The 144,179-nt window shown below is 43.0% G+C and overlaps 1 protein-coding gene across 1 annotated transcript; it reads left to right on the top strand.

The window, feature by feature from the left end:
* Nucleotides 1-53,713: 53,713 nt before the first annotated feature.
* SHB (SH2 domain containing adaptor protein B) lies at nt 53,714-133,647 on the top strand. The gene is made up of 6 exons (XM_040541233.1): nt 53,714-54,413; nt 78,006-78,123; nt 98,478-98,693; nt 108,455-108,626; nt 112,884-113,003; nt 130,688-133,647. The coding sequence occupies exons 1-6, from the start codon at nt 53,829-53,831 to the stop codon at nt 130,869-130,871; spliced, it is 1,395 nt and encodes a 464-aa protein (XP_040397167.1). The 5' UTR covers nt 53,714-53,828; the 3' UTR covers nt 130,872-133,647.
* The last annotated feature ends 10,532 nt before the right edge of the window (nt 133,648-144,179 follow it).

Raw genomic sequence — 144,179 nt, 5'->3', positions numbered from 1 at the left:
GCAGCTTGTCCAGAGGGGCTGTACTGTCTTCTGACTGATCAATAAACCCTTAAAATGGAAGAAGGCTCAGCAAAGATGGGCAACAGTAGCATGCACATTCATATTGTGACTGAACTGTGCATTGAAATGGCTGTATTTTGCTAAGTGTACTTACATTTGTATTATGGTTTCAGTGTATTTTGTATCACTGCTAAATTAAGAATCCTGTAGAACATCAACTGTCATCAAATAAATAAAATTGTATTAAACATTACACACTCTATGCATGAAATATGTAAAATAACTTGGTCAGAGTATTGGACTCTGACAAATATCCAACACTGGCAAGTTTCAAGGCCAGAATGGCTGAAGTCCTGAGCAGCCTGAGCAATGCTTTGAACAGAGCTTCAAACAAGATTTGTGACCCCCTGAAGTCTATTCCAACATGAATTGTTCTACATGTCCATGATTCTAATGGTTTAGTCCTAACAACATTATGGTACGTCATCCTAAAAGAAGATATATACCACAATAAAATCAAATTTTATTCCTCTTCTCCCCTCTTTAACTTTATTCTGTGACAATCCTCACCTTCAGAGAAATCTGGTTAGTCTTCCACTCTCAGCCCTATGAATATACTGAGAAGCAGCTTTGGAAAATGTAATGCAGAAAGTTTTTAACATGACATCTCATTTTGCATGAATTTGAGTGATTTACTTATAAAACAGAGAATAAACAGATTTTTTTTTTCAGATGTTTTGAGGATTCCAAAAATGAAATGAAATTCAAACATTATAGGAAAGGTATCTTCTGTTGAAGAAATATAATTTGCCAGGGGTAGAAGATTTATTTCTCATCAAGCTGGTACCATGCATCATCAGTTTTAATATTTATGATCCCATTTGCAGGCTGGCTCCATATCTGGCTTGTGCATTAAAAGGGGTCATTGGAATGAAGCACTTCATCTGACATTATTCCAAGTAAAAAACTGAATAAAGCCTGTCCCTGTTCTTAGGGTCTGCTCTGTCTCTGTGCTGCCTCTTGCACTCTCTTTGAGCTTTGCTGCACAGTAAAATTTTGTCTCCACATTTGAAAAGGATGTAGGGCAAAGCTCATTCTAAGCTCTATCTATTGTAATTTCAGGTCCCATGGTTATGGGAATTATGATTAAGATCAGTCCTTCATTTATTTTATTTCAGTATAATTTTTCTGCTCAAAAGTCAAATCTGGACTCAATGTTCTCATTGACTGAGAAAAAGATGAAATTCTACATAACTTTGTAAAAAGGAAAAAAAAAAAAAAAGAGCTGTCAAAACTATGTTTTAGAATTAAAAAATATAAAATTTTACAACTTTTATTCTTACTTTAGACCTTTAAAGTGAAACAAGTGAATAAGCCTTCCACAGAATCCTTGACCCTTCTAGGCTGTCAAAGAAAGTGAAGGAAATAAGGCTTGGGAATAAAGTATAGGATTAAGGAAGTAACATCAGTTAACACAAATCTAGCAAATACTTAAAAGTGTGCTTATGTGAAAACCGTAGTCTTATATTAAATAAAGTTTCTACCTTGTGTGAAAAGATGAACTCTAATGCACTCTGAAGTATGAAAGGTTCGAAGGGAGAACAATTTGTTAACATTAAAGATTTATAGTACAGATACATTAAATTAAAATTAAGAGTCTAATTCTAAGTGCTAGGGTCAGAACAAATGTGAGGAAATGAGGCGTCCAATCTAACAGTTTGAATGAGGTACAGACCGAAATATTAAGAACAGTTGAAATCCTATTGTTTTCTGCAAGATACTCAACTATTTTAAGTATAGCAGGCAGATTGATGTTGTAAGGTCAAAATGTCTCTTCTTGATGTTATGGACCATGTAGTACTGGCCTTTGTTTCAAAAGTTTTTCCCTGAAGGTTTTCATGAATTTAGAATTTAGAACAGAATAATAATTCCAGTGGGCAGAATTCTCTGCTGTATGCCACCTGCTAGAGGGACCAAAGCTGATCATTCAGTATAGATTTCAGGTAATGCTGGAACAAAGCTGGCAAAAGCCTTAAGACACTGAAAGCATGCACTAGGCAGCAAGCAAGCCCTGCGGCAAGCGTGGGAGCCTGCCAATTAGCAGCTAAACAGTGATAATGTCTATAAATTTTGTCTAGTAAGCTCCAACACTCCAATCAAATTTCTCATCAACTCCAACCCTTCAGGCTCCACAGTGGGCACTGAAGTACTGCTGTGGTTTCACCCTGGCAGGCAGCTGAGCCCCAGACAGCTGCTCGTTCACTCTGTGCAGGTGGTATGGGGGAGAGAATCTGAGAGGTAAAAGTGAGAAAAGCTGAGATAAGGACAGTTTACTAGGTAAGCCAAAAGCCACACACACAAGCAAAGCAGAACAAGGAACCCATTCTCTGCTTCCCATCGGCAGGCAGGTGTCAGCCACTCCCAGCAAGGCAGGGCTCATCACATACAGCGGTTTGTTGGGAAGACAAACGCCGTCACTCCAAATGTCCCCCTTTCCTCCTGCTTTACCCCAGCTGTTATAGCTGACCATGACACCACATGGCATGGGACATCCCTCTGGCCAGTGTAGGCCGCCTGTCCTGGCTGTGTCCCCCCCAGCTCCCAGTGCAGGGCAGCCTCAGGAGCTGGAGAACCTCAGGCTCTGCGGGAGCACTGCTCTGCAACAGCTAAACCTCAGTGTGTTATCAGCACTGTTGTGGCCTCAAATCCAAAGCGCAGCACCATGACAGCTACCATGAAGAAAATTAACTCTATCTCAGTCAAGACCAGGCCAAGAGAAAGAATATGGTGTCCAACAGCAGCACTGTCTGACATAGCCAAACTTTAACTGTATTTAAAAAAAAATAAATAAAAAAGTAATATGAAACAGGTTCCAAATGCTTTTTTTTTTTTTTTTTTTTACTGATTCTGCTCTTGTACAATGTGATACTGTTTTACAACAAATGATGAATTTGGTATCTTCAAAAAAAATTTTACAGAAAAAAATAAAAAAAAATCTGTTGGCACTTAATGCTGAAAATATCTAAGAGTTTTCAGCTCTCTGATGAAAGATACTCACTGAAAAGATACAGATTATTTATGTAGAAACTTCCAATGCATTGAAATACCTTTTGATCAGCTTTATGTCCTTGATTTGATGACTTGATTAAATTCAGGTAGAAGCAGAGCACAACAGTTCCTTCCAGCAGCTGACTATCCCTAGACTGTTCATATTTCCCTAGATTGCCTTTTCCCAGCAGGGTGCCCACACCACTCCCTCACTGCCACTCAGTATTTGGGCTTTTAATAGAGCATCCATTAGATACAGCATCTGATCTCATCAGAATCTGCGTGACCCATAATGGGACAATGGTTCTCTAGATCCTTGAGGGAATTTTTTATCCCACCATGCTTCATTTTAAAATTATCAGCCTTTTACTGTTTTAGAGGTAATCTTATGCCCCTTTCCCCTTCCCCCCACCTTGAAAGGGGTGGCAGTCTATGTTGATTTGAGGAACTTACTTCAAGGTCTATGTCATCTACAAACAAACAATGGTTCTTTTGACTTGTTGCCATCACTTAGTTTTTCATATGTGAAGCATGGAATCAATCTACTAGCTTGCAGGAATTCTCAGAATGGGCAAATAACATGGGATTGCATTTCTTCATATTAGAGTAACTCACTTTGAAGTTGGACTTCTGTAAGCTCATTCTTATGTGACTAGGAAAAAGAGTACAACATCACCTAAAAGGAAGGAGAGTTCAAGCCTATCAAAGTTGCCTGAAATTGTTGTAGATGGTAAAAATTTTTGGAAGGAAGCCTTCAAACAATGAGGAGAAATTCTAAAAATTTAAATTGTGGTCTAAAGTAGAGAAGAAAGACAAACCAAATGGAAAGTAAAGTAACCAATCGATAGCCTATACCAGGAATTTCATTTCACCTTTGTCTTCTCAAAGAAATTTCCATTGCAATATTTACATTTCTACTTTGCCACTTGGATAGAATTTTCATCATAACTTTCTCTTGTGACTAACAATAGTAGTATTTATTGCAAAGAATCAGTATAGGTTGGTTTATAGTATGAAGAATTTACAATATGACCACTATAATCTATTGTTTCATTGGTATCTATCTGTCACCTCTCAAGCAAAGCTGGACAGACTAGGCTCTAAAGACAACATCAAAATAATTGGAATTTTGTAAGTAGTTGTAGTTTCACTGCTAGTTTATGAGTCTAGGATCGCATGCTGCCAGTCTGCCAGTTGAGACTGTCTCACATCTCAAGCTTCACAAAAGAAAAAACAAAAACAAAAACAAAAAAAAACAGAGACAGAGATAGGATTATTTTCCAAACTTTTTATTGGCAGAACTGACATAAGATCACAATATAATATACAGGAAGATGCAAAATGAGGGTGGGGAGGACAATAGCAGCTCAGCACAACATGCAAGGAATTGTCTAGCTGGATCTGTGCTGACTGAATGGATAACTGAAGGCATGTCTTGAATCCTAAGTGTTTTCCTTCCATTTGAAGTTCCAAAAATTCCCAAGTGTTTTCTTTCCATTTGAAGTTCCAGCAATGTACAGCACCAAAACACTCTATAAGAAGCAGGAAAGGTTGAAACTGTCAATTCACATGTGGAAACACATGTACTGGTATAAAGTATATCGGTGGTATACTGTTTTCCCATAGTCTTACATCAAATTTATTTCCCTGTAACAGAATGATTTGCTGATGGGCACATTTATCAAACTTATTCACAGCCTCCTACTACCTAAACTTTCATATTATCATGCTGTAAATCTGGTAGTAAAAGTACAAGTAAATTCAAGACACTTTCTTTTTTTCTTTCTTTTTTTCTCTCTTTTTTTTTTTTTTTAATGAAGAATTCACCTAAGGAGGAATAGCTGATATTATCTTTTATAAATATTCAAGGTTTCAGAATTTTTCATTTCATGCTCAGTAATCAGGTTGTATTCACACAAAAGAGCATGTCATATAGTTAAAGAGACAAATTAAGTAATAATTCATATGGAAAAATTCCTACCTTGTTAATTCAGTATCATCTTTGCTGTTTGCCAGAGCTGAGTAGGTCTTTCTCTGTTCAGCAACAGATATGGACAATTTATATGTATTCAAAAGAAAACTCCAGCCAGCAGCTGAGTACACACTTCAAGGACATCAGAGGCAATGTTACTTAGCAGAAAACAAAAAAGAGGAAATTTTCATTTGGAGTTGCAATAGTGTTTTTGACTGCTGAAAAACGGTGCAAAAATGTTAAACGTAAGGAACTAAATCTTCTGCAGTGATTATATAATTGTAATGTAGGGGAAATTTGTGCATTCTCAAATGTCATTGATGTTCTAATTTTAAAATAGTCTTGTTATTAATATGCATGTCATGACATAAATGTACATTAGTATTTCACAGATGAATTTATATCCTGAAATTACACAGTGAATGGCCATGATTCTGCAAAAATTCATGATTTTGCCCAATCTGACACACTTCTCAACTCAGTTATAATTCCCATTGCATGCAACGCAAGTGAAAAAAAGGACTAAGATACCAATGAATGTGGTAAGGACCACATGAGACATCTGTTGATGTATGTCAACTACATTATGTCATGGAATAATGTAAGAGATTCAGCTGGTTTTCTCTTCCCATTGATATATGAGAGAATTTGGTAAGATCAGTGATGTAAGATCAGCAATCGTCTGTCACATGTGTTCAGAAATAATGGGGAAAAGAAAAAACTGCACAGAAATAACAAATCCTGATCTAGCAGTCCAGGTAGAACTCTTCTTCTCTGTCACTCACTTGAAATCAGCAGAAGCATATGGACACAAGAGCCTGCCATCCCAGTGCAGCATTGCACTCATCCTGGGCAAGTTTTTCAGTACATAAACTGATGTCTTATCTGTGTTTGCTGAATACTTTTCACACAGTGAGTCATACCAGAATTAGAAAGGAGTTTCAAAGGTCAGGTTAAATCTTCTTAAAGCTGAAGGAAGTAAAAATATCATCTACCATTTTAGAAGATGGCAGTTCCATTTAGTGGGAATAATTAATTATCTGCATGGGAAGGTAATTATGAAAATATCGTTTTATGTTGTTTCTGGAATGGTGATAAAATGAAGCCTCCTGTTATATTTTTCTAATAGTTGGGGCAATAGAACTTCGTAGGTAAGCAGCATATTTCAACAAAGGCTTATGGATTTACTCAGTAAGCCTCCATGTTTTAAGAAGGACAATGCACAAGTTCAAGAACAAGACAAGCATTCACCTAATGAAAAGAATGGAGTAGGAGGAATCAGCTGAAACATATCTGTATGGTGTTGCTGTTGTGTAACACCTCTTTGTGTGTTGTCAGTTACTATAAAACCAAACCCAGAAATTCTAGACCTAAAAATAAAGAGTTTGTCTCTGATACTTCAGTTTAAAATCTACGATGTGTTACTAACATGGCACACCTCAAGTGGGCATCTCAAAATGGGAAAGAAAGCCTCAAAGTGAAGAATGGGGAACTATACTCAATAAATGTATGTGTAAATGTATACTCAAGAATACACAGCTTTCCAATACTGCTTCATTTCCAGTAGCAAAAGATTTTCCATACATCTTACAGGAAACTACTTTTCCTCCCCAGTTCTAAAAATTAAATCTCAGGGTAAAGTAAAAGAAACATAAGCAACTGTAAAAAGAAAAATAAATATTTTTTTTTTATCTTTGCGCCATTTTCCATCCACTTGCTGTATTACATTTGCCTTCTGGATATGGGGAAGATATTGAAGTCCACATGCAATCTGCAAAAGATCTGAAGGAATCATTCTTTTGGAAGTGGAGTCCTCATTATTCCAGGTCTTCTTGTCTATCACTGATTTAAAATACTGCAGAATGTAATGCTGTACATTCTACCTATTGTAAACACATTTTTGGATTTATTACAGGCAACATTTTCTGAAGTGCAGAGAATTTACAGTCACCACAAAGCATCAGCAAAAGCAAATGCAGGCAACATTAATGACTAAGTAAAGAAATGAGCTAATACATGAATAAAATGTTGTATGTCCAGTGCAATATAAACCTGGAGACTTGCTGCAACATCAGAAATATAGCTTCACTCCATCATGGGGTAAGACACCTTCAAATTGCTCAGACCTTTCTGGCTTTACAAGTCCTCTAGATTTCCACTGGAATAGCTCTACATACACTTGGCAGTAGGCCTTAGACAAACCTATGAGACTACCTGTAACATGACAAAGCTGAAATACATTTACTGTAGGAAAACAGAGTCATGCTACATACAGAAGAACATGTTGTCCTCCTAACTGTACACAAACTTTATGTTTAACTAAGGAGCAGATATTAGATGAGATCCTTTTGTATGCTTTGGCTCCTTTGCAACACACTAAAGCAAGTAGAGCAGCTCTAACCTACCTTAAGAGACCAAAGCAGCAAAACAAAGGAGTCAGAATGTAACAGTAAATCTGTCAAAACAGGTTAAAAGGTGAAAGACACCAGTGTTGCCAAGGTTGGTAGCCCTACATCCACAATTGCCGTTTAGCACTTGTCTTGAGGAGGAATGCCTTCAAAATTAGCTTGAAGCTAAGTGACTTTCCAAACATGTTTCTGGTAAAGTTCTTATTTACGAACTTCATAATAGTAAGAGAAGATATGAGAGTATAGTCTTCCCTACCAAATTGGAAAACAAAATGCACAGAATCTTAGTGTCACAGAATGGGTTGTTGTCACAGAATGGTTGTGGCTCTGGTGAGGCTGCACCTCGAGTACTGTGTTCAGTTTTGGGCCCCTCACTACATGAAGGACATTGAGGTGCTTGAGCGAGTCCAGAGAAGGGCAACGAAGCTGGTGAGGGGCCTGGAGAACAAGTCTTACGAGGAGCGGCTGAGGGAGCTGGGGTTGTTCAGCCTGGAGAAGAGGAGGCTCAGGGGCGACCTTATCACACTCTACAGGTACCTTAATGGAGGCTGTAGCGAGGTGGGGGTTGGTCTATTCTTCCACGTGCCTGGTGACAGGACGAGGGGGAATGGGCTAAAGTTGTGCCAGGGGAGGTTTAGGTTGGATATTAGTAAGAACTTCTTTACCGAAAGGGTTGTTAGGCATTGGAATGGGCTGCCCAGGGAAGTGGTTGAGTCACCATCCCTGGAGGTCTTCAAAAGATGTTTAGATGTAGAGCTTAGTGATATGGTTTAGTGGAGGACTTGTTAGTGTTAGGTCAGAGGTTGGACTAGATGATCTTGGAGGTCTCTTCCAACCTAGATGATTCTGTGATTCTGTGAAGGGACCTTAAGGATCAATTGGTCCAGCCCTCCTGTCATGGCCAGGGACAACTTTTACTAGATTAAGTTGCTCAAAGTCCCATCTAAACTGAGGCTTGAACACTTCCAGAGAAAGGGCATCCACAGCTTCTCTGTGCAACCTGTTCCAGTGTCTCACTATCATCAGTGTAAAAAATGTATTCCTTATCTCCAATGTAAACCTACTCTCTTCCAGTTTAAAGCCATCACCCATTGTTCTGTCACTACAGGCCCTAGTAAAAATTGTCGTCTTTCTTATAAGTTTTCTTTAAAATTTTGAGAGGCCACTATAAGGTCTCCCCAGAGCCTTTTCTTCAGGCTGAACATCTCCAACTCTCAGCATGTCTTCATAGGAGAAGTGCTCCAGACATCTAATCATTTGAGTGGCCCTCCTCTGGACCCACTCCAACAGGTCCGTGTCTCTCTCATACTAGAGACCTAGAACTGGACACAGTTCTCCAGGTGGGGTCTGATGTGAGCAGAATAAAGGGAGAGAATCACTTTCCTCAGTGTGCTGGCCACGCTTATTTTGATGAAGCCCAGAATACGCTTGGTTCTCTGGGGTGCAAGTGCACATTGCCAGCTCATACCTAATTTTCATCCACCAGTACCCCCAAGTCCTTCTCTGCAGAGTTGCTCCCAATAAATTCAGCAGACAGTCTGTACTGATATTGGGGATTGCCTCAATGAATGTGCAGAATCTTGCTCTTGGCCTTGTTGAACTTCATGGGCCCACTTCTGAAGCCTGTAAAGGTCCATATGCATGGACATACCTTTGTCACTAGTGTATCAGCTGCACCACTCAGCTTGAAATCAGTCACAGCTTTGCTGAGGGTGCACTCAATCCCATTATCTATGTCATGGAATCATTGAATATCCCAAGTCAGAAAGGACCCACAAGGATCATCGTGTCCAACTCCTGGCTCCACACAGGACCACCTAAAAATAAGCCCATGTGTCTGAGAGCATTGCTCCTTGGACTCCAGCAGGCTCACTGCCATGACCATTGCCCTGGGCAGCCTGCCCCAGTGCCCAGCCACCTCTGGGTGCAGAACCTTTCCCTAAGACCCAGCCTGACCCTCCCCTGTCCCAGCTCCATGCCATTCCCTCGGGTCCTGTCGCTGTCCCTTGTTGGAGGCTTGTTGGAGCCGTGCCGGGGGAAACAATGGCTAGGCTGGGGAAGAAGGCGATGGCCCAGCTGAAGTGCATCTACACTAATGCACGCAGCATGGGTAACAAACAGGAGGAGCTGGAAGCCATCGTGCAGCAGGAAGGCTACAACTTGGTTGCCATCACGGAGACGTGGTGGGACCGCTCCCACGACTGGAGTGCTGCAATGCCTGGCTATCGGCTCTTCAGGATGGACAGGCAGCACAGAAGGGGTGGTGGCGTGGCTCTCTACATTAGAGAATCTTTTGATGTTGTGGAACTCCAGGCTGGGAATGATAAGGTTGAATCCCTGTGGGTTAGGATCCGCGGGAAGGCCGGCAAGGCTAGCGTCCTGGTCGGGGTCTGTTATAGACCGCCGAACCAGGATGAGGAGACGGATGAGGAGTTTTATAGGCAACTGACAGAAGTTGCAAAATCGTCGGCGCTTGTCCTCGTGGGGGACTTCAACTTCCTGGATATATCCTGGAAACACAACACGGCACAGAGAAAGCAGTCTAGGAGGTTTCTGGAGAGTGTGGGAGATAGCTTCCTGATGCAGCTGGTCAGTGAACCTACCAGGGGTGGTGCCCCGCTAGACCTTCTCTTCACAAACAGAGAAGGACTGGTGGGAGATGTGGTGGTCGGAAACCATCTTGGACAGAGTGACCACGAAATGGTAGAGTTCTCTATTGTTGGCGAGGCCAGGAAGGGGACCAGTAAAACTGCTGTATTGGACTTCTGGAGGGCTGACTTTGAGCTGCTCAGGACGCTGGTTGGCCGAGTCCCTTGGGAGGCGGTTCTGAAGGGCAGAGGAGTCCAGGAAGGCTGGGCGCTCCTCAAGAAGGAAATCTTAACGGCACAGGAGCGGTCCGTCCCCACGTGCCCAAAGACGAGCCGGCGTGGAAGAAGACCGGCCTGGCTCAACAGAGAGTTGCGGCTTGTGCTTAGCAGGAAAAAGAGGGTTTATAATCTTTGGAAAAAAGGGCAGGCCACTGAGGAGGACTACAAGGATGTAGCGAGGCTGTGCAGGGAGAAAATTAGAAAGGCCAAAGCTCATCTGGAGCTCAACCTGGCTACTGCCATTAAAGACAACAAAAAATCCTTTTACAAATATATCAATGCGAAACGGAGGACTAAGGAGAATCTCCATCCTTTACTGGATGCGAGGGGAAACCTGGTTACTAAGGATGAGGAAAAGGCTGAGGTGCTTAATGCCGCCTTTGCCTCAGTCTTTAGCGGCAATACCGGTTGTTCTCTGGATACCCAGTGCCCTGAGCTGGCGGAAGGGGATGGGGAGCAGGATGTGGCCTTCGCTATTCATGAGGAAATGGTTGGCGACCTGTTAAGGAGCTTGGATGTGCGCAAGTCGATGGGGCCCGATGGGATGCACCCGAGGGTACTGAAAGAACTGGCAGAGGAGCTGGCCGAGCTGCTTTCCATCATTTATCGGCAGTCCTGGCTATCGGGGGAGGTCCCAGTTGACTGGCGGCTAGCCAATGTGACACCCATCTATAAGAAGGGCCGGAGGGCAGACCCGGGGAACTATAGGCCTGTCAGTTTGACCTCAGTGCCAGGAAAGCTCATGGAGCAGATTATCTTGAGGGTCATCACGCGGCACTTGCAGGGCAAGCAGGCGATCAGGCCCAGTCAGCATGGGTTTATGAAAGGCAGGTCCTGCTTGACGAACCTGATCTCCTTCTATGACAAAGTGACGCGCTTGGTGGATGAGGGAAGGGCTGTGGATGTGGTTTACCTTGACCTCAGTAAGGCTTTTGACACCGTTCCCCACAACATTCTCCTCAAGAAACTGGCTGCGCGGGGCTTGGACTGGCGTACGCTTCGCTGGGTTAGAAACTGGCTGGATAGCCGGGCCCAGAGAGTTGTGGTGAATGGAGTCAAATCTGGTTGGAGGCTGGTCACAAGTGGTGTCCCCCAGGGCTCGGTACTGGGGCCGGTCCTCTTTAATATCTTTATCGATGATCTGGATGAGGGCGTCCAGTGCACCCTCAGTAAGTTTGCAGATGACACCAAGCTAAGTGCGTGTGTCGATCTGCTCGAGGGCAGGAAGGCTCTGCAGGAGGATCTGGATAGGCTGGAGCGATGGGCTGAGGTCAACTGTATGAAGTTCAACAAGGCCAAGTGCCGGGTCCTGCACCTGGGGCGCAACAACCCCAAGCAGAGTTACAGGCTGGGAGATGAGTGGTTGGAAAGCTGCCTGGCCGAGAAGGACCTGGGAGTATTGGTTGATAGTCGGCTGAATATGAGCCAGCAGTGTGCTCAGGTGGCCAAGAAGGCCAACAGCATCCTGGCCTGTATAAGAAGCAGTGTGGCCAGCAGGTCTAGGGAAGTGATTGTCCCCCTGTACTCGGCTCTGGTGAGGCCGCACCTCGAGTACTGTGTTCAGTTTTGGGCCCCTCGCTACAGGAAGGACATGGACGTGCTCGAGCGAGTCCAGAGAAGGGCGACCAAGCTGGTGAGGGGTCTGGAGAACAAGTCTTACGAGGAGCGGCTGAGGGAGCTGGGCTTGTTCAGCCTGGAGAAGAGGAGGCTCAGGGGCGACCTTATCGCTCTCTACAGTTACCTTAAAGGAGGCTGTAGTGAGGTGGGGATTGGTCTGTTCTCCCACGTGCCTGGTGACAGGACGAGGGGGAATGGGCGAAAGTTGCGACAGGGGAGTTTTAGGTTGGATGTTAGGAAGTACTTCTTTACTGAAAGGGTTATTAAGCATTGGAACGGGCTGCCCAGGGAGGTGGTGGAGTCACCATCCCTGGAGGTCTTTAAAAGACGTTTAGATGTAGAGTTTAGCGATATGGTTTAGTGGAGTGCTTAGTGTTAGGTCGGAGGTTGGACTCGATGATCTTGAGGTCTCTTCCAACCTAGAAATCTGTGTCTGTGTCTGTGTCTGTCCCCAGAGAGCAGAGCTCAGCGCCTGCCCCTCTGCTCCCCTCGTGAAGGAGCTGCAGGCCACCATGAGGCCTCCCCTCAGCCTGCTCTGCTCTGGGCTGAATAAACCCGGTCACCTCAGCTGCTCCTCACTCATCTTCCCCTCTAGACCCTTCATCATCTTTGTAGCCCTCCTTTGGACATTCTCTAATAGTTTTATGTCCTCTTTGTGGCACTCAAAACTGTCAAGGTGAGGCCGCACCAGCACAGAGCAGAGAGGGACAGTCCTTTCCCTTGACTGCCAAGGGCACACTGCTGACTCACATTCAGCTTGCTGTTGACCAAAACCCCCAGGTTCCTTTCTGTGGGGCTGCTCTCCAGCCTCTCAGCCCCCTGTCTGTCCATATCGCTAGAGTTGCCCCTTCCCAGGTGCAAAATCTTGCACTTGCTCTTGTTAAACTTCATATTGTTGGTGATTGTCCATCTCTCTATATTAAAATTGTAAAGATCAAGACTATCATGTCGTTGATGAAGATATTAAATAGTATTGGTAACATGGACAATTGAGGGTCTAGCTCCCAAGGAGAACTAGAAGAAAAATGGTGTACTGGGCATAAATTGGTAGGGTTTTGGTAGTAGGTGAAAGGCATTAAGGTCCATTTGAAAACCATCTTTAATTTTTAGTGTTATTTCATAACCTTTTTTCAGAACAAGGGAAGGGAAATCAGCATTCCTCTGAAATCAGGTCTTCCACCAAGAAGATGTTTCTTGTAGGGAAAAAAAACAAAAACAAAACAAACAAACAAAAAAACCAAACAAAAAAAAACCTACCCTATATTTGGAAAAGACAAAACACAATCTGAATATTTTTGGGGGAAAACAAAAACGACTTTCCCCAATAAAAAAAAATCCTTTTTGAACTGCAATTTGTAAGTTCTACAGATGGATAAGTAGCCTGCTTTCTAAAAGGCAAGTAGCTGTCCCACAGGACTTAGGTAGGGTAGGATGGAGGGAATATCCTGTGAGCCTCAAAGACTCAGGGATAAGCTCTTCCCATTTTCCTGGATAGAAGGAACCTCCCTTCCATCAGCCAGGCGTTGCAGTAAAATCCTGAGGAAGGCACAATTTGTTCTCAACAAAAAAGTCAGCTCAGAGTCAAACACCTCAACCATCACCTGCTGAATGAGGACCTATGATGCCATCCCAGAAGCTTCTCCTGCGTCTGTGACTTTGCAGTGACCTTTCTGTTAGGTGTGGAGGCAGTTAGGCAGCACTTTTATCAAGGCCCAAAGAGAAGCTATGGTACAGCATTCCCACCCTACTGCACATGGTTGTAAACCAACCTCTGGCATCTCCTTTGGTTGCATCTTGCATTGCCATGTCTTCTCTCAAAGCAGTGCTGTCCCAGGAGCTGGAATAGGTGGGGAGTAAGACAAAGTTTTAATGTGTAGAGGAGTCAGAGTCTTGGCTTTTGTGTCTGGGATCTGGCTGCTCAGGAGGTATCTGAGAAAGAAGGCTGTGTGGCCCCCGTGTGGAGGTCTTCTCCACAACAGGGAACTCTAGGGGGAGATCAGTAGTGGGAGAAGGAAGGAAGTGCCCATGTGCTGAGTGGGGCATTGCAGGTAACCAAGATCCCAATCACCATTTGCAGTGGAGTTACTGGAACTCCTCAACTCTTTGTGAACATTACTGGCACCAAGAGGTGACCCCAAGACCTTTCTCCACAGCTGTCAGTGCTTGGACTGCCACAGAGCTCCTATAATCATTCACCACAGTTACCATCTGCTGCAGATGATTGCCACCTGGAAGTTTATCAGGAGACATTACCATCTGGGTTTAAACACTGTGCAACTAGCAGAGCCCTGTCCTTCCAAAGAACACATCAGGGGCAGCAGCCACCTTCCCATAAAAGCAAATATAGCTCCAGAACAGGGTAGACAGGCTCCAGAGGCCGAAGAACTTGAGGTCTGAGTGGCAGAAAAATGACTCCCACTTCACCAAAATGAGGCAAACACACACCATGATGGCTGTTCTCCTTCAGGTCAGGTGGAAAAATGGAGCCCTGGATGGCAACAGCTAAGCGTTTCCCATCTCTGGGTGTCAATAAACACTGCTGGTATATCCGCTACTACTTGTATTTCCTAGGATAGGGTGAAACAGAACACTCCAACTCCAGCAAAAGCAACAGGAACCACTCTGAGCTGCACAGGAATGACTATGCCAGGGAAGACATTGCTTACCTCAGGAGGCTCAAGAGACAAATGTTGGTTGCAGAAGAGCTCATTTTGTAGCTCCTTTATGGGAATGGAGTGCTTCATGTGTTCAGAAGCAGAACAAGTACCACCCAAAGGCATTTGCAAGTAGGTGAACATGAGTGGGTTAATGAGGAGCAGTCAGCCTCATGGACCAAGTCAAATGCTTTCCTGAGAAGAGGAATTATTATGCAGGTAGGAAGGACCGGACTTTGGTCCAGTCTCCTGCTCAAAGCAAGGCCAACTAGATCAGGATACTCAAGGCACAGCCTCTCTGGTCCTGGTCCCATCTTTGATCACTCTTAGCATTAAAACATTTTTCTTATATCAAACTTTCCTGTATCATCGTGTCTGTCCGTCATCTTTCATGCTATTACTGTGTATCTTCAAGAAGGCTCTGCCTTCTCTACATCTTTTCTGTGCCTTCACCATGGGTAACTGCAGGCAGCAATAAGATTTCCCATTCACCTTTCTACATCAGGCTGAACAAATCCAGTTGTCTCGGTCTCACTTTGAACATCCAGTGGCCCAGCACCCTTGCCCCCTTCTTGGCCTCCATTGGATTCACTCTGTGAGCGACCATATCTTTCTAACCCCAGACTGGGCACAGTATTCACATATGTTCTCACAAGGGCTGAGCAGAGAAGAAGAATCACTTATTTCTGGAAATTTGTTCTGGAATTAATCTGCTGGCTACACTTGTGCTAAGAGAGCCCAACCAGGGTGTGGTTGTCCTTCATTGATGCCAGAGGTTCATTGCTGTCTTACATACAATTGGTTGTCCCCAGGGCTCCCAGGTTCTTTTTTTTTTTTCCCCTCCATTCAGTGGCCTCCATCCAGTGGCATCAATCCCTTCCATGTACATGACTTTAGAACTGTTTTTGTTGAATTTCAAGAGTTTTGTCTTTTGCCCTGTCAAGTAGCACCTTCCATAACTGCTGTTCCCCACAATGTTATTTTTTTTCTCTGACGTGTCCGCATGGGCAATGTGTCACATCATCCAGATAGTTAATAAAGGCATTAAACAGTGAATTTTGATCACCTAAACATCGATCCCTGAGGGCATACCACAGCCTTCCTGAAAATGCACTTTGTGGCATTTTTCTGAGCTCACGGAGGCTGCAGAGCTGCAGAGTGGGGCCGCCGGCTGCTGCCGTGCGCGTCCATCCTGCACCGTTTCCATTCCTTCAATCACAGCCCGGCTGCCACCCAGCGGCTGAAGCAAGAGGCTGGTGCACCTGCAAATCGAAGCTTTCCCACGTTAAACACCACAGTAAACAAGCCCAGAGGAGTTATAGCAGGGACTACTGTGATTTTTTATCATTGTTGTTATTTGATTTAAGCTTAATGTTAACTTAATATTATCATATTCCATTTTTTCTTCATGCTGAGTTTTCTCATTACTGAATCCTCATAATGTGGTTATTTCAACGACAGCAACAAGGAAAAGGGAAACCAGCCTGCTTGTTCATTCCAGATTTTGTAGTTTGTCTCTCTGGCTGCATTTCTCTTTTCCTTTCTTTACCTAAGTTTCATACTTCTCCTCCTTTTGCCACTGACTGATTTAAATTGTAATTGTTAGGAGGTAGTAGGAGAATGGGAGCAATAATGGCAGCAGATAAGCAAGAATTATGTAGGTTAGTTGCAAGGCAAATGGGTCATATTAAAGCATTGGATCAAATTAAAACATTTCATTCTGTGTGAAAGAAAAAGTTGTTGGAAGTGGTTAAATGCCTCTGATTGCATTTGAAGACTAGAAGCTCTTGGGGTAGAATACTGCAAAAGCTGAAAGCACAAGTCTGAAATGTGAGCATTTGGATGATGAAATATATTATTAAGGCTGAAAGCATAAGGATAAAAAATAAAATAAACATGCTATTACTGTTGTTGTTAAAGAGGAAAGATTAAATATTCCTTTTATACCACTGGGAGATTTTACATATAACACTAAAGGATATGGTTTAGTGATGGGGGTAGGTCAGGTTTGATGGTTGAATTTGATGATCTTGAAGGTCTTTTCCAACCTAAATGATTCTATGATTCTATGACTGGAAAAGCTCAAATATAAACAACAAAAAATTTGTTTTGGACTTTGGAAAGTGCAAAACGTACATGTTTTGATTGGAGAATGAGAATGTTGGGTTTTAAGTTATTTCATCTTCTCCAGGTCATCCTGGTATGGTCTCGCCCAGCCCTTCTGGTCTTGGTGGGGTGAGCCTGACCATGCAGCCCCCTGAATAAGGTCCCTCCCAGCTCTCTGAAAGTTTTGGTTCAGGCTGCATGCTCTGCCTGGAAATGCTGATGCTTTCTAAGCTGGGACAAGCCAGGGCACTGGGCTGCAGGAGAAGAGGCCGGAAAGAATCCGGTCTTTGCTATCCTGGTGAGGACTGGGCTCACCCAGCTCGGCCCATGGTAGACCCGTTCCTGGGTCAGGGCATGAAGAAACTGCTGCAGGCTTGGAGCCCGTGCACAGGCAGCCTGTCCCCAGTGACTCCCTGTTCCCCTGTCCTGTGACCCCAGCTGCGTCTTCCTGTTCTCTGTCCCTGAGTGTCCATGGGCACTACTGGGAGCTGTGTAGAGACAGCCCTGGGCAGGGTGTGCAGGACAGAAGGGAGATTCCCCCAGTCCCAGACAGGTGGTTACACTGTTCCCAGCCCAATTCCAAGTTTCTATGGCAGATATAATCTGGGGGATCATCAGAAGCCCTTTGTCCTGGGAACGCAAATCCCCCATGGGACAGAGTTCAGCAAGGCCATCTTGAGGACCTATGTCCAGCTCAGTGGATATAGATGCAAAACTACCCGCAACACCAGGCTGGCCTGAGTGCCACTGCACTTGGAAGTGGACATAACCCTCCAACAACAGAGGTATGATTGGGAGAAGATCCCAGTCTCGTGAGAAGAGTGGATGGGGAGAATACCTCTAGAACGTGCTGCTTTCCAGGGAACCCAGGTGTCCTGCTAAACCATCACCTCTGCTCTGCTCTAAGAGACTGACTGCTTTCACAACACTAGAAGAACCCACGTTTTTGATTCTTCACCAGCTCCTGAGACCCCGCTTCTTCAGCAGAGCCAAAGAGGACTTAATTGTCTAGACTCACACCCCTACACCCTCCTTCCCACCTTGCATTGTAGGGAACCCGGGTGTCTAGGATGACCTGCTCCAAAACTTAAATTCCTTGATATTACCAGTTGAAAAGAAACCACAGTGTCCAGGAGCCCCACCCTCTGTTGGATGTCCTGAATCCACCTGTACTCTACTTTCCAGAGAAACCAGATGGCCATGATCTCCCACCCTATACTCCTACACTCTTGTCTGCACCCTGAGTTTGTTATGTTCCCACTACTGCAAAGAACCCAGATGTTTCAGATCACCCGTTCCATGGAGACATCTCTGCACCTGGCCCATGACTCCCCTTAAACTGTCTGTAAAGGAGAGTGCAAATCCCTTCTTGAAAAGGCCCTGAAGGTGTGTGCAAGAAGAAAGTTTTTGTAGCACAGGACAACTGTTCTGAACCCGTGTATTGGGGTTAGGTGGCAAAGTTTTGGTGTCAGGGGGCTGAAGGGGTGGCCTCTATTAGAAGAGTCTAGAAACTGCCCCATGTGAGATCCCCGTTCCCCTCAACTGCTTGGGGGGGAGGAGGTAGAGCAGGATGGATGGGGGGAAGGTGTTTTTGGTGTGATTTGAGTTTCTCGGTGTTCTAGTCTGCTAGTGATAGATAATAAATTACATTAATCTCTCTATGCTGAGTCTGTTTTTCCTGTGATGATAATTATTGAGTGATCTCCCTGTCCTTATCTCAACCTTTGAGCAACTTCCATTCCATTTTCTTCCCCTTTCCCTTTGAGGAGTGGGAGTGTGAGAGCAGTTGTGGTGGAGGTCATCTACCCAGCAGGGTAAAACCACCACAACTCACTACTCCGGTCTCCTGTCTTGAATCACAATTGTTCCATAGTACTGCCAGTTGTAAAGAGTTGCAGCCTGACTGTAATGGATTAAACACAGGAGTACAACAGAGTTACATCTATAATTTAGGATCTCTACGAAGTACATATTTGAATGCAAATAACCCTAACATTGCTTAGTTATCTTGCAAGTGTTTCTCAGTGCATTTTGAAATACCAGCTGTAAGGTTCTGTTAAATACACCTGAGACTTCTTCCCACCTTCAAGGTCAAATGTAGCTTAGTAGACACAAAAATATACAGGTGTTAAAGAGCCTGTAAAATAGGCTGAGCACATACAGAGTGTTTTTTTCCTTGACAGAGTTTGTTGGTTTCCAGCAAGTAGAGATTATGGGTTTCTTTGGGGTACCGAGAGGTAATTCTGTCATTTTCAGCTCGGTAGCCTGGAAAATTGATTGCAAGTACATATTGAATTATAATCCATTTCCTCTTTTTGTAAACCTTTTTTCATTTTTCTAGGGTTTTGTTGTCTGTAATAGGCATTAGTGTATACTCCTGGAGGTCAAAAAAATATAAAATTAAAAAAAAATAGAGAATCCGTCTAATAAAACTTGGGGAAGAGATGGAGATAATGAGGACATGAATAATATCATTTTCTTTGGTAAATATAAGAAAATGTTTGCCTTATACTGAAGTAGGTATAGTAGAAATCCATCAATTTAATCACCCTTAAAATTTACCTGTGTTAGCTCTGATGACAGTGAGGTCTTAGGTGGATTTGGTTTGCACTGGATTTATCCAAAGTTTTTTTGCAATTTTGAAAGTTTTTCCAAATTTTTCCTCTGCCTTTGATCCAGAACCAAAGGAGAACAGGCTCCTGCATTCCTCTTCCTTTTTCTCACTGACTACACTGGAGATTTTTTTCTTGACACTACAGACAGTTCCAAGAAACACCAAGGCTGTAGCAGCAGAGAACTTTTATGTAAGCTCGAAAGAACACATAAAGTAGTGCTTTTGTGGTACTACCAGAGAGAGGAAATTATTGCATGCTCGACCAGCAGGTGGAAGCAAGCGATGGCATGTACTGTGTCTCTTTTGTTTAACTGCAGGATTAGTGAAATATAATTTTTCAGGTCTGTAATCAAGAGAGGAAATGCTCATGACACTCCTGTGTAGGGCTTTTTGTTCCTTAGTTGGCTCTTGCTGCCTATTTTCATTATGTAGTTTCTGTGAGAGACTATTCGTTGCTCTCTGTATGGTCTGCTCTGCTTCCATCTTTTCTTTCCAAGCCCCCAGCTCCAAACAGCAACAAGGCTGAGCATATATTCCCTGTACAGCATTTCCATACTACACATACATACAAGGCTGGCCACACAGAACACCACAAAGCACAGAACACACACAAACAGCATCAACACACATGCACACTCAGGAGCATACACAAAGCTCACCAGGACTCCCATGGTCCTTCCAGAAAAGTAAAAGCACGGAATTACTGCATGGACTCATGGACCTCTGTAAATTAAAAGATTATAGCAAAAGGAAAAGAAGTTTTTAGAATGGGCAACAGACATGATTTTTTTTTTTTTTTAAATAATAATAGTAATGAATAATTAAAAGGAGAATTTGCCCATAGAATTAGAAGATTTGCACTGGTATTCAGTCAAGCTTATTTCCTTCTTAGTTACTTGTATTTATATATATGTACTTGCCTACATTCATATATTTTATATTAGTGAGGATATCTTGATTTCTTTAATAACAATAGAGAAAAATGCACATCGATGGTTGGACTTGATGATCTTGAGAGAGTTGGACTTGATCTTGAAGGTTTTTTCTAACCTCAATGATTCTACGCTTCTATGATTTTATGACATTCGTGACAACATTTTTCATTCAAAATCTACAACTTACTTTTTACTTGCCTTCTAGTTTATGAGTTTAGGTGAGTCATAAACATCATCCAGAAAAAAAGGCAAGACTATGTTAAAAGCATGACTTTCAAAATATCCAATTTAAAAATCTTGCTAAACTTAAGTCTTGGCAGTATTTTATATAATTTATACCATTGGAACTGTGAAGTCTTGTAATGTTGCTATAATAACCAACAAGATTATGGAACTCTATTCTAATATATGCTTGAACTTAGACTGTGTTGATTTAAATGTTTCCATTTTATGTAAATAAAGTGTAGGCAGTTATGAAAATATATGCATGTAATTTGAACCTGAAAATATCTTAACAAAGTGTATTTTTGATATTGTTTCTCCATCCTGATCCACAGATCCTCATGTTCCTTGGTCTCTTCATATTGAATATTTTTTTTTCTGAACTGAACTAGAAGAACTTTAGGTGTGGTAGAATGACCCTAGCTAGAAACTAAGTGCTTCCTTATTCATTCACACAATCTTTTCTCCCACAATGCATTGGGAGAGAGAGTCAGAAGGGCAAGAGCAAGGAAAAAAACCCGTGCTTCAAGATAAGGACAGTGTAAGGCGGGGGGGGGGGGGGGGGTAGCCATTGAGGGTTGGAGGGAAGAAGGAAAAATGAATCAAGCAAATGAAACAAAAGCAATCATTTATCACTACCCACCAGTACACTGATGCCTAGCCATGGTGTGGTGGGTTGACCTTTGCTGGTCACCAAGTGCCCAGCAATCCATTCTCTTACTCCCCCTCCTCAGCAGGAGAGAGGGAGAAAATGGGCTGGGGTGGTAGACTAGAGGTCTCAGTTGCTAGCAACCGGAGAGACCATAGTGAGAGAAAAGAAATGCAAACCACTGGAGTAGGACCAGGGGCCAGAGGACTCACGTCCATTTTGTCAACAACTGGAGGGAGTGAGGATGTGTGATGGTGTGACTGTTAGTGGATGTCAGGTCAGTCAATCTGTTACTGGGTGAAGTGGCCTTGGAGCCAGGTGTGTGTGTGTGTCTTTTTTTCAGTTTTTGGCCCCTCACTACAAGAAGGATATAGATTGCTCAAGAGTGTGCAGAGAACAGCAATGAAGTTGGTGATGTGGCTAGAAAACAAGACATATGAGGAGCAAATGAGGGAACCTGGGTTGTTTAGTCTGGAGAATTGGAGGCTGGGGGGAGACCTCATTGCTCTCTACAACTACCTGAAAGGAGGTTGCAGAGAGGAGGGCATTAGTCTCTTTTCTCAGGCATTTTGAAAGCAACAGCAAAATGCCTAGTTAAAGTTTTATCAGACAATAAAGGGCAACCCAGACCTCAAAGCCTAGCATTTACAGCACTTAAACATAGTTTCCAATAGGATTTCAAATGTCAGGGCATGCAATTGGCAACAGTGAAGGGTGAAATTCATAACCTAGGGAGGAAAAGAACAGGGTAGCCAGTACTTCTCTTTATCAAAGAAATACTCAGGAAAACATTGCACAGTGGATAAGCATACAAAAGACCTCATCATAAGTGCATTAATGTTGATAAAACAGTGTTTACAGTAGCATAAAAATAGCGGCAAAGACCACCCTGAGTTTGGCAGTACTTCCTTTCAATATGTTCATCAATATTCTCATTTAGAAAAAGCTGGGAACTGCCAAACTTCAGAATCTCTTTCAAGATATTCAGGAACAAAAAGTAATCTCAAAGAAAAACTCACATTTCAAAAGGCAGATAAAAAACAAACAACAACAACAAAAAAAACACCTCTTAATCCTCATTTACAAGGTCTTCCATGAGACATCAGGCTTCAATATAGATGATAGCTTCAGTGAAACACACTGGAGCCTAACAAGTATAGCAATACAAGAAAGAGTCATGACAAGTTTAAACTGCCACATTCATCTATAGATAGTTCAATGGCAGGGCTTAAGTATGGTTTGAGTCATAACTCAAGTTATTTCCTAACTTGTAGAAAGTGTGATGAAGTTTTGTCCACTCATGGCCCAAGGTAATCATGCAGACTTAGCAACAGGCAATCTGTCAGATCACTAAAACACTTCTGAAAAAGCCTCCACAGTTCCCATGAGGTCTTTCCGAGATCACACATACACACACACAAAAAAAAAAAAAAAAAAAAAAAAAAAAAAAAGAGGAGTTTGGATGTGGCATAGTGAAGTAGTGATTTTCCATGTTATAAGACTTTCTAAAGTAGCTTGGAAGTAATTGATATCATGGATTAATGTCTTTAGATAATATTTTAATATTATGAGATTTTGTGTTATCATCTATCAATTTCAACTAGGTGATGACAAGCTGAAGGCTATGCTATTTTCTAGTTGTTAACTGAACCTTTCTCTACCTTTTTTCTCCTGAAAAGACTAGTAACAACAACAAAAAAGTACTTTTTCCTCTTTGTGTTGCTCTGACTCTTGGATTACTCTTCAGGAGGAGCAGCCTGAAATTAACACAACATTTTCGAAGTCTGTTGTAGCCCATGTAATTTTCAATGTTAGGGAAATGAAATATAGTGTTAGTATATGGTATTCCTCAGTAAACCCAGAAATGGGTGTGTGATATTTTTAGAGGTATGTGTGAAAGTGAAAGAGTATAGATTCATATGCATACATACACATAAATGCAGAGAGAGAAAAAAATGGAGAAATCATTGTTTTTAATAAAAATATAGCAATGCTGTTGTTAATACCAAGCTGCAGGTAATCAATAGATTGGAAAAATATTATCTAATTAATTTTACTAAGAGAACCATACATCAGTCTTTTATTTGTGTGTGTGTGTTTTGTTTGTTTGTTTGTTTGTTCTTTTAAGTAATTTACCTTGACATAGTTACCCATTGTTTCCTCTGATAGAATTTTTCTTAATAAATTAGAGAAAATGGGTGCTATATATATTTTTGGATCTTTAATATAAAGCAAGTACTTTGTGTGTCATTGTATGCTGGCTTATCCCATGGCCAAAATCACCTGCTCATCCTCACTGCCTCCGTTCTGGTTTTGCAACTCTCTTCTAAGACAGGAAGGTTTGAGTCTGTTGAACAGGGCAAACATAATTCAGGAGACAGATATGTCTCCTTTCACTGCAAGAGTCTTGCAGTACCGTCCATAGCATTTGAAATAAAGCCTCTTTGTTTTTCTTGCTCTCCACTTCTTGCCTGAAAAGATAATTGCAGGTTGTTAAATAATATTGCCTAGCTCTTGAGTAGTTACAAAGGGACAGATTTGGGACAAAAACTTAGTGTCACAAATTGCACCATTAACATATTATTACAAATTGTGGTCAGCCAGCTCCAGAAAAATTCTCAGAGGAATGAGTAGCACATACAGGCCTCCTAGAAAACACAGCAGTGACAGGTATCACTCCTTGACCACAGTTATGTGACAACGTCAACTTGCAGAGTCCACTGCCCCACTGAAATTGCTGTAAAGCAATTTTCTGTTGAAAAAGAAAATGTCATCTGAACCAAGGTGGTGGATTGACCCACAGACATGCAGTGACTGTTCCAGACATGCTGTAGGTGTAGGTTCCTCGGGTGTGGAACCTACAAAGTCCCCAAAGTCATTTCCTGGCACTGAAGAGTGGGTCTTCTGGGAAAACCAAACCAAACCAAACCAAACCAAACCAAACCAAACCCTGTTAACTTCCTGTTAACCCTGTTAACCTCCAAATACAGAAAATTTTCATATTGATACTGTTTGTCCCAAGTCAGTAGGTAGAATAAACTTTTAGATGCTCCACTTCAAACCATACCCAAATTCTAGATGATATAAATATAAAACAAATCACTTCGTTTTACCTTTGGAAAAAAATAGAATTCGAGTCAAAGAGGTCTCTGATTCACATTTGCAGGGGAAAAGAGGTAGTTAGTACACGCAGTTTGACTCTTTTAATTCCAGATGGTGAAAAAAGTCTGGATAGTTGAACGTAGCAGAAGTGTAGGATAAAGGTTATGACTGTGGTAAGTTTCTCTTGCACAAGTGACACCATATTTGTAGTTAAAAAGTGCCACACTTCCCTTACATTTACTACTGAAATAGAGGTGGTAAAAATATCAGAGATAATACTGATTGCATTTTATATGCATTTATACATACATATATAAGCATATGGATGTACCTGCATACATAAATATGAGAAGTTTTACACTGAAGGTTGATTGTGACTATGGCAAAATTTTCTTTGCCTTAGGTGACAGTGACATTTTTAGAGCTTTCTGGCCTTTCCCCCCTGCAATTGCTTTTCATGACACCACCCCCATCCCAGCATCAGTGCTCCAGGACCAGTGTAAATATGTGTCTGTGTGCATATTTATACACATATTTACATGCACACAGAGATATATATAGTGAGAGGCATGTACCTAGGTGAATATATATAACTGGAGGAGAATTTTAAGTATCCTGCAAAAACAAATCTCTTTATTTTTCTCTAGGAACTGTTACAGTCAACTTCAACTAGTTGATGTGATGGTAGATTCTTTTTTCACATAATAGTTTCAGTAAATGATAAAAGTTAATTGTATGAAAAGCTTGCACACTTTTTCTTTGTTCTTTTAAATTATTGCCTGTTGTCTGACTTGAAGTGCATGAAAGCTCAGACTTCACATACCACACAAAAAAGGAAAGGAAGAGGGGAAAATCTCTCCTCAGTTATATTGCTCTTCAGCCAATTTTTGACATTTCACTCGAAGAAATGATTGTTCTTGCCTACAGCTTGCTCTGTCAAGTATCATCTAGGAGCACAGCAGCGGGTGGTAGAAATGGAGGTGTTCATAATGAACTTTTTCCATCCTTCATATGCATTAACAATCATGCTTCCCAGATTCATCCTGGGACTCAGAAATGTTATTTCTTATCTCAAAATGCCACCCACTCTTGCGGTTTTCTATTGGGACTATCAATCTTCACAACCACACTTTTTTTTTTATACTGTGTGTGTAAGTGATTAGTCAACAAGTTTGAGTTATTTCTTATGTGTAGAGTTATGATAGGTGATGGAACTAAAAGAAGTCATGCCGTATGTTATAAAGATGAAAGTAACAGCAGTTGCATGCATGCAGTGAAGACATGCTGGAATGTTCCTTCTCCCCAGCAAGTTAAGCAGATAATCTGTTAAAGAGAGAATTTCCTAAGTAAATGTGTACATGGATATAATCAGCCTCTCTCTCCTAGTCCTCTCAAATGTGTGGCACAATCAAAAAGCAGACTTTATTCTGAAGTTAATGTACACCTAATGCAGCATACAAGACCTATCTATTATTTGCCCTCAGCCTCCCCTTTGTCCCTGCTCAGGCACTCTTTGCTCCTGCCCACCTTGGGGCAGCCCATTAGGCTCCAGCCCTTCACAGAGTGGCTGAACTGGGTGATGGGTTTTACCTCAGCGTTTCTCCTGTTATACTGTCTCTCCTGTCCCGGCATCCTTCTGGTTCCTCTCCTGCCCCTCCTCAGAGCACAAACGTTGAATGCCAGAGACTGAATCTGAAAAGGAGTAGTTGTTTAATGGCATAGGTGCTATTCACAGACCTTCTGGGTAGTCCATGTATTTGTGAGCTTAGGAAACTTATCTGGAGTGAGATCTGACATCTTTTGTGATGCTCAGGACAGAGAGAGGCTTCCAAGCTCTGTGCTGGGCCTCTTGGCCACACGATCAGCACCCAGACCAACATGGTAGGTTCCCATGTCTAGCAGTAAGACCTGCAGGCTGCCACAATCACTCACAGCTCTTCCCCAGTCACAGCAGCGAGAGGCACAGGTGGTGAATGAGGTTGCATCAGAGCTCCTTAACGCTTTGCTTCTGACACAGTACAGCACGCTATGCCTCATTCTGTCCTGAAGGACCCACACGAGAGGACGTCTTCCACCTGACCAGTCTTTTTGTTCTGAAATATGGTGAAGTGCTGTAACCCAAATGAGTTCTACAAAGCACGTACTTACTGCTAGTACTGTGGAACAGTAAGAATTTTAGCATACCTAAACTAATCCAGTGGCCATTAGCAAAACGTAGGTTACAAGATTAAAAGGTGGGTAGGTTCCAAATTGTGAGCAGCTAGTCTGAGAAGCCCCGTATAACACATAGAGCTTCTCCCTGAACTCATTCCCATTTGAAACAATTTGTGAAAACACAGCAAACAAAAACCAACAAAAAACTGCCACGGTGAGTTTTCAAATAGGAACATGTTAACACTGTCATAGCAAGGTGCTGCTAATGGGTTGTGTGCTCCTACAGTTAAAATGGCTTGCCCTCAACTCCACTCAAATTTCTTCTGCTTTAACTTCCACATGTATATCTCATTCAGGTTTAGTCTTTAGGATAACAACAGAGCCCAGCTGTCTTTGTGGTAGGGAAAATGATTTTTGGCTCTCCAATACATGCCCATTTTTCACATTAATAAAAATGAATAAGACTAAATTGAGTGTTGTTCTGTCTCAAATCTATTTCCAAGTTCTGCTCAGGTCATGTTAAGAGAAAGAGAGACAAGCTCAGTCCTATAGCTGAGATTAAGTTCTCTGGACATATTAAATACTGATTTCTTTTGCTTGTATTTGACAGATTTTCATGTGTTAAGACACAAAAAAAAAAAAAAAAAAAAAAACTCCAAGACAGGTTAATTTAGAAAAAAATAAAAAATCCATCTATTGTTGAAATTATAATCGCAGTGTGGCAGAGCCTAGAATAAGTATTGACTTACTTATTATGTAATACTATTTCAATCAAGATGGCCTCAGTCATTAAGAAAGTACTACATATTTCACTGGAATGCAATTACTATTGCTGCCGCTGTCTTTGATTTGCCTTAATTTTTATATGTAATTAAGCTTCTCAAGTATCAAGATGAGATATTTTCTGTTAGTATTCTTTCTGTCTCAGTGGTTTTCTCTTTCAGTAGAAAGATTATTGACATTCTGGAACTGCAAATCTACCACTTCTAAAATAAATAAACTGAAAGTATTCATTGGAGATACATGGCAATATTTTAGTAGCAGGGGGCTGCAGGGGTGGCCTCTGTGAGCAGAGCCCAGCAGCTGCCCCATGTCAGAGCAGAGCCAGCTCCAGACAGCTCCAAAGGGACCTGCTGCTGGCCAGAGCTGAGCCAGGAAGTGACACTGGGTGGGCCTCTGGGAGAGCAGAGTTAAGGAGGGAGGGGGGGTGTAAATCTGCTGTGCTACAGCAGCTGGGAGAGAGGGGTGAGAACCAGCCCTGCAGCCCCCATTTCCCGTTCCCCTGCACCACTCGGGGGGGAGGAGGGTAGGGTAGCGTGGATGGGTAGGAAGGTGTTTTTAGTTTGCTTTGAGTTTCTCAGTGTTCTAGTCTGCTAGTAACAGACAATAAATTGTATTAATCTCTTTCTTCTGAGTCTGTTTTTCCTGTGATGATAATTGTTGAGTGATCTCCCTGCCCTTATCTCATCCCCTGAGCTCTTTCCATTGTATTTTCTCCCCTTTTTCATTTGAGTAAGGGGAGTGAAAGAGCAGTTTTGGTGGAGCTCAGATGCAGCAGAGTAAAACCACTACAAAGTAAAATCAAAATTTTCCAGCTCTAAATCATTCTTTTCCCTGGCAAAACTGATAGGAAAGTAGCAGCTAAGAAAAAAGTTGCAGAAAGACATATTTTCTGGTAGTTCTTTATCTAGTATAATGATTGTTTTCTTGCTGCTTTTTACCGACCCAAGATTAGTGAAAAACCCTCACAATTTTGTTGGGCCGCTTTTTGTCAGTCAGGTATCCTGTGCTGCTCATTGTCTAGATGAGCTCAGCTGCCAAACTGTCAGTACTGAAATTTTCCATGGAGCCCTTTGTAACTGAGGTAAGGGGAATGTAAATTTTGGACTTTAACTTTTGGTTGTGCCTACAAAAACAGGCTTTATGAAGTACATTTATGTCCTTGAATACTGTTGTCCTTTGGGGACAGGTCATCTGGACCACTGATAGGAATCAATATGCAAGAAACATTAATGTGTGAAAAATAAAAATCACTGCGAATAAATCAATGTGTGTCTCTTTGCAGCAGAGGAAAACATATTTCAAGGACACTTTAAAAACATTAATTTATTCCTAACAATAGCTATTCAGGTTCTTTTATAATTTTGCTCAAACTCATTCACTCTACAAGCTTTGCTGTGCTAGAAGTATAGGAAAACAACAACATTATGTATTACTTTCTTCTGGTGCAATGTTTTGATTGCAATATAGCAAGTATTGAAGTCTTTCATATTCCTCCTTTACCACAAAAGCAGAAAGGAAGTGCCAGAACAAACACAAACTTTCTTATAACATGATGCATAGAAACAGTTGCAGTGACATTTGTTAATTCTGTCTTGCCAGTAGTCATAATTACTTCCCACAAATAGTACTGTGCACTCTTTAAACATTACCGGTACACATTTTGTAATGTATTTATTTTCACTGATCTAATAAAGTAAATAAATGAGGTTCCTGAAGAGTCTCTGAAACATTTATGCCAGCAGCACATCTTTCTCCTAAGCATGTGCAGTTCAGGCCATTGCAGCAAGCATTTATCTTCCAGACATTATCAAATGTCTCTGCATCATTCTAGGTAATGTAGACTAATAATCCTATTTTACAGAGTAGAAACAGGAAAAGAGGAGCAAAGTGCTCTGAGATGGACAGGGAGCTTTTAGGCAGAGGTGGGAACAGATGGCACATATTCCACAGGCATTGAATCCCCCCATATTGTAATAGCTCAGGCTCCTACTCATACTTATGACATACAGTCCTTTCCACTGTCACCAGGATGGTTTCTGCTCTGCCTGGGACCTGGAGAATAATAAACCAACTTTTAGGAGAGGAACTGGGCTTAGACCAGAACCTGATTTGACTTTCCAACCTCTCTAGGCACTGTAGCTAAGCTGAGCTACAGCAAAACTGCTTTCTAGGGAAGGTGCTGAACCTTCCCCAGAAATCTTACAAACAGACTGTAAAATGGAGCTCATGTGACTAACCTCATGGTTCCACAGTGCTTAGGACACTCTGTATTGCTCTGAAATTAGCTGTGACTAGATCCTAGATTGCATTTACTCACAGCTCTGGTACCAATATTTTGCTTGGATTTTGTAACAATTAAAGTGATAACAGAAGTGATTTTCGTTTTTGGAAGCTATGTTGAAGTATCTTTGCCAAAACAAATGTAAATCCATCTACTTTCCTCCAGTCATTAGTACCTGGGAGTGAGGCTTTGGGTCTTTTTTGGTGCTTTGAAAGAGTAAACACTTCTCTGTATGTGAGACAACATTTGCCTCGGTACAGCAGAAGTAAGGCCACATTTCTATCCTAAAATAGCTCTAGAATTTTATTTATTTATTTTTATCATTGTGAAGGCTTTAAATTCCTCAGCAAAAGTAGTTTTTCCACCAGCAGACCTTGTTTTGACTCTTTCTGAACCCAGATAATTGGCTTATGTGGGCTTTTTCTGGTGATTCCAAGTTGACCTAATCAATCAGATCCTCTCTAATAAATAAGGTTGAGTCCAGTCCCATTCAAACTTAAAATGTGCTTTTGCTGTACACTCAGGGACCCTCTGCCTATGTATTTAACATATGAGGCACTGGACCTTGATACATGTATTTTGGCAAGAGAGTGTAGCACATCTCTGAGTTGCATTCCCTGAGGAAGACACTTGAGAGGTTTGTCAGGCATGTTATTTATTCTCTGATAGCTGGCAGGGAAAAGATGCCTTACTTCTGCATTGCTTCCTGTCAAGTACAGTGCTGAAGAAGTCTGAAGGAGCTGTGCAGGTCTCAGACTAAGTTTTCAGTAGAGTTGTCATTTTTAAGCATGATAATGAAAATGCTTGAGAAAAAAAGTGGCCAATCCAGAACACGCTTGAGAGAAAACCAACAACAAACTGTTGTGAATTACAAGATGGTTCTCTCGCGTTGTGTATCTCATGCACAGTTAAAACCATTTCATATCCTGAGCAGCCACTTGGCTCTGTGGTAAGTGTGTTATGCCAGGACAAGCACTGTCTTCTCCATCTCAACCTCCTACTCTGCTCAGGCAGAGTGGGAAAGTTTCAGCACTCAAAAAAAAGGACCCTGCTAATTCAGCCGTGGCTCGGTTTCTGAACTCCAGAGACTCCTGCTTCAATCCAGCAGTAATCTTCTCACTGGCTTATGTACTTAGTAAAACTGGAACACAACATAACTCTTTGTCATGACTAAGTTAAAAGCAAAAATTCCTATTCCCATTGCACCGTATAGCAGAATCCTGTTGGAGAAGGGAAGAAGTACTTTTTACCAATGATAGCCTTTGCTGGAAAATGTTAATCTGAGGGCAGAAGGAAGTGTGGGAGAAAGGAAAGAAATTCTACTAGCTGAGGTCATCAGACAATATACTCATGAAATTCCTGATTAATTTCCAGTCCTGTACAGAGACACTGGCAATAGCAGAATATTTGCTTTCTCTATTTACCTGGATCTAGTTTCATTTACTAGCATGTTTAGTACTACATGACTCACAGGATGAACAAAGATTGAGGAATGAGAACATCCAAACCTGGCAGCTCCGCTCACCCATCCCCATGCAATCAAAAAATGCTATTGCTTAATCCATGTAAAGAGATTTCCTGTGGGGGAGGAACTGTCTGCTCTTTCCCATGCTTCCAGCCTTGGCGTGCAGAAGAATGATTTCAGAATTCCTACAATCCCCAGTGAGGGTGGCAGATGGACTTCCTCCAGGGTAGTAATTTCCTATTCCACATTGATGGTACGAGTCCTTGGTGGAGCTGTTGCTAAACGATGCTCCAGGTGCAGACCCTAGCAATCTGTGATAATGACAGTGAAAGCTCTGATGACATTAGCTCTGATGGGACAGGGAAAAAAATACATTCTTAATAATGAACTATGCAGTGTGCACCCAAGTTAAATGAAGGCACAAGTGCAGAGAATTGATCCACAGTCCATTTGGCTGGAGTAGCCTAGATTTTTTTGATTAGCACCTGTCAGCAAAGATAAACCTCAAAGAGGGGACTCACTATGGCTAAAATGTCTGGGGAATTTCATTCCCTGTCCTTTTTCATTGATTTACATTTTTTCTAGAAAGGTTTGTGTGAACAACAGAATGGCCAGGACCATATTTGTGCAGCAGATAAACAGCTGAGGGCATCTGGACCCCCTGTCTGAAGGGTTATCCCTGATTAATGAAAGACAAGGCAATTTTCTTTCTTAGGGGGAATGAATGTCTTGGATACATGTCTGTAGATTTCTGTCAATTCTCATGAAGTGAAACAACATTATCACCACAGTTCAAAATAATAAGCAACATGATCACTTGAAGGAACCCAGTCATTCAGTTAGGTTCTCACACATTCAACTTAGGGTAATTCATTAAGATTTAAATAACTATTTTCAGTTCCCATGTAATATTTGGGATGAGATCTGAAAGACAACATGAATTCTGCTGTTTCAGCTGGGATTGTGACTTTGGTCCATGTAGAATTTATTCCTCGGAGACAGCCAAAAGGGGCAATTTCATGCCAGGAAAGTTCTTCCTAAGGCCCTGAAACCCATCCAGAAAAATTCTGCAGCTAGTGCATGAGCAAATACATTTTAGTTTGTACTCTGTAGGATGATTTCCTGGTTCCAGTATCAGAATAAATAGATATATATATAAATAAATAAATAAATGCCGTGATTAAACAGAGTATCTAAAAGCTAATTTCAAAACAGGGAGACGTGGGAGGGACCAGCAACCAAGTGAGGAAGTGGTGAACCAGATAGCCAAGCAAAGTGTGTGGAGCAATGTGAGCAGCTAGGCCCTTATAATCAATAAAACAAGGTTTGAGGGACCCACTCCAAGTATATGTGCATAAATAAGGAAGTGGCTACAGAGCAGTATTTTGGGAAAAACTCTCATATCTTTTCTGGGAAATCAGCATCAGTGTGTGCTTCTCTGAAGTTTCTGTACGAAGTTTCTTTATTCCATGCAGCATGAAAAATAAGTATTAGGAAGAGTTAGAAGAAATAAACAGAGGAATGAGAACTTTATGTGCAGTTGAAGGATTATAATGTCATTGAACTCAAAGATTCACATGGGTATCTCACGTTAATTGGAGTGGTGCAGTGAGTGAATATAGGATCTTTATATCCCTTTCTTTCTGACTATGTCATTTCTCATTTACAGAGATTACACAGTTCCTTGGGTTTGGGATTGCTCATAAAATAGAAATCAGGGTCATGGCTAGAGCTGCAAATTGGAAGGTGATCAACACGGAATAGTTATCTGCTGCCTGCGCAGTTCTGAACAAAAGTAATTGGTGTAGCTCTAATGAAGGTGAGACATGAAAGAGGGAAGCCACCAGCTGAGACACTAACGTCACTAGCCACGGGAAATACCTGCTCAAGAATGAATCAATCTTTCAATCAAAACAAAACTTTGGTTTGCCATGCAGAAACTTCCCTGGATTAAGGAAAAGGGGATTCAAAAGGGCTCTGCCAGATTCTTCTGAATCCTGGGACACTCCCAAACTTTTCTGCCCAAATTAGCACAGTGGATATCAAGGAAAAGAACAAAGACCAATAAAAGATAATTGGTTGACTCCCAAATGTGTAACAGGGTGACTCATGACAACAGAGATATCCAGGCACAGACAGTGGGAATTCACTGTTCTACCAAGCAGCCATTGGACCCAAATGACCTCCAAACAAAAAAACAAAAAAGAACATCTGCTCTGCCTTAGTGGTACTTGGATTTTGATAATTTATCTGCTAAACTTGGACCCTGAGACATTTGTAATAATAAAACAATTTAATGATTTAAAGAGAAGGACAAATCTTGCTCACAGAATCCCTTTCCTGTGTATAGAACAAAAAGCATAATTCATATCAAACGTTGCTATGAAACTTCTGCAAGATCCATAATGTCTTTTTTCCTTATTGTTTGTAGCCAAATAGAACAGTACAATCATAGAATGGTTTGGGTTGGAAGTTACCTTTTAAGATCAACCAGTCCAACCCTCCTGCCATAGGCAGTGACATCTTTCACTCAATTAAGTTGCTCGAAGTCCCATCTAAACTGAGGCTTGAACACTTCTAGAAAAAGGCATCCACAGCTTCTCTGTGCAACCTGTTCCAGTGTCTCACTATCATCAGTGTAAAAAATGTATTCCTTATCTCCAATGTAAATCTACCCTCTCTCAGTTTAAAGCCATCACCCATTGTTCTGTCACTACAGGCCCTAGTAAAAATTGTCTCACTATCTTTCTTATAAGATTTCTTTAAAATGTTGGGAGGCCGCTATAAGGTCTCCCCAGAGCCTTCTCTTCAGGCTGAACATCTCCAACTCTCAGCATGTCTTCATAGGAGAAGTGCTCCAGACATCTAATCGTTTGAGTGGCCCTCCTCTGGACCCACTCCAACAGGTCCATGTCTCTCTCGTACTAGAGACCTAGAGCTGGACACAGTTCTCCAGGTGGGGTCTGATGAGAGCAGAATAAAGGGAGTGAACAGTGTGCTGGCCACGCTTCTTTTGATGCAGCCCATAATACACTTGACTTTCTAGGCTGCAAGTGCACATTGCCAGGTCATATCTAATTTTTCATTCACCAGTATTCCTAAGTTCTTCTCTGCAGAGTTGTTCTCAATAAATTCATCACACAGTCTGTACTGATAGTGGGGACTGCCTCTACCCAGGTGCAAATGACCACTGTGTTGCAATGCTGAGAACCCTCAGGGACCCAAATTGCAAGAAACCAAGCCATCTACCCAACAGCCTCTAATTCAATAATGGTACCTAGTGCTGAAGTACAATGCTGTCCTCCAGCAGAGGCACATTTCTGTAGACGGTATGATCCCAGAGTTGTAGAAGTCCATGTAAGAAGTAACATAAGTCCATGTAAGAAGTAACAAGTAAGATACCACCAGTCCCTGCTTGGCTTCTCTTCTTGGTGCTGCGGTGAGTCAATTCACCTGCACGGACAAACCTGTTGGCCTCAGGACATTCAGTGAGCACAGTCTTTCATCAGGGATAATAAAGCACATTCAACATTGGTCAAGATATTTAATTTTATTATTGTTATTATTAATAACTTTGAAACTTCTTGATTTCTAACAGCAAAGAGGATAGAAAACAAATCTACCTACATGTCATGTATTGTTTGCCTACAAGATTATTAAAACACTTTTTGAAAACCAAATGCAGGAAAGCCTTAGATAGGTGTACCTCCTCTTACTGAGTCTCTTTCATACACTCATCGGTGTACCAAAGAGGATCTACCCCGTGGTACCTAAGTCCACGTATATGCAGTCAGCTTGCAGTTGCATATACTTGAACTTCAGCTTTGCTGACTGACAAATCAAAAGATTAAGAATAAGTAAAAAAGATTGAATTTTGGATTAGAGAGGGGGAAAATCAAGCGTGGTATTGCTCCAATACAAAGAATCAAACAGATAAGGAGAAAAGGGCTGAGAAGTGCAGAGACTTTCATTTGATGCTGTTTGCCTCTTTTAGTCTGAAAATGAAATTTCCCCATTCATGAATAACAGTGTGCCAGGGAAAATCTCAACAGACGTGAGTCATATTCATTGCTTTCTCTGACCTTTCAATATTCTACAGAATGTTAAAGTGCTCTATTTGAACAGTATTAACTATTTTTACAGATGCCAAAGTCAGATGATTACGGCTTTTTATCCTCACTACTGTATTTTGTTCCTCTTACTCTGGTCTTTCCAGCACACACAACCCCTCCAGAATTTCGTTCTTTAGCAGCTTTATAAATTTCCAGCCAGTGTAACTAAAATAAATAAATAAACAACTAAAATTAAGAAATAGATAAAAAACACCAAGCAAATATAGGCTACACTCAGATACTAATTTAGATGCATAGGATAACCAAGATCCTGGACCATAGGGATTAGTTGTGATGGCCCCTGAGGGAAGGTAAAAGTCATAGCAGTGCATGTAAAAGGGTTCACACAGTGAGCTCCGGACCATAGGGAGATTAAGGTGTGGCATTTGGCTTTGATGTCTACCAAACAATAAGTGACAAAACAATCTTCAGACACATCTCAGAGAGATGGAGTAGATCGCAAACCTATAAAACCTCTGCCCTCTGTGTAGATACCTTCCAGCTAGCAAGTTCTCTGTCTATTGCTTTGACATCCGAGCTCCTGCTAGGGCTTCCCTCCCATGCAGAAATTACAATGAAAATACTGGGTGTTAAGGCAACTTCACGTGTGCCAGAACACAGAACACAGAACACATTCAGCTTCCTTTGAGGAAAATGATTCATCCCTACTTTACGCATAATGACAATTATCTATAGTCAGCCTGGATATTATGACAGCTCTTACTTAAGGAAGTATGTTTTTTTCTTGATCCATCATAGCATTACCTGTATTAATCACGTATCTGGGAACCCTCCACTGACCCTACTGTGATTACAGACCAGAAGGGACAGCTGTGGAAAAAGAAGGCTGAGAAGTCTCTACAGTCAAGCTGGAGATCCAGGGAAGGGAACCATGGTCCTTTTCCCACATCGTTGTGGCCAGGAAGGCCGACGGTATCCTGGGCTACATTTGGAACAGTGTTGCCAGCAGGTCTAGGGAGGTGATTCTCCCCCTCTGCTAAGCTCTGGTGAGGCCACACCTGGAGTACTGTGTCCAGTTCTGGGCTCCCCAGTACAAGAGGGACATGGAGCTAACGAAGCAAGACCAGAGGGTGTTATATCTGAGGGGAGGGTGCTGAGAGGATGGAGCTGGTCTCTTTTCAATTGTGGCCAGTGACAGGGCAAGAGGAAAATGCACAAACGGAAGCACAGGAGGTTCCGTCTGAATATGAGGGGGCACTTCTTTACTGCAAGGGTGACAGAGCACTGGAGCAGGTTGCCCAGAGAGGTAGTGGAGTCTCCTTCTCTGGAGATATTCAAAATCCACCTGGATGCCATCCTGCGCAATGTGCTGTAGGTGATCCTGCTTGGCAGGTAGTTGGACTGGATGGTCTTCAGAGGCCCCTTCCGACCTCGGCCATTCTGTGATTCAGTGCTTCTGTGATCCTTACAGTTTCTTCAGGACTGTGTTTGGGTGGCTGTGTGACCCATGCCGTAACGCAGTACAGCAGCTCACCATCACGAAAGCTTTTCTAGAGAAGGGGCACAGACTCCATTTCCAAAATCCAGTAATCTTCAGTTCTGTGGGTATGCCTGTGAGAGATGGGAATGCAACCTGCAGGACCCTGTCTCCAGTCAGAAATCTTGTGTTCTGCCTACTACAGATGACTTTGACTTTTCCCTGCACAGCCAAATCAAGTTCTTATCACTAAGTGTTCAGTAATTCCTGCACACTGGTGGTATCAGCTAGTCTGGAACTGGAGGGAAGGCCCAATATGACACCACCACACAGAGGTGAGAAATTCTCATTTCAAATTCTCATTTGCACGTAGTTTTATCCCCTACCATGTCTCCCAGCTGGGCATCACATCAGCAGTAAGCAAACTCCTTGTTATTTTAGGTTGTTTTTATGATATAAAGAGTAGGGAGAACTTAAGGGGAAACTGTATTAAAAGTCTTTTGTTTAACTGAATGACAGCAGCCTAAGTTTGAGACTTCTGAAAGCTCAAATCAAGCTCCAGAGACATTTTCAAGAGTGACAATCAGCTGTTATGAGCCCAGGTTTTGATGTGATAAAGTCAAAGCTCTGTCTTCTCAGAGACATCCAAACCTCTCCTATACTTCTTACATGTACAAGCCTCAGCTTTGTGTTTCCTCAGCTTTGCAAGGGCCCAGAAGCCCAAGGTAACAGGTTTTGAGAGCTTTTGACTTCGAGGGGATAAAGTCAAATCTCCATCTTCCTGAGGATGCTCAAACTTCTCTTTCTATCTTTTTGCTGTGAACTCAGAACTTTTTGCTCAGTACTCCCTCACTGAGAAATGGTACTCCCTTGCCTTAACTTTGTACTCCCTCACTGAGAAAAATCAAAGACAAATTAGGAAAACAAACAAAAATTCCTCTTGTCTGGATCCTAAAAGTCATTACATTCCATGTGCCATGATTATGGCACATGACTGGGAAAAAATGGGATCAAGTGATAAGTTCAATTTGCCCAGCAGTGTAATTGTTATACTTATCCTAAAGAACTGTAATTTCCAGTCATAGGAACCTTTGACATGGATAAATAAACTTAGCTTCACCATTACTTCAAAGAAAATAAATAGAGACAAAGGGATTCTTAGTTTTTGTGGTACGAAGAAGCAAAAACATCACCAGCAGAAACCTATCACAGCTAGCTTTCAGGACAAAATGCAAAAAATTAAAGAACCGGTTAAAAAGTTGAAAATAAGTTAAAAAAGAAAATAAAGGTCACTTTAAAACTTCAGCTGTGGCACTTACATCTCCATACCAAAGCTTACTACTTCATGTCCTTCTCATTTTAGACATATTCTCAGGATGGGTAGATGTTTTTTCCTGTAAACATGCAGACGTAAAAACTGTTGGGGAAAAAAAAAAAAAGTTTATGGGAGAACATATTCCTGGATGTGGTATTCCTCTTACACCAGATATCATTCCCTTGGCACATTTTACCTAATGCAGAAAATTCACGCAGCCCTACAAATAGACCCAAAGTGTCGTTGTGCCTATCACCGCCAATCCATTGGGGTTGTAGAGTGGAAAAACTTTGGTTTGAAAACTGAATTGTCAAGGATTTTGGAGACACACCTGAAATGTCCAGTTATGTTATCTCTCCTATTAATTAAATATATAAGAAGCAACATGAATAGAAATTATGGGTTGTCACCTCAACGACATTTTAATGGGCAGACCCGTGTGACTGTCTCAAACAGCACCCTTAACTTCCATACAGTCAAACCTAAAACTGACAGATAACAGACTTCTATAATATTGTTGGGTGTTACTGAAATGTGCTAAGACTCTCCACAGACCTGAAAGAACCTTTTCCTGAACCCGTCACTGAAGTGTCACCCCTTGTAAACAGGAGACTGGATCTACATTAAGATGTGCCAGTGAAAACACACACTTCATCAGTGCTGGAAGGGACCTTATCAAGTACTTGCAATTGCTAACACCGTGTTAAAGTGCAGGGGCCTGTTCAGCTGGATCTGCACTTCCCAGTGTAAAGGGATCACGCCACCTTCAGACATAATGCGGGGTGTATCACCTGTCACAGCAGAGCTGAGTGATCTGTAGGAACTTCTTTTGATCAAACCGTGACGACAGTATAATTTACAACTCTGCAAACAGACTGATGACCCTATTGATATCAACAACCTCTTGATTGTTTTTAGAAATTGTAGCTTCGTTTGCTCTGGGATTTTGCATTGTGTTTTTATTATTACTGGTCATGCACCAACTTGTCAGAATTGTTATATGATCAGACCTCAGGGAATGAAGAATTATGAGGGTATATGGCTCGAAGGCCATAACATACAGCCTGTTAATTTGACTGGCACTTCATACATTAGGACGTTTTTTTTCCTGGCATCTCAGCACATTCAGACCTCTTCTGGAATGACAGGCAAAACTTACCCAATGCAGTAAACAAAGTACAAAATGCTCTGTGCAAAATTTACTTGTTATTTGATGAACAGGCTTCCACCAGATTTCTCAAACATTCGTCTCCTGACTAGTAGCATCAGAATTAAAAGAGATGGGTAATGTTATGCTTAACACAATTTCAGCCTTGAATTAGTAGTAAAACAAGCATCTCCAGAAACCCTGCAAAAGAGAATGACATTAGATTATGTGTTTCTCACTCAAGGAGGTATCCGTGTATTAGTTAACACCGTTTGCTGTATATATGCAGACCAGGATCAGAGAATTGAAATGGATGTATATAATATTCAAGGTAAACTTCAGACAGTGTATGAAATACCTGGGAAAAAAACTATTTGGCTGTTGGGGAAGGCTCCCAGACATGGAAAGACGGTTAGGAAAAACTATGTAAGACAGAATTAAAGTATATTTTGTTGAGATTATTAACTTTGGTGTTCATATATATATTGGTTCAGTTGGTCTTATGTTGCAGCAAACTGGTATGGAAGATTATTGAATGAGACATGGTGCAAGCAGAGACCAGAACAATGATGCTGAATATATTAAAGGATAAGGAAGAAGAAAAGGAAGAAGTGCTTGCACTCATGACTATAAATGATTATAAAATCTAGAGTCAAGAACAGGAGGTGGGACAGCACAGCCCTTGTGGTGATTGATCCTGGATTCCCAGGAGTAATGAGCAGGGTGTCTATGGTCTTTCTGCCATACTCTAGATCTTTTGCAGAAAGGTGGTTTGAAACTCTACATCTTAAAAATCTCATAGGCCTATGCAGGCTTCAACTGTTAAGAAACATTTGTAACTTGTGGTCTTGTCAATCAGCACAGTTTACTTAAAGGAGTGGCTTATTTGCAAATTTTCAACAGGGAAGTATGGATTAAGACTGTTCTTTTTCTCTCTGTTTTTCTTGCAGTGATTATTATCAATTTTTTTTTTTTAACTCATTTTTATAACATCAGGAGATGGAATTTATTTACTTACTTCATTTACTATTTATTTACTTATATGTACTGCACTGTACGTGTATTGTACTGTACATGTATTTACATATACTCGATGATCTTTATGGGTCCCTTCCAACTCAGAATATTCTATGATTCTATTGCAAAATAAATGATTTACTCTTTACCTCCAGTATTTCGGGTATGCTTTGACTTTTCACTATGATTCATGCCACAATGCAACAGGGAAATTGCACTGTTTCCTTTGAAAGGAAAATGCATTTTTTTTCCCCACCAGCTCTTCTATTGCTAGAAAAACATCAATTATTGTATTCTGATTACAGGAACAGTTATACTATTGTCATTTTGTAACTATGTAAGAATCATTCCTCTCTTCTTGACGTCATAGGACAATTTCGAAAAGCAGCAGATGAATACACAAGATTACAATGAGACAGAAATTTCTTGCATTCAATGAAAACAAACAGGTGGGCTACATTATCATTAGCAGAAAATTAATGGCAATTAAGGACCATAATGGCTATTCCATGCTTTGTCTTAAGCAGGTTCATGGAACACAGATGCCTGTACCTCTTACATAATAACCATCTGGACTAACAATCAGGAGTTCAAAGAATATTAAGCTCTGGCACTCCCATTAATGATCTTTAATTGAGTCAGTGTGAAAGAGCAAGTGGCATTTCATAAGGAAAGGAGTTCTAAAAGGGTGATAAACAAACTGGTTACCATGTTAAAGGTTCTCCCAAGTTACTATCCTGAAAGATAAACATACTTGTGTTTTTTCCTGTTCATTTTGGTGGCAAGACTTGTCCTTCATAGCAGGATTCAGTCACTGGAGACTCGCACATATTTCTGTGTGTCATTGTTAAAAGGTCTGTGCCAGGAAGCTCTGAGGTGGACCAGAATCCAGCCCCACTTTATAATCTTCTCAAAATCTCCTCTGTTACTGACAGCAAGCAAAGTCACAAGCCCAGCCACTACTGCTGTGCTGTTAAAACTTTTGGGCATGTAGTCAGTCAGCTTTTCGGTGGTCTGTGAGAAGAAGCCTTTTGCCGGGAAGAAAAGAGGTGCAGTGTGGTTGCAGACCATGCCAAGCTTCAGCTAAGCTTTTCCATCCTGGTGCTAGAGTGCAGTGGTTCTGCCTCCCTGCCCCTGGTTCCTGTTTTCCCCCACCTGCTACAACATGGCCTGCTACTGCTACTCTGATCCACGTTCAGCTCTGGTTTGAGTGAGTGAATGGAAAGCAACCAGTATGCCCTCTTTGGTTAGGGGGAAAAGAGGAAGCTGAGAAGAAATTTGTTGTTGGATAGGCATAGTGCTTTAAGGATATACTGCAGTTGTATTGTATTTAAAAATAATAATAATAATAATAATAACTTTGGATGGCAAACCTGGATTAAGCACTTAATTGTCTGCCACTAAGAAATCTTCTGGTCAAGTATGCTGGGTTATTGAAGTTTAGTGTTAAGGTATATATAAGGTAAATCGCCTGCCTGCAAATTGTCTGAATTCAAAACTCCCCAGGTAGCCAAAGCATAAGTTAGACTGCTGTGAGACGGATCATCAGCTAATGTAAATTACCATAGTCTTCTGGTCCGTTCATGTTACCTCCTTATCTGCTTCACTAGAAATAAGCCTGAGTCCTAGCTCACAGTCTTTTCTCAGGAACTGTCTATATCACTGATAGAAAAGGAAAAGGCTTTGCTTATGTTATAACACAAAAGCAAATTCTGCCAACCAGCAATGAAGAATGACTGACAACACAATTTGTTTTCTGGGGTTTGTGTGGCATTTGACTCCTGGAAGAGATCAGAATGGATGAGAAAGAAGCATTCCCCTTTCCCACTGTCTCAGACTGAGTCTTTCTCATTGTGTCTAAGAAATCTTTAACTTCCTTCATGAACAAGAACAGGCCTTTTTTTGGACTTATTACTGATGTATGTATGTGTTATTAATGCCAAGTGGATAGGTCTCCAAGCTGTTACTGATCCAAAATTGTCTGCTTTCTTCATTTTTTTAAGCTTCCGCTGTCTTCTTTGCAGTGGTGGATAATTGCCACACACACAGAAAACTAATGCCTCAATAACTGAAAACATTCTTGTCCCCAGTCAGAGCACTATATCAATCAGAATCATGTCAGGAGAGGTCAAAGTATAAAGAGAGGAGAAGGGAAGAAGAATAGGCATATGCACGTGGGAGCGCTTTCACTGTGGGAGTTCCTGGGTCTTGAGCAATCTATTTTTGGAGTTCTTAAATGCACAACCTTTTTCACAGCATCAGCCTTGGCTCTGAACATGTTACTTTCTGTCTTTCCCACTATCCCTGGGAAACTATATCTTTGAATGTCTTTGGCAACATGGTGACAAAAAAAGGTTGAGGCTGCCTGTACTCAGATTTCAGAAGTGCAGAATGGCATTACTATCCAGCAAAGAGTGTCAGCTGATAAAATCTATTAGCTCTACCAGTTTTGATGGGAAATGCATATACAGCTTTTCCTGCATTAAAAGTAAAAGGTCAGACAGCAGGGAGTTCAGAAGTCAGGAAGCATCTATATACTGAACATCCACTTTTTCAGGCTCTTATATTACACCCCGAGTTGTCACATTTTCTCCTTTGGGGAACAAATGGCACATTTTTTGTACTTGTTCATGTGGGGAATAGCAGCAAATTATATTTTCCTTTATTGCTGCTTGCCATTCTTCCAGCAAACATTTAGCAATGTGAGAATAAATGTGTCGAGTAGTGTGGAGCACAGATTATCCTCCCTGAGACTCACAGCCTACAGAGAATGTTTCTCCTCCAGTTGACTTTGGGAATTTCTGTTCCACACTGCTCCCCGCTCTGAGAATACAAGTGGTTGATCATTGGAGAAAGCAAAGGTAGGCAAATTGTTTCCTGCTTAAAATCTACAGTGTGCACGTAGGCTCATCTCCTGCTAGTTTCTCTCCATACAACCTTAAGTCTCATGAGTAATGACAGGTAGGAATAACCCTGCTTCTGGTAGGTCTGTGCCTTAAAACCAAATGGCTGTTAATACTGACAGCTGGAGTTTTGCCAACATTGTGACATAATAACCAGCATAATACCGATTGTCTATTGTTTCATTACATAGTCCTTTCTAAGTGATTAGGCTATTTAATGAGGTATGATCCTCAGGAAATCTTTTGCAATCACTAGTTTTGTTGCTTCAGTTAATTTCAGAAGCTGTCCTTTCTGTTGAGTTGTTGAACAAGGAAGTCTGATCTGAATTTCTGCAGAGTATTATTTGCCCTTGTTAAAGGAAAAAGTACACAACTTCCTTAAATGTCTTTTTTTTTTTTTTTAATTATTTTTACACAGCCACTGTTTTTCACTGTTCCCTATTAAAAGAGACCACAGACACCAGCTGACATGCCTAGACATCTTCTGTTTGAACTTGTAGTGAGTATTTTAAAGAGAGATACTGAGAGTCATCAACACTTTTTCTCCAAATAACTCTTCTCCCAAGATGGATGCACATGCACTGAACTCTGCAGACTGTTATGAGGTCTTCAGTAGACAGTCAGTAGCCACTGCTCTCTCCAAGGACAGGCCATAAATTTTCTTAAAACCCTGGTGAACTCTGAAGGCTTCAAGGGTCTCTGCTAAGCCTGCAATAAGAGTGTGCAGAAGGATAACCTAATTTCAGTGAGTTACAGTTTTTGGGTGAGAAACATTGTTTTAACTGAGAAGTCTGCCATTTAACTGCATTTGAACAATTTGATTGTGTTAAAGCTCTTTTTATGGTTTCCAAGCACGAAAAATGTAAATCTGTGTCTGGATTAATAGTCAGGCCATTGCAAAATCTCACATCATGTAACATAGCCAGGATTGGGCATCCATAAGCCATCAGATGCTAGATAAAAGTAAGCAATTAACCTTGTACAGAGTCCGAAGGAATAAAACGTCTGATAGGAGGACATTGATTCAAGGCATAGGAGTCATATTAAAGGCATATTAAAGGACGAGAAGGCATATTAAAGGCATATTAGGAGGCATATTAAAGGAAGAGAACTGCTTTAGTTGTTCTGCAGCATATGCCTATGTACAAGTCACCAAACCATTTTCTACTTTTCTGGAATCAGAATTTCAGGCCTCTGCAGTTGCTGTGTACATGTTTTCCTGGTAGGAGCTTGATTATCGCAAAGCACCTTGGTGCTGTTTGGTTACAGATTACTCTCCTCTCATGTACAAGCTAAAGCAGAAAGGTCCTCTGCTAAATATAACTGTAGGAAAATGTTGGTATTGAGAAGCAACACCAACGTGGTGCAAACAGGAGCCACAGAGATGTTTTCTGTTCCTGCTGGGTTTGGGGACATGACTGAAAAGCTATGAATCAGTGAACACACTAACTGGGGAAGGGTTTGTATGGACTTTGACATCAGTGTATCCTTCTATATGTGGCTAAAACCACAGGGCAATATCCTGTCATATGTCATGCCACTGCCAGCCAGAACTTGCTCAATCCATTGAAGTCTACCACGCCAGACAAATTAATGGTAAATGGCTTTTGCTGCCTCTTGTAGCATCACCTGATCAGGATTGGCAGAAGTATCCTTCTTTCTTAGACCCACAATGAGCAGGAAATGAACAGGAAAATCTGCAGGCCCATCTCCCAACAGAGGTATAAAGGCAGATGTGTAGCCAACCTAAATAATCAAGCTGGAGAAACTGTAGTTCCTCTTTCCATGGTAACTGAAAATAAGGTGGCACAAGACCTCAAGAATCATTAATCCACTCTTCTACTTGAAGGAAGTCAATGTTAAAATGGGAGCAATAACAGAATATGCCACTTGTATTGTAGGATTGGGTAATGGTAGAATTAAAGTTGCATGCAGAAACTTAATTTAACAACTTACTTGAAGGTGTTATAATCCAGCCTTTAATTACAGAACCATGCTCTGTGTTTTCACAGAACTCAGACTTTGCAATGGCTGCTAAGTGTGTTCTCTGCTATTAATTCTCATCATTCCTGAGGTACTGAGCAGTGTATCTGACCAACACTTTCTCTAGTCTTGGTAAGGATTTTCCTGATGCTGTTAACTGTAGAATGACTGGGCGATTGCATCTTTCCCTATGCTTTATTAAGAATTTCCCTATCTATTGGAAGAAATCTTCAATTTCTTCCATGATGACAGCACTTGCAAGTTTACAAAATTAGATTAACTCTTATGTAAGTCTGTCAAGAACACCGAAGAAACTTGGGCTGTTAAATCGGTGAGTGTTAAATCTACAGTCTGCTGAAGAGATGCACAGTGAAGGAGAGAAGTGGAGGGTAGAATTTCATGTCCAGTGTTTTGAAATGCTCAGTAATATCAGTCAAAAGCAGTGTATACCTTCATGCCAGATAATGTTAGCAATCTTGGCTGAACGGGCCTTTTTAGGATGGACTCAACAGATCTATAGTCAGTAACTCTTATATCATACCTGACAAATGAATGTGAAGAGAAATAGAGGAAACAGCTCTTCTCCTGTGCATTATGGTGCAGTTAAAAAAAAGATCTGAAATTACTCTCCAGCTACTCGTAAGTGGTTACGCACTGTTACCACCTGATCCTTCTGTAAGCCTAAGTTCCACATTTCAACAGCAAAGATCCTCCAGTGAAACTGCCTCAAGCCTGGCTGGAAACAAACGGACTTTCCCTTTTTGTAACCATTCGTTAGCAAAACTTGCACACCAGTGATTTGGGACAGCTAGTCTGTCTCCCTCCAAAGATAGGTGACACATTGCTCTGTTACTGAGGGAGTAGTTGCATCCATGCACTTCTGCTTTCTCTGGTTGTTTCATATCCCTCCCTTGCCATCTGACTAGAGTAGGTATTGCTAAGCGTAGACAAAAGACTCCAGGCTTTACTCAAGGCTCTTCCTGAAGAACCAGAACTTCCTGGGAATGAATGCCAGAGTCCCATTTCTTCTTGCATTCCACAACTGGTCTTTTAAGGTAAATGTTGTGGTTAATAACTGGTTGGTGCTGTTTCAGACCACAAGAAAACCCTGCTGAGTTGATTGCATCCCAAATTTGTGTTCATTAACATTGTTTTTTTTCTATAAGTTGAATGGCCTGACGCTGGTTTACTACTCTGTTTCCTAAAGCATGACTACCTTTCACATGCCAATATCATGTGAATGATGTTCCTTGCATGCAAGATACTGGACTTTCTCGCCCTTCACAAATCCTCCTCCAGCTTAACTCAGTATGGGCTGCACATGAGCAAGCTTCTGATCTGCATGGTCAGGCCCTGCTTCTGAAAGTGGTCATTGGAAGGCCTCTGCTCTATCAGCTGGCCTGTCTGGCCTTGTACAGTGGACTTTTGTTAAAAGAACAACACTGATGAACCTGGCAAACACACTGCTGCAACATATTTTGTCCTATTTACTCAGGTTTCATGTCATGCTTTCCCTCCTCCTATGGAGCTATTGCAGTGTGTTGACCACTTAATAATCTAAGATTCTATCCTCTTCCTTAATCTTAAGAGCACATTTTGATTTTTGAATTCCATCTCTCAGCCTTTTTTTCTCCCCATGGCTACTCATTTGTGTCATTGCACTAGAATAACATGGCTCCACTCCTCCTTTTGAATGGTGAGGGAATAGATCTATATTCACCTTCACCAACACTAGAGGCTAATGTCTACAATGCATTCACTAAACCATGCATACGGCCAAGAAAATTAAACAATTTCATAGTATTGCATACATTTTCTGATGAAATGGAGATTTAGCTAGAATAATAATGAACACAAAATGCAGAGAAACAGGATAATCTATTTTTACTAATAACATATTTCAGTGCAAACAATTCCTATACTACTACAATGACAAATTGTATTATGGTGTTACTGCTTACTCTGCATAATCTCCCTGCCTGAGCAATAGTGCACTACATGAGGTATTGTTGTCAGAATTTCGTGTCCAACACATCTCTAGTGCTTTAGGGATGCAGCTGATGTCAGGGATTGTCATTTCTAGTGTTTGATCTTTGCAGCAGCCACATAAATATGGATTTAAAGTGGGGAGATGCCAACAAATCTGGCTTCCTTTGCCTCCTTTTTTTTTCTTTCTTTTTTTTTTTCTCTTTCCCCTCCCCCCAACAGTTGTAAGTGGGTGGGCGAAGCTTAGGGAAGAACAGTGTGGAAGAATGGAGACAACGCTTTTCCTGCCTTAGGCTAGACCGATATATGTTACAAATGGTGTGTAGTCATAGCTGTGGTAACTGTGTTATCCTAGAACTAAAACCAGGATAAAAAAGGTAGCTGGCAATTGTGAGATACTGTTACTTAGTTCTTGTTTCTCTGTCTGTCATTGAGAATGCACACTCTCAGATATAGCAAAGGGTGGCCCTCACTGTCACCCCCAGTGTGGTGTAAACAGTAGATTTTTTTTACATGGACTGAATACTGCACAGAAAACCCAGTACTCTGCTAGGCAATACATGGTCTCATTTGCATTGTAACCACAAAGGTGCTCCAGTAGAGGTGACATATTTTTTGGCTTTTGTAACTCACCAGACTGCAAAGAATTCTGGTAGGTTCCTTTGAAAACAGTATGGTCAGGAACAGCTAAGTATCTTCAAACCCTGAAGTGCATCACTTAATAGGAACATGCGCAGAGCCCCTGGATCAGTGTAAAAATAAGGTTTGGGAGGTGAAGTCATGCCTCACTACTGTTAGAATTCAATGAAAATGCTGGAGTAATTGATAAAGCACAACCTGAGGATAGGGTGTAGTTAGACTTTTGAAAGGCTTCCGATGCTGTTTCTCACAGGAGCGTATCAAAGAAAAGAAACAACAAAATAATAGTAGTTAAAGTTCTGTGAGGGATTAACCACTGGTTAAGAGGTTGGAAATGAAGAGAAGAAATATATGGCCAATTCTCACCTCTGAAGGAGGTTAATAACAGCATGCCTGTGGAGTCTATGTTAGGACTGCTGATGCTCATTAATAATTACCTGGAAAAGAGTCTGAATACTGAGCTGACAAAATACATTGATGACTTAAATTTATGTAGGATACTCACAGCTAGTGACTAATTTGAAGGCCTCTCAAAAGGATGCAAGAAGACTAGGTAAGTGAGAAGCATGGACAAAAAACCTACAGTCAACTGTAAGGCACAAATAATGGGAAGACTCAAAGTGGCACAACAGCTTTGAGTTCAGTAAGAATAACGACAACTCAGCAGGGCAGCCATCAGGTATATCCACCTGGAAAATCCTCCTGTTGTGCCAACAGATTTTCCAGGTCAGAACATGTTCTGTCTTATGCAGCAAAGGAGCACAGGAGCTGGGGAGTACATGGAAAGGAGAGCAGCTTCACGGGAGCACAGAATAATTTAGGTCAGATGGAACCTTTAGACCCCTCTGGTCCACCCTCCTGCTCAAAGCTGGGCCAGTATAAATCTGCATGTTTAGGGCCTTCTCCAGCTGAGGTCTGAATTTTTGACAATGAAGATCATCATGCCTCTTTGGGCCCCTGTAGCAGTGCCCAACTTTTCTTCACTGGGCAGAGGTCCCATAACTTCCATTAAGTTGTGTGCGGCACTGGAGCTCAGAGCAGAAGCCAGAAATTTTGAGATCATTGCACATTACAACATAAAGCAGGGAAACATCCTTGCACCATAGTGACAGAGCTCCTGTTTATCCAGCTTAGTACAGTTCATACTTGAGCCATTTAACACTCAGCCTCACAGGCTGAACCAAGGTCCCAGCCAAATTTTACAACCCATAAAGAATCCTCTGCTGCAGCAGCTACATCTCTGTTAGACCTGATCGTTTTCTGAAGGGTTGCTGGGACTGGAAAGCTCAGTTCCTATGATTCCAGAGTGCCCATGCCCAAAGTACTTCTATGATGCAGCCCATATTGGTCACCTGGGCCAGAGATTTTCAGAATGCTTGCAAACACACTGTGTCTTAATGATAGTCGGGTTTATGAGCTGCTTTTGCAAGTTCTACAGAGCATCTATAGATGACCAAAAAAAAAAAAAAAAAGAGACTTCAAGATCTGACCTTGCCCATAAGATACAAGAAAAGTAAAGATAATTGCATATGAACCACACTGGCTCTTGGAGGGAAGAGATCATCAAAAAAAAAAAAAAAAAGAAAAATACAAAAGAATAACAACTGCCTTTCTTTTCCTGAAGCATGACAATGTGGGAAGAATTGGTTGGACTTAAATAACTAAAACATGATCACAGCATGAGCACTCCCACCTACTCAGGAGTAAATCAGTTTTCACAGGAGGTCTTTCTGAAAGGCAGAAATATCAGATCTTCCAAGTAATTCCACATTTAGCCGTACACATACACAAAAAGGGAAACGTTCAGAATTTTGATAGGCTGTGGGTCCAAATTGATCTGGAATCATTACCTGAATGTGGTGCAGTATGCACAACTAGGAGAAATCCAAGTGCATTATGGATGCTACACACCCTTTCTGAAATAGCCAACATTAGTCACCAAGAAAGAAGCATATCAAGAACGAGAACATTTCTGTGTTTTGTGATGGCAGTTCTTAACATGCTGAATGCTTGTAACTCTTTGCCTAGCCCAAAGCCACAAAAGCCAGAATCATTCCTACTTTCCAACCCTCTTGTGGGTATTCCAGTGTGAAGACCTGATCAACTTAGAAAAATAATTGACTTGCTTTCTTGTATAAAAACAGAGGAATTATATATGGCAACACTGCTTGTATGTTTATTAATCCAGAAAGTTACTTGCTCCGCATGTCCCTTGCTCCTTTTTCTTCTTTATGTTAATTTGAAATGCAATTAAAATTTACAGCATATTTATTACACATGGAAACCAGAAGCATGTGAGGAAACAAATGTCTTGTAAATTCCCAAGAACTTGCTCCTTAACTTCATTATTTAACTAAATTAATATAATTAGCAGTGTGCACACTTAGCACAAATGTAAAATAATATACGCTAGCATGTAATAATATATGTGTATCAAGTGCCAGCTCTTCTCTTGGTCTCAATGGCAGTAAGAATCTCAGTATTACTCATTCTCAAAGTTGGAACAAACTGCAAACCCTCTCCTAGTGTTTCTGCTTCAAGAGACGAAGAGCCAAGCAGAAGCAGAAAGTTGTCTTTTTCACTACTAACCTTCCATTCTCATAGCTGTAAAAATAAATAATAAATAAATAAATAAATAAATAAATACAGAAGCTAACTAACCAGAACTCATAACCCCATTCAAGGAGCTCTGAAAAGAGGAAGCCTGATTCCTCTGAAGAACCATGAGACACAAAGCTGAGACCAGGAGTGCTGCAGGTGCACATGTACATCCTGCATAAGCAGACTGGTGTTGGAAAGCACCCAGGGGGGCTGTGGTCCTTGCCAGCTCAGCTTGGTGCAATTTCTGAGATTGGTGTGCTCGGCAGGCAACAGAAATATTAATCTCATTTCTCTGCTATGCTGTCTGGCAGATCGTTCTGTTTTCATTCACACAAATTGTCATCCAGGTTTGGCTTTTCCTGAGGTTGTCCAGCCTCCCTATCTTTCCTGTTCTCACACACTGATGAGATCTGATGGTAGATAGATTAAAAGAACCTCTGGAGTATTAGATAAACTGCCTGGCATTAGCAGCATTTGTCTCAATTCACTCCAAGCTGCCTGTAAAGGCAGTGTAGAAAATGTAATTCCTCATTTAGCCATAAAGGACAGCTGTGGGACTGAGTTCAGGGTACTCCTGGGGCCTTCATGTCTTCCCCATGCATCCACTCTGGAGCCAAATTCTTGGTGGAAAGACTGGCAGAACAGGAATTAGTGAGTATTTAGAGAGCTAGGCTCCTGAGTAATGAGGTCCTTGGCGTTTTAAAGAAATTGAAACCCATCTTGCTTCAGGACAGAAACTCACACTTGCATAAGGTCCATTCCTAGAAACAGCAACTGCTGGGAGTCTTTCAACCCTCAGAAAGACCCTGCTATTAGCCAGGTGAGAAACTGGACACTTCTCGGGGTGGATCTCAGGCTGAAAGGCTGCTCTGAGAAAAACAACACTCAGACAAGGTGCATATGCTGACAGTGCAGAGATGGGCAAACAGCAGTAGGAATGTTAAAAGGGAAATGTTTCCAGTTGCCCAGACTAGTAAGGGAGCATGCTACGCAACTTTCCACACAAGCTGCAGGAAGTCCTGCCAGGAAGAAGTTATATTTGAACCCTGTGTTCATAATGGGGGAGCTCTGTTCACATGAGGACACTATAACCCACAGGCAGGCTTATCTTGAGCAAGCTGCTCAATGTGATGACCAAAAGCAAGAAATTTCTTTACATTCAAAAGAGAATGAGGCTTTCTGTAGTGTGTGAAGGTTCCAAGAGCAGGGCTAAAATGGCCCACAAGACCAGGGAAAACCTAATGGGAAAATCCAATCCGCCTTTAATTAACTCGTGAAGACAATTGACTTTGTTCTGCCTTCAGAAACCATGACTGGAGGTGGGCGTGTCAGGTGTATTGCAGGCATGGCTCTGATGTTGGACTTTAACAATGCAAAAATGCAAGCAGGGCACTGCACAATCAGCTTGTAATGACGTGTTGATAAGGGCTTCCTCTCCTCTCCCTGATTCGGAATATAAAATACAAGATAAGAAGAGGGCCCAAATGATTACAAGCAATAGTGCAAAACATGACTTGCTCCTTATATCTTTGCTCCAGTCTCTGAACACTGTATAACATTGCCTTTCCCATCTGTAAAAGAGGCATACGTTTCAACTCCAGTTTCAGGCCACCCTTCTGTGCAGAAAGCAAGTTAGGACCTCTACCTGAGGTAAGCACTTGTCCATGGCTCCTAATCAGGCTGGATGGCTTTCTGCAGAGTTTCGTCCTGTATCAAAAGAACAGAGATCCTGAGCTGCAGATCCCCAGCTTGTTCATCTCTCTGCATTCATGGACTCGAGAAAGCAACAGGGAGATGGTCCTTTATGTGAGAGTATGGGTCTGAAAAACCTTGTCATAATTTTGAATGGTTTGAACTGAAGGGATGAAAAGAGTGATCTTAAAGGGAGGAAAAGATTAACCAGCTTCTTAGTGCTTGTGTCAATGGGTCTCAATTCTGGCTGATGGAAGCCTCCCAGACATGCAACTGGTGAGGACTTGACTGTTTTTGAAGCTGAATCCCACCCGTGCAGTGTACACAGAATAGAAGAACAACAAGACCCTCCTGTCCTGGATTAGTACCCACAACTGAAGAACCACCAGCCAAGTTCTCACCTCAGTAGTTCTTTGGTCTGATTAATTTCTTTCTTGTTGCAGAGGCCACAGATGGGCCTAGAGAGATCAGCCTAAGGAAGAGTCCTATCCCCATTTACACATCCATTCAGTGCCTTCAGCTTTTGCCAAGGCCAGACCAAATCATTACAGAGATGGGTACTAAAGATGTAGGTGAGAGTAACACAGCTAGGCAGAAAAAATCTTGGGAGAAGCTGCTATAGTTTGGGCAAATGGAGCAAGTAAAAAACAGCAATATTAACTGGTCACAACCATGGTGGACCAGAAGGTGACAAGCCCTCCTGGCAATAAACCTGCTCGGCAGGGTGATTCACACAGGTATCATCTCCGACTTACTATAGCCCTTTTCTATGAACACACTTGGGAAAGGCATCTACTGACAAGACTACATCCTGTTTGCTTAGCAGCACCAGCCCTAGCCACCAGCAGGGCTTGGTGCCCTTTGCTGGGGGCGCGGCCCAAGACCCCATCCCGCTGAAGGGAAGGAGCACACCCGGGCAGTGGGACTGGAGAGGCCAGAGATGGTGAAGAGAGGATGGGAGTGCATGACCCTGCCTGCAGCCCTCCTGGCTCAGAGCAGCTGGGAGAAGAAGGGGGCTCACGCCTGCTGCCTCCTTGTGGCACCTGGGGCAAAGACGCCCAGGGAGACACTGCTGGTGGTGGTGATGGCCACCAGGGCCCAGCGTAACCCGCAGCACATCAAGCATGATGCGGCTGGCTGTCTGGTTGAGGGAAGGGATTGTCCTGCTCTGCCCTGTGCTGGTGTGGCCTCACTGCAAGTACTGTGTGTGGTTTTGGGTGCCACAGTATTAGAAGGGCATAAAGCCATTAGAGAGCGTCCAAAGGAGGGCTGCAAAGATGGTGAAGGGTTTACAGCACAAGATGTGAGGAGTGGTTGAGATGACTGGGTTTGTTCATCCCAGAGCAGGCTGAGGGGAGGCCTCATGGCGGCCTGCAGCTCCCTCACGAGGGGAGTGGAGGGGCAGGCGCTGAGCTCTGCTCTCTGGGGACAGCGACAGGACCCGAGGGAACGGCATGGAGCTGGGACAGGGGAGGGTCAGGGTGGGGGTTAGGGAAAGGTTTTGCACCCAGAGGTGGTTGGGCACCGGGACAGGCTCCCCAGGGCAGTGGTCACGGCAGTGAACTTGGGGGAGCTCAGGCAGCGTTTGTACACCGCTCTCAGACACGTGGGCTGATTTTGGGGTGGTTCTGTGCGGAACCAGGAGCTGCACTCCACGGCGCACTCCAAGCGCTCGCCCCCACCTCCGCGTGCTTCCCTGCGGAGCCCCCCCTCCCCCGGCCCCGCCCCCCGTTGCCGGCGTCCCCGCGCCCCGCCCCGCCCGTCCCCGCCCCTCCCGTCCCGTCCCGTCCCGGTGGGCGGCCCCGCGCAGCCGCGTCCCCGCCCGGCGGCGCGCTGAGGTCAGCCCGGGCCGCGGTGCAGGCGCGGCGGCGGAGCTCGGGAGAGCCGGGCTGCGGCCGGGGGAAGCCGGGGGCCCGCAGCCCGCCGGGGGGGACCCGTGTGCGCGGAGCGGAGCGGAGCGGGGAGGGGCGCGGAGCAGAGCGGGGCGCGGAGCGGAGGGGGGCGGCCGGTCTCGTGCCGCCCCGCCACCCGGCTCCTCCATGCGGGCGGCGAGCGGAGCTGTCGCGCAGGGCGGCGGGGGCAGCGGCCGCCGCTGAGGGCCCTCGCCCGGCGGGGACGATGGCCAAATGGCTGAACAAGTACTTCAGCCTGGGCAACAACAAGACCAAGAGCCCCCCGCAGCCCCCGCGGCCCGACTACCGGGAGAAGCGCAACGGTGCGGGCGGCGCGCCCCGCCCCGACGGGCCGCCGCACCTCCACCACCACCGCCAGCACCACCAGCACCACCACCAGCACCCCCAGCAGCACCACCAGCAGCACCCGCACGTCTCGCCCGGCTTCCCGCACCGCCACCTGCGCGACGACACCAGCGACCTGCTCCGCGCCTACCGCGCGCAGAAGGAGCGCGACTTCGAGGACCCGTACAGCGGGCCCGGCTCGTCCCTGCGCAAGCTGCGCGCCCTGTGCCGGCCCGAGGAGCCCGGCGAGCCGGCCCCGCGCCTCTTCTCCTCCTCGTCCTGCGGCGCCGCCAGCCCCGCCGCGCCCGGCTCCCCGCACCTCTTCCGCAGCCAGAGCGAGCGGCGGCCCGGCACGCCGCCCGACGTCAGGTACATCTCCCCCCGGCACCGCCTCATCAGGGTGGACATCGGCGAGGGCAAGAAGACGGGCCCCGAGCCGCCCGCGGCCGCTGCGGGGAAGGAGAAGGTGGGTGCCGCGCTCCGCAGGGCTCCGCGCCCCTCTCCCTCTCAGGAGGGTGTTCTTTACGCGTTAACATTCCCCCGCAGATCTGAGAGCTTTGGGTATAACCCCTAGAGTAGGCTTGCTCTGGGCACGCACCAGCTGCACTTCTCATGTCCGCGGCTCGCCGTGAGCTTACGGCAACAATTCACGTTGAAATATTAGCGATTTGCTTCTCCTGGAGGTGGCTGTTTCTCACACGTTGGCTTCGTTACCTCCCGGTTCAGAGCTGAAGGTGAGGCAGCGCGAATTCCCGTGTCACAGGAGCCTAACGCCTGCCTCACGCTGCGTGTTCGCAGCTGGCAGGTACCCGAAGCAAGCTGCCTAGCCGCTGGCTCCTGTAGCCAGATGTTCTCCTATCTTCTAGTGGTGGTTCGCCACGTATACTGTAGAAACGGCACTTTCAAGTGCTGGGATCTTGAACTCTGGTTACCAGGGAGAAACTCTGCAGAGGCAAGTCGCATTAATTATTTTGTAAACACAGCAGACGTTCCGTTCCCCCCACCTCTGCTCTTCCTGTAAGCACAGTTTAATTTTATATATATATGTATAGGAAATTAAATTTTATCCCCGTTGTAAACTAGCTTGTGAAACTACAGAGTAATAACCGTGTCACAGGAATTCTAAGTATGTGCTGAATGTTATCAATTCAGATGATCTGCGTGTACATGTTTGAGTTTGTAAGGTGATTGGATTGAGTGGTAGCACATCTCCATGACAACCCGATAAATAATATCTTGTCCAGGTGGAATTCCAAATAAATCAGCTTGTCATGGTGATGATACAAGATTAAAACTCCTATTACCTGGTCCGTCTTTTTACACCTAGCTCCTGACTGGAAGCGACTTGTTTCGCGGAAGTGAATCATCATTAAGGTTACGGTTTCAGTATATTCAGTCTTCTGTCAGTCACCTGTGCTGAGGGTTATGTATCCACTCTTAGGCAAATACTTTCAACAACTTCATACTTTAGGGAAAATAACTGCTTGGGGCAAAATGCTTCCAAGTGCAGCTGCTGTTCTTTTTATATAAAAAAGGGCAGTTATTTTTTATTTTTTATTTTTAATCTTTCTGTTTTAGAACCTAGTGAAGCAATTTTCAAAACAGAAATGACGTCTTAACCCAACTTGCTACCTTGTGTGGTTATGAGTGTGTGCTGCTCCAAGCCTTTCTGCATGTTCTAAAACTGGTTTTGAGTGAGCAGCCTGCACCTTTTCAAGATAGGATGATTCCCCAAAAGATACAGAATGCTCATGCCATAGCCACATGCTTCCTGGCTTTGAGAGAGATGAGCAGGAAATCTTTACTGGTCTGAAAAGGCAGGTGTGCCTGTCCCTGCCCTCCCCCCTCAGAGCCTGGTTATGAGGAGCTACGCACCTTGCCTTCTGTACTGTTTCCTCCCAGCAATGGAAATGAGGTCACTATCATTTCACAGCCCTGATATGCAAGGACTGACAGGTGAACCTGGAAAGCAGTGCCCTAACGGGCAGGCAGGCAAATGCTTTCGTTTCGGCAAAGTGAACCCTGACAGAACAACTCTGTCACTTGCTGAGAGGAGAAAAAATGAGGATTTCAGTGAAGAGTGTGGCGTGCTCAATGGCAAATAAAGCAGGTGGAAATAACCTTCCTACAGAAGGGTGACAGTAAAGAAGGTGTAAAATGGGGGGAAAAAAAAGACAAAAAACATCTAGAAGTCAGACATTCAGAAAAGTTGATAGAAATGTTGAAAACATTGAGAGGGGAAAAAATCCATGACTAGCATAGCTTAAACTGGAAAGTATATTACAAATGAAAGAAAATATAGTTGCAGAATAGGTCCATCATCTCAGAAAGGTGTTAATGTTTAACAATCCAGGAGTGTTTGGTAAAGTCTTGTGGTCTGTTCAAACTTCTCTGGTCTTTTTTTCTTTTTTGAACATGCAAGGATAAAGTGCTGTTTTCCTTTACAGAGAAGTATGTTTTTCAACAAATTCAGTGAGAATTTTTTGAAGCTTTGTGCCTGGTCATTGTGTGTTAAATTTGCAAGAGGTACTGGAATGGATAGGAGACTGTTTAAGGTGCTTGTTTGGTGTGGTTACGTATAAAGGACAAATGGCACAGTATAAATAACTGCAGACTGGTTAGTCTAAATTCCTGGGGAAAAGAATGATAGACCAACTGATTCAGGTAGTAGAGGAGATACAAATTAAATTAATGGCACATGACTGTATTTTGCAAGATTCTGTGCAGAGGCTGTGAAAGTAACCACAGAGATGCAATGCATCTGGGGTTCAGGAGGCTTGATGGTAGAGGTGAGAATACTGATTGACCGAGGCTGAAGCAGAGAAACCCAAATTGGTAGGAGGCCATGCACCTGTAATGGTGAAGTGAATGGCCTTCAAAGGAGGTGCCCAAGGGTGTCACCACTGCAAGGTGACTTTGAATTCAAATTGGTTTGTGGATTTTTATTTTTATTTTCTTATTTAGGTAGTATTATCAGGCAGGTTTGGGGTCTTTAGCAGTGATGCTTATCTGAAAGCAAGGGAGATCAGGTAGGTAACAATTTGTGGCTGAAGGAGTTCAGTTCCCCTAGTATGATGATAAATAAATTAGTGGCTTCCACCGTTAATGCTAACCTGGAAGAAATTAACTGCCCACCTCTCCTGCAGCAGGCAAATGAGTGTCGGTGAGCCAGAATGACATGTGGCCGTATGTGTAAACTCGGCGGCTGCTCTCTTTCTGTAAGAACAAATGCAAGATGCGGCTTACTATCAACTGAGTGGACAAACCTCTTGGTGAACTGGGATCCTCCTGAGTGACTCTTCCTTTTTTTATTTTTTTGGTGTTGTGTGTAAATCTGTGAAGGTAGTAATACTTGAGGAGAAAGTGTCTGTGTAAAAGCATACCTTGTGTAACTTCTCACTCGAGTGCTTCTCCACTTGGCTTTGGAGCTGAAGAACCTCAAAGACTATTCAGACAGCAAATGTATCATACTCTGCTGCAGCAAGTTCTTGGTATTTAAAAGCGAGGGTTGTAGTGTACTTCTCCTTCAAAAGACAGTCCTTTCCTAATGAGCAGCGTTTTGCCCTCTCTCTTGTGCAGCAGAGGTAGAACAGTGCAGCAGTTCTGGGTACGGTATGCAGAAGGCACTGCAAGTTGTGAGATCCGTTTCCCCAGGAGAGGATGTATCTGATCCAGTAGAGATCTCACCTCCGCACACTCAGAGTTGATCCAGGGGAAAAGGTTGTAAATGTTGTTTGTCAGTAGCAGGCAGGCAGGAAACTGTAAGGCAGCTTAATTTCCAAAGGTCTGAAGACAAGGGCTTTGTGTGAATTCTGTACTTGCATAGGAAGGAAAAACTTAGTTTCCATGGGATCTACCTCAGAAGTTCGTGGTACTGAGATCTGGATGCTAGCTAAGTGTGAGAGCTAAGGCCATTTGCCTTGGAAGCTGTCCCTCTATTATGCATGAAACAACTACCTTTGTTGTGTTGCACTTGGCTATGAACATGCAGTTTGAGCTTTTCAGCTCTAGGATAAAAGTGCTTATGCTCCATAGAACAATATTAATATCTGTATATTATCAAAATTTTTAGTGAACATTGAGAAGATGTTTGTCTTATTTTCTTATCCAGAAGGTCTGCATTTGATCTTGCAGGTGGGAACAAGTCACATGTATTTAGCAGAATCTTCGAGATGCACTGAGAAACACAAGATATCTTAGCGCTGTTAGAAATATCTATACCCAAGTATATATTTTCTAGAGATCCTAAATTACAGATGGAAGTCTGTGTCATATTCTCATGTATAATCCGTTGCAGCAGGGTGTCAGGCTGCTGCTCTTTACAACAGGCTGTACCCTGAAACAATCTTGCTTTCTGCATGTGGTTCCTATTGACATATGGTTCTGCCTTTGAGCCAGAGGTCTGGAAAATAATACTGGTGGCCTCTGGTCTTGTGATCCTGCGTGAAAGGTATGGATATGACCATGCATAAAGGCAGCAAGCTGTATTTTTTTTCCATGCATCTCGGACAGATAGAAATGTATTCTTCTACATACATCAGTCTGATGATCAAGGGACTATCCATCTTAAGAAGGGTAAGGTACTCAGTTGTTACCCAAACCTGCGGAGTCCTTGTGACTTCAGGGCTCTTCCAAGTGATGTGGTGGGTTGTTTGGTTACAAGCATGCCTGGCTTCTGCAGCGTACTGCAACAGCTGCAAACCATCTCAGCCGTGGAAACCATCCAGACTTTCAGACTTTTGGACAAAGAAAATTAGAGCAGAAAAGGGCTACCAGAAGGGATTTTGAAGCAGTTGGACACGTGCAGATGGAAGGAGTGAGTGGTTGTCTTCTGAGAGTGTGTTGTGTATACCTTTGCAGTAAATGGATCCAGAACACTGACAGTGCCTCAGTTACTGGCTTCAAGTAAAAGACTGACTTGCCCCTTCTGAACGCAGATGTAGGTATTGAATCATTTACTGGGAGACTGCAGCTGAACACGTTCCACATGGCCTCATTCTGAAAAAGGCTGTTACTGCGGTACGAATGCCTGTAAGGGAGCTGGGCAGGATAGCGGACCTTTGTTCAGTTTCCATCCCCTTCTCTGCAACCTCTGTGTAATGTGTACAAACCATGGCCCCTACTGACCCCCAGCAAGCAAGAATACGTGCCTGCAGCAATCTTTTGTGTGTGCCTTGCCTTCCTTCACAGGAGAGCATGCAAGACTGGTATCTGTCTGTGCTGGGATGTCATCCCCCATCCAACACATGGGCACTGCTGCTAGTGACAGAGACTCTGAGCTGTGCTCATTGTGTGGTACAAAGTTCTCGTTCACTTTGGACTGAGAGAGTGGGATACAGAATATTAAGTGTGAGGTTGGAAGTTCTAGGCAAAAGCTCAGAATAGACACAGTTGTTTTCTAATAATGCTTGTGTTTGTCTTTCCTTGAATTGTCCAGCTGTGAGCTCTTTAATTACATCTCTGATCATTGACACTTTAATCTTGATGTTGTGTCCCTGTCCTACTCCTGGACATCAGGAATTAGCATGTGTGCTCTTCTCTATCTTAGGCCTGTATTCTGAGCAGTTTATGGCCTGAGAGGTAGCTACTGCAGAGCTAGTCTGTGCATTAATTTTTCTCTCTCCATCTATGTTCACAGTCACATTTTGAAACAGATACCAAAAGACATGAAGTTTGAACCAGGGAGCTTAGCCTTTGACACAGGAGACAGGATCACAGAATGGATTAGTTTGGAAGGGACCTCTAGACAATACCTGGTCCAGCAACACTGCCTCTGCCCCTGTCCTGGGCTCTGTCCTCTTCGTACCCTCCCTTCAGGTATTTATACATACACTGATGAGAAACTACCCGATCCTCCTCTTCCCCGGGCTGAACAGTCCCAGCTCTCTCAGCCTTTCCACATTGGAGAGGTGCTCCAGTCCCTTCATCTTGGTGGCCCTTCACTGCACTCTCTCCAGTGTACCCATGTCCCTCTTGTACTGGGAAGCCCAGAACTGGACACAGAGCTCCAGATGTGGCCTCACCAGTGCTGAGCGGAGGACAAGGATCACGTCCCTCGACCTGCTGGCAACACTTTACCCCTTGCATCCCAGGATACCATTAGCATTCTTTGTGGCAAGGGCACCTTGCTGGTTGGTGTTCAGCCAGCTGCTCCTCCCAGTTTTGTTTCCTCTGCAAACTTGCTGAGGGTACTCTGCCCCATCATCCACATCATTAATGAAGACATTGAACAGGACTGGACCCAGTATTGACTCGTCAGGTACTTTGCTAGTGAGTGAACTCCAACCAGCCTTTGTGCTACTGATCACTATCCTCTGGGCCTGACATTTATCCAGTTTTCAATCCGCCTCGCTGCCCATCAAGTCCATACTTCATCAGCTTCTTCTTGAGAATCTTATGGGAGACAGTGTCAAAGGCCTTACTGAAGTTCAGGCAGGCAACATCCACTATTCTTCCCGTGTCTACCAGGCCAGTAATTTTGACTTCTTGACCACAGTTTTCAGTTCTAGCTGGAGAGAGGAGGAAAAAAAAAAAGAAAAAACAAAACCACAAAAACCAGACAAACAAAAAACCTCCACTACTCATAGCTGCTGTGGCCTGCAAGTACTTGGGATGTTTTCCACTGGAGGGATGGAGGTCAGCTTAAAGCAAGTAGCTTGTTAATCTTTAACTCTTTAAAAAACAGCTGTGGTCTGTTTGGCATGGATGAAAAATACCTGCAGAACTGCTTTGTTCTCTGTAGCTGAATTCTGTGCTTTGATGTCAAACAGTAATGCTTGAATTCTCATATTTTCTCCATGTGACTTTACAAACATACTAGACATTGGATTGCCAGTGACTGCAATCCCCAAAGTATTAAAGTATTTCATAGGCTTCATATGTGGGAGCGGTAGTGACCACTGATGGACTTCAGCCACCTACAGCAGTTATTTAGGACTGCAGACTAAAGGCTGCTGAGGAACTGCAGGAGGAGCATGTGTGAAAGATTACCACCCTCCTGGAATTCAGATCCCTGCTCTTCTGAAATGTTTCAAGATCTATTTTAATCTTGCATGGTTTAAAAAACAGCGTAGTCTAATCTTCAGAGAAGAGACACAGCAGTGTGCCAAATGTAATTTTAAAGATCGGCATGCGCTGAGTGAGATAGGAATGGCCCGGAGCAATGCTACATACCCAGTGGGTAGTTCCCTATCTGAACCTTGCAGAGATAGATTGTAGGTCAGTAACTGGGACTCGGAGGAAGTTTGTCAGGGAGATGTTGCATTGCAATGGATTCTCTTCAGGTGGTCTGAGAGTGGTGTCTCTCTTTTTTTTTTTTTTTTTGAGCGGTCTCTGTCTTTAAAGAAAATTTTACCCTCTCAGATACCTTTCTTTTTCAGTTTCAACCAGTATTGTTGAAGCAAACAGATTTTTGTCCCGCCTTCTGTGTAACTCTGCCTGTGGTGTGTATATGTTGTGGTTGAACCTGGCCAGCAGCTCAGCACCATACAGCTGTTCTCTCATCCTCCCCTCCACAACGGGATGAGGGAGAGAACTGGGGAGGAAAAAGGTGAAAGCTTGTGGGTTGAGATAAAGACAGTTTAATAGGACAGAAAAGAAATAATAGTAATAATGGTAATAGTAATAACAATAATGTATACAAAGCAAGTGATGCACAATGCAATTGCTCACCACCTGCTGATTGATGCCCAGCTCATCCCTGAGCAGGGACCCCCCTGCCCTAGCCAGCCACCCCATATTAATTGTTTGGCATGACACCACGTGGTATGGGACATCCCTCTGGCCAGCCTGGGCCAGCTGTCCTGGTTCTGTCCCCTCCCAGCTCCTGGTGCACCCCCAGCCTCCTCACTGGCAGGGCAGCACCAGGAGCTGAAAAGTCCTGGACTCCGTGCAAGCACTGCTCTGCAACAACTGAAACATCAGCATGTTATCAGCTTTATTCTCATCCTAAATCCAAAATGTAGCACCACAGCAGCTACCAGGAAGAAAATTAACTCTGTTCTAGCCAAAACCAGGACAGTGTAGAAAGGAGTAAATGCTTGGTTAGCGTTAAACTGACTGGGATGATGTGTCCCGCAATTCAAGGCGCAAGCATTGGTCCAACTTGCTGTGGCCGCTGTGATTTGTGACTAACTTATCGCTATTTCAGATTAGAGAGATGTTCCTTTGCCTCAGTCTCCAGTGTTCCTCTCTTGTCTCCCATCCCCTGACATGTCTGCATTAAAGAAATAAGCTGGTCAGCCACAGTGCTTGGCATGATTGCCCAGCCAGAGATCTGTAGTAGATACTGAAGAATGAAGACCCTCTGCAGCCAATATAAAGCTTGAAATTCATTTGAGAAGCTCTGATGTGGCTGACAGACATGCATCTCTGGCAAAAGCACCACAAGGTTACTGAGACTGCAGCAGCAGTGAAGAAGGTGAGCTGAGTGATTCACTAAATCCTGGAAGAAATTTTCATAATGGGAGGAAGAGATAAATGACTTCAGGATGGTTGAGAATCAGAAGACAACATAAGAGAAGCTGTGAGCTGCCAAACGCTCCTAGGTTGTGGTAGAAAGGTGGAAAGTGACCAAGGCGCTCATTGTGTTCAGTGCTGGGAAGAACAAGTTGTCCCCGAGGAATTAGACAAACGCTTTTCATTTTTCCCTCCCACACTCTTGTCATGAAGCTCAGACAGGGGAAGCTGGGGGGACTCGGAGAGGTCTATGGCTGTGCGCTGTAGCTCCCAAGTGCTGTGTGTAACACCATGCTCTGCAGACCCGTGGGTGACTGAACTGGCCTGTTTGTCACCATGGTGTATTGAAAGGTGAATGGATGAGTCTTAAAGTTTGAGCTCGCTGAAGTGCATGGGTGTTGTTGCTAAAAGGGCTTTTTAGGGTGACAGAGAGTATTGGAGTGGACGTGGGTGCTGTTGAGTTGGATTTGCTGCCACCATGCTGCTATACAACAAGGGTTTTGTGGATACCAAACAAAGAAATATGTGGGGCAACAGCAGCTTTGCAACAACTTTTTGTAGAAATAACAGATCAGTTTTGCCAGCAATAAGCAAAGAGCATGATCAGATAACAAATACGAAAAACGTGAAGCAATTGCTAAATCTCTTTGGTTGGTTAGATCTCTTACCCCAGAGAGACTAGTAGCCAAAGCCACACTGCACACTGGTCTTGCATTTCTGTGTTACGACATCAGGACATCTCCTGCGCTGGGCAGCCCCTCTGGTCCATCTCTCAAAGAGCTACAGTTAGTGTTTTCTCAAACCAAATGTTTATCACGTATTGAGGTTGTGAGACCTCTTTGCTCATGAGTAAATTCTGCCACCTAATTATTCTGACCCAGAGAACTAGCCATGTTGCCTTTTGGAGCATGTCTTGTTGTCGATGCACCCCATTCGAATGGAACAGGGTGATCCCATTCCATAAAGATGATTTGGACAGCACATGTTACGCTGTGAGCGGGCACAACTGGAAACTTGTACTTACTGCTTTTGTCTGGAGTTGGGTAAGTCACTTACCCTTACCAGTTTAGGTCAGCAGAGGGTCTCACCACGTGTACCTTTGAGTGCTCTCGGTGGTATACACACCTGCTAAATGCTGAAGTCATTCTAACTGCTGCTAAGGTATGGGGAACAAGACCGTGATCTACAGCGTAGAGGAAGGATACGTCAAATCCGGGTGGAATTTGAGTTTGAGTCCTGAGCTGTGATGTAGGGACCCTGGCTCATCAGGGTGTGAGGTTCATCTTAAGATTGCTTTTCCTTGGTCTTCTGTGGACTGAGCTCTGAGGTATGTCTGCTCCATGGAACAGGCTTGAGTAAAGCCAACCAGACTGGAGAGTGATTTTCCACCCAGTGTAATGCAACTCATTGAGCCCTGAGCTGTGAGGGAGCAAGCTAGTGATACAGAGTTTGCCACCATCATTGCGATATTGGGAAAATTGTGGAAGGAATGATTGTTCGCTCTTTGGCACAAAGTATGGAGAAGCTTTGTGGTAAAAGGCAGCTGCTGCTGGCTTGATGTACTCAGGTTGTGCTGATCATCTAGATGTAGTATAGCACTGTAGGGCGGCTCTTTTGCGGCTGGAAAGCCTGTTCAGGGTCTCCTGCCACTCCGAAGCTAGAGCACCTAGTGTGTTGGAGGAGTCCACATGCTTCCTGATGCTGAAGGGAGGGAAGAAAGGGACAAGAGCTGTTTGTGATGGCAGCTGGAGGCAAGACTGGAACAGCCTGTGTTCAGAAGGGGCTAGCTGTGCGCAGACCAGCGGGCAGAACAGCGCTGGCTGTGATTCTCTTGGCAAGGTGATACCCTGGAGCTACGCACCTGGGCTTCTGTGAGCAAGCAGGAGGACACACCTCTTCCTCCCTGGTGCAAAAAGAGGAGCTGCATCGCGCTGCTGTGACTCAGCGGGTTGGAGCCCTGTCCCTGAGAGGTGAGGTGGGCTGCAGGGGTGTCCCTGGAAGGGCATCACTGCGTGCAGCAGCCTTCTAGGTCCTAGCACGGGCCTGCCCTTTACCAGCTTGCAGTATGTGTTTCACAGTTGGTTTTCTTTTACTGGTTCTGCGTAAATTCACCACTTAATCTTCCTATCTGGGAATTGCTGTGAGGATGTATGCTGAAAAGCCAGCTGGGGTAAAGAGGGAAGAAATTCATTGCTTTTATATGCCTCTGCTGGTGTGATGATTTTGACCTGGTTCCAGCAGCTGACAGTGCATGGGGACAGAAGAAAAAAGCTGCGTGCTGCAGATGCAGTTTGTGTTCTCCCAGTCTCTGTACGTTTTTGTGTCAGACAGGGGAGGCCCTGAAGCGTTCCCTGTAAAAGTTCAACTTGCCTCTGTGACCAAGCATTAGCTTACCACGAGTGTCAGAGGAATGGATAATATTAACAGTAGTTTTGAGACCTGTCCCTATGGTTACGCTTTTGTCATTGCGTTTTCATGTTGAGCCAGCAATTCTAATCAGTCTTCAGACTGATAAAGCTAATAAATGTAGAAGACAAAGAAGAGGTATGCAGTTTAACCTCAAACGGTAGTAAGTCTGCATAAGGCTAAATGTAGCTATCAGATAGTGCAGGAAAAAAAAATCTGCTTATATATATTGGAGTTTGCATTGAGAACAAAAGGAGGCAGTGAAAACAGAATGCCAAAAGCGAATTTGTTGCTTTACAAGTTCCAACTTCAAATATAACTGAAAAATACATGGTGGATACTATGTATTGCTTAGTGACGCTTTCTTCTAAATTGAGTGAGTGCAGAGCAGGGATCATGGCAAATGTCCAGAGCAGTCCATCAATATAGCACTTTCATGTCTTCCATCTTAATGGGGACAGTAATAACTGAATGGAATCCAAATGCGTGCTTAGTAACATCCTCCGGTGTATACGGCTCCTGTCTGATCTCAGACTGCTGCCGGAGTCTACCAATTACACTCATCTTCTTCATTTGTTTTGCCTCAAATGTAGGTTTTCCTGTTACATATATTGAATGTAATGTTATGATATTTGCATAATATGTATGTACGTAGGTATACATAAATAAATGGTGTATGTATTATATAGCTATAATTATTACTTGTTATTTTATATGCATGCATATTGCTTAGAAGGAGGCTGCAGAACTTCCAGCTGTGGAGCACTTCAGAACCTGTGTGGGCAAGACCGTGAACAACATGGTCTAGCTTTCACATGACCCCTGCTTTGAGCAAAGCAGGACAGTGAGCTTTGACTCTGATTTTAATTGTCTTCAGAGATCTCACAGAACCTAAGCCTTTGTTTTTGTTTTAGGTCTGGTGTTCAAAAACTGCCCTGGAGCCTGAGTGCTGCCAACAGACTTTTGTAATGTTAATATAGTGCATTCCTGTAAGGACAGCAGTGCAGGATCTAAGGTACAGCTCTGTCAAGCTGGAGTGTCTTTCCCATTCTGCAGCTGAACCTTTGCAGCTGGTGAATGTGGAGTTAGTCTAACGTGGTCTCTGAAGTGTACAAGCATACCTTCTTCTGCAAAAGCATAAAGGAGTGAATAGGGCTTTGTTCAGATCAAGTGCATGTGTATACAGTTGGGCATGGCTGGGTGAGTCAGTGGGAGAGAATGATATTGTGAGGACACTAAAGCAGGGTTGAACACTCTTGCTGATCAGCAAGAAGGAAAGAATTGTGCTTTCTTCTATAGATTGTCCCCTGAGTTTTCACGTGGGTGTGTGCAGGAGCTGAGCTAGTTAAGTCTGCCTATTAACACTGAAGTACTGAGACAGCAGCATTGCACAACTGTTTCTACATTTGGGCCACCATAAATGCAGCTTCCTTACTGTTGTGTGACAGCACAGATATTATCTGCATTCTTCCCTTAAACTGCTCAGATAAGGAAAGAGTTCTGCATTACAGTTATTTACACATCCAGCTTAAGGCACACTTGCGAGCGGTGTTAGCATTGGGACTGTTCTAATGTAATGCATATGTGGAAGGGGAAACCTATAGGCAAAATAAGGTTAGGCAATTTCATGTGATTTAAGGGACCTTTAAATGAGAAGGCAGACACAAGAACATGTGTGGGAACTTAGGTAAATGTCTTTTAGCCTGATTAATGAGTAGGAAGGTCTAGAAAGGAGAAAGGTGAATCTGTTTCTTTTTAACTGTCAAGTTGTCTAGTAAACTTCTGGTTTATGATCTGATATTCTTGTGGTGGCCAGCTTGCCATTGTATTTACTTGTACCACTGAAGAAATACCTATTCTACGTCTTTACAAGCTCCCTTGCTCCCCATGTTCCCTGGCACTGATCGGTACTGGGAGGAGAGACTTTGTGTCTAAACATCTTTGTATGTGCCCTTGCCTAGCAAGGTCTTAGTTTCTGGTTCCCAGACATTCATGCAGAGCTGTGGTCAGCACTACCCCCTGACAAGGAATATGGTTTCTTTTCTTCCCTTTGCTGCCCTGTGTCAGTGTGACTGTATCCCATCACTGAGCATATGCCAGTCATTGCTGTCCAAGTAGCGTAAGTAATATGAAACCTGGCAACTGAAACAGTGTATGATGGATTTTGGTGATAGATAGCAAAGGGACTGCCATCCAGGCCTTCCTGGCTGTCTCACTGTTTCCGTTAAGTGTTACAGTAAAGCAATCCATTAACATGGAAACAGATATAATATGTGATTTTTGGAGCAGTTGTGCATCATGCTTGAAGTGTAGAAAACTTTTGTACAAAGCTTTCTGCTAACAGCAGTGCATGAGGTAAATCCTACACTTATTTACTTTTTTAACCTGGTATTCCAGAAGGAACAATGCCTATTAACTGCTGTGTATGTCCATCTTTCTGTAACTTTTGGATCTGTTGGCAGGTGCTGGAAGGTGCGTTTTCAAATTTAAAGTAGCCGAGTGGATGGCTCAAGAAAGGACTCTTTCCCTACTGAAGGGGAAGCAGGTATAACTCTTTTTAACCTTTCAGCAGCAGCTTTTGGGTCTGCGTTGCCCTATATGAAGTAGGGACACACATGAACTAGACACACATGGGATATGGGCAGCCTGATCCAGCGGGTGGCATCTATGCCCGTGGCAGAGGGGTTGGAACGAGGTGATCTTTAAGGTCCCTTCCAACCCAAGTCATTCCTTGATTCTGTGTCAGGGAACTGCAGTCACTGCCTGGGCAGCCAAGGGCATACAGGGAGGGAGACGGGGAGGCAAGAAGACAAGAATTGTTTGTCTCAGGTTGTCAGCAGTTGGGTTCTGTCAGTGTGAGGTGTAGGTTAATGCATTTGCCTGAGCTTTGTAAACTGCAAACAGCAGTCTTTTGTGAGAACAAAGCCTTACGCATGACTGAGTAGCCCTTGAAATGTTGTTATTAAATCCTGTTTTTGTATTTTTTTCTGCCTCACCACCAGTCCACCCTCTCTCAGAAAATTTGGAGCTACTTTTCCAAATTTGAGCTTCAGTTACATTTTAGAGAAGAATACATTCCCCTCTGGAAATCAAAGCTATGAATGACACCTGGGACATGTTTCCAACATGCAACTTTAAGAGTAGAAGGAAAGGCTCCATACGCAGTACGATCTGTGGAGTAGTCCGCTAGTATCATGACCTAAATTTCCAATTCCTTAGTGAGATATGCAAAATCCTGCTTTTACTATTCCTGATCTAATGCCACCAGGATGGTGGAGATCCCTCTGCTGGCTCTTGTGGGAATTCAGCCATGTAAAGATCACAAACCTGGGAAACATGCACATACATTGAACTTTATTTTGAAAGAAGGCACTACTGAAACTACAGAGAGAATTACCTGAACATGTTCTGGAATTTGGGGCTTCATGGAAGAAAGCAGGAGTGCAAGTTTTCATTGGTTTGGAAAACAAATCTGGATGAAACTTGGCAGTTCTTCTGTGTGCAGGCTGAACTTCTTCTAGGTTTCGTCATCAGAGACCTTTCTGATGTGTAGCGCCTAAGCATTACATGAAAGTACTGTGTTTACAGAAATATCTGCCTGGGGCATGTTTGTGATGTGAGAGACCTGGAGATCCCTTGGGGACAGGGAGAGAAATTTGGCTTTGTCAAAAATTTCTCAGGGTTGTAAGAAGAAACAAACAAAAAACAAAACGGCATGTAATACAGAGTGACTGGTCTTTTGTGACTAGATTTTCAGAGAGGATGAAGAATTTTCATTACGTTAAGCATAGTAGCTGTGGTGTTCTCTGACACAACTTGAGTGGTCATCTTTAAGTGAGAGCTCCTGCCCTATCTTTGCTGACAGCTGCATATTCTTGTCTGTGATATTGGTGGGTTTAATTGCCAGTCACAAAAGCTGGGAAAGGAGGGCTACGCAATCTGTCATTTTTCTGGGGGGAGATTTAATTACAAACTAATAATGAATCTCTACCCAAAAGGGTCTTTCATAATAATTCTCCCAAAGGCTCAGCTAGCAGGAGAGGTCTTTTGTTTTCTGATTATTGCTATTTGTCATAGTTCCTTTTGGATTTTTCCAGAATAATGTGTGCTTAACTGGGATAGCCACTATTAGTGGCAAGTCAATTAACAGACAGTTCTGTGCTGAAGTTGCTGTTTCCAGGATAGTTTTTTTGTATCTTCTTTCAGTTCAAAAAAGGGTTGTGCTTCAGTATGGCAAGTTCTCATTTTTGTTGTCATTTCTGGTGTTTTTTCTTGTTCCTTTTAGAAATGTGATTTTAGTGAGATAGATACCTGCAAAATTATGCATTTGTGCTTGTTCTTTGTTTTCTTCCTGTGGCTTTATATGCAATTCCTGTTTTTGCATATGCAAAAACTCCTTTTGTGTGTAGCATAACAACATATGTAGGTCTTACATGGTGTTTTTAAGACTCTAGAAGAACAAAAAGATAGCAATGCTTGCATCTTAGTTAATACATACTAGAGGGGTAAAACTGAATTTCATCTTGTACTTAACTTTGAGTTTTTCTTCTTAAAACAATTTTGTATTTGCTAATTGGCATCTTAGCTGGTGCTATTGTTACAAATTTGTCAACTTACCCGGTAATTGAGCCATGCTCGTTTTCTTTTGCCTTTGAGTTTTACCTGTGTGGGAGAACTCCTGAGTGTTCCCTGTTGTTGTCTCTGATCTAGGAAGGCCAAATACAAGTCTCATTTAATTTTATATCAATGCACTTCTATTTATGTTTCAGAGTTTCTTTTGCTTGAAGGTACTCATACATTAGGTATTCCTAGATCTACATGATAGAAAACAATATTGTATGTTTGTTTTTTCATCTCTTCTGTTAAGGACCTCTTAAATGGCTCTGGAAGGTGATTCATATGATTGATATTTGCCTATTCTAATTTATAATTTTTTTCTAAGATGTTATTGGCTATGTTTCTGCATTTTGACTTTAAATTTTCTGTGGTTTTCTTTCCCTATATGCCATTCTTCCAAAGGCAAGACTGATTCATTTTCCTTGGAAAGAAAGCTGAGTGACATCAGATTAACTGCATGTAGATGGATTACTATGCAAGAGCATTTAGTGGAATAGTGGAAAAGTAGTTTACTCCATTTGAATGATTGAAAGCAAAACTTTTTTGTGTGTGTGTGTGTATGGTGGTGTTGTTTGTGTCTGTTTGTTTGGAAAAAGCCTGTAGGAGAATGAAGCATGTGAGTGTCAGTTATACACCTCACAGCCTGTCCACCATTCAGTAATTGAGAGGGTTATGCCAAGCCAAATCCTGGTACAGTTTCTGAAACAGCAGGCCAGGTGGCTTCAATGTTGAAGCTTGTCTTCTGCTTGGTATCTGGAACACAGGCTTCACAGACCCTGTAATGACAGGGTTCATGTGTTCATGTGACTCAGCCCAATTTTACTCTATTGTGCTCGCACTGTTAAGATGCATGGTCTTTCTTTTCAGTGATGGAGGGGCCAGCCCCTAGTGTCTCTGAGTCCAAGCTGTTGTACTCCAAACAGTATTTCCGTTTTAAAAGCAAAGATGGCTGTGCTAGATTAAATCTGAATTTCAGCAGAGAATGTATGGTAGTAAAGTGTGCCTCCTGATACAAGGAGCTGCCTCCCTCTCCAGAAGGATGAGGACATACAAGTGCTCAGAGCAAGTGCAGCTTCTTTGCACCAGAAAAACTCGGTTAGACTTCCCAGCCACTGAGATAGTAACTGTTCTGCTCAAATTGATGCTTTTGGAAAACAAGCAACTGTTGAAATAGAGGAATACCTGCAAAATAAATCACGTTTCAGGATCAGTTGATGTGAGCTGTGGGCAGAAATGCTTCTACCTGTTCTGCAGGGTGGAAGGGGGGTTGTTTTTATTGAGGGTTTTAGGTTTATAAATATTTTTTTCTGTGTGCACTGGTTTAAAGGTGGAGCAGAAAGTTCTTGCTCTAACTCTAGCAACCCTGGCAAAGGCCAGGCGGTAGCCTCGCATGTAGGGCCAGGCTGGTGACAGTAACAGATTGCACTGTCTGCTGACCAGCAGACTCAGGGAAGCGTTGTATCAGGTCCTGGGTATGTCCAGGATGTCCAGCTGGGAAGAGCAGTACCTACAACACCACTCAGGATGAGACCAAGGCCTCGGCCTGAGCTGAAATGGAGCTGTGAGCACAGTGTGTGGATGGAGGACCCAGGTGAGGCTGGTCAGGTATGAAGGGTATGGGTATGAAGGCTGGCCACCCAAACTGGTGGGCTCAAAGTCCCAACACTTACGATTTTGCTCACCTCTCCAGTAGCACTTCATAACCCCTCTGTTTGGTCATCCCATGTCTTGTTTCCACAGGCAAAACCCTTGGGAGAAGTGGTGCCCTTCCCTCCACTGAAGTAGGCTCAGTGTGAGCATGTTGCAGGGCAGAATGTAGTGGAGCAGCAAAACAGACGTGTACTGGGTCTGGCTGGAATAGAGTTAACTTTCCCTGCAGCAGCCCATACCGTGCTGTGCTCTGCACCTGTAGCTAGAACAGCACGGGTATCGCACCAGTGTGCCGTCTATCACTGAGCAGTGCTGGCACAGCAGCAGGGCTCCATCCAACTCCCCCAGAGCCAGCAGGCTGGGGGTGGGCAAGAGGTGGGGGGGGGACATCACCAGGGCAGCTGACCTAAACCAACCAAAGGAATATTCCATAGTGTGGTGTCACACTCAGCAATAAGAGGTGGGGAAGGAGAGGTGGGACTCTCATTGTGAAACATGTCTGTCCCCCTGAACAACCACTATGTGTATTGAGGCCCTGCTTCCTGGGACATGGCCGAACATCACTTGCTGATGGGGAATAGAGAATAATTGTTCTTTCCCACTTTGCTTCCTCACGGCCTTGCTTGTTTTTTCTTTTTCTTTTCCTTTAATTAGATTATCCTTATCTCAACCCATAAGCCTTTTTTTTTTCCCCAGCATGTTTTCTGCGCTCTCCCTCCCACCTTACTTTCAGGACGCGGGGGTGAGAGAGCAGTGTGGTGGTTTATTTGGCCATCAGTGTGAAACCACGACCACCAGACGTTGTTCAGAAGAGTCTCATCATGTTCATGACCCAAACCAAGTTTTTACAACTCTGGCTTAAAGTGTCTTATCTTTATTGGTGGGAAGTAGTGGCTAATGACAGAATAGCTTAGGCACTTGAGGTGAAGTGTAACGGATGTTAGCAGCAGCATTGTGTGGCACAGCGTAACAGGTGTGCTTTGATCTCCACAATAGATCTTACTGTGTTAGGAAACACAAACTGTGAAGAGAAGTTAGAATAACCTGAATCGCAGCTCTGAGCTAGGCCCTGTCCTGGACTGTAGGTGGTTCTCGTACTTGCAGATCTCTCAGGTGAAGTCTGGAAAGCTTACTTGTACATGTTTCTGTGGTGGCCTGATATGAATGTATGGTAGGAATGGTAATGCTACTGAATCCTCTAAAGCTATTTGTAAAAAAATAAAAAAAAAAAAATAAAAATCTATTTGTAAATTTGGGTAACGATTTGCACTATATTTGCTGTATCAAAATTATTTTTAATAAAATTGCTTGACATTAAGCAGCACAGTACCACTTTTGAAAACAATTTAAACCTGTGCTTAAGGTGTCCTTTCGGTTTGGTGGCATGTTTTTTTGTTTGGTTGTGGTGGTTTTTTTTTGGTTGCTTGGAAATAGTATCCCACATGTCAGAAGCTACACAGGATTGAAGACTTGCTGTGTTTGAGGAAAGCTGGAAATTTGACAGTGACATGGCCAGATGTCTATTGACAATAGGGTGACTCACTTTAAGCTTATATCACCTGTTTTTCTGACAAAGAGAGGCAGATAACACAAACAACAGGAGCTGCAGCTTGGCATATATTTTTTTTGTTGACTGCCATAGCATGTTTGTTTTCAGGAGGTGGAATGTCCATCTTCTGTTGCATGGTAGTAGACTAAGCTGTAATGGTGAGACTGAAGTGCACTAGATTGCTAGTCAAAATAAGGAGAGCTTTTCACTTCCCAATCTTTTTCTTGCTTGTTAATTGTGTATCTAGAGCAGAACCATCAAAACTTTTTTGTAGTTCATAGTTTTGTCACTGAACAGCATGCAATTTAAGTACTAGCAAATGCAGCAAATTGAGACATTTGTAATCCGAATGGCTGCCTGAAGCCATCTGGGGGTTTCCTAATAGCTGTGATTCATTTTGACAGCTGGGACCCATGTGAAATGTGTCTGGATTTAGCAAAGGGGAGAGGCAAGTTAGCTATGTCCCAGTCAGGTCAGACCCTGTGTGTGAATGCCCTGTCTAGCCTGCTGCTTTCAGAACCTCAGTGTGTTTCCATTTTGCTGTGTCTAGGTACAGTATTAGCTCCTGAGTGTCCTGGCTAGTTGAGACTTCTGAGAGAGATGTTATTGGTAGATGATGGATGTATTCCATTCTCTTCTCTCTCCTGTCCTCCATTTGTCAGTCGCTAACATGAAGGACCATTCTAGAAGCTGGTCAGACAAGTTTATCCATTTGTCTTGGAAGTGCACTTAGCTCAAGATGTGGATGTGTGCATGCAGGCCACAGGCCATGGTCTCCTGTGCTGGCCTTGGCCTCTGATTTACAGAAAACAAATGGCTGACCAGTTTGCTGGGCAGTGGGTGATAGGTATGTATTGAGTTTAAGTGTTCTGGTGTCAGGGAGCTGCAGGGGTGGCCTCTGTGAGCAGAGCCCAGCAGCTGCCCCATGTCAGAGCAGAGCCAGCTCCAGACAGCTCCAAAGGGACCTGGTGCTGGCCAGAGCTGAGCCAGGGAGCGATGCTGGGTGGGCCTCTGGGAGAGCAGATTTAAGAAAAGGAAAAAAATGCACAGCAGCAGCTGGGAGAGGGGATTGGGAAAGTGTGAGAGAAGCAGCCCTGCAGCCCCCCAGGTGAGTGCAGCAGAAGGGCAGGAGGTGCTCCAGGCAGGCAGCAGCAGTTCCCCTGTAGCCTGTGCAGGGAGAGGCCCCTGGTGGAGCAGGCTGTCCCCCTGCAGCCCAGGGGTCCCACATGGAGCAGATCTCCACACTGCAGCCCCCCCGTGGAGGAGCCCCCGCTGGAGCAGGTGGATGTGGCCTGGAGGAGGCTGCGGCCCATGGAGAGCCCCCGCAGGAGCAGGCCCCGGGCCGGAGCTGCAGCCCGTGGAGAGGAGCCCCCGCAGCAGGAGCAGGGGGTCTGGGGGGAGCTGCCGCCCACCCATGGGGGACCTGTCCTGGAGCAATACAGGGGAAGGTGGGTTTAGTTTGCTTTTAGTTTCTCACTTGTCTAATCTAATTTATTGCTTATTACTAATAGAATAATCTCCCTATGTTGAGTCTGTTTTGCCTGTAATGGTAATTGGTGAGTGATCTCCCCATCCTAATCTCAACCCTCAAGCACTTTCCATCATGTATTCTCACCTTCTTCCATTGACGAAGAGGAGTAAGAGAGCAACGTGGTTGAGTTCAGCTGCCCAGCAGGTTGAAGCTCCTATAAGGTTGTTGGTAGGAAAACTCATGACACAATTATCCTCATCTGAAATGCTAATGAACACTGGTGAATATGGAGGCACTTTGTTTACCATATTGAAAGGCCTACTCCTACAGTGTATGGTGGGAGAGGTGACGGACAGCATGGTGCTCCTGGATTGGATCTTCTCATGGCATGGAGGTGATTCAGATCACAGTCTGCAGAGCCCCACTGAACAGCAAGGGGTATACTTGCTGAATATCAGCTAGTGAACAGAACTTGCTTGTAAAACTGGTAAGCCTGTGCTTGGTAAGGTTGGCAGGAATGGTTGTGAGGACAGTATTTATTTATATTCACTGGCATGAAGCAATGTCTGGTTTGCTCTGTGTACCATAGAAAACTCTTGTAGTCAGAACCTTGCCTTTCATCAAAAGACATTGTCCATTGCATTGATAGGGATCACACTGGTTACCTGACCTCTGCTTGGACAGCTGATCTATGTGTCTCGTAGTGAAGAGAAGACTGCTGGAAACTTGCCCGAATGTGTACTGTGTCAGTGGTCTGTGTGCCACGTAGAGGAAGGTTGCATGGAGATGCTTTTTCACATGGGTAGTTAGCTAGCAGCGTGGATTGTCTCTCTGAAGCTGCCTTTGGTGGACCATGATCTAGTAGTAAGTGCCAACTGGTCAAGTGGCAGTAGGTCTGGAGAGATGTTTTCTGGCAAGTCTGTCTCAAGAGTCAGATGGTTAGTCAACCTGATAAGTTTCTACTATGAAATGACCAACCTGATGGATGAGGGAAGAACAGTGGGTGTTGCCTGTCTGTACTTCAGTAAGGCCTTTGACACTGTCTCCTATAAGATTCTTAAGAAGTTGATGAATTATGGACTAGATGTTCTAGTTCTCTACTTGGAGAACTTAAATGCCATCTGGATATGGTGCTGAGCAACCTGCTCTAGGTGTCCCTGCTAGAGCAGGGGTTGGAACAGGTGACCTCCAGAAGTCCCTTCAGTCAGTGAGTTTCACAGAGTGGAAGTTCTCTCTTCTGGGGCTTGTTGTCAGCCCAGCACACCAGGCTGGTGCTTAACTATGGGCTTGCACAGGCATAATGCATAGAGACTTGGAATATGCACTTAGTAAGGTAAAAGTCATTTCTGTAGAGATAGCACAAAGACTTGCATAGTAGAGGTGATCTTCCATAATGGGATTGTGGAAAGGAGTTTAGAAATTTACATGGGGTGTGTCATAATAGAACTGACAAGTATATTAATTTGAGGTTTTCATGGCATTTTGAATGAAAGCTGCTTTTGGAAAGAAGTGGAGAATTGGTAGCTGTCAACGAGTATAGAAGAAATCAAATGTTTGTATTAGCTGACTGCTATACATAGGCAGAGAATTTATAAATTTTAGTATAAATGGAAACTGTAACAGTCACTTGAGAAGTTTTCTTACAGCTGATAGCTGTAGAGCTACTCCTACTAAGGACATGCAGATACACAACTCAAGGAGAGAGAAGCAGACTGCTATTTCTGCCTGCCTGACTTCTGAAAAGTGGGTTGGAGATATGTTTGTGGGTTTTGAGGGGAGTTTTTTGGGGCTATTTTGGGAGCAGGTGTTCTCAATCTGACAAAGCTGATTGGTGACTAAATTGAAAACATAATTATGGTGACCTGAGTTCCTTAGTGCTTCTGATGCTCTTATTCCTCAGAATGAGAGGAGCTTGTGCTCCCTGTCCAAACTAGGGAGGTTTTCACACCAGAGGATATGGTAGTAGGGTTTATTTCCAGCTGCAGTCAGATCTGGTACAAATCCATGGATAATTTAATAATAATATATATAATAATGAATTAATGTGGATATATGAACCTTCTTACAAATTTTTGAATTGTTAGCGGGTTTTGTTTTGTTAAACCTCTTCTGAATACCAGGTTAGTTTCTGTAGTCTTTGTGTTCACGTTAGATATTCTGAGCTCTTGACTACATTGCCATTATGCTTAAAGCAAATCAGTCTTGATTTTTATCTTGTTTGACAGCATTTTGTCTGTGTAATCTTCCTCCCATTAGATTTTTGGCAAACGGGGAAGAAGAAATATCAAATAGTTGTCTATGTAAGACTGTTCTGTGTTTCATGTTTTAGTATAGTTATACTAAGGACTGTCAAGAATTACATGTTGACGTTTGTAATAGGAGAGCAGCAGGGAGCCCGTGCTACCATCCGTCAGCTTTTGACAGGATTGCATCAGAAGCCTAAATGGATGGGCATTTCAGCTGCAGGGCTTTTAGAGATAAACCTCTCCTTTTGACGAGGAGAAATTAGTGCTGCGTGATGCACATTGTTGTCTTTGTCTTAAGTGTGTGCAGCCGCTGACACGTCTCTGACATTGCAGTTGATTTGCTGGTTGGGCATATGTCGCCGGAGCTGGGGGAGGGGACTTCTCTCTTTTGGGCTATAGCTGTTTTTCACAACAATGAGACAAGCATTTTGGTCCCTATGAGAGAGAAAGAACTATTCTTTCCTCCCTCTATTATCCTTGTCAGTCTGGTGGTTTCGTCAAACGAAATTTCCAAGCACTTTCAACTTTGAGTGGAGGAAAACACCCTCGATTTTTAATTAAAATATCGATCCAAGACGGTTTGGTATCCCAGCTGTTAACCTGTAACTGTAGGATAGCTAAGCCTTGCTCTGACATTTATGCCTTTGTGGTCAGTGATAACGAATACATCTAAAATGTCCCTCTGGGATGTGCTTGAGAGTGGTGTTTTTTGTCTCTGTCTGGTGGGGCTATTCTGGCAGGGGGAGACAGAGCAGATGCAGCTTCAGTCTTACAGCTGGCAATGTACTCCTACTTCTTTGTTAACAAAATTGGAGCTGTTGAAATAGCAGTCTGCTGTCAGTCCCACTGGTGCTGGTCTTAAAGGCGTAAAGTGAATGATGGGACAGAAAGAGACATGATTTAAAAATCCCTCAGAAGGAGAGTTGACATTCAGGGCAGGATCCTTCAGGCTTTCCCTGTGTTGAGTGAAGGACCAGATAGGGTCCATCCCACCAGAATTGTTTTATGGTTCTGCGGTGGTTCTGATACTGAGGGACAGAAGCCTGCCTCTGCTTTCTCTGTTTCAGACTCCTTTTCCTGTCCTGTGTCACATCTCTGTGCTCTCCAGTAACTCTCACATGAGGATTCTTTTCTTTGCCCTGGCCCCTTTCTTAGCTTTTAGAAACCAAGATTGTCTCCTACCCATCAGTAGTAGGAAGGGTTGATTCCTATCAGCAGATAAAATTGTTAGCAGTACTTCGGGTTGAGTCTCATAAAGCTAAAAACAGGGGATGGAGTTTGTGCAAGTGGAAGTGTGCTTTTTTTTTGCCAAGTATTAACAAATTTCTTTGATAAGAGTTGCACTGGATTGAATGTGCTAAGTGATTAGACCTTTCTAATTTGTCCTTACCAATTATTCCATGTCTTCAGTAAATGGTAAAACTTTTGACATAGCGCCTGCCTTTGTGAGATCCTTGAGATGAGCAGGGACAAGCACGTTTCTATTTCAGCACCGTATAGTCAATGAAGTTCAGCAATTTTGTACTCTGAACTCAGATTGTACTTCAAAGATGGCATAGGGTGTAGCTGTGTGAAATGTTTTTTAGCTGCTAGGGTGTTACTGTCTTCTGGTTTAGACGTCTGACTTGAGATTCTAGTAACAGTTACTTTCCTGTCTTTCAGGTCTTGATAGCAGACGACTATTCAGATCCCTTTGATGCCAAAAGTGAGTTGAACAAAATGGTAAAAGGGGAGAACACTGGCTATATGGAACCATATGAAGCCCAGAGAATAATGACCGGTAAGAAAATAAAATTGCATATGATATTTAATTGCATTGCAGTTCACGTGGATATTAACTGCTATGAAACAGAAATAGTACATGTGTTTGTGCAGATCTGTTTTGCATTTCTCAGATTTCTTCAGCAGTTCCTTTTATCCTCATTATGAGGTAAAAATCACTCTAGTGCCTTGTTGATTGTGTGCTTTCCTTTTCAATTGGCAGCTCTGGCTTTGGGCCTTTATGAAAGATTAATCAGAAGGGAGAGATGAGGCTGTTGGATGCAAAGATCCTTTTTCCAGGAGAGAATAGTTAATATGTAGAGGAACAATCTGTGAATACTATTAAAATCTTGTTTGCTTACCAGAATTGGTGTTTTCATCTTTGAATTGTTTGGCTCTGAGCAATTAATTCTCAACTGATTGTAATTCTTAAAAAATGAAAAAGCCTGGAAGTGAACGATTTTAATAAATGGTCCATCTGATTCCATGCACTCTGTGGTAGAATTGGGTTTAATCAAGCTTGAAGTGTCTTTTGCGTAGTGTCACCTAAAATACTGTCTTCCCAGATTTGCAGTTACATTGATTGGAAGAAAGCAATCTTTATGTAAAGGTTTGGAAAGGCTTTTTGAGGAAAGGCTTGACTTGAGGCAAAGGCAGAAGCATGCTGAGAACGAATGCATGTTTATAACAAGTTATCTCCTGGCAGCCGTCCACATCTGCTGGCCTGGGCTGATACTTTTAAGTGTCTGCCCTGTCTATGCCAGAGGTTCAGAGAAAATCCCTCTGAATCCAGTTTCTGGTGTGCGGTGTGCTTGAAGTGTGGTTGCATATTTGCCATGTCCCTGTTCTGTTTGGGGATTGGATGTCCCAGTATAAAAACAATGTATGAAGGAGGTCCCGTGATCTGTCCGACATGCTGTATCCTGGATGGAGTGAGATCCTGGCCTGGCTGCTATCATGCGTGTCTGAAAACAAGTACAGATAGCTGAGAAGATGCTGATTTCTAAGGATACTGAAAAGAAGATGGAGTAGAGAGAAAGAAGTTACCTGTTAAGAAGATACTGGCATTGCTAATAATACCTGTATACCCCATCCTAGCAAGAAATAGGTGAAGAAAGATTGGAGTCAAAGAGATGAAGGAAGAAACAACCCCATCACTGTGATTGGGATTCCTTATAAAGCTGCTGCCCCAGGTTCTGACTTACATCCGGGCTAACAGCTGAAAAGACTCAGTTCTCTCTGGAACAGCAGTATAAAACCTTTTTTTTTCCCCTTGCAATGACTGGGCTGTCTCTCCAAGTGTGTTGTATGATGTTTCCGTTGCTTTCTTATGCATGCTTTCAATTCTTATTATTCCCTTAGTGTCAGTCTAGAGCCTTCTTCTGCTGTGATTATGAGACACATCACAAGAACAGGCGAAGCTAACTGCGTTGACATGTCAAGTGTCATTGCTTGGATCAGGCCTGGGAGATGCTTCGTGCTTAAGAGAGTTCCCCAGAGGAACAGTGATCTGCTCCACTACGTTCCAGAAGTGAAAGGTTGAGACCCTGCCAGGCCAGAATGGTGGTGCCTGTGACATCCAGGCTGCTCTGGATGTCATCCATTGTTCCCAGGCAGTGCTAGCGGAGGTAAAAAATAGGCCTCTTTTGAGTGTGTACTCCCATCAGCCTGCACTGGGTGTCAAATGATGCAGAAGGCTCTGCTTATTTTCTGTGGTAATCCTGTACCTGAGAGGAGGAAATGTTCCCCAAATTCATGGATATGGGTATACTGGGAAAAATCTGGGTGACTTTCTTCCCCCCATTGAAGTCCTTTAAGAGTGCATCACAGCCATGTGAGCTGGAAGGGATGGTGCCTTTCCACTGTCTCCTGACAACTGCATGTGTCAAGTCAGCTCTTCGAAGTATCTCTGCTCCTCAGAAGGAGTTAATCAGTTCTTCAGACCACATGCAACATTTGCAGTCAAATGCCAAATCAAGGCAACACACAGCTATGTGTTGGACCACAGACCTCATAAAGCTTACCTTTGAAGGAGGATCCAATTTTAGATCATCACTCAGATGGAGATGTCAGCCTTTCAAGGTCTGATAAGGAATGATAGCTACAGGGATGAGATAAGACAGCATCTGTTGCCCTTTTTAATTTGTCATTTGGCTTTGAAGGCAGCCTCTTACCTCCAGCTCGTGATTTTTGAGTACCAGGTGCCTGACATGGCACATGCCTTCATATAAAAATCAGCTTATTTAAATTGTAAGGTCGGTTCAAGTCTCAAACTAATTTGGAGCCACCTTACCCAAAGCATGTGTACTTTTTATTTATTTATTTTTCCAAGAGAAGAAGCATCCTCATTGAGGGGAAGGCTGTGTAAAAGTACGCCTTAAAGAGGGTGTTGGCAGGAAAAAAAAACTGCTGTTTTTTGCAGATTAGAAGCTGTGTTTTCTGTGTGCCAGAATGGGGAGTGAAGGAGGATTGAGGCAAGCAAGGCCCTTGAGCTTGGATATTGGTTTGGAAGATGACATAAGCAGACAGTACATCAGTGCTTTGATTTCTTAGAAGCCTAGAAATACCTCAGCTCTGCGTCCTGCCAGGAAGTTTGAAGGTACACATTGTCTTTCTTTTGCTTTTTCAGGCATCACTTAGTACTGGGCCAGGAGCCTCAGCCCCTGCTTAGGGCTCTGGTCCCCATTTCATGCATGAGCTTCAGGTAGAAAGAGAGAAATCCATCCTCTTATTTCAGACTGCTACAGATTTTGGTGGGTGGCATTTCAGAAAATAGTCACCTTCTCTGAGAAGTAACATGTCGTATGCTATCCCTTATGTAGCAAGTGCTGTGCTGGGAGCAGACTTCAGAAGACAGTCATAACACAATTGATAAAGTGCATGCTGTGCCTCTCTTCTCTTTGGGATAACTTCAGAGGCTACTTAAGGCTCTTTCAGGACAATCAAAGGCAGATGTTTGAGTCTGTGGAGGCAGGAGTGCCATTCTGTTCTTGATGCATTTCTTACATTAAGTTAGTTGCATGGTTGTCCTTGAACAGGGTGCATTAGATCTTGTAGGTAGGATATATCAACCTCTGAGATTAGTGAAAGTATCAATGTGTGTCCCTTCGAGTCAGTCCTGAATCAGCACAGCAGCATGCTGCCAGTACCCCTAGAAGACCAGAAGATTTAAGTACGTCCCACAAGGGCTTCTAGATGTAAATGAAAAGCTGAAGTCTCCGGGATGTTGTCAAATCTGAAAGGAACGTGTCCTTCCCCATGCAAGCCTGGTCTGTGTAAAACAAATTGATCAGACCAGCTTGTGTACACGCTCCAGGAGTGGGTGACTGCAACAGGAGAAAGGTGTGTCCATGATTTGAAGAGCTGAAAGAGGTTTCCAGAGATGCTTTAGAGCATTTGGTTCATGGCACAGAGATGGCTGTTGTCTTACGGTCTTTCCTGTGTTGTTCAACATGTTCACGAGCCTGGCTGTTGATACATCTTCACCATCAGCAAAGTTGTGCAGGTGAACATAAACTAAGCAAGTGCCTCCATCCAGAGGGACCTTAATAAATATGAGGATTGCACCAACAGGAGCTTTTTTGAGGTTAAACAAGAACAAAGGATATTGGAGAGGATTCCAAACGAAAATTTGTTGCCTCTTCTTTCTTTTTTTCTGTGTATTTATTATCCTGTCTCTATACACATCATCCTGGCTATGCAGTAGAAGAGCAGTGAGCAATTTTAACTGGCTGACACCTAGGGATTTTGTGCTTTGGATGCAGAAAGGGTGCAGCCAGTGCTAGAAGCACAAATGCCTTTGTGCATATCAGTGCTTTTTTTCTTCCCTAGGTACTGCAGTAAGTCTGTGCCTGAATTGTGGTGGAATCTCAAGTGCATGACAGGCAGCCTAGCCAGAGCAAGTGCATCTGTCTTAACTGGGAGCTCCCCATGGGCATGCTGGGAGCAGTAGGTCTGTCTTGCTGCAGGCTATCGCAGAAATGCTGGGAGTGTGAGGAAAACAGTATTCCCATGAACCTGCACCTACTTTAGAAGACCTTGGGTGTCAGTTTCCCTTGTAACTGGAGAGGCTGTTTTTTTGTACAGACATGTAACTTCATCTGAATAGTCACTACAGCACATTGGTGGTGAGTCAGTTCTTGTAAAATCATTCTTCCTTTACCAGGTTGCCTCTGGCATGTTGTTTGCTGGCGCCAAGTATACAGTTGCAAATAATGCAAAAAGAGCAATGATAATTATGTTGATAAATATTAGGCCAGATATATTAGCATGTACAGCAAGAGATGTTCAGAATAAAAATTTCTGGCCTATGGAAGGTCACTGAGCCTAGCAAACCAGCCCGTGGTCCATAGGCAGCGTAGTGGCTCAGCAGTTTAAGATTTGCTGTCTGCTTGTATTGGAATACAAGGAACAGCTGTAGCCATCACCTAAGAGTCATTGTGTTTGGCCACCAAGCTTGACAGTTGTGGCATAGTTTTGAAAAGACTTTAAGCTTGTTCTCTTGTGCTTACATTTGTGTGTGCTCCATTTATAGGTTCTGTTTGAAGATCTAACATTTGGCTAGTCATGGCTAGAAGTTGGCCCGAAATGAGAACTTACCCATCATCAACCCAATTCATATGATATTTTGGATTCCTCACTAAAACTCGTATATTTTTATTGTCTGTTGGCAAATGGGTGTGATCACATGTTGGTCATTCTAGCACAGCAAGATTTTTCTTCACATGTGAGGTGGGAAGAAGTGTAAGGTAACTTCATTCTTGAAATTTGATGTCTCTCTTCTCTCAGCTAGTAGTTTGCAGTCTCACCATGTAAGACTTGAAGACGTTCAACAGCACATCGAGGTGAGCTTGTGGCTAGTAACAAGATAGCTTTATTTACTTGTCAGTTCTGTAAAAGACTGCACTGGAAATCTTGGAGAGGTCTTCGCCGAGCTGACAAAGAAGGGGATATCTGACATGTCTTGGGCATACCAAGGGTTTGGAGCATGATGCTAGTGTTACCATGGGTGTTTATAGAGCTTGGCCCTCATGTACTGCTGGCTTGGAGGTGGTGCAGAACTCCCTACAGCCCAGCAGCAGAAATGAGGCCGTATGTTCTCAACAGGTCTACTCTTTCTTTAAAACATACTAGAGCTAGTTATTTAGAAACCTCCTGGGCTTCAGAAACTATTTGAAGTTGTTTCTTGCTTTGTTGGACATTTGGACAGAGATTTCATTCAGCCGTTACTTAAAGGAAAGCAGATGACAGGGAGAAGGCATGTTCTAAGTATCCCACATCTATTGTGTAATGGGAAGCAATACAGAAGAGGACTTCTTCCTTTCCGCTAGTTCTGATGTGCGTAAATTGAGGTATGACTGAAATAACGCTGAAGCTGCTTCAACACGAGTCCTCACCTTCTCTCAGAGCAAAGTGACAGATCTGGCATATGCTGTGAAACTGCATCACTTCAGATTCATTTCCAGTGGCCACCAGGGATACTTCGTACCCTGTTGGTGACTGTGAGGAGATAAGACCAGAATGCATGGGGTCTAATTTCTTGTGCTGGGAGGGACTGTGATGTGTTGTGGTTGCTAAAACTAGATGTATAACTGGGGGTGGAAACCAGCTGTACATAAAATGAATAGCATTTCTCTATATTTAACTCTGTCTCCTCCCCTGAAATAATTTAAAGCATTCTCCCTAATGTTTAAAATTATAGTGGTGCTTGCTGCTTTGGTTAGTGCATACAAGCTTACAAATGTATGGAGGAAAAAAAAAAACAACCTTCTCTACTCTGTGCAGCTGAGTAAATGTAAATATGAGGCCTGGCCTTATCCTAAAAGAGCATCCTCTTGCCTCCACATCCTTCCCCTCCAGTCTTGGTCTGGAAATGGAATTAGGAAGAGATCGTGTGTTTTGCTATTCCATGCAGCAGATTTATGGGCCAGAACTCAACACTGGAGTCAGAATTGCAAAGATACCAAGCCTGTGGTAATTGGGTGCTCCTAATTTAGAGTAGAGAATGAATGTTAAGCTGATGCACAGGATTTTGTTGCCTTAGTTTCAGTTCAAAAATATACTGCCCAAAATAGGTTTAAACCAAGACTGAAATAACTTTTTTTCTTCTGTTTCAACGCTTTAATCTTACCCTTATGACTAGATACAGTCTGGAAATGGACTAAAGGTAAGACTTGAATCACAAGCCTTACTTCAGAAATGTAAATTGACTTCTTTGGGGTTTCTGTCACTTCCCATTAATGCACAACCATTTGCACAAAGTAAGGGGAATAAAGTGTCAAGAACTTTGGAAAGGTATGTCAGCATCATAACAGATTGAGAGTACATGTGGAAGAAACTTAATTCTTGAGATTTACTTGTTTAGTCTCTGAATCTGCTTTTTGCAGAAGAACACAAGCCAAAGTGAGGGAATGAGTGCTTGGGTGGTTGGGAAAGACAAGCCATCGAGCTCAAAATGCTATTAAACCCACACCCACGGTTTGAAAGACTTCCTACATCATGTTGTGTTTATACGAAACGCTAGTTTTAAGCCACTTTGATCAAAAGGGCTACTTAGACACAACCTATTTGTTTTCCTAATGTGAGCAATATCTGTAACATACGATGGTGCTTATTGCTTGGTGCCTGTGTGACTTGAACATGGGTCTCCCCACTCCATCTTTCCCTTCTACCTCGCCCTCTGACAAGTTGCAAGTTTTCAATCAGCTTTACTTCAGGACAGTGGTTCTTTTACATTAGATGTGAGCTGCAGGGATGGGATGCTCCTGGCAGCAGCGTGAGAAGCACTGAGGTTCCATGCAGTCCAAGAGGACTGGTCATTTTACAACTCTAGTAGCTGGTATTTGAGAAGTACACAAGAGAGCTGTGACCGTACAGTGAGAAGAATTCATGAGGCCTGAATTTACTGGAAATCTTGGATATCTTTTGTCTACAAAGGTGAGAGCTTTCATGACTGGATGGCAGGAACAGAGCCTGTGTAACCTCTCCTGGCCACATCGCTGGCCCTGCTTTGAGTAGCAGACTAAAGAAGGTGACCTCTTGAGGTTTCTTGAGGTTCTAACTTGTCCCACACCCTGTGACTGGTCTGTCAGATATTCTGTGAAACTGAGAAACAGCTTTGGGAACCAGGATATTCCAGCTTATGGGATATACATCTTTGCTTGGATTTTTTCAGATTTGCCACTGTGCTGGTGTGCTCCTAGTACTGATCTTTTTGAACTTAATCACTGGAAAGACAAGACTGGTGTTCGCAAGGTGTAAAGAAGCAACCTGCTGAAATACAGCTTGAGGAGAGGCTGGACTGGGCCAGCGCATGCATGCCTGGACAATATTGGTGGGAACTCTGGCAGCTCTCCAGCTGGAAGTGTGATGGCAATGTAGTTGACTGGTACCTTTCTGGTCGACAGAGAAAAGAAGTGAGCTTTGTAAGCTCTCCCTGTTGGCTCTGGCTGGGAAGAATGTTACTCTGTACTGGGTGGAGGACATCAGTGGTATATCTTGCTGACTTCTAAGGTCAGCCCATGATCTTCCTAGCGAGATCCTACTGTTCTTCTGGAACAGTTCTCAAGAGAAAAACAGAGGGACTTGTTATGTGAAGAGTCAGCAGCTTGAGAGAGGAGCGGGCTGTTGTGGTTGAGCATTACAAGGATTTGATAACTGGAGCTGGAACAGTGATGCTCGAGCAAAATACGAGACTGGCAGAACTTTTAAAACTTCTTCCAACAGTCCCTTGACTCACTGAAATGATCCTTCAATTCTTCATTGTTAAGTTTAGTTTTACTATTATCTTTCTACTTGTTCTTTTGAGAAGTGGCTTTTAGCAAAAGAAAGTGTGGTTACTAGACTCCAGAGCCCATGTGAAAATGTTTGAGAGCAGCATTTTCATAAGTGCATTAGTACTAGGATTACAACCCTGGAAACGAATATCTCTACTCTAACTTTGACTTTCTTTAAAAACAAACAAAAAAAGTGGTGGACATTACCTGTGCTATGAAGTGAAAAGGAATTTTTACCTTTATCTCAGCTCGCTGTGCTGAAGACAAAGGTCCTTCTTGGGAGTACCTTTTTCTTTTTCTTTTTTTTTTGCATTGTTGAAGTCTTTCTTTCTCAGAAGTATTCTCTACCATCCCTTCATATTATATTCTCTATTACTTCAGTAACTATATTTTTTCACTATATTTTACAGAAATGTTAAGCCAGTTTAGAGTAAAACAAGTTGGTACGCTATGTACTAGTTAAGCATGTGGTAAAGACAACAATACTTCTTGGAAGGGGATGATGTCCCTTCAAACTGTAATATTTTGTCATTTATGTGCTTAGCTTACTGGTAAATGGATAGATTTTTTTCTGCCTGCTGGCTTTTCATCCAAACTCTGAAATTCTGTAGTGGCAAAACAAGAATGGCATATTTAGGTAAATGGAGTCTGTGTTCTGACATCAGCTGTTAACTTGATAGCAGCCATTTCTCCTACATCTCTTTTGGTTTTGCGACCCAAACCAAAGGAGATTTTCTTATCCTTAAAAGTAAACGAGGGTTGAAGATTCAGATAGTTCTGTCTGCTGGCAACAGAGGCTGAACATCTTGCTGTATCAGTGTACCAGCTTTTTAATATGGCTTCACAGCAGTGTCATAAAATGGGCTTATAACTTCAGCAGGAACTGTTCAGAAACCCAGCCTTTGTGCTCTGTGCGTTTTATGTGGGCTTGCAACACAACATTACAGCTTCTTACCCTGTCTGGTTTCTGTCTGTGAAGAGTTCACAGAATCACGGTTCTGCTTGAAAGGGCTCTTTTGGGGGAGCCAAAGTACCAATGCAGACTCAGCTGTTCACTGACACTGTGGTTGCTAAAACGATTAGAGGCTATTCTTTGCAGGAGCAGGCTGTCCTTTCTAGCTGGGGGCAGACAAGCCTCTTATGTTTTTGGTCTGTGCTGATATCCTGATATGTGCATTTGTTTCTGTCATCCCTTCCAAACAACCTTCCAAACAAAGCTCTAGTACCTGGCGGTGTGTTGCGTTACTATGACTGGATTTCTTGAGCAGTATCAACTTGTGTGAAAAGAAGATGGAGATGCTCAAGCTTGGTGTGAACTTGCACTGGTTCTGCCTTGCTCAGCGTCACCTGTTGGTGGCATGGAGTGGAAGAGTTTGCATACAACTTGGCATTATGAAGCAGGATGTAGGTATGCAAAACTGGTGCCATTATAGGTCAGACTAGCAATTAAGAACAAACGAGGTGAACTGTGGGGAAATAAGTCTTGCCTCGAGAAAATCAGGACTTGTTTTAAATTCTGCATTCATTTTCTGGGGGGGGGGGGGGGGGGGGGGAAGTGAAGGTCTGTCAAACTGTTGCATTTGTCTGGAATGGACTGTAAAGCAGTAAAATAGGATGACAGACCCGAGCCTTCGTGAGCTTTTCCTAGGTGCTGGAGCAGTTGTTAAGGCCATAATGCAGCCCCAGGTGAGCAAGAAGGTGTTTGTTCTGCTGCATCTATTGAAGTAAAAAGAAGATGGAGAGAAGGGACAAAATGTCTTTCAGATCTACCGTTGCTTTTTTGTGTCCTGAATAGGACTTACTGCCCTGTGTGCACCTTTCCTTAGGCTGTGAGGTGCACCATCACTGAGAAAAACTGGCATCATAGTGAAATACAGAGATCAACAGACAGCTTCTCCTAACGTCTCTGTTAAGGGGGATCTTTTTGTGTCTGTCTTTAAAAACAGAGCAAAACACCCAGCAACCAACACAGCTTCTACAGTTGTCTCTTTGGATGAGGTTTTGTACTTTAAGAATGTTTGCAAGCAGTCTTGTTACTGGTTTAGAAGCATGTATTGGAAAATAAGTGTAACTGGAAAAATTATCAGAAAGTGTTGACTCAGCTATATGCAGCAAGATCATGACTGGAATGAATTTCTATAACATGGCACTTTCTGACCTGACCTCAGTGGAAAATCCCAGATGTTACTCTTCATGATTTGTGATGCTTCTGTTACAGAGAGGGAAGAAGAGAGCTGATTAATGGTGTTTGCATGACTGCGGTTTGGTTTCCCTAAAAGTGGGGTCTGTTCTTAATGATGCTCTGCTGAATGCTAGTCAGATTTATTTGCTGTTAGATATCTGTGCAAGCACAAATGCTGTTGAATGGTGATGTGATAGACTGTATGCTTTATAGCATTTTGTCAATAGCTGCATGCATTCAAACACCACTTCAGGTTCTGTATTGTTGTATGAATGTATTGTGCCAAGGGGAAAAAGAAACTACAGTACTGAAATACTAACAGATTTCTTTGTGACTGGTCTTTCAACTAAAAATCGGTATCTAATGAGGGGTTGTCTGAGCAGTGTGACAACTACAGATAAGTCTGCAAACAAGTGCGAGGTATTGAGTATGAGCAGCTGGACAGCACAGTATCGAGCACTTGATGCTTGGAAGTGCTGTGGACCGGTTTCTCTTTCCATCAATTGCTTGCTAGGCTGGTTCAAGGGATGGAGGAATCACCTGCCAAGGGGGTGAGTTGAAACATATTCTCAGTAATTTCAGTGTTCATATCCCTGTTGCTTTTTCAGTGCTAGCAAGTTAGTTGTCTTCTACTTCATGCAAGGCCTTGGATTATGAGAAACAGAAATCCGTGATGGGTTGTGATGACACCAGAGAAGTGTTCTTGGTCAGCTCACGCGGAGGTAGAATTCTAAGTCAAACCATTTTTGTCTTCATAGCTGAACAGCAAATCTAGCCCCTTCTTCATTGTGTACATTAATGACTCCTGCTGTATGCTTGTGCGGGTCTGTGCTGGAGATGGAGCTCACTGAATCTCCCATTCTAACATTTGTAGTTATATTTGAAGCCTTTTACTTTCAGCAAGATTCATTACAAGTCCTCAGGTACTGATCAGAGCTCCTAGACTGTGCCAATAGCTCAATTTGGGTGACAGGACAGAAAGGCTGCAACTAGAACAGCACTCTCCTTGGGAAAGCAAGCCAAAGTGGGCAAAATTGTAAATGATGTCTGTAGCTGATCACTATTTTTTTTTTTTTTAGTTTTCAAAACTGCACTTAATCACTGTGGCTGTTCTTGCAGCGAATAGGGAAAAACAGACTGTTTGGTATGCAGATGCTGTGTGGCTTTTAAGTCCTGCCAAAGGAGGAAACGTATGACTAAGTACTGATAGTGCCTGCTCTTGCTGGAATCCTGGTCAGAGGGAAAGATCTCTTGCATTAGATATCACTTCCAAAGCTTTGGCTTCTCTTTGTTTTCAGGGTGTTTTTATGAAAAATGACTAACAAGGAGAAAATAGATTTAAATGGAAGTTAGTCATCAGGGGAGCTTCAGGCTATGTGTTTGAGCTTGCATTTCTGTTTTTTTTTTTAAAATCACAGTTGACACAATCATGCACAGGCTAGATATTTCATTTGAAACAATGTGCAATACACATTTCTGTGAATCTGACCATGTAGCCTGTATGTCCTTGGAAGAAATCTTCTCCAGGAGTTTTTGAGCAGCAGCCTTTCTTTCAGTGTTGCACTCTGTATGGAGAATGCTGTCAGGTGGCTAAAATCAGATGAGAGCACATCTCATCTGGCTGAGAACACACCTTGTCTGGCTTTTGTTAAATCTGAATGGCGGCTGTTCTGGCTACATGAATCTACTGCCTTGGTCTGCCATGTATTTTTTTTTCCTGTGAGCAGCGTCATCCCCACTCTATCTCTGGCCAATTAGGCCTGCAGGGAGGTCTCCATCCACTTTGCACTTTTCCCCAGGTAAGGCCAAGTTTGAAATTACTTACATCTGGACAAAAGGATTCTTCTTAAACATTCTAATATAGAGAACAAATTATGTATTTTGTCTAGATTTAGAAAAAAATTTAAATATTTTTTAAAATTAAAAAATAAAACAAAAAGAATTTAAAAAACTAACTCACTTTTGCTCATATGTGGATATCCCTTGCAATATCTCCTTGAATGTAGATACATATTTATACTCACTAGAAAGCTTATTGCTCAGTGCTTGTCTTGTTCCATGCTTTTGAGTAAGCTATTTGCCTGTCAAAGTCTGCTTATTGATGAGATTCAAGAAAATATCTTTCTTGTGTGAAAGCATTGAACTGCAGTTACATTATGAATGGGTTCTCCTTCCACTCCGCACACCTCTCAAGGTGATTCCTGTCAAGGGATAAGACGGTGTGTCTGAAGAGAGCTGGCAAGGGGTTTGTGAGCGCTGGCAGCAGCCATGAGTTGCAAGGCTGATCAAACTGCAGGAAGCAGCAGTCATGTTTGCTGCACTGTTCTCTGTCCTGACACTGGAGAGTGTTAACCTGTTTAAAATAGCCGCCGCATTGGAATTAAAATGTCTTTCAATGAGAATTGATTCTGGTTGTGCTAACCTTAGAGCATTTTTGGGGGGGGACACTCTGGTTTGTTTCATGGGTCAGTGAGAACCATGGTGCTAATAGGTGTACATGGAAGTACCAGTGCTGTGCTCTGCTCGCATGCTCTGTGCCCAAGAGGGCTTCCACCCCGAATAAAGAGAGCATCCTTTCTCCTTTTTTAGGTCTTTCTGAGAAATGTGTAATGGGTAGCTGGCTACGCAGCAGCAAAGCACCTCTGAAATATGCAGTCTGCAGAAATTCTGAGTTTTAAGATGTCAGTTCTAATTTTTAATCACGGCTCATTTAACAGACAATGGGATGTTTGGGGGTGGGGGTAGACTTTGTAGAATAAACTTCTGCCTTCAGGGAACTGATGAAATTTAATTTTTAATTTCATTGCGTCTGCCATAAAAGAATTATGTTTCCAAGGGCAGTTTTCATGTGCTTTGGCAATGATACTGCTGTTCTTCCCATCCACCAGGATTTAGGCTTTCTTCCTATGTGTCTTGTTTTAAATCAGTGTCCCTCCACTCCCCCAGACATCCCCCAAAGAAAAACATGTACCTCCTGTCTTCTTTGGCAGAGTGTTTGCTTGTTTTATTTCAGAACACAGTATCTGTAAAAGATATAAATGCTTTTTGTTGCTGGTTTATTGATACTTGGGACTTCTCCCCTCTTGCCCTTGCTCTGACCCGCATAACACTTTGTCAGGGCTGTTGGGATGTAAAGGAGCTCCACGTGCCTTTTCCTGGGGGAATGAGTCACACCTGGAGTCCAGGAGTATTCCTGTCATGGTGTAAGCTGTTCCAAGTCGTTGCTTTTCACATCGAGGGGTTATGCCAAGCTTTCAAACCAAGGCAGGAGAGCAAACATCTCTTGTTCATCCCTGGCTCACTTCTGAGTCGTTTGGCTTCTGTTTAGAAGGAAAACTGGGGGAAGATCTTTCCCTATCTAGCCTTTCCTGCAGGGTAAACTGGAATTGTGAGCACTGGGAGGCAGTTGCGTCAGTCTCAAAGCAAAAAAGACCTCACTGTTATTGGGGTGGTGTTGGTGCTCTCTGCTGCCCAGCATCTGGAGACATCCAGCTGGACCTGGGCGCAGAGCAGAAAGCAGCTTGAGTTCTGGTGGTCTGAGGTGAAATTTGAGCAGAGGTGAAACTCAGCTTCTGTTTTGAATAGACATTGCACTGACATGATGAGAACTCTGCAGCATGAGTTCTGAAGTGTTTCCAGATGATCTTACTGAGATAGGCATGAAAAGAAATGTTTACGGTGAGGCTTGGGAAAAGCAAGCAGTTGGCTGGCCTGTTTATGGAGAGGGAAGGGAAATAGATTCAGTGGGAGTAAATGTTCTGTCAAGGTGATCTTTGCATTAGCATCTGTCTTACGCCTCCGGCAAGTTATTGGCTGGTGTGTGGCCTGGTGCAAACAGCCCTCTGACCTTCGGAGGGGTTACTCGCCATTGCAAGCTGCAAGAGCAGTGAGTGCAGAGAGCAGAGGTTTAAAACAATTCAACAAAGCCTGTTCCCTGGTGAAGAACAATATTTGACAACATATTGTCCACAAGTAGGCTTTGTTCCTGAGTTATGTTCTCAGGTACTTTTTTTTAATGAATTGTGGTGCTCTTCTAGTTCTGCCAGGGTTGGTGATAGAAACCAGAGTGCTACAGCAAGCCCTCCAAACGCCTTGCAGGCTGCCTTCTGGAGCTTTTGAGTATGAAATGTTCAAATCCACGTTTTGAAAGTCATGCTCTGACTATCCTAGATGAATACAGGTTAGTCTGTTCCCTGGCTGCTGAAATGCTCTCACTATTTAGGTTACTGTGTTTATACAGCAGGAGACCAAGATGCAAACAGTGGACCAAAGCAAAGGATTGTTGGTTGCTTGCTTCTAATTAAATATTCAGACCTTTCCACTGATAATTGTTTAGTTTTTCTGTGTGCCTTGAAAACTTGATGCCAGGAAGATCTGTAATTTCCAGAAATAATTTCTTCAGTGCTAAGATCTTTGTAGCTGGAGTTATCCAGTAGGTTTGAGTGGTACAAATGTAGTAACAGCACAATGGTATTCCTTCCAGGCTGGTTTTACTTTGTTGTGCCACTTTGCATTCTTGATGTGTGTAAGCAGAAAGCTACATCCATGTAACTAAGACTGATGCTGTTCAAATGCTGACTTTTGGGAAGAGGGGTGTGACCATCTGAAAGAGACCCACAGTCTGAGTCCAGAGGTAGGAGGACAGAAAATCTTACATTTGTGTTCTGTAAACAGCTGTTCTATACAGTCCTCCTCCAGCACAGTGTTTAAATGTTTGTGTGTATTAAAAGAATGAACAGTATGTTTAATTCAGATGGCTGTGTATCTGATCAAAGTCAAGTGCATGCATAAAGGACTGAAAAATCATTGTATTTTCACTCAGCCAACAGCTATTGATTGGGGTATGGAGCATTGCAAAGTATTCTGTCTCATGCTCTAGGAAAGAGAGCAAAGCTCTATCCACCAGTATGAGCTTAAATTCTGCATTGATCTCTGTACTGTTGAGTGGATGTGGGCGTAACTACAAGTGCTGTGCAGGGTCCCAGCAGCAGCATTCTGTCGTCTGTCCTGCTCCTAGTCTTGTCAAGGAGAAAGGTTGTTCACAGCCCTTGCACTTTGCTTAAAAAGTTTCAGTGCTAGCTTTTCAGAAGCTGGCATTGCATGATTGCAATGCCATTTCCAGCATGTTACATTCATCGTCAGATCTGGCTCATTAGAATAAGACTTTGGTGTTAGAGAAAACAGCTGCAGATCTGTTAGGACAGTCTAATTACACTGTAAGTCTCTCAGTGGGGCATGAAGGAATTACTGTTTGCTATCAGAGTGTTAAGGAAGCTCGTATGCCTTATGTTATCACAGATGCTGTGAAATCCTTGTGTGTAAAATGTTGAAAGCTTTTCCAGGAGAAGAGGATGGTTGAAAAAATCAGAGGATTCGTCTGATTTGCTGCTTTCTCTCTTGCAGGCTAGAACCAGGATTAGTCAACATGAGGACTTTATCTGAAGCCCAGAATTCTGGTTTCCAGTGCTACTTCTGTCCTTGTAATATGGCTCTAAAGGGCTGCAGGGGAGTTACCACATCTGCCTGAACAGGAGGCTCCCTTTTGGCATACTGGATGTAGGCAGGCAAGATGTGTTTCTGCTGTGATGTAGGAACCTGTGGTTCTACTGCCTTCACTTACAAACCTGCCCAACAGAGCCTTTAGCTCACTGCCAGAGACCAGTCTGCCACTACCAGACAAGAAAACAACTTTCTCACAAGTGCTCAACTTCAGGGAGCCTTTTTCTTACACAGCTGTTGCAGGAGGACTCCTGCATTTTGTTTTTATATTTCAGCCAAGGAAATGTTACAAAATGGGTGTGAAATGATGTATCAGATTAGGCTGAGTTTTCTACTGCATGGTGAATGGGTATACTTGGTCTGGGAAAACACTGTTGTCAAAACTTGTGTGCGCTTTTTTTTTTAGGAGTACAACAAAACTGTTTGATCTCATGTTACTGGATGCTTTAGCTTGAAATGAAGGAAATAGCCAGTGGCTTCTGTACACTGTAGGAGAATCCGGTAGTTTTGTTTTGTTGCATCCCCTTGGAAGGAGACCTCTGCTCACCTACTAGATTCTGTAAGCAAGCAGTACCATCTTCAGAATTTCTTTTTCTTGTCTGCATAGCTGTTTTCTTGATGACATATCCCCCAGTTCGCTCCAAGCTCACCTCAGGAATACAGTGCCCCAATGAGTAATGCTGTTGGGTTATTTAAGACTTAAAAAGTTTACAGCTGGAAAGATTGCCATGAGGTTATCTGTGTGTCAAGTGGTGCTCGAGGTGTGTTCTGTATGTTCACTTTTGTCAGAATTGCTCACCATCTGGGGAGAAGAATGTGAAGTTCAGTCTTGTATCACAGGAACTTGTCCTCCAGATGTCTCAATTTCTGGACCTTGCTGGTCAGGTTCTCTGTTTTATGTAGGTGTCCAGGCTCCTGGGGCCTGATTCTGTTATAACTGCTAATTTGAGAGAATAAGAGTTACTTGTGAGTGTCTTCCAGCCTGCTAGCAAAATTAGCTCTTTCAAAATTTCAGTTGCTTCTTTTTCTACTAGCTAGTTAACTAATGAGCATAATTCTACAAAAATGCACTTTTCAGTATTAGCAGTAAGAGGATAAAAGGATAAAATTAATATACCAGAATTTCAAAGTACTAAAATGTGAACTGAGAACAGTTATGTATAACACGTATATAACTGAGAACATATATATAGCTGAGAACTGTTATATATAACAGATACAAGTCTTCTGCACTGTATTCTTAATGTATTTTTCGTTGCCATTGCTGCTTTCACAGTGAAAAATACGCTTGACCTATTAAGTGGCCAAAGTCAGACTTCAAATAAAGTACAATTAATACAGTTTTGGACTCCCTGGTCGGTACGGTGACTGTTTTAGTACTCATAGCTGTCATTGTTAGAGATTGCATGGAAACCTCATTCTTAAATATTCAAGTCTGCACTGAGCTGTCAGTGTCTAATATTGCTTGTGGTACAGTATCAACTTTGCTGCCTGCTATTGAAAGCAGCTGTTTTTTATTTAACTTCAGTAAAATTACTTTTCTTCACGAATGTTTCCAATGTATTACATAAAAGATGGACTTGCAAGCAAATTTACAGGAAGCTATAAAAAGACTATGTATGTCAGCGTGTGTATCTGTGTGTGTGTATGTAAATGTATATTCTCCCTTTTCTACTTCTTTGATTTCCTGAAGTTATGGCCTTTTCTAGAGAAAATTTTCTTCTTTAGGATCAAATATTTGACATTTTTTAATTGTAGTCCCTCACCACAAGTCATGAAATAGTAGCTTACAACCTTCTATTAAGACGTCATCTTTTCTGTGCAGACTGATGCTCTAGTTCTGTGGGTAAAAGAAAAATGTTGAGCATAGGCTCCTGTATTAAAATAATCTTACACAGCAGAAGCCAGTGAATAAACTGTGTTTAGCACTCTAAAATCAATATAAAATCTCTGATTTGGTGGAATCATGCCTTTGTTCCTCAGTAGCGTGCTCTTCCTGGTATAGCACTGGCTGGCTTCACAGTACATTAAGAGAGACAGACGCACGCCACATTTGTGGCTTAGAAGCAATGTAGTGCTTATGTCCAGGAGATTTCAAGAGAGTATCAGCAGTGTGTTCTTTTTAATATGAAAGTTTTTCTTAGTGCAGCATTATGTCCTTGAGCAAAATTATCTTAGAAAGGTAGTTGAAACAAGGACTGTTTTACTTCTGGCAGGTCAAAAGCACAATTCTTTTCAAATAACTTACCCTTTAAGGTACTTATTCCCAGGTTTTCCTTGTATTTGAAGGTGGTGATGTGGTTATCATTTGTAACTAGGAATCATTCTGACCTGCCTTCCTGCATTTAGATCATTGGCTTTAGTGTAGGTTTCATCAGACTTACTTGTAATGCATTAAACTTAATATTTTTTTTCCAAGCAACAAGGCCATTGTCTTCGTGTAGATCTTTCACTGTACTTTTGAAATAGTTCGGAACAATTACTCTGATACACTGTTCTTGCTGATAAATGAATTGGTGAATGACCTTTTGATATACTGATGGGGAGAACTGTTCTAAGTCTTCGCATCATTTGTAGGTGTTTTGTTGTGTGCTTGTTTGTTGCTGTTTTTTTTGCTCAGGTTCTTTTTTTCTGTTCAAGCAGAGTCAGCTAGAACAGACTGCCCTTGACTATGTCTAGTTAGGTGTCTAATATCACCATTAATGGAAACTCCACAGCTTCTCTAGGCCACCTGTTTCAGTGTTTGACTGCTGTCAGAGTTTTAAAAAAAAAAAAGGTTGCATTCATATGAAATTTCATGTATTTTTATTTCTGCTTGCTGCCTCTTGTCCTGTCACTGAGCACTACCAAGAAGAGTTTGACTCCATCTTCACTCTCAAACCACAGGTATTTGTATACATTTGTATACATTTGTATACATTGATAAGATCCCTTCTATGCTTCCTCTTCTCCAGGCTGAACAGTCCCAACTCTCTTAGCCTTTTCTCTTTGAAGAGGTGCTCCAGTCCCTTCATCGTCTTTGTGGCCTCACGTTGGACCCTCTGCAGTGTGTCTGTGTCCCTTGTTCACTGGGGAGCCCAGAACTGGACACAGTTCTCCAGGTGTGGCCTCACCGGTGCTGAGTAGAGAGGGATAATCACCTCCTTCAACCTACTGGCAACACTTTGCCTAATGCAACCGAGGATATAGCTTATCCTCATCTACCAAGCTACTCATCTTATTGTGGAAGTCTTTCAGGTGGGTTAAGCAGTTTCCCTTTTGTAAGTCTTGCTGGTTACTCCCAGTCACCTTCTCATCTTTCATGCATCCGGAAATGGTTTACAGAACAAGTTGCTCTATCATCTTTCCTGGAATTGAGGTGAGATTGTCGGGCTTGTAGGTCCCAAGGTCGGTCTTCTTGCCCTTCTTGAAGATAGGTGTGATCATTGGTCTTTCTTTCAGTCTTCAGGAACCTCTCAAGATTACCACAGTTTCTCAACAGGCAAAAGAGACTGGCTTCACAATGACATCAGCCAGCTCTATAAACTCTTGAGGGTGCATCACATCAGTTCCATGGATTTATGTATGTCCAGTTCATTTAAATCTTCCCTTGGGCCCCCATTCTGATCCTCTTCCACCAAGGCTAAGTCTCCCTTGGTCCAGCCTTTCCCTGTGTTCTCAGGGGTCTGGGGTTCCTGGAGCTGATCTGATTAGTAAAGACTGAGGCGAAGAAGCCATTGAGTCTCTCTGCTATTTCTTTATCTTGTGTCACCAGGGCAGGGACCCTGACACGTTTAGCTATGGGCCCATATTATTCCTAGCCTTCCCTTTGCTGCTGATGTACTTTCTTCTTGACCTCACCAGGCAGGAAAGCCAAAGGCCACTTGGAATCCAGCCTTTGTTCTTGTGCAATCAGATGCTGTCTCTGTATTCATCCTGGGTCACCCGACCCTGCTTCCACCTCTTGTATGCTTCACAAGTGTCTTGACTTGCTCATATAAAACTCTCGATAATGGTTTAGCATAATGACGTGCCTGAAGACTTCTAAGAGTTTTTTCATAAACAAAATGGGAATAAACTGGCATGTTGGAGGGAATTGAATTCATCACTGAAGCTTAACAACCTTCTTGTATGTTGTTTCTACACAGGGTTTACATGTAACAGCTCACAGAATCCCAAGGCCTTCTGGCCAAGGAGAGGGCCTTCTGGAGGTCTTCAGCCATGCCCCCAGACATAGATGGGGTGACCATAGCTTTATCTAGACAAGGCCCTGTAAAATCCAGGGAATAGAGAAACCAGAATGGCAATGCACCGTTCCTTTCTGTTAAGCTTCAACATGCTTACTTTTTGACAAAGTCTGTGTTAATTTAAATGTGTGTTCCTTAATACAATGTGAGATAAGGTCCGTTCAGCGCTGCTTCCATTTAGTGTTCTTACTGTAGTCCCAGCTCATTTTCTGCTGGTGTTCTGCATTCTCTAGAGGTAACTACAGATAATTTTTTATGTAAACTTTAATGTAATTACACTCTGAAATACGTTTTTGTTGGTATTTGAGTTGCGTTTCTGAATGATCTGCTCTGGAAGACTTAACTGCATACACAAATTTCAGTGTTCTTGGGGGTTTTTGCACAGTTGACCGTAAGCGTGCTTTACAAAGGCTGATAATTATTGTGTTTCCTGTAATCTGGTTCCTTGCAGACCAGGGTGTATTGATGGAGGCATGAGACTGTGCTGTGGTTGTTAGCTAGAGCAAACTTTTGCTTGCAGACAGGTAAGCAAATGCAGAAGTAGAATTTAGAAGTCTTGTAGCAGCTTGCCATCTGTGCAATTATGCAGAAATTAAGTAGTGCATGGAACTTGAATGCTCTAAAATTATTAACTGTGATGATAAGGCATATTTAGTAGTGACACTAATGCAATTTTCTTTCTTGATAACAGAGTTTCAGAAGCAGGAAGGCACGAAGTCCCATCAGAAAAACATGCAGCTCTATGACACACCCTATGAACCAGAAGGCAGTGGTGTGGAATCTGATTCTGAAAGTGTGGTGAGTCAACGTTTACGAGAAAGCAAATTGCCACAGGATGATGACAGGCCTGCAGATGAGTATGATCAGCCATGGGAGTGGAATAAAGTCACCATCCCAGCTCTGGCAGGTAGGAATCCTAGATTCTGACCAGAAAATTCTCTTTCACAGCATATATGCCTGCCTTTAGGAGAAGTCAAATGTTTCTGCCCTTTTGAAGGGTGAGGGGTGGGGAGAATGGGGGCTGGGGAGAAATCTGTCAGAAACGTTTGTGGGCAGTCTCAAGTCCTTACCTGCTGCAGAAATGTGGAACATTGCACTTACTGATTTGCTGCTTCAGGTGAGCTGTTGTCAACCATCTCAGTGCTCGGTTCATGTTAGTAAACCCCTTAATCTCACCCCTATTTCAGTGAGTATGATGCAGGTAGTGTTTATTGTTGAGTGGATCTGTGATGAGAGTGATGCTTTGCAAGGTCCTTAACTTATGGGCCACTTCTTAAAAGGGCAGGACATAAAGTAGCTGTGTCATGTGCATGCGGTAACATGCTTTTCTTTGGTGATGTTTCTTGGTGTTTGTCACTTGTCATTTTCATTCCAATCGTGAGCATTCCCATAGATGTGTAGAACTTGTTTTCAGATTAATTCTTTTGAATGGCTGAGTTTCTTCCACATAAGAACTTGTCAGTCAGGGAGACCTCACACAAAACTACTTGCTCTCTCTGCAAATATCTGTGCTTGGTGTTGGTTATTTTCTTAGTCCCTGATGCTGCTTCGCAGAAATGGCTAGGGGGCTTCATTCACTGATGATGTGATTCTAGAAGCCAAGGGCTTTTTTTATTGGTAGAGCCTCAGTGTTCACAACAAAGCCTGGCCAAGTCATGGCTTGACCATGTTCCAGGAAGCTCCTATGGGATGCTAGTCATACATGCTTTGATTTCCCCCTCAATTATATGTTCTTGTTAAAAGCTGTCTAGGAACAGGGTTGTTCACCCTTTTTTTTAAGGGTCAGCTTGGCTTCCCAAGAAGGCTTGGGAGGAAGAGCTACATGTGGTGAGAACTGTGGGTGTGAGAAAAGACGAGAGATGTGGCTCTGGAACCATGGAAGAATACTGACAGCAATGTTTAGGAGTAGTCAGTGTGGATTTACCATGGGTAAATCCTGCCTGACAAGCCTGATTGATTTCTGTATTGAAACTACTTGATCCCTTGATGGAAGGAGAGCAGTAGGTGTCATCTGCATTGAGTTCAGCCTTCAACGTGTTGTGCTATGGCATCCTTGTTTTGTGGTTTGAAATGCTGTGGCTTAGATGGGTGGACTACTAAATGAGTGGAAAAAATGCCAGGATCATTGAACTCAATGGGTAGTGTTTAGTGATTCATACTCTTCCTGGAATCAGTTTACAGGTGTGATTCCACATGGGACCAGTTCTGGAACCCTTCCTGTTCAACATCTTTATCAGTATAATCTGGAGGAGGAGAGGGAATGCAAGTCATCAGGTTTGGAACGGTGTCAAATGGAGGGGTGAAGAGCTGTCATGCAGAGCGTATGGGACAGGCTGGAGAAAAGGGCTGGCAACAAACTTGTGAAACCCATCCAGGACAAATTCAAAGATCTGCACCTGGAGCAGACTAACTCCTTGTGATGATATAGACCAAGGCTGCCAGGTTACAGCTTCACTGGAAAGGGCCTAGGAGTCCCAAGGGAAAGTGGAGTAAACACGGCTGGCAGTACTCCGTGGTAGTGATGAAGGACAGCAGCATCCTGGCCTTTGTAAACAGGAGTATAGCCAGTAGGTCAAGCAAAGTTTCCCTTTACTTGACATTTTTTGGACAAGACGTGGAATGTTGTGCCCAGTGTTGTGTCCAGCATTCTGATGTCAGAAGGATGCTGATAAATGATGATTTCAGCAGACAGACACCAAAATGACAGGAAACTGCAGCACATGAGGAGATGCTGACAGAACTGACTTTGAGCTTGCTTAGTCTGCAGAAGAGAAAGCTTTGGAGGGATCTAATAGCAGCTTTTCAGTGTCTCCGAGGAGGTCTTCAAGAAGATAGAGCTAGGCTTTTCACAGATGAGCAGATGTATGATCGGAAGATGAGAGACAACAGGCATAAGTTGTATCAGGCCAGGTTCTGATGGGATACAGGGAAGTTTTTTTTCCCCTCTGTGAGGACAGCCAAGGGATATTTTGCAGTCTTCAGCTTTTATATATCTTCATCCTGAGAAAAGGGATGAGTGGATAGATCTCTGAACAATCTTATCTAATCATGTAGCAGAGCCTGCCTTGACAAGGTTGGACTAGACACCTCCCAAGATCCCTTTCTACTTGAATTACTCTATGATTTGGCAGTTCTATGTGCCGTGATATGGCCACACTGCAAAATTGGGAGCGCATTCTCTCAACAGTTCTACAGGGACACTGTTTTGTAAACAGTCTGTTGTGACACTGCCCTTCTTGGGTGTTCCTGGCCTGATCACCTAATAGGTAGGTGGAGGTGGGTGACACAAATGTTTCTCTTGTAGCACAGTGTAGTACAGCAGTGTGGATCTGTCGTAAGAGTGATTTCTACCCCTCAGCTTCATTTGTTCATTTGTCTTTGTGTTGCAATTGATTTTGTTTGCTTCCAACCTAAGCTGATGTCTGTAGCATCCATCCTGAGAATGTGGCTGGGAGCAAGAGACCTGGATGAGCCTGAAGCAGCTGACTCAAAAAAGAAACCTTGTGCTCAACATCCCCTTTCTTCTTTTTGGGCTCCTATGGAAGAGAAAAAGAGACTAGAGAAATTCGATTTCTACTTTCTAGCAGCATGGTTTGCTTTGGCATGTTAGATGTTAATAACCTTTGTAGGATTCCAGACTCAGTCAATTGCCATTAAGTATATGCTAATGGTTCTTTGGAGCCTGGATCTAAGCCACCATCCAGTTCTGTTGCATGCTGTGCAGGTATAATGTCTCTCCCTAAAGAGCATGAACTCCAGCACAAAAGCCTAACCTGTTTATGTGGCTTCCAGTAGGATATACAGCTTTGCTGCTGAACCCTGCCACGTTGGAAGCAGGCTTCAGTTCGGGCTTGCCTGAGCTGACTCATCCCCTTTGAGCCAGTTAAAATGCTTGCAAGAATTGTGCTGGGAGACTGTCTGGCTGGGATATATACTGTGTGTCAAGATAGGCTAGTCAATTTGGCCATACTCATAGGAGGCACATATCACTAAATTTCCAGTGCCACTAAGGTGTTTTTGCAGATGCTGAAAGTCAGCCTGTCACATATGTTTAAAACCTTCTGCTTTGGGTTTAGGCTATGGGACTCCTTTTCTGGTCCAGGTACCACTGTCCCAGCTCAGATGAGTCTTTTTGTGTGTCCCTGTGATGGCTGTAATGTTGTCTGTGCCTAGAGCAAACGTGCAACCTCTGTCTCCCAACTGATGAGCCTTACTACACTGCAGCATTGTCCCTAGTAAGCCTGTTAGAGGTAGGGAGTCTGCTGCCTGGAAGGATCCACAAGCCGCCCACAGTAGGGTCTGCACAGTGCCATCAGCAGTGAATTTGCAGTACGTCTTCAGCTGCTCTGCATTGTTTTCCAGTGAATTTCATGGTTCTCCATTCCAGAGGGTTTCTGGCCCTCTGCCATTTGCTGCCATGTTTGCGCCTTGCCTCTACTATTTTTGCTTGTGGTATCATTTTTATTTGCTTTTCCTTTCTTTTCTCCCACCAATCTGCATCTATGCCTAGTCGCTCTCATTTGTCCTTGTCCTATCTAACACCTGGTCCTATCACGTCACCTTCTTACGTCTCCTTGGGAATTCTCAACTCCTACCTTCAGACACCAGCTCCCTATAGCTCCCTATAACCCTTTCCTAGTACCCGAGTGTGCATTTCTGCCCACAAGGAAGGAAAATGCTGTGCTTCATTTTTTTATCCCCATCCTTCTTAGCACACTGGGCTAGTGCTGTGCGGATGCCTGTAATGACTACAGATTGCTGTTGAAGAGCTTCTGCAAGGAAGCAATACAGTTAATTCTGGCTGGCTGCATCACCTGAGAGTCGTCCAGATATTTTTCTCCATTCTCTCCAGTGTTTGGCTGGATGCATGGTCTGCCATTCCTGCATGTGTTCTTGGACAATTTTGGAAGAGAGCTATTTTTGAGCAAAGAATATTTTATTTGAAGACAAGGGTAAATAAAGCCCTTGGACTGCATAAAATATTGGGAAGGAACACATGCTTGAATATGTGACCCTGAAATGTTTAAAGGTGGAATTTAAAGGTGGAATAGGGCTATTCATTTCTCTGCAGTTTCTTTCTGTGTTGTAGCCTAGCATAGTTTTTGCCTTGTGAGCTGAGTGTCTCTTTATGTACTAGTTTTGATAATATTCCAAAGGCTAAGAATAATATCAGAGTTGCTGTGAGCTTCCCGCGCAAGGATGGTAACTGTGTGCTACCCAGAGGACATTTTTCTTTCAAAGTATGCAAAATACCTAAAACAGAAACTTCATTGTTTAGCAATACTGAGATACAAGCTAAATATTTACAGTACAACTCTGTGGAACCAGGGCACATCTGTCTGCAGTGAGATCATACTTTACAGATTTCTCAATTAGTAGTAATACAGCAGCCACAGAGGTGAGGTTACTGGCTTCAAAAGTTATTGTCCCAAGAGTCATGTGTGTGCATATGGAAATCTCAGACCTTACTCTTCATGCATTTTGCATATCAAATGGAAAGGCTGAGTTTAAATTAAATCCAGAGAATAAATGTATTGGTTTCTACTGCATTCCTTTTTGTGCACTACTTGGCATTTGTGAAGTCTTGGAGTGCTCTAATCATCTTCATGCCCAACTTTTTGATCTTTAGTGGGTAAATGCTGAAGTAGTCTTGAGTGTTGATTAAAAAAAAATAAAAAATCTTAGCTTTGTCAATTTTTCTTCATCAGGTAGTCTTTAATTAGTATGTATTTGAGTGTAGATTAACGAGACACCATCTACCCAATATTAGATTTTATGATTGGCCTGTGTGTAAATATTCTTTTAAGGCATTACGTAGTTAACTTTTATGAAAGCACATATTGCTTTACAAAATTAACAGACTAAAAGGAAATTTAATTAAAAAGTATTATGATATGGTTGAATTCCTTATGGGCTCACATCAGCATGCAAAGTTCTGTTTTACAGTGCTAAGAGAGTAAACATATTTTTAGATGAATTAGATTTCTGTGATGGGGTGTGTCATTCATTACAACTTAGCATGTCTTAGGTACCTGGTTGTTTGCTACAAAGCAACGCATCAGGACTGGCTGCAAGCATAGATTCAAGCTGCTGTCTAACCGGTTCTCTCCTATACTTTAACTGCTTGGAATCATAAATATTTAAAATAAGGGAAGAAGAGATTCAACTCCTAAGTTTGAAACAATGACATGTTTGCAGCGGAGGAGTACTGACCCTCTGCTGAGATATTTGAAGTGCTTTTCTGACTTTCATGTGTACTGTGGTTCTGTAATGTAGCTAGTTAAGCTGTGTGGGTTTTGCTGGCTTCTTGAGTGAGGTGGATTTCTCTGAAGATCACAACGTTGTCTAAGTGGAATTAGAAATTAAAGGTTCACAACTGAAGCCACTTCCTGCTAAAACTTTCCTATTTTGAGAGGTTCATCCACAGGGAACAGTATGCATTTGTGATGTGAAGTGCAGACACAATGAGCTTTATGCAGCAAACATTTTTGATTTGTTAGGTGATAGACTTAGGAAACAAGCCAAAATGGCAAGAAACACTAGAATTACCATGGAGTCAACTACTCATGCAAGTCTTTTAAGGAAAACTTTTGTACCTCTGCCATGGTTTCAAGACTTATTGGTGAAGTATGGATAGGAGCTGTCTGTCTTCAGCCTGGAGTCCGAGATGTGCCAGACCAAAAGGGTGCACAAACTGTGAAGTCTGCTCAGTCTGAGGGAGAGCATGTGTTTGCTGTAGCTCCCAAGCACTGGCTGGGTCTGGTGTTGTGCTGATGCTTGCAGAGCAGGCTATGTAGAGCCTTACTCGGGGACTTCAGTTGTTGATTGCAGTGCTGAAAGATGTGTCTCTTTGTATTGGAGTGCAGCATCTTGACTGTCTGAAGTTTGAGTTGTTTCACAGACAGGTTTGGCTTTGTTTCATTGGAGGCTGTACAGAGAAGAAAGCAGGAAGGAAATAATGGCTGAAGCTGAAATGCATTTTTGAAGGTTTTTGTGAGATGTGGGCAGGTCTTGTTAGACCTCCTGCTGAGCTGGGCAAACCAGTTTGCCCAGAGGAGTTGAGTTTGGCAAAATAACAGGAACAAGGTAACTTTCTGGTATATAAGTCTGTCTGGAAAAGGAGATAGCAAAACCAAAAGACCATTTGGGAACTTCAAGCAGACCCTGGCTCCTGCTTGGGGTGTGAGAGAGAGCAGGCATTTCCTGGTGGGCATAGCAAACCTTAGGGTAAAGGAAATGCATGTGAAATCTGTAAAACCAATCTCAGTTATCACTTAAGAATATCAGTGCTCCTCTAGTACGAAGAAGGCCATCTGGTAGTAGCTTTCACCACTCGGTGTTGATCACAGAGCCCTTGATGAAGGATCTTCAAGTTACTTGGCCACCTATGCTGCATGCAACTGCTGATGCACAGAAGGATGGTGCCCAGGATGCTAGGGGATTAAAAGCAGGATTGTTCTGGCATACCACCCCAGCGGGGTAAGCCACCAGCTACAGGGCAGGAGAGGATAATGAGGAAGAGTCAGGGGTGCAGTAGGTTCCAAAACAGTAACAGTTGCATAAACAGAAATACCATGGCAATAAGAAACTTTCCACTCTCAACTGCATGGAGTTGAACTTCTGAACCTTCACTGTATGTACTGCATCTTTAGTCAAGAGTGGATTTATAGTACCCTAAAAATCCATCCTGATAACAGCATCACATGGGTCAGTGCCTGACTAGATAGCATACTTGCCAGTTTTGTCTGCCTGGATATTCCTTTTAGGCTGCCTCTTCCTGCCAATTTAGTTCACAAAAAAAGAAATAGGGCAGGAGCCAAGAGACATGTCTCAGCTTTTCAGACAAACAAAACATTCAAAAGCATTTGAAATTTCAACTTTGTGCTATTTTTGTAGAACAGATCCTATTTCCAACCATCACCATGTCATAAAGATATCACTGTTTACTGTAAGAACTGAGTTTCGTATTTTTGTGAAAAGATTTTTTTGGTGTCTGAAAGATGTTGCTCAGTCAGTAGCAGACAACATTAAGTTCACCAGTATTCAGAGTTCCCAAATTATAGTATCCAGGTGTTTTTCTTACAGTTGAAACCACTATGCTGTTCGTATGTGTCACTTGCAAGTACACACATGCAATGTTTCTCCTTGTTATGCTAATCAACCTCATTACTGGATAATGAAAGCTCAATATGAATTTGCATTTTAAAATGTAACCATACTTCTGCCATGTATACTTCAGAATATGATTTAATACATTTGCCCAATTTTGGTAATAATTGGTGCCTGCCTACTTTGTCTCTAAGAAGAGGAGCAATTTGGAAGTGTTCTAAGTCATGAAGAAAGCATGTAAAAATAGCCAAAACAAAGTGCTCTAGAATATTTTCCTTGTCCAACGCATCTCTATTCTGTATGCATAATCTTTTTGAAGATTACAGCCCCTTCCTGTTGTAAAGTTGCTTTAAAGCTGTAAGTATTACCAGTCACATGCCTAACTGGCTGTGTTGTTACAAGTCAAGGTTTGAATGCAAGTGATCTACAACAAGCTTTAGTAGGGATTCCCTGTAACTGTTTTTGCAACATTTTCTGTAATGCTGCTGTTGAAATCCACACAGAAGCTGACTGCTCTGTGTGCACTGTGATATTTGCTTCCTGAGCTTCCTGATACAGTGAGGTTTGTTCAGCCTGTTCCCCACTAGATGACCTTAGAAACAATAATCCATCCACAGCTGGGAGTGTTTGTTACTTCGTGATGAAGAAGCAAACCCCGGAGGGCAGTGAGAGTGTATGGAAGATGGTGTGGATAGCTCCTTTCATGGCTTCTGTCAGAATTCAATTCTTTAATTCTTTGAAGTTATAGATATGTAGAGTCTGTAAGTGTGGTTTTTATAGGAATGAGGATGCAGACCTCATTACTACGTGCTTTGCTAAATAAGCCATATTGCTTTCCTTGGCATCACAGAGTTTGTGAGAGAAACTTAAAAAGTGTGCTTTTCCCTTTTCATCACTTTGTACTCTAGCCTTTCAAGACAAAAGCCTTGTGGTTGCATTATATAAGTAGAAACATTTTTAATTGATCACTGTTTGCCGGCATTTCTGATGTGGGTACATGGTTGTTACCTGTTTGGAAGTGCACTGAGACTGCAGTTCAGATGATCCATCTAAGCTGAGGCAAGCTGGGTTTGCAATGTTCTCACTTGCTTCTTGGCTTAATTGTAGAAGGTGACTGAAAGCCTGTGTAGTGGGTTTATGTGGCAAGGTTTTGGTGGTGGCGGGCTGCAGGGGTGGCTTCTGTGAGCAGAGCCCAGCAGCTGCCCCATGTCAGATCAGAGCCAGCTCCAGACAGCTCCAAAGGGACCTGCTGCTGGCCAGAGCTGAGCCAGGGAGTGATGCTGGGTGGGCCTCTGGGAGAGCAGTCAGAAGGAAGGGGAAAAAGTACTGCTGCTCAACAGCAGCTGGGAGAGAAGAGTGAGAAAGTGTGAGAGGAACAGCCCTGCAGCCCCCCCAGGTGAGTGCAGCAGGAGGGCAGGAGGTGCTCCAGGCAAGCAGCAGCAGTTCCCCTGTAGCCTGTGCAGGGAGAGGCCCCTGGTGGAGCAGGCTGTCCCCCTGCAGCCCACGGGCCCCACACGGAGCAGATCTCCACGCTGCAGCCCCCCCGTGGAGGAGCCCCCGCTGGAGCAGGTGGATGTGGCCTGGAGGAGGCTGCGGCCCATGGAGAGCCCCCGCAGGAGCAGGCCCCGGGCCGGAGCTGCAGCCCGTGGAGAGGAGCCCACGCAGCAGGAGCAGGGGGTCTGGGGGGAGCTGCCGCCCATCCGTGGGGGACCCGTGCTGGAGCAGTTTGCTCCTGGGGGATGGATGGACCCCGTGGTACGGAGCCGTGTGGGAGCAGGTCTTGAGGAGCTGCTGCCTGTGGGCAGCCCCCGCAGGCTCAGTTCGGGAAGGACGGCATCCCGTGGGAGGGACCCCGCGTGGAGCAGGGGCAGGGAGGGACCGTGAGGGAGTGGCAGAGATGAAGTGACTGATCGCAGCCCCCATTCCCCTGTTCCCCTGCACTGCTTGGAGGGAGGAGGTGGAAGAAGATGGATGGAATGTGGAGAAGGTGCTTTTGGTTTCTTTCCTTTGTTTCTCACTTCTCTAGCTTGCTAGTAAAAGGAAATAAATTTTACTAATTTCACTACTCTGACTCTGTTTTGCCTATCACAATAATTCTTGGGTGATTTCCCTGTCCTTATCTCAACCCTTGAGCCCTTTGCATCGTATTTTCTCCCCCTTTTTCTTTGAGGTGGGGGAATGAAAGAGCAGTTTTGGTGGAGCTCATCTGCCCACCTGACTAAAACCACCGCAGCCTGTCTTCATTACTGCAAGGGGTAGTTCAACAGCATCATCTCTTGGGGAAGAAAACACCAGTTGTTAATGTAAGCATGGGTTATTTTAACGGGATTTAGAAGGGTATGGATTTTGTCGATGGAAAGGCAAGAGTTTTCGGGCTGTATTTTGCATAGTTAGAAACACTTTAGATGATACATATAACTTGGTAGGTAAACCACTGTATCTGAATGTTGGTGGATGCATGTTTATTCTCCCTGGGAAGTATGAAGCTTCTCTAAATGCTACAGCTGTGTTGGTCCTTATTACCCTTGCCTAGAGAGGTAATTATTTTGTATCTTGCAGCTCAATTTAATGGAAGTGAGAAACGACAAGCATCTCCTTCTCCCTCAAATGACCAGCGCAGGCAGTTAAGAGCACCTGGAAGAGGCTTTAAACCCATCAAACATGGCAGCCCAGAATTTTGTGGGATCCTGGGAGAGAGAATAGATCCAACCGTTCCACTGGAAAAGCAGATGTAAGTAAGCACAGCAATTGCTTTCTAGCTCTTTGCCTCCCCACTTACAGGAACAGCAGATGTCCTAGATCCTGCTGTCCAGCTCCCTTTCCTCTGCATCCCCTGCATTAGCGCACACAGAAAACTATCCTTGTTAATTCTGCAAACTGTAAATAACTTTTTTTGGGGACAATATAGAGTTAAATAGAAACCTCTCACCTCAGGAACAGTGAATTTTGTCTGCTAAATCACATGCAGTTATTCCCCTTATAACCATGTTGATTACCTTGCATTAGAGAAAGGAGGTATGTATCACGTAATCCAAAATGTCCTTTAAAGCTGCATGAATTCTCTATCTTTGTGGCTGCATATCATGTTTCTAGTATCTCAGACATGCCTTGTATTTGGCTGTAATACTGCTCTAGTGAGAGCCTGATGAGACCAGTTACAAAACTTTACAAAAAGAGTGTTATTTCTATTCTGTGTTGTCAAAGCTGAGGATGGTATTTAGAATCAGCTTTGTCAGCTCCAAACTCAAGTTCTGGAGAAATTCTATGGAGTGAATATCTGTTATCCACAAGGGTGGCTTCTGTCCTGCCTCCTTTTTACCCTTCTCTGAGCCATTTGGACAGACTGGCTTGTGTGGTGGAGTGACGCACTGTCCTGTATCATACTGGATGTGCAGCCTCAGAAAAGGGGCCAAAAACAAAGAAAAGTCTTTGAGTGGAACAATTTACACAGGGTACATTGGTATTTGTGAGCACTGAGTCGTCCAACAGATTCACACAGTGAAGTCAGGGACTTGTGTCTTTAATCCTCAAGACAGTCCCACTTTAGACACTGTCATTCTAAGTTAGATGCAGAATTTATATTCAAAGGAGAGGGAGGACGTAATTTAACATGGGTGTGAGGGTGTTCTCTGTCAGAATACTTCATCTCTGAATGGTACAGGTATTGGTAAGATTAGTGCTGAATCGTTTTGCACTTCAAATCCTTGGTAGGAGAGAATCCCCTCTATCAGTTGAGTCTGAGAGAAGGTGTTTCCTGAAGTTCTTTTTCCTTTGATGTACTATTTTTACATACAGTATTTGGAACCTTAAGCTTGAAAAAGAGATTATCATCTTCCATGTGGTATGATATTACACCTACTCAACCTCAGCCTTTGAGGCACCTGCTCATTGACAGAGGGCAGACTTATGTGTAACACAGGAAATAGTGACCACTGTTGTGAAATCACTTGCTGATACTACAGATAAATAACTAAAGGCTATACATTTGACTGTAAAATTTGGCCCTCAGACTTGAATAGTTCCAGCCTACCATAAGCCCCCAAAATACATTTAAGCCACTATGGAAAGTTGAGCATCTCTTAATTAACTTTTGACTTGAATGGATTGTTGTGTAGATATCTATTATAGTGTAACTGCAACTTAGAAATGGAGACTGCAGAGTCGGTTTTGTTTCCTTTAATTATTCAAGTGTGAGTCACAATATTATTTTTAATTCTTCATTTTGTAGGATCAAAACTGAAATGAATGTCCAGTTAACAATAAATGATCAGAAAATTAATGAGTGGATTTATTGTACGTTTGATTATTCGTAATCATTCAAAATGCTTAATTTTTTAATAGTGTGAGATTTCTTCATGGCACCATACCATCTTTTCTGTATAAGAATGGAATCTCTTTTTTTTGTAGAGAGGATCTACATGAAAAGTAGCATGCAAATTAACGGGTGAATTTCTAATATGTAGGTTAGGAAGCTTCCCAAACAGGCAGAAATTCCAATGTGTAATATATTAAATTACTTCTAGTTCCTCGTGATTAAGGAGTCCGTAACCATAAACTGAGTAACTCATGGACACAGGGGAATTGAATGAATTTGTTCTGCTTCCTCCACATAACAGTGAAAAAAAAGGAAAGTGTGCTCTGCCATTTTGTATGTTCTATTGAAAGTGAATCCCTCCCTGCTTTGTATACAAGGTCTGGTGACTTCCTGTTTTGCTCTGACCAATTCAGAAATGGAGTAGTGTTGTGCATCCTGTGAGCCGTAATAACTGATCACACCTACTGCATAACTGATGCAGCTGTCCTGTTTGCAGTGGAGCTGTGACCCCACAGCATCTGAAATCTGATCATAGGCAAAGCAAGAGACGTCAGGAAGAGCATCTGTAAACCACAGTCAGGATGCTTTCAATTAGTCTTGGAAAGTGTGATTGCGTTTCAATTTTGCTTCTAGGTTTGTATTGTGTGCCTGTGCTTTCTGGGATATCTTAGAAGATATGCTTGTCTTCAGGCTCTCATGTCCCGTGCTTTTGCATTGGTGTGTTTTACAAGTTGTTATTTCACAGTTCTGCGATCACATAATTCACATTTGAATCTTTGAACTTTCTGTACAAATACCTATATGTTGACATTTAAAAAACAGACACACCCAGGGCAAACAGCCCTGGTACAGTTGAAACTGCAAATTAGCCAGGAACTTTAAACTGATTACAGCACTATGCTTATCTCAGTTAGCTGGAACAGGAGCAAGCTGAATGTCCCATTTACATGAGCATATGATTCACAAGCAATTACACTTCTCGATACTGCTGTTTACTCTCAGCTGTAGCCAGAACAGCTTCCAGGCATTGTTTCTGAATCAGATGTTCTCCCATCAGTTGTCTTCATACTTTGCTGTTTTTCTTCTGACTGTTTTGAAAGCTGGCTTTGTTTCCTGGAACCAACTCTGCATTCTTTTTCCATGAACCTCTCTGCCAACCGGGGATCACCAGGCCCAAAGAATGCACAAAGTACTTCCCTCTGAATATCAGACTCCATTTATCTCCCTGATTTGGGCTAGGTCATATTTTGTTTTGGTTTTACTTGGCCATTTAGGAAGAAATGATTTATAAACAATAGGAATAATTTTTAGGCGCTCTCAAATACATTTTCTGATTGACTCTTAGTATTCATATTCTTCACATTCAGAAGACGGCCTAGTCTTTAACCTAGTCTTTAAATTGCTTGTTGAGAAATACTCTTCAGCAGTAACTGATGAGGTACAGAGGGAATGCTGCCTGAAAACATCTACATCTGTGTGTCGGTGTTACTTGTAATGTGATGGAGCTGTCAGGGTCTCCGTTTTTCAAGTCTGTCTTGAATATGTAATAGTAAAACCCTCCTTGTAGTAGCTTTCTCTAATGCAGGCTTCAGTTGTAGCCAGGCACGAGATGATTTTTTCTTCTGAACACCAACTTTCATTTTGCCCATTTGACAGTGGAGCTGACATTAGGTCAAGATAGTCAAAAGCATGACTTCTGTCAAAAGAACCTCTCTGTTTATTCACTTTCCTTTTAATTGAACATATCTCTTAAAGTAAGTTAAGCAGATGAATGAATTTAGAACAAATGGAAGGAAACTGTTTTGCACACGGCGAGTCAGTTCCTGGTAATGACAGGCAGAGAGCATTTCTGGTGCATGCATTATCCTGCTTAGGCGGTGTCATATCGTGCTTCAAAGTGTTTTTTCCAGTTGCAGGAAGGGGGAGATCTCCTTCAGAGACATGACTGACCCTGTGCAGGGCCAGGCATGTTACATGGCTGGGGGAGGGGTCAAAGCATTTTGAATGCCAATACAAAAAAGCAGGTACTGAGGAGTTTATTTGCACTGGTCAGTTTAGTAGAGGACACATCTCTCCTCTCCCCATTCCCTTTCTTCCCTGCATACAAGACCACACCTACTACGCAGATTCTCCAGGGATTTACTAAAAGCACTCAAAGTTGTCATAACCAAGTTTAGAACAAGTCTTTGTTAATCTTCATGTTGATTAAACAGACACCCTTATCAATTTCCTCCTTCTCAATTTTAAGTGATTTTTTTCACTGTAAACTGTTTGTATTCTTCTGCTATGGTTTTGTTTGCTTTTTTGTGTTTTTTATTCTTTTCTATATAAATTGAAATACTGGTATATTGAAGGGCTGAAATCAAGTAAATGTGTATATTGTGGATCTCCTGCTTGCAAGATAAAGGTTATAACTTGCTGCTCTGGGTGCAAATTTCTTACAAAAGTATGTACACCAGTTCTGTCACATGCTGTCCTAATCTGATTTTTTTCTTTCAGCTGAGAGGCCAAGTGATAATGTTAACCTCATATAAGGCAAACAACATGCTTTTTATCTAATTTATTAGATCTTAAAGATATCCATGTGGTATTAACCATTATTCATACCTTAAAAACAAAGTAGTGAAAGCAGTATGAGTTGGAAAATGTGTATTAATCTCTGTTTTTTCCTAGATGGTATCATGGAGCAATCAGTCGGACAGATGCAGAAAACCTGTTACGTCTATGTAAAGAGTGTAGCTACCTTGTACGAAACAGTCAAACAAGCAAGCATGACTATTCTCTTTCACTGAAGTAAGTACTTGCCAGTGTACATAGTATATGTAATTTATAAGCTATAATTTCTTTGGTGCACAAAAGGAAAATTATTCATTCTGTTGATACGCTAATTCAGCTCAGAAGGGCACCCTGAAGGTTTGAGACTGTCAGCCTGCATGATGTACAGTGACAATCACTGAATTAGGACCTTATAATTTGGGTATGTTAAGGGATTTTTAGTATTCCTGTGGTGTCCATTTAACTAAATAAACTTGATTTTTTTTTCTGGGTCTGATTTGAAATGCTCTGCTGCTTCTGCTTCAGGCTGAATAAGCAACTGCATTGTTTGGGGATTTTATTCCTTTTATAAAAGAAGCTTCACCTATGGAAGGAAGACTTTGTGTAGTAGAGCTGGATGGTATTGATACAATTCTTGAAAGTAAAAAGCCTAGGATCAAGGTTGGAAGATCTGCAGAACTGGGAAATGCTCATTATTCCGGTCTCAGTGCTGTCATTTGCCTCACCTACCTTGGCTGATCAGAATATATTACAGATACTTGCTTCAATGTATGCTCATCTGCATTTCCAGCAGAGAAAGTTCTCAGGCTCCCAGGTCTTCAATGCAGGAGAACAAGAACGCCTTTCACCATCATATTGGCTGTACAAGGGCAAAGAGAACTGTTCCCTTGCTTTCCTTCTTCCAAGATAGGGTCTGATGTGGAACCTATCTTCCAAGTAGGAAAGAAACAGACCTAGCCTTTTTTACCACCACTGCTCCTGACAGTTTGGCTTTTAAACAGTTTCTTCACAGAGCTGTTCTGGAAGCACATTTTACTGCTTGGATAATGGTAATGCTTGATGATAACACTTTCAGAGACAGTGCTAACCTATGTATGTTCTTAGGTTCAATAGAAATAAGGGGCCGTGTCTGCTCTACCCTGTTTTATGCAGATGATCTAAACAGTAGATTTCAGATTGGTTTTATATCCCCATTTTGGGCTTAGTAGAAGTGCATCTGTTAACCTAGTTTTAAGATTCTGTTCAGATATTTTGTAGGACTTCTTAAAATCTCAGTTCCTTTTTTATTGTTGTTGTCTCTCTGCACTAAAGAGTCCTGCCTTGAACTGGAACACACCTGCTTTAGAAATGTGGTTCAGCTGCAGTTGACCCCTTTGTCATTTGATCTGTGTGTTCTCTGATGTAATATTTCTCTAGTTACTTGCAAGCATTGGAGGCTTGATGGCACATTCTTCAGATATACGTAGGCTTAAATTTTCCTCTTCATATTCTGAAAGTCTTGAAATACGGCTTTTGTTCTTGAAGGATGCCATAGTATATCACTTAATTCTTGCATTAGTATGGTGACTCTCATTATGTAACCAGTGCACAGCTTTAAGAGAAAAAGATGACAGTAAATTCTTGTGGATCTCCTGCAATTCTTAATTATCTTTTCTTTGCCTCACCTTTCTCTTTATTTTCTTTGTTTTGCAAGTTTAGACATCTGGATGCTGGCCCTTTGTCCCCGTAGTGTGTTGTATTTCAGGATTTTCTAAACCAGATTTCCTGATGGCACTTATCTTAAATCTCCCCATAATAAGACAATAAATAATAATTTAATAATTAAATAAGACCGCTAAATGACTGAACTCCAATCTACATTTTCTGGAGTGTAAGAAAAGTGTTTTTGGTACTCTTCAGCTCTCCTTCCATAAATTTGTCAAAACTAGTGCTGCCCCTGGCCTCTTCGTGCTGTCTAACTGTGTATCAGCTCCCTGTGATGTTGATCATTCTTCCGTGGCTCCTGCAGAACCCGCAAAATCCTGTTAAGCCCATGGTACTGCACTTAGAGTTCATGTCTTGTTCATTAGTCATTCTTCCTTTTTTTTAAGGAGCTCTTTTGATATCCTGCAAATGCAACCAATGTTTTCTCTCAAAGTATCTAGTTAAATAAAAAATTACATAATTTAACCGTATATGTCAGTTATCATGAAAACTTGCTTGCTCTGCTAGCAACCTTCTTAAGTTTTACTTGCCATCTCGCTGACCATTACCATCTGTAGACCACTCACAAAGTTCATGTTCAATGTTCCCTGACACTTGATTTCTTCTCATTGCCATAAGGTTCTCTTCCCTTTCCTCCCTCATTCAGGACACTAAATGTATAATTAATTGTTCTTTTTGCATCCTCTCTCAAGGAAGGTGATTATAAAAAAAAAAAGTAAGGCTTTGGAGAGTTTTGGTGATGGAAGAATTCTTGTTCATTAAGCCCAAAAAGCTGAGTTATTAGACAGTTCTCAGGTTTCACTCACAATCCTTGTGAGGAAATGTTTCAGTCTGGTTTATCACTACTTTTAGCTGCAGGAAACTAGCCCTTCGAAGTGCCAAGCACATGCTGCTATTTGGGGTTATGATTCTTTTATCCAGAAGCAACTGATCAGTCTGTGATGAGGTTATTTTGCACCCCTGTATCCATAACTTGAGGTCAGACAAATCTCTTCATTTCATTGCCATGTGATCTTACATCCTTATTAGCATTTGTCTTGCAGGATCTCTTAATTCCTTCATCCTTTGTTGAAATTTGAAATGCAACATGTGTACTCATTTCTATAATATGCAGTTTTCACCTATCTCCATTGAACTTCCTCTGAATTTGGCACTAGCTTTATTTCCTTTTTTATATTTGTTGTTCTCCCTGTTGTGAGCTTTAATTTCAAACTCATTTTGCGTTCTGGTGGTGTGTGTGTTTGTTTGGTGTATATTTCCCTACCAATCCCATCTCTTGGCATTACTGCAAATACATGTTTTTATTGATATGCCTCCAAGTGGTAGAGTTCATGAGCATGAGTTGAAGTGACTGTCATGTATTGCTGATGTGCATTGTGTCAGATTGGGTGTCTAGTTTAAGCAGTCATAAGTCTTCCCCTCTGTGACGATGGGAGATTTCAAGCCCATGTGTCCTTTTCACAGTTTTGGTGACTTAAGTGAATGGACTAAGAAGTATATCAGTGGGGCTGACGGTCTTCAGATGGCTTTGTGCTTGTCCCAGTGTCCCATCTTTTAGTGAGATCTGAGACGATCTGTTTCACCTCCCATTTTCACCAGAACAAATGTATAGCTCGTAAAGTGCTCAATACAAGGTGTTCGTGGGGTAATTGGCAGAATTAATCACAGACACAATGCTAATCAGCTATCCCTTCCTCAAACTATACTGAGGAAATGTATAACCTTATTTATATTGCCACAAGTATAATTACTTCTCCTTGCAGAAAAGAGCCCCTGGAACATTCAAGTGCAAGCTTAAGTTAATGGCAGGCAGCTAATTTCCATCATCACCAATAGAATATGAGACTGGATCTCACATCACAAAAAATAAAATAAAAATGAAATAAAAATGAAGGGGCTTCAGGCATTGTGTTGCTGGTGTGAGCATGGATGAGGTTGTGTGTGGATGCTTTATAGCAGTGTCCTCAGTAATGCCTAGACTTTGTAATAACGTGCTTGTCTATCTACTGCTATGCAGAACATGATTTGTGTTGCTGTACCAATCCAGCGCCCCTCTTACTGCATGGGGCTGCATCAGGACTTGCAAAAGAGCATGGTAAAAACAGGCTTTGCTCACTTTTCCTTTGGCAGGCAGGCTTGGGGGTGATTGAGGTCTTCTGCAGGTGTAAGAGACTTGTAAATATGGAGGCTTTTGGATGTTGCTGAATGTGCACAGTGAAATGAAGTTCAGAACAATTTCAACATTAAACTCCCGTTTTATTTTACGGGTATATTTATGATGAAATGGTAAGTCATGACTGCACTGCATCTGGTAGCACACTATAAAGATACATGATAGTTATCAGGTAAGCATGTTAATAAAGCAGTAGCACAAAATTAATTGTCACCAGGCATATGTAATTTTTTTCTTGTTATCAACTTGCAACCTTGTCATTTGTTACATTTGCCTATAATAATTTTGTTAGGATATGGTTCTTGAATCATAGCTCTGGAGTTGGTGAATGCTACAGTGGAAAAAATGAGCAGTTTTCTGTAAATAATTCATGAGCATCCATGTTGTTTGGATTCTGCTTGTGCTTAAGCTTGCCCTACATACTTGCCCCGGGTCCTGCTCTGGTATGGTCTGTGCAGTGTCCCTGTTTAGCATACAGTATAAGGCCACTTTTTCCATGGAATGGCCTCCCAGGAAGCAGTCTGTGATGCTACTGTTAGAGCACAGGCCTATGCTAATGTGAGACTACTGGCTTTGAAGGTGACTGCAGTTGTTAACTATTTCTTGCCACGATTTCAGTAAATTCATTGTCATGTAAATTGAAAACGGTTATAGGAGGCTGTGTTGGGATATAGACAGCAGCCTCAAGACCTACAGTTTTGTGATTCTGTTCATAGTCATCATGTCCCGTGGGAGTAGCTGCCAGGTATTTGATGTCTGTTTCTCAGAGGCTTTTGGATCAGAAGTCTACTAACCCTGTTTCCCAAAAACTGTGCCAGTGCTTCTGGTACAGTTACAGTAACTTCTGTTTGATTTATTTTTCTGTGTAAGCTGCTTGCTGGATAATGTGTTACTCTCCACACCTTGGTATTTATTCTCTCTACCTGTGAGAGCATTTTGTTTACCTTGAAAATTAAGGGGTGTCCTGATTGCCAGCCCCATGGTGGTATGTTTTGCAGGAAAGGCTGGGGCCTTTATTAGTGACTGTAGCGTAGATGGCATTTTCCATGACATGTGAAGAAAGGAAGTTCCTTCTACTTGCAATATGTTATTACCTGCACCAGAATTTACTTGAAAGTGTCACTGGAGACACGTCTCTTCAGAAACGCTCTATAAGACTTTGGGAATACTCCATAAAGTTTGACTACAGCTTGATCTGTATTTTTTTGTTTGTTTCAATATTACCTTGCTCTTGTGAGGGAGAGGGAACGAAACACAATTTACATTTACATTTGCCCAGCCAATGCTGTTATGTAGTAGAACCATGTTCAGCTAGAACAAATAGAAAATAAGAGAATAATCTGGCGGGTTAATAAATAAATGAAACATTTCTAATTTGTAGGGTGTTGACATGGTTGCAGTGAAGCAGCACATTAATTTGTCAGTAAAGTCTCCTTTTCACATATACACCAGTGCCAAAATAGGACACTGCATTAAATAAAGCTATGAACAGAGTGAGGGCTCAGTATTTTGTTGCTATTGTCAGCTAAACACATCTATAATAATTCAAATGTATATTGGTTAAAGCTGCAGCTGTCCAACTGGCACCAAGTACCAAAGCAATACATTTTAGAAAACAGGTATTGTCTTCCCCTTTTAAAAACACCTACGACCTTTCTTTCATAAGAGGATTTCTGTTGTCAATAAGAAGCTGCAGCCACAGTATTGTCACAAGAGGACAGTGAGGCTGGCATTGAGCATCAGTATCTTTTTCAGGCCAGCAGGTAAGGAAGAATAGCATCTGTTTTACACTTGAGTTGTATCTAAGTTGTGAGTAGCTTCATGGATGACTCTTGCAACACCTACATTTATCCGTGAGTCTCTTAAAGAATGCCTGCAGGCAGGAAAATGGATAGTTGACAAAACTGCTGATTTTATGTGGTGAGAAGGAATTTGTATGTTGTTTTTTTTTTCACTCAGTTGCATGCAGCTAAATTACAGGTCTGGGTGAAGATACAATCTTGAGTGACAAAAAACTGTGCTTAGTAGGGCAGGCTATCACTAGGCATACAGGGTAGGGGACCCAAGAACTTATTTCTATCCATGTGTTCGTGTTTTATCCTATTATCTAAGTCCTTATATTTTATATGATTCAGACTCCCTGAGCTTGCACCTCAGACGGGCTGGTTATGGACTCACTCATCTCCTGTGGTGCCTGCCTTTTCCCCCAAAAAGAGATCTGTTCCCATCCTATAAACAGAAGACAACCAGTTACCTGATAGACTACAGTCGGTAACTCCAGGAGTGTCTGTTTTGTCTGTCCTGGACCAAGATTGAATCCTCTGAGGCTTGGCTAGGTCTCCAGGCCTGTAAAACCATGCTAGAAAAACAAACAAGGGAAGTGTAACAAAGAAAGACTCATAAAATTATGGACAACTGTCTGATGTATAGGAGAGAAGGGAGTACTGCCCCACAGCTGGGCACAGACCCAAGTAAAACCTGTTGGTGTGTAGTAATTGGTCTCCAGCCAAAATGAAGGTGTTCATGTTGCAACAGGAGAACTAGGATACATACTAGATTTGCATCTCAGAATCCAGCTTGATTGGGTATTTTCTCTGGGGATGCTAGACTGCCTCTGGGTACCGCCTTAGGCCTGTATCCTCAATTCAGATGTATTGAAATGGAAGTTCAGGCTGCAGCAGCAGAGACCTAACGAAATGGATATGCTGTGACTGGTGTGACTGTACTTGGAGTATGGGGAAGCAGTGCTGAAGTTGAAGGCCGTGGAGGTGGGCCCTCCAGTCTTGCTCTGTCAATGCATTGGAGTAGATTTGTAAAATGTAATTATTAAATTTGTTCTTTGTCATCTAATTAAGTGTGATACATCTTGCTCTTACTTTCTTTAACTCTTTCCTCAAATTTATTATACTTAATGTTCTGAAGTGTACCTGGCTGTCTGTAGTCAGTGTCCTCCCAATACGCTGAGCATCCTGGCTGTGGTTCTTCACGCTTGCTAACATGGGTTTAGCTGGTACAAGCATGGCAGGCCTGAGAAGCTTCTATGTTGCTTTTGCTCCTTTTTTTTTTTCCTTCCCTGTGGAATATAAGCTTTTCACAGCAATTTGTGAGCGGGGGATACAATAAACCCTCTGGTGGGACAAATCTAGTGACTGTGGGTTCCCTTTATTTTTTGTTTTGTTGTTGTTTTGGGGGGTGGGGTTTGTTCTTCCTTCACACCCTTTTCCTGGTGTGCCTGTAACTGATAAAGCACACAGTTTCTATTCCTCAGACAGTTAACCATCCTAACAGGTAGGCAGGCACATCAGGAGAGCTCCAGAAGCCCCAGTATTGGACAGGTATGTTATATGAGCAGGAGGATGAGGGCACAGAGGTGATGATCTCTCCGGGATCAAGCAGTAGATCAGCAACAGGAGCAGAAGCAACATGTTTTATGGACTATCCACGATCCATTGCACAATGAAGGGGTAGGCAGTCTCCAGCTGGCTCTTACAGCAAATGGGAAAGTTGACATACATCTCAGCTTGTGGTAGGGAGAGCTGAGAGGCAGGCAGAATATCTGTTGACCCATGGGAGTGACTCCATGAAATAAAGTAGTACACATTTTTGAGGGACAGATAACATCTATAGGGAAAATACTGGGGAAAACTTGAATTTATGTAAACCCACATAGATACATATGAGTAAACTCACCGTATGTCCGTGTTTTGTGCAAAGCACTTAATATTCAAATTTCAACTCCTGGTAAATTCTCTAATCTGTGTTGACAGCAAGCTCTTCCATGAATGTGGCTGATTTGTAAGATTATATGTATATGGTGATTGAGTGGAAGAAGACAGTGAATTCCAGTGTTAAGTTTGTGGAACTGTACTACTAGTGCTCTTGCTGCAAAATGTTGTTTTTTAAAAAAAAATGTTGGCATATTCTGGGACAAATAATGAAATGGACCTCTTTGTGTAACAATGCATAAATCAATCACATTAGAGAATAGAAAGATGAAGATTAAATTTAGTTAAAAAAAAAAAAGTCACCCCATGGAAAAAGATTCTCAAGGATTTACTAAACTGCTAGCTACAAATGGGTAGAATTGGAGAACTGAAACTGACCTTTGTAAACTGCACTTCCAAACCTATTGGTACAGGAGCCAAAGGCACTTCCTGTTTCAATATCCAGGAGCACTACTTTTTCCATTCTGGTTCATTAAAGCAAAGGTTCCAATATCAGATTGGGTTGATACTGAAATACAGTGAGTTACTTCTGTCTTTTGTGGTTGCATTGTTTGATTGATGACCCTGTGTTTTCCTTATTGTTTAGGCAAAAATGGTTCTACTTAGTCATAAAAATAGGGAAGTACTTAATCAGGTCAGTGGGATGTGGAGTTGCTTTGTGGGATGAGGTAAGCTCTAGTAACCGTGTAGGTCTATATCTTTCAGATCATTCTTGGGCAGAAGATGCAGCATCTATCCCCATTTAGCTGTTGCACACATTCCCTAGGCATTCATATTCACTATTGTATTTCAGGTGTGTTTGTGCCCCTCAGCGACCTTCACCAGCATGTATGTGTGAGTCAGCATTTTTTTCAATTCAACAATGCACATTTCTGATATGGAGAAAAAGGAAGAAAAAAACACTAATTTTTGTATTTAGATTGTGACAGTGATGTAGAGTCTTGTGTAGTGCCATGTTGCAAGTTTTGAAACAGGCAGCTCTACTCTTTTGTTTGTTTGTTTTATAGTTTTCTTCTCTCTGGCAAAAACAGAAAAATAGGTTTTCCAAAATACAGCAATGTCTGGCAATGGAAATTTATACAAATATTACCTATATCTGAAAAGTTAGAAGGTGGTAGCACTTCCTCAATTTCATTTAATGTAACCAAATACTACACTTCTGTCTTTGAATACCATCTTCTCCAGCATTAGGAAAGCTTTGTGTTCTGTGGTCTTTGAAGAGGGCCATACACATGAATAGCGTGCTGCTTCAGGGTAGTAGGTGTTTGGCCCACTGATACTCTCCCACTCTTTCTGTAAACCTGTTTTTAATTACATAAGTCTAGGTAAAAAACTTGAGACCCCTACTCGTGGTGGCTATGTCATTGTTGCCATTGAAATGCCCTGTTGCAAGCTCTTTAATGTTAGGTCTATATTTTTTACTAGCATGTAGGGTGGTGGAAGAGGTGGAGGTAGATATGTAGAGGCAAGAGGAGAGCCATCTTACAAGTATTTCAGGTGTTCAGGCACGACTCGTAGAGGTACATCATGAACTGCAGCACTAGAACATCTCTGTTTGTAAGCTGTGCTATGTTTCAGTCTTGCTCAATGAAATTCAGCCACCTGCTGGGCTCTAACAGCTAAAGCAGAGGCAGTAGGTCAAAAAAGTGACTCCTTGGTGTACAGAGCACCAGCAAGGCTGTATCCGGACACCACAGCTGGGGTAAGGACTCCCCATAAAAGAGAGAAGTCAACACGGGAACAAGTCCAGAGGCAGGGCCGCGAGCACAGGGTGTAAGGGGACAGCCGAGGCCACCGAGCCTGTTCAGTCTGGAGAGGGGAAGGCGAGGTGAAAGGTGGCGTGGCAGGCTGCCTAAAGAGGAAAGTTACAGAAAAGGTGGATGTTTCTCTAACATCTAACAGTAATCATCCTTTAATGATGTCATAGTATTTAAAAAAAAAAAAAGATTTTGCTGGCATTTTGGCAGTATTCTGCCTTGTAATGGAAAGGTTACAAACTCGATACTCGGTTGTGTTGCCTGACAGGGATAAAAGTTGACTGCTTTCCCTAAAAATGTAAGGGGCAAGAGCCTGTAAGGGTTCGTTTGGCTAGAGCTCATTTAGACTGCATGAAAACAGCTGGCAGATTTAGATGGCTGATTTCTGTCCAAATACCAGTCAGTGTGTTGGAAAAGGAAATCCAGTGATTTGACAGTGAATGAAGTATGCCTGCTTGATGGGTGGTAATGGCTCCTTTTCTCTGGAATGAATGGTGGGTAATTTCAGAATTAGTAGTACTGTTGAATGTTTATTTACTATAATAAAAGTCTCCAGCCTGGGGTCCTGAAGAGTAGTACCATATGTTTTTGATCCTTCTGAAATCTGCTCCAATATTTAAATTCATCTCAAAACCCTGAATGCAATTGCCTCTAGCCCTGTTTATTTGCTGGTTTTGAGGCTGTTCTGGCCACAGGGAATATGTGGTATTCAACCCTTTACAAAGTTTTATCAGAAGCTCAAGAGGCTCTGCCACTGTTCAAGTGGTTGGCTTATGACAATTTTATAAGGTTCCCAGTGCTGTTGTTTAACTGTTTCAGTAAGGATATGCTTTTGCCAAGGCCCTTTGCAATGGCGTATACCATGCCTGCTCTTCATTTCCTGACTTACTTTTCAGTTTGGGGAAATGTAGCTACTTTTAAATTTTAGTTTAAGATTATTTCTCAAGTCAGCTAAATGGGAAAACTGTGAGTATAAGCAAGAATGGTCTTTGCTTTCTGCTTTGTCAGATAACTTCTGCATGGCCATTACCAGTGGAGGGAGAACAGAGCTGACTTCAGAGACTTTTGTTTCATCTGTGGAGGATGGTGTGTATTGAAACACTGCTCCTGGGTGTTTATACATAGGTGTGTGGTTTTCCCTAAATGGCAGAGGAAGTACGATAAAAGCCGTTGTCACTTACGAAATTTCAGGATTGATCTGTAGAAGAGATCCTGTTTTCCAAAACTGAGAACTCTGGACAGGCGATAGTTTTCAGATCAGTGCCATGCTTTGTACCTTTTACGTAATTTAAAACACACAAAATGTCATTAGAAAAGAACTGTTGTGACATGAATAAAATCCTAGTTCCCTCCTGTCAATATAATTTAAAAGAGTTAGGGGAATTTTTCATAACTCTCTAAATAAGAAATTTAATAACAGTATTTTAATATTTATTTCTAGACTGCTGTCAGTGTAAACAAATGATAGGGAGCAGGCTGTTTGCAGGCAAGAATTCTGCCACTTCTACAGAAGTCACAGAGTCATAGAATAATTTGTGTTGGAAAAGACCTCAAAGATCATCTAGTCCAACCTTTAACCTAGCACTACTACTAGACAGTAACAGTGGTTCTCAGATGCAGAATGACAGTGTCATGTGTTCTGTGCTTGAAAAACTAGAAATGAGCCAGAAAAAAATATACCCAGGTAAGCCTCTTGGTTGTCTCCAGTAAAGAATTTTTTTTGAAGTGATCACTCATGTAGAAGAAAAAAAAATGCAGGTTTTTGTATCTTAGAAATTTTAATTTATTTCTTTGTTGCTGTAGGTTTCTGTGAAACATTGGTTTTGTTCAAAGCAACAATGTACAATATAAAATAAAATTTTGAAATGGAAAACTATTTCAGAATGGAAAAACAAAACAACACATTTCCAGCACTGCTACAGTGCTTTTTCTGATGTTATTGGAATGTTGTTGCTTTTTTGCTTGCCCAACTGACATTCCATTAAAATGGATGCCTTGGTGCAGAAAATCTGTTCTGACAAAACAGCACTTTCACCAGCAAAACCAACGTTTGGAAGGCTTGGCCAGTTTTCCTGATTGTGAGCATGAATAATGTTTCATAGCTATTAACATTTTCTTGAAAAAAATACTAGGTTTAGTATCCAATTAATATTTCTTGAATGCTCTTTTAACACAATTCAGGCATAAGATCAAACAAAGCACAGTCTGATGAGCTGTCTGCACAATCTCTGTTCCCATCCTCACTGGGTTTTGAAAACTGAAGGAAAACGTGTGGGAAAGCTCTAATTCAAAGTCGCTTGGTTTTATGGTTGTGTTACAAAACATTTTAAACAAGGTGTGCCTATTAGTCATATATCAAGTATAGTGTCTGTATAAACACCTGTCCTTGAGACTTCCAAAGCAGTTTGGTGCAGGGATCAGTATTTAGGAGTTTTTCTGTTCTACAGTTGAAACTCATGGGAATGGTTGAAATAGAAAGGAGTGAATGTGGTCTGTAGCGTTGCTGTCATGTCACTGTCGCTGTTTTGTCAGCCTCAGTTGAACAAAAGCTTGGGACAGAGCCATTGCAACATTTGAGAAATGCGAGCACCATTTGGAAGTCCCAGTGTAACAATGTGTTAAATGAGTTAAACAAGTAAGGTTCCAGCATCTTTTGTTGCTGAAGTCTTGCGTGAGATCTGTTTAAGATACTGGCTTTCATGAATGTGAATTTGGGATTGTCATTTAGGTTCTGCTCATTGTGTGGCAGGCCTGGCAGGCTCTAATAGTTATTGCTTTTGAAAAAATTGAGAAATCCAGATTTCAAAACCAGAGTGATTTACTATCAGGGACATATTTTGCTTATACATTTAAAATTTAAGTGGATTCAAACAACACTTAGAAAACTAAACAGAAACTGATTTACAGCCAGTTAAATCATGGGTCTTTTTCCTCATCTCTGGCTTAAATTTCACTAATCTCTCTGCTTACTAAGTTCAGGGCTTGAATTGAAAGGGTTTGGAGGAGATGGAGGAGTTTGACTTTCAGGTTTCTTTCTGAGCAGTGTTCCTATAACCTTCGTCACTGAGCTAGCAGAAGTAGTGTGGTAAAACAAGTGTAGGCACATTCTGCCCATGCCAGTTACTAGGCACTGATTTTCTTCGAGCCAAGGCATACCAGAAGAGGTGGCTCTGGAAGGCAGACTTCAGGAACAAATGGAGAAGGATGGGATGTACAGCACAGCAGGATCCTGACTGGAGATGTGAACAGCTTTAAATCCTTTACACTTGGAAGTGCTTAATTGGATGGCATAGTTTCAAGGTGCTAAGCTGGCTTTAGAATAGAATAGCTCAGTTGGAAAGGACCTACAAATAGCGAGTCCAACTGCCTGACCGCCTCCTGCCAACTTAATCTGTTCTCCATTCTAGAAGATGAGAAGTAGCTTGTTTTATATTTCTAGTTGCAACTAGTGATGGCTCCATTGGCTTACTTGGAATAAGGAAAGCAGGTAACAGATTCACAGTGTAACTTTTGGAAACTTAAAAAAAAAAAAAAAGTCGGGAAGGGAGGGAGGAAAACATTTGAAAACATAAGCTCCAGTTCCTTAGTGATCTTTGCTTTCACCCACCAGTAAGCCTGGAACAATGCTCAGTTTGAAGAGTTCTGGACATCCAGGAAAGTAGTTGGGACAGAAACTAAAACTCAGCCCATCATTGACAATATGTGGATGAATGTTGGCTGCAAACACTAGCAGTCAGCAAAATCAGTCCATTGTCTGAATCCCGTCAGTCCTTTTTCTTTGTGAACATGCATGTGTGACATTGCAAAGCTTTGAAGTCAATTTCAAGTAGCTGCTGATTGCCACCTCTACTCCTCCTCAGCATCCATATAGAAAAACTCAAAAATCCACTTCTGAGGATTCTGACTAGGTTTTGCTTTATAAAAAAAAACCCTTTGGACTGGGTTTTACTTAGTGAAAAACATTCTGCTCTTTTAGGAAGAGAACCCAAAACCGTGTAAATACAAAGGTAGAAACAGACAGGGATGTGGGTCTTTTTGTACAATTATTTCACAAGAAACCACAACAAAATCTACCGGTATTTCAAACCACCTACAAAACACTATCAAGGGGAAGACCTGCAAAAGGAAAATCCGGTTTCTGACCTGTTCTAACTCAAAAAGCTGAAGAAGGAGCATATGTGCTGATAGGGGGAAGACACAAGGGAGGTGGGACATGAGATAGCATGCAGGTGGGGAATATCAGCTTTTCAACAATGAAAATGTTAGGCTAGCTGGCCATCTATTTCCTACCCGTTTTCCAACATACTGCCTTGAAAAGAAAACTAGTGCTTGATGGAGGGATGTCAGAGATCTTACCGCATAATTAGAGAAGATAGCTAAAAATGAAGATAAGTGAAGGTAACTGAATGAAGGTAACCTACAGTTTTTCATCTTCATGTGACCAGTTGAAAGATGAATCATTTGGGAAGTTCCACAAAGATCCTTGTTAGCAGTTAATTTTAACGGAAGAGCTTTGGGCAAATAAAATCCCCTGGTGCGTTAGTCTCATGGAATTCAGCTTTCAATGGCTAAATGAGCTAAATGAGCTGAATGTCAGAGAGGGCTGTGGAGATAAAGTGGTGATATAAATGATGACTCAGTGATAGCAAGAAAAGGGGCCTTTGGTCATCAGCTTAATCCTCTTGCCCCACAAGTCAGTTTGCTTCACTATTGATTTTAACAATTGCAAGTCTGCCTCTCAAAATCTGTAATACAGACTGCTTGAAAAGGATGGATGTGGGGTGAGATACCCATGAGATCGGATAGAAATCTCAGAAATTAGGGATGGGGCTTTTGGTCCTGTAAATACAAATTGCATGTGGATTACATTAAGAGGTCTACTATTTATGTAAGAAGAGAGTGGCCCCTCTACCTCCAGTCATATCAGTTTTGTGTGCAAGGGTTTTTAAGTCATTCTACCACGAAAGGAATTGATTTAGTGTAAGTGTTGCTTGTATTCTTCATGAAAAATTCATTGAGCAATTACCAGGAAAAGTAAGAGGTGTAAGAGGTACATATTAGCTGCAGGCGATAGGCACCAGCAGCTGCAGAATTACATAATGTATTATTAAATATCTTGCTTTTTAGGAGTGGATTGGTTTTGTTACTAAGGTCAATTTCATTAGCACTATTTCATAGCCCTTTTGATCAAAAATTGCTTTTTGTTATGATAAAGAGTGATATCCAGCAGTGGTGTGTGTTGCATTATGTTTCCTTTTCAAGATCGTATACATTAATGAGATGAATTACCTGCTGGGGAGTTCTCTGTGATTGCAGTTCGCTCCTCAAACATGTTTTACTAAAGGAAGAAAAATGGGCAAGAAGGTTCTTCTTTTGATAAGAAATGGCACTAGTCAAGCTGCCTTGTGCAGCGTTGGTGTGAACCATAAACAGTGCTTTAGTGGAATAATGTAATCACAGAACTATTAGTTCTTGCCATATTTCAGCTGCTTTGCAGTGAAGGGGAAAACCAGCAGCACAAACGTTCCCTTGTTTGTAAGCAAATAGTCAGAGGCTCTAACCACTGGACAAGAACACTGCCCTAAAAGGAGTAAAGCAGTAAAGAGATGCTTAGCCCAAGAGAAATGGCTCTCAGCTGGCCAGGGCTTTAGTTTGATGATGGAGATGATGTCCACTGTGTTTGTCTGGCAAGACCAAAGGAAGAAGAAGAAAAAAAAATCCAATCCCTTTATTATTCTAAAACACAAGCTTATCAGAAGATACTGTCTTCCCTGCTTCCAGGAGTCAGTACCGTTCTTCTGCCCAGGACAGGATAGCTTGTTTCCAGGCATTTTTGTCAGACTAGGGTGGGCCTGAACACAGGGCAACAGCGTGTCTACAGCCTTGGCCTCATTAACTGCAAAATTTCTCTACATACAGTTGCAAGGTGATGTCATCCCTGCTTGGCAAAGATCAAGTATTAAAAGTAGGAGGTGAGCAACTTGCGTACAGTCTGCATCTTGTAGTATCTGCCATCACCCTGGTTTGACATCTCACCACCTTTGAACCTCTCAGATGTCAAAGCTTTTACCCTTTCCAGTCTCTCCCTTAAGTGTTTTGTGTCTTGCTTGAAACGGGGAGATTTCATTGTGCTTTCTTATGAAATAATTGCCCAAAGCACATTTTCAGTTTCAAGAAAATTTTAGTTTGAAGTCGTGAAGTTTCAGAGGTTACTTTTGATTCTTTCATCTTTTCACTTTAATATTCAATATTTATAAATGTTTCAAATAAAAATTCTTGTTGAACTAGAAGCTCTGCTTAGTGATTTCTGGAAATATAAAAATGGTAAAGGTTAACCACAGACTTCTAGAGGACTCTAGAAGGAAGTGGACAGCTGGAGGCGTGTAATCGTACCCCCTAATCCTAGGAGGACTTGCCCTTCAGGTTGCTGAGTGTTTTCTACAGGCAAAGTTAGAAAACCTGTGAGGATGGAAACCTGAACTTTCTGAGGCTGGCCCTAGGGCTGCACCACTGTCATGGAGAAGACTTTCCTTACACCCAGAGGGAACTCTGTGTGCTGCAGCTTGTGCTTGTGACTCACTGTGCAACTCTGAGAAACATCCACCTTTTCTGTAACTTTCCTCTTCAGGCAGCCTGCCACCCTCCACCTCGCCTTCCCCTCTCCAGCCTGAACAGGCTCAGTGGCCTCAGCTGACCCCTTACACCCCATGCTCCCACCCGCAGGCCCTTCTGGTGGCCCTGCCTTGGGGCTTGTTCCCGTGTTGACTTCTCTCTTTTACGGACTGGCCCTTACACCAGCTTACACCAGTTGCGGTGTCTAGATACAGCCTTGCTGGTGCTCTGTACTCTAGGGAGTCACTTTCTTCCACCAGGTGGCTGCACTTTTACTGTACAGCCCAGGTTGCAGTGGGCTCTCTTGGCTCCAGAGGCAGACTGCTGGTGCATGTTCTGTGTCTTGTCCACCATGACATGGTTCCCCTTCTGGCATGTTGTGCCCTAGCCTGCACTGCAGCCTGGGTTTATTGTGTCCAAAGGCAGAAACTTTTTATGTGTCTTGGTTGAAGTCCACAAGGCTTCTTTCCATAACTACTAGGTCATGTTTTGTTTTTTTTTCACTCACTTTCATGAACAACATGGGAAATGGGCAAAATGGAGTGCTCCAGGCACTGTGTTTGGGACTAACCAGTGCAGAAATACACAATAAGCAGGTGTCCTGAAGAGGAGTTTATTTCATTAAGTGACTCTGTACAGGTGACAGGTGCCCCAGCATCTCCTGTATTTCCTATCAGTTGTGTTTTTAGCAAAAGTAGCCGGAGATAGTCTCTCTCTTAGAGATCTTAGAAGACTCCTGATAGACCTGTCCAGTGCATCACAGAACCTGAAGCTTCTGCTTTCCTTTTGGTAAAGAAGGGGAAATTCAAACTGTAACCGCTTGGCAGTGGTAACTTGTGACCAAGGGAGGCTCTGGCACGGAGAGCAAGAAGGTCTGGCTGCAGGATGGGCTAAGCCGAGGGGAAACAGGAATGCCAGGGACAGAGCGGCTCCGTGTAGGGAGTTTAGTTCCCCTTGCTGATGAGATAAGACATGCTGCAGCTTTCTCCTGTAGCGATCGTGTGGTGCAGGTGCTGGAGGACACCTGTGGGGAGCGGAGGTGGTGCTGGGGGACAAACCCAGCACCAGGCAAGTTGTCCCGTGCCAACACTCATGACTGATGCTGGGGCAAGTGTATATAGGGAACTGGCTCATGACACATCTTTGCAGACTCCTTGTAGAGCTGCTTGTGGTAGCAGGACTTTGTCCAATGCGTTGTTCATTAAATTTTCTTTTTATATTTAAGCATGAACGTGTTTAATTTGCCATAAGGGATATATTAAATATTCCTCAGTGAAGCCACATACTGACTTGTGCCTGCAGAAGGGCTGCAGGCCAGCAGCCTTTGCTCAGCACAGTGCAGGTGAAATTCTTTATGCCATTGGTCTTGGGAGAGGGCTGCTCTGAGGATGTTTCCCCAGTTGGCAGCAGTGGGTCTGTCTGCACATGGCCATGTTCTGGCCAGTTGCTGCCAGGGTGGGATGAGTGTGCTCTGTCCACAGGTCGCCCCAGGACAAGGCAGGTCTGGCCTCATCTGCATGAGGCTCATGTCATGCACGTGCCTCTGTGAAGAAGCCTCAGGCTTCTGATATGCCAAAACTAATGACACCTTTTGGTCCAGAACTGATGTCAGGTTGTTAGGAAAATTAAATGCTCACAGCAAAACTGAGGGGTAACAGGATAACAGGCTGTCCTCTGGCATGCCTCCGGGCCAGTTCAAGGGTAAGACAGCATTGTACTCAGGTCCAGAGAGAGAAGGTGGTGAAAACAAAGTACTGGGTTAGGTTGCCTTAGCGTTGGACTGTCCTTGGGGGTTTGCAGGTAACAGTCACTGTCTTTTGGAGTAGTCTTGGCCTGTCACCTGGAAACTATTTTGTTCTCCTGCATTCCCCTATGTCATGAATGAGCTCGTTGTGGTGCTGTCTTACTCCCCATACGCAATCATGAACTAACACTTTGCTTTTCTTGCAGGAGCAGTCAAGGTTTTATGCATATGAAACTGACGAAAACCAAAGAAAAATACATCCTGGGTCAGAACAGCCCTCCCTTCGACAGTGTTCCTGAGGTCATCCATTACTACACCACAAAAAAGCTGCCTATCAAGGGAGCAGAACACTTGTCACTGCTCTACCCAGTGGCTGTGCGGACCCTATAATATCCTAGTCTCACCCCTTCCTGTGGATGGGAGGTGAGAGGTAAGCTGGGTTGCACTAAATCCATAGCCAGAATTCAGTGCTTGAGTCTTTGATGGAGAATGGCTGCCTTTAGACTCGGGCATGTGGGCTATCTACAGAATTGTGTATGGGACTGTGTGTATGGTAATCTTATGCTGCAGCATGCCCCTAGAACTATGCTTCTGTGTAAGAGAAAGAAATCTTACTTTGGTGCAAAGGGAACAGATAGCCTTCCCAGAGCTTCTCTGTGAATGAAAATACTTCCCAACAGAAAGTTCTTACTCATTGTTTTAAACCGAATCAACAAGTTCTTCTCAGCTGTAAAGCACCAGCAACGTTTGTTCTCTTGCTACCCTGAGAAACTTCTCCATGTGAAAGAGTAACCTGCCCTTGAGGGACACTAGGGTGTTCTTGGTGGACCTGAGAAGGAGCTTAGCAGGCAAGTCCTTGCAGCTCTGTGTGGTCGCTCAGCTTGGTGGGGTTTGTTTTTTAGTGCCCAGAGTTTATGCCAACCCCGAAGTTTCGTGGGGTAGTCAAATACAGAAATCCTATTAGGCACAAAATCTTAACAAACAGTTTTTTGACAGCAAGTCATGATCAATTATTTATGAATAGGGAATATAATTAAAAAGTAGTTTATTATATATTTTTATCCTTTTTTGGTACAATAATAAATCTATAAGGGTTACTGTCTTCATTTGCAAGTTTCATTCATAGATGCAGGTGGCTAATTCTGTTTGGGGAAGTTGCACCCTGGTGTTTTAAGTAGTTGAGAATGAGTCATTTTAATATGTGGGTTAGTATTTATGCATGAGGGTGGTCAAAGGCTTTTATAAGGCTTTTGTAGGCAAAATCTTCACTTGCTTATTTCATCTGGAGCAAACAGTTGTCACACTGAGGTAGCAGACTTACAAGTGTGTGTTACATTGCCCTTCCACAAACTGGCCTGTACAGCTGTGCAAATGAGAACGGTGGTGTTCAGCAGAGCAGAAATTTGGTTTTCTAGTGTACAAGACGTTCTTAAAACGCGGTCCCTTGACACACACTTTCTGGCCAGTGTTCATTTTCCCCATAGGCAGAACCCCCCTGCTGTATTTTATTCACTGCCAGCAAGAAGCGCTGCAGAAGCTGCTCTCTACCTCAGTCCTGCCAACTCAGTGCCCATCCACTTGAGAGATATTTGGTACATGCTCTGTGTGCTCGTTGAATGCGATAAGTGAAAAACTATAATTGTGCAAAAATTGGAACTGGGGATTCAATAGCCTGCTAGTCCTCACTTTTGTGCCATCTCCCACCTATATCTAGAGTGTTGTGCATTAACCTATCAGCTGTTATAGTAGCAAACTGGTTTCATGCAGTTTAGGTATTCTACAGACTGCAAAAGGACTGTGAAATTGTGTGTTATTTAATTCAGCTTTCTTTCCTACTCTTTTCTTTTATGTACGCATAGAAGTGCAAATCTGAAAAATGTAATGGAGTAATCACTTACTGCCTGTAAAAGTAGTGCTTCACTGTATTGTCTAATCTGATAAGAACCTGAAGGATGTCACATATAATGTCATCAGTGGTGAATGTTCTGCTGCCTGTCTTTTAAGCCTGCCTTGTTCTGTTTATGGCATCCAACACAGTTTGAACAGGAGCGGATCACATATGCATGAGGAGCCCAGTGTCACTCTGTGCCACAACGGTAGTGGGTCTTGCTGTCCCTATCTCACCCATAATTTAGAGGCAGAGGTTCTTACTGTGGTTTTTTTGAGAGAAGGGTGGTACAATGAAGTTTACAAAGAGACAACATTCCTCTCCAAGTGAAACCAAACATCCCCTTTTTTATGTACTCACCTACATGCACTTTGTGTTTCCCTCATGTCTTCACAGGACTCTCATTCTCCTATTAACATCACCCAATTGGCAAGAGTATACAGGCACTTTAAAGTTGATGTGTCAGAGTAGGAGCTCATGAAGGTGGCATGGCTCACGCATGTTAGGAATCAGATTGTCTCTGCTGCAGTCTCTTTCTTCACCTGTGTGACTCTGGCAACACCCTCATGCCTCCTGGGACAGAAGGGTATCATTTTGCCTTTTTCCCATGTTGAAGTGCGTTTTTGAGAATTTGCCATCGTTGCTGTTCTACAGACTGGGCTTCTGTAGTGGAGAAGTAGGCACCTGCTCTCTCTAACAGCAATTAGCAGCAGAAACCAAAATCATTTTAAACCAAGACCTTGCCCAGCTTCCTTAAGTACGCTTTCTTTAGTTTGTGGAGAGGACTGTTGTACTGAATCTTTCTTGACACAGGCTGATCAAAAGTCAGTTGAAGCCAGCAGTGCCACTTTATTGCCGTCTGCAGGTTTGGGGTTGGGATCCCATACCTGACACAAATCAGGTCAATATGCATCATACAAATATGTATACAGTTTACTACAGTTTCAAGGATCAGACCATGATTCAGCAAATGGAAATCATCTCAGAAAATGTTGGTTGTCTGTGGGTAGGTTTTTTAATTATTTTTTAAAAAACTTTTAGAAAGAAAGTACTCAGTAATTGCAGAATAAATAAAACCAGGATTTTGTTTGCACTGTAATGTTGTCTTTGTTTATTTAAGTGATTGTATGATATTTTTCCAGTGAAGGAATATTCTTCCTAGACTTTTTAATGTACATTGAAAATGCGGTGTGTTGCAGTGTGTAGTATTGCGTATAGGTGAAAGATCTCGTAGTGATCATGCCTATATAGCACATTAAAAATTTATTTAAAAAAAAACATGAACATCTCCCTTTTCTTCCTCTAATTATCAATGTGTTCTCAGATTGTTTTGAACAGGGAACAGTGGAAGTGGCTTTTCAGAACAACTTTTGTTTGTGTATTAACTATGTAGTGCAAGTAGTTATTAGGCTATAGTCTGTTTTGGAGTCTGGAAAATCAGATGGCTCAGCTCTGCCCTGAGTAATTCTCTGGATAATGTGCAGCTCTGCAAAGGGTGTGTGAAAGCAGCACAGGTGCATGTATGAATGACATCGCTGTCCTACTGCTCGAGATGCTCAAGGATTACAGTTATTGCTGTTTACAGCATAACGCTGCTGAATTACCTTCTGCAAATTTTAAAAGAGATGCTAATTAGGCTTCTATTTTGGTGAGTATATTCAGCATAGTAAAAGGCTGTTATAGCCTGTTAAAAAGCTGTTATAGTGTATAACCGCTATAAAGCTGTTATAGTAGTCATGATTACACCTCACAGCTCGTTTCATAATTGGAAAAATCCTTAAGGTTTGTAGAGGTTCTGTACTTGCTAATAGCTTATCATCTGACTATGAAGTCTGTGGAGACAGGATGCACAGTGAGGGGCAGGGCTGTCTTAAATCCAGAAGTACAAAACACACACTTGTAGCTTCTCAGAGAACTTGGCCTGAGTCTGTGCTCTAAGGAAAAACAGTTTTGGAATGACACATTTATGTACTGTTTCTCCTATCCCTGTGAGGCTCAGGGTTTGCCCGTTCTCTTGCTCTCATGGCTCAGGCTGTCCACACAAACACTATATGGTCATACTGGTAGTGACTGCAAATGCCATCTTTCATCCAAGCTCAGATTCCATATTCACCCCTCTGCAATGCTAAGCTACACTCTGGGGTAATCAATTGGTCCTCAGTAGCTGGGGAGGCAGGGGACAGTCTGCCCTTCTCCTCCTCTGCTGCTGCTGGTAATTCATGCTGTCCTTGGGTTGTACCTGGCACGGTGCTGGAGCAGAACAGGCAACAGGCAACAATACAACAGCAACTAAAAACACCCAACACACCGCTGCACTGACTCCTGGAAGGGGGTTATTTCATGACTGTGAAACAAAACAGAAATGAAACAGACGTTTCTGCACTCCTGGTCTGAGCAAGGAAGGAAGGGAGCAAACCGTAGAGAGTCTCCTGGTTTTTGTACAGTCTTTCCCTTTTAATCATCTGAACTGATCACACATAAAACACTGCAAATTGCTTCTTTTTTTATTTCTTCTAGCTGGAGTCCCTTGTAAGAAGGGAATGAGAAAGGAAGGAAATTGCAGCAGCTGAACAAAGTTTGGTGTCTGAAATGAAGCAAGTAGAAGTCCTACTGAAAAAGACGCTGGCAGATTGCGTGAAACAGCCATGTAAAATCCCATTTGCTGCAGCATGTTATTGCTGGTCTTAGGCATTGAGTTAACTCTGAGAACCACGCACCCACAATTCAAAATTGCTGTAGTGATCTCAGTGCTCTGGACCTTGTGGTTAGTTCAGTGAGAGCATCAATTCAAGCATTGCCTGGGTTTTGTCACGTGTCTTTCAGAGTCCCTGGGTTTCACTTATTGATGCTGTTGGTTCCAGGATACAAACACGGTAGCTTACCTGAAGCTTTGCAGAGCTCAATTTTCTTTCTAAGCTTAATATAGAGGTTAGTATTACTGGAGGGATACAGGTAACAGTTAAGCGCTGATACCTGCAGTAGTAGTACTGGAAAATCAAAACGTTGCATCAGTGCCATACTGTCAGAGCCATCCTCAGCCCAGAGCAGTTCACAGTGCCTACCTATTATGTGAAACTGATGTGACGTTTTTGTCAATGACTTCTATTTCAGGCAGCTGTCCAAATACAAAACACTCCTACAGCATAGCCTTACAACACTATTAAGCCTCAGAAAAATCTCAGGGCTCTGACTGCTATCCACACCACTGAGAGAAGCAAATTTAGAGGATTGATACCAGCACCTTCCCTCTCGTTGGTCAAGCAGTTTTGCCACCAGAAAGGGACTGTTAACCTGTCAGCTAAAGGTCAAAATGCAGAAGGCCTGTAGATCAGGAGTTTATTCAAGAATAAATCTAATGATTATCTTAGATCTCAGACATGACTATCGTAGTCTCTCAGACATCCTGGACTGCCTCCTTCTGCCAGTCCACATGTTGGAAAGGACTGTAGCTGCTGATAAACCAGAGGGAAACCCACAGGGAGCTTGATGGGCATGAGAAATGGGCCAGCGTGAACCTCCTGGAGTTCAACAAATGCAGTCCCACACCAGGATGCACTGACCTCTTGCAGGAGGATAGACTGGAGGGTGACCCGTGGGAGAAGAGTGAAAAAGGAGCTAAACAGAAGTCAGAAGTCTGCCTTTGCAGTCGTGAAGGCATACTGCAGTCAGGCATACTGTGCAGTGGAAGCATAGCCATCAGGTGGAAGGAAGTGATGATTCCCTCTACAGAGCCCCAGTGAGGCTGCGTCTGGATACTATCCTGTCTGTGTGCTCCCAGCTGCAAGGAGAGATCTCAACAAACACAAGCAAGTCCAGAGCAGGACCACAGGGAGAGTCTGGGGTTTGGAGCAAATGATATGTGAGGACAGGTTGAGGGAACCAGGCCTGTTCAGCTGGAACGAGAGAAGGTGGGAGGGTTCAAGGACCTGGGTACCTGGCCTGTGTGGAGAGGAACATTGCTGCTACTTCTTATCTGGTGCTTTGCATCACTCAGGCAACCGATGGGTTGAGCCCTCCCTCCTGCACAGCTTTCTAGCTTCCCAGTGGGAACTCTAGAAGGTATCATTGTGGCTCACTGACAGTGTTCCTAGGTGCTGCAGGCTCAGCATGGAGGAGTGGGTGGTAGGGATTTTACTGAAGTGGCACAGTGTATTTTCATGTGACTCTTAGCTGATGGCCAAAGCTGAGTAGGTATGTATAGAACCATTGAAAAAAAACAAGGATGGGAATGTTGAGTTAAACACATCTTGGCCACCATGGTATGGCAACAAATAGTCTACCAAATCCAGCAAAGGTATGTATTCATACATGATGTGAGTGCATGCATCCCAAACAACCGAGCCACAGAAGAACACCAAAACACTAAAGCCAACCAAAGTACTAAGTGGGGCATTGCAACCCTGGTTGCAACTATGAACCTGTACTGGCAACGCAAAGGAGAATTATCAGTGGTCCAACAGGCCCATGAGATGACCGGCCATAAAGGCCAAGATGGTAGTCATTGTTGGGCCAGAGAGAGGGGTGGATCTTCCACTATCCAGGTCATTCAGGGCTTTGAACTACATGTTGTAGTAAAGGAAACATGACAGAGGAATTTACCTATTGCCAGTGCTTAAAAGAATGTGTGGAGATCTGGTGCAGCTTTTTGGCAAGTTAACTACATTGATCCACTCCCCAAGCCTGCCTCCAAGAAACAGTGATACTAACCATGGCAGAAATATTGACTGAATGGTTGCAAACTCACTCAGTTGCACAAGCCATGGGGATGACCACCATGAAAGGGCTGGAACATCCTGATGATTACATGGAATGAATCTGTATGAAGAGTTGCAGGATTGTGTAGAGAATAAAAGATAGTCTGTGGGAGGTGGCATGGGTTGGGCCTGGCTGAAATTTAGCTACAAAGGCATGGAGAAGAAAAAGGGAATAATTTAAGAGTAAACAACATTTGAATGCTATGAAAGATGGAAATGTATCATGGGGAAAGTGTGGAGGACCTTTGAAAAAGGCATACTGTGAGTGCCAATGAGGTAGGAGCCAAGTGTTAGATGCTGATTGAATCTGGATACACCAAACTGGAACCAGGCACTCTCTACACAATCTATAACTGGTATTGTCCAGTGTCACTCAAGAGACCTGGAAGAGACTTCCAACGGAGAGCCCAGAGAGAGAGGATTTGGGGAGATACTAGAGCAACCTGAGGAGACTCCAGACAGACCCAAAAAGACCTCAAGAAAAACCCTGGAGACAAAATGGGGAGATCACAGGAATGCCTAGGGAGAAACAAAGGGGACCTCACATAGGGGAGCTACACTCAGAGTACACACAGCATGGCTGGTACTGCTTTGCTGACACACCTGACTTCTCTCCCACACATGGAAAGAAAGTTATCTCAGGAACTACTACAGTTAACAACTAACTTCTCTCCTGAATTACACAGACTTCCCTGCAGAACAGAGGAGTCATGTTAATCATCATTAACATCAAACATATCCATGACAGGAGGGTTTGGTGTCTGACTCCATTTAGTCTCCGCACTGTCAGTTTGGTCTTAAACTGCAAAAACTGGCCTTGAGTCCTTTGTTCCCTCTTACTTAATTGCTATTGTGGTTAAATAATTCCAAATAAAAATATATGTGGTATAATTTTAATAAATCATTGTAATTGATAACCATATCAGTATAATAAGGACAATTCTGAATAGTGACTTCAAATGTGCAGGATGGACTCAGCTGAAGCCCTGGAAGAAGCTATCTATTCTGCTGCCTCCATCTGTTCAATCCATATATCATCAGCTCTGTGAGATTAAAATTCATTTAAACGACATCTTTGAATTTTCTGTTCATTCATAGCCTTCTTTCAGCCCAAGAGAAGTCAGCTTTCCTCTGAAATCAGCTTTAATAGAAAGAATGGCCTGTAAGCTTTTACCATCTGCCTGTTACGTCCACACATAGGCAATATTCTTGTTCTGCTGCCGTTGAGGCCATTTTTCACCCTTCTAAACCAACAGCTTGGGCAGCCCCTTTTCTTACTTCATGTTCCTGGGGCGGTCATCACGCAACTGCCTGAATACTTCTGGGTTCAGGCCACTGTGCAGAGGCTGAGTGAAAGAATTTGACTTGCCTGCAAGAGACCCTGGAGGAAAGCCCAGGGTTAGCTCTTCCCCAGATAGGAGCTGTTGTGAAGAAAGCTAGAAGCACCTTCTCTTCAAAACTGCTTTTAAGCTGCTGGTTCCACCTGTGCCACATCACAGCTGTGTAGCATTTACATTAATGGCTAGTCTTGCACCTCCTTGATTCTGATCCTGACCCACTGCCTTGGCTCCCTGGCTTAACCTCAGGCCTGCCATTGTCCCCATAGACCTGCTGTTTTAGCAGTGGACTGAGACAGACCCTGCTTGCTGGCTCAACATCCTTGCTCCTTGCAGCATGTCTTGCTGTCACTCTCAGCTCCCAGCTCACTTTCTCTTATTGCCTTCCCTTGCTGCTCCCTGACACCTGGCTTAGCTATTTGTGTGGCCAGGTCAAGGATTTCACTGAAAAGTCACCCAGGAACCGCTCCCATACACAAACACACCGAGTTCCTCAGTAATCTCCATAGTTCATATAGCTGGGATACCAGAAACCTCAGCACCAACAGAATGAAACAGCTTACAAATTCCCCATAACATGGACTTCAGAGCCAGCCACCTCCAGCAAATAAATATCCTGAGGGGTGAGAACACTTTCCTTCCCACTCACCCATTCAGGAAAGCTGTCACCCACTCCAGCAATGCCATGGAATGTGCTGGGGAAGGGATGGGAGCTAAGAGATCCTTTACTTTTGCAAGCACCATCAAGACAGAGGAACTTCCCAGGCATCTCTTGCTTCTCTTTCTTTTCTGGTAAACTAGATCTCTGTCCCATAACTCAGCAGAGTATAGCATGACTGTGGGGATGCAGGCAGCACTGATGCGAGGATGTTCCTAGAGGGAGAGGCAGTCCTAGTAGGCAGAATACACACTATCACATGTGAGCTTTCCTCAGTAAATGACACCAGAGCTCTACTCCCGCCCTTCCTGGCTAGGCAGCAACCACGAAGCTTCAGCAGTTCTTCTCTCACCTCCTGCAGACAGCAGCAGGCCTACGAGGAATTTGGCTATCATCTGTCACCAAGGACAATCAATGCTGCAGAAACCAATCGCTGGTCACACTTCCTTTCAGGCCCCAAGAAGTTAAACTGTCTGCTCAAATGCGTAGGCATAGTTTCCTTCACTCCTAAGTAGCCCTGTGAATCAAGGCAGCAGAGTTTGCCTAAGCTACATAGGCTACCTCTCTGGCTTGCATGCAGACTTCTCTGGCTGCCCAGAATACTTTCAGGGACAACACTACAGAGCTTCACAACACAACCAGCTCTGCAGGCAGAGAGGGGAGGCCAGAAGCCTGGCTTTGCCCTGCATTCCCTCACAAACCTCCTTTCCCTCCTGGTACTCAGTTACTTGCCATTAAACTTTTTGATAGGCTGGTTGAACAACCTGGGCTCTTCACAGTTACACAGCTCCAGGAATTGTGCGGCAAACCCCACAGGATTTTATGCAGACCTTTCCATTTGCACCTCGCTGTGCTAGGGCCAGGCTTTCCCCCACACGTGGTCATCAGTTCTAACAAACTTCTCCTGAGATCCTGGGCCTGGGACTCCAGCCAGCCCTGTTGCCCTCCCAGAAAACAGCCTGGCCCTGCCACAGGAAGCCATTCTCATGCCCTGGGAGAGGACAACAGAGCTGCTTTTTACTAGACACTGCTGCTCACGACTGCTCCGGTGTCTTCTGTACTTCACATAAAGGGTGGCCCTAAGCATGCTTATCACTCTGGGCACAGTGACCTCTTCATGCCTGCATTGTAAAGTATGTTTCTGGCACTTTCCAGTGTGCTTGACACCATGTCTTTGGCACCCAAAAAAAGAGAAAAAAAATCACCTGAGGAGAGAGGGAAGAAGCAAAGGACTATTGGTTACCCCTGGCAGGAACGAGGGTTCAGGAGCAAGAGTTGGCCCCATCTCAGCGGCGCCTGTCTTGACACCTGCCGTGTCATGGAGTAATTGGCAAAGTTACCTCTGCCCCGGGCCCTGGTGGAAGGAGTGGCGTGCCCATGGGCGGGCAGGATCTCTTCCTGCTTCTTCAGTAGAAGCAGGGCAGAGTCCACTTTGCCCTGCTGCTGGCAGCTGCTTGCATTAAGGAGTGGATCTGGTGCTCAGGCAGTCTGTGCCTGAGCTTGGCTGCTTCTTGAGGAAGAGCTGCACAGCCAAAAAGCACCTGCCGAAAGCCCCTGCTCTCCTGGGGTGGGGTGACAGTGTCACAGGTAAGAAAGAACATGTAAGAAGCACTGGCTTTGAGTATTCTTCATCTCATGTCCCAGGCAGAGGCTCTAGCTTTACCCCAGCAGGGCATATGCTTGGGATCATTCTTACAAGGCTGTTGGGCTTCCCTGGTACTCCTGGGCCTTCTGTGCTAGCAATAACTTGATTTCCATTTATTACCTAGTGCTGTTTAACCCGGCAGGCAGCTAAGCACCACACAGCCATTCACTTGCTCCCCACCCTGACCTGGGATGGGGAGAGCACTGAAAAAAGGTAAAAGTGCAAGAACTCACAGGATGAAATAGGGGTAGTTTACTAATAAATAAATAAAAAATAAAAATTTTAAAAGTGATGCACCGTGCAATTGCTCACCACCTGCTGACCAACACCCATCCAGTCTCCAAGGAACAGCAGCCCCCCAGCCGACTCCCCCCAGCTGTTTTGTCGAGCATGACACCACATGGCATGGGACATCCCTCTGGCCAGCCTGGCCAATTGTCTTGGTTCTGTCCCCTCCCAGCTCCTGGTGCACCCCCAGCCTCCTCACTGGCAGGGCAGCAACAGGAGCTGAAAAATCCTGGGCTCTGTGCAGGCACTGCTCTGCAACAACTGAAACACCGGTGTGTTATCAGCATTGTTCTCATCCTGAATCCAAACCACAGCACCATGTCAGCTACTATGAAGAAAATCAACACTATCCCAACCAAAACCAGGACACATGGTCACTCTTTCTGCCACCCACGTGGGAAGAGAGTGAGCTGGAATAGTTTCTCCAGTAACAGCATTGAAGGAAAAGCTGTGTAGAGCTGAGCTGTGGGACAAAGTATCCTTGAGCTTGCAGCCAAGCACACCCCTTTCTGGAAGCAGAAATTGTGCCATGGCTCTGGAACAACCTTCCAGGCCAAATTTCCCATTCACCTTTCTACATCAGGCTGAACAAACCCATTTTGTCTCAATCTGCCCTTGAACATCAGTGCTCCAGGACCCTGCTACCCCTCTTGGCCTTCACTGGACTTACTCTGCAAATGGTCATGCCTTTCTTGTGGTAAGGAGCCCATAACCCAAAAACAATGTTCACATATAGTGTAACAATGGCCAAACACAGAGGAAGAATCACTTAATTCTGGAAATTTATTCTGGAATTAATCTGCTGGCTACAGTCATGCCAAGAGAGATCAACTAGGGCATGGTTGGCCTTCACTGATGCCAAGGGTTCATTTCTGACATGTACGATTGGTTGTCCACCAGGGCTCACAAGTCCTTTTCTGCAAAACTACTTTCTCTTCATCCAGTGCCATTCCTGTACCAGTGCATGGCCTCAATCCCTTGCATGTGCATGACTTCACAATTGCCTTTTTCAAATTTCAAATGGTTCATGCTTGGCCCATTCCTCCAGCCTGTCTGGGTTCTGCTTGAATAGCAGCCCTGCCTCCCATTTTTACTGCTCCTTAAAATTTTAATTTTTTTTTTCAGTGAAATGTATGCAAAGGCGATGTGTTCTATCATCCGTCTAGTTACTACAGACACTAAATTGTGCTGGACTAAATACTAATCCCTGAGGGCTTGGTCTATTCCTCATGACACATGCCCAGCTACCAGTTGGACTTTGTACCACAGATTGCAGCATTTTGCACCCAGTGGTCCAGCTAGTTTTCCATCCACCTTACAGCTAACTTGTCAATTCCTACATCACCAATTAGGCTATATGGATAGAAGGGAGACAATGTCAAAGGCCTTGCTAAAGTGTACAATGACCATTCATTTCTCTCCCCCTGCCCAGTGAGCCTGAACCTTCTCTTCATAGAGTGACTTCCATGGAAGATTTCCCCTATAACTTTCCTGAGGACTGAGGTGAAACTAACTGGCCTGTTGTTCCCTGACCAGACTCCATGCTTTCTTGAAGGTGAGTGTGAGCTTTACCTTTTTCAAGTTCCTGCAACCTTTGATATAGCTGGGTAAGTCAAGGTGAAGAAATAGTCCGTGAAATTCTATGACAGGTTAAAAGTTTAGCTATCTTGATGCATATGTCTATGAAATGCTGAAGAACAGTGTGCTAAAGGTATTCTGGAAGACACAGACACAGACACAGATTTCTAGGTTGGAAGAGACCTCAAGATCATCGAGTCCAACCTCCGACCTAACACTAAGCACTCCACTAAACCGTATCGCTAAGCTCTACATCTAAACGTCTTTTAAAGACCTCCAGGGATGGTGACTCCACCACCTCCCTGGGCAGCCCGTTCCAATGCTTAATAACCCTTTCGGTAAAGAAGTACTTCCTAACATCCAACCTAAAACTCCCCTGTTGCAACTTTCGCCCATTCCCCCTCGTCCTGTCACCAGGCACGTGGGAGAACAGACCAATCCCCACCTCACTACAGCCTCCATTAAGGTAACTGTAGAGAGCGATAAGGTCGCCCCTGAGCCTCCTCTTCTCCAGGCTGAACAAGCCCAGCTCCCTCAGCCGCTCCTCGTAAGACTTGTTCTCCAGACCCCTCACCAGCTTGGTCGCCCTTCTCTGGACTCGCTCGAGCACGTCCATGTCCTTCCTGTAGCGAGGGGCCCAAAACTGAACACAGTACTCGAGGTGCGGCCTCACCAGAGCCGAGTACAGGGGGACAATCACTTCCCTAGACCTGCTGGCCACACTGCTTCTTATACAGGCCAGGATGCTGTTGGCCTTCTTGGCCACCTGAGCACACTGCTGGCTCATATTCAGCCGACTATCAACCAATACTCCCAGGTCCTTCTCGGCCAGGCAGCTTTCCAACCACTCATCTCCCAGCCTGTAGCGCTGCTTGGGGTTGTTGCGCCCCAGGTGCAGGATCCGGCACTTGGCCTTGTTGAACTTCATACAGTTGACCTCAGCCCACCGCTCCAGCCTATCCAGATCCTCCTGCAGAGCCTTCCTGCCCTCGAGCAGATCGACACACGCACTTAGCTTGGTGTCATCTGCAAACTTACTGAGGGTGCACTGGACGCCCTCATCCAGATCATCGATAAAGATATTAAAGAGGACCGGCCCCAGTACCGAGCCCTGGGAGACACCACTTGTGACCAGCCTCCAACCAGATTTGACTCCATTCACCACAACTCTCTGGGCCCGGCTATCCAGCCAGTTTCTAACCCAGCGGAGCGTACGCCAGTCCAAGCCCCGCGCAGCCAGTTTCTTGAGGAGAATGTTGTGGGGAACGGTGTCAAAAGCCTTACTGAGGTCAAGGTAAACCACATCCACAGCCCTTCCCTCATCCACCAAGCGCGTCACTTTGTCATAGAAGGAGATCAGGTTCGTCAAGCAGGACCTGCCTTTCATAAACCCATGCTGACTGGGCCTGATCGCCTGCTTGCCCTGCAAGTGCCGCGTGATGACCCTCAAGATAATCTGCTCCATGAGCTTTCCTGGCACTGAGGTCAAACTGACAGGCCTATAGTTCCCCGGGTCTGCCCTCCGGCCCTTCTTATAGATGGGTGTCACA

This window comes from Cygnus olor, chromosome Z, assembly GCF_009769625.2.
Source record: "Cygnus olor isolate bCygOlo1 chromosome Z, bCygOlo1.pri.v2, whole genome shotgun sequence".
Lineage (NCBI taxonomy): Eukaryota > Metazoa > Chordata > Aves > Anseriformes > Anatidae > Cygnus > Cygnus olor.
This window is presented reverse-complemented; position numbering and strand designations above follow the sequence as displayed.

Bases quoted from the DNA above. Each gene is read 5' to 3' on its own strand.
- SHB (XM_040541233.1), top strand. From the start codon at position 53,829: ATGGCCAAATGGCTGAACAAGTACTTCAGCCTGGGCAACAACAAGACC. The intron at 54,414-78,005 runs GTGGGTGCCGCG...CCTGTCTTTCAG, and splicing joins CCGCTGCGGGGAAGGAGAAG to GTCTTGATAGCAGACGACTA. The intron at 113,004-130,687 runs GTAAGTACTTGC...CTTTTCTTGCAG, and splicing joins GACTATTCTCTTTCACTGAA to GAGCAGTCAAGGTTTTATGC.